Consider the following 144,179-nt stretch of genomic DNA (forward strand, 5'->3'; position numbering starts at 1 on the left):
ATTATTGAGTAGCACCCCTAGGTACTTATAGGCCTTGACCATCTCAATGCCCGTGCCCTGGACATCCTGGTCCAGGGGACGTCTCCTGGTTTTGGAGCATATCTCTGCTTAGTAAAGTCCTGAGGTTGTTCCGCCGGCACTATTCCACAAAGTCCTGGTTTAAGAAAGCTTGGCAAGGCATGTGCAAGTGTTGTGTTCTGAAAGGGGAGCTAATATGTGATTGTACCTCGGCTGGGGCATTTAGATGCAAGGCTAGGACAGAAAACTGAAGATTCATCTAAGGCTGTCTACATTGATAAACTCTGTCTCCTATATATGTGGGTTTTATTTTATTAAAGAATCTATTTCTTTTTTTACAGCATCCCTGTGTATTTACATGGTCTATATTTATGAACATATAAATCATGTACAATAATCAGACTACCATATGCCCTATATCATGAAATAATACAAATAAATGATTAATTTCTAAAAATATTGAACCTCTGCTTAGACATTACTACATCACTGGGGAATTATAATGATATTTTATAATACCTCTAGTTTTTACATTTATTTTATTGATGTTCTTTTATGTAAGATCTCTCTCCAGGCACCAGAAACAAGGTGTAACAGCAATGTTTACAGCCCCTATCATTATTACTGACTGCTTGGAAAACAACAGATTAAGATATTTGAGTGCCAGACCTACCCATGCACTTGCTCTCTGGGAATAATAAAGTTTTCCAAGTGCTGACCAGCCCTGAGAGGAGGATTTCACAGTGTGAATGTGGGCAGAGCCGGATTCTAATCATTAATCCAGTAACGCCATTACCAGGGCTCAGAAAGGTGAGCTAGTGTGAGCAAGGGGATACAGAAAACCTACAGAAACCAGACACCTTTTGATATACGAGAACAGGATCATGAAAATGGAAATGTGATGTCAGAAGCTAGGTAACACATGAGATAACAAAAAACCTGAAGCCATGTATTAATACCAGAACTGGACAGACATTTGGAACAGGTAAGGACAGAAACTACCAGCTCCTTAGAGTTTGAGTGAAAGTGGCAGAGACTTAGATGAAGATATACGTATGGCCTGATGGAAGAACATTAGTAGATAGGGGGAGAGGGAGAAGGCAAACTATTGTATTTAAGGGAATTGTCAAAGTAAAAGGGATACATAAAAGGCTGTAAGGTTCACACAATTATTTCTTTATGCTGACTTGATACAGGATACCAGAGCATCCATAGACAGAACTAGATATCGTTATATGCAAACATGTTAGAAGAGTGTCCTCCATGTGCTGTGTTTGTCCTTGTCTTACATTATCGATGATACAAAATATAATCAGAATACAATATGGTATTATTCATCTGTTCTGTTGTAAGCTTGTATGAACATATGTTAAAAGTATACACACATGATGGGAGTCATGAGGATATTGAACTAGGCATCCTAATGTACTATTATCCATGGAGGTCTTTACGATGTAGTGCATACAATGTAATGTAATAACACCTTGTAACAACTGAATATATATCGTTTTATACCGTAGCCAGTTCCACTGAAAAGGTTTGCCAGACAAAAAGGTCTGGCTTATTTCTACAAACCATATCACTCCTATCGATGTAGTATAACTTTCGCACGCTTGTAATGTCACACATGGCCTACAGACAAGAGTGGCACTGTTTGTGGGGGAAAATACTGCACCATTTTTTAACTTTAGACAATTCCTTAATTATTGGACTATACTGAGCCACTTATTGGCTGCAATGGACACAGGCGGCTGCTGAAACGTCCGTGCTGGGGAATTGGAGGTGTATGGGGTTTTTTTCTGTCATTTTAACATATATGTCTTGTTTTTTCTTCCCATAAGCTGAATATCCCCTTGGAATAAAAAAAAAAAAATGCTCAAATAGGTACAATGGAGGAAGGACAGTGTAGTCATTGGGCAAGACAAAAAGTCAAAGTAAAAAGAAGGACCGATAAGGAGTGAAGCTGTAGAAAGAACGATATCAAAAAGAGCAAATAGAAAGGGTGTGACAGAAAAATAAAAATGGAGTAACGAAACAAGATAAGAAGGGGAATGATACATCTAATATAGAAACAAACATTCTAATAACTACAGAAGACTTCAAATTGTTAGCTTCCAGCTTTCATCTTTATACTGTTCTTCCACAGAATACCAACCTCAACATGTATAGCCAAAAACGCTATGACAGCCCTCCAGATTACAGCCCATCAACTTACATTCATCAGAATAGCCATGGTCCTGGATCATATGCTTACCATGTGAAGTCTGCCCATCCAGACTCCTTCTATATGGAAGATGTGCCACCACAACTTTTCTACAAGTGGAAGTCTCCTCCAGGCATTGTCAGGATTCTACAGGCCATTGTTACTTTTCTGTGTTTGACTATTTTTGCTTGTGTGGCATCAACATTGGCATGGGAATACAATTATGGAGGTCTTGGATATATGGGTGGAATGGGTGGAATGGGTGGAATGGGTGGTTACCTAGGGGGCTACGGTTATGGCTATGGCTATGGTTATGGTTATGGAATGACCAATCCCCAAGCTGCAAGTGGTTTTATGATGGCCATGAGTATTTTAACTTTTATAGCCATGCTAGGGATCTTTATTGCAAGCGTAACTAAAGCCAGTGGGTCTCGCTCCCGAAAATTCTATTTGGCTGTAGTGGTGCTGAGTGCTATTCTAGCTGTTATGGACCTTATTGCCTCCATTGTCTATATTGTAGGGGTAAATCCAAGAGCACAGATGGGTGGCAGTCTGTACTACAGTCAGATGTTAGCAATGTGTAACCAGATGTACAGTCCAGTGTCATCTGGAGCAGGCTATGTAAATCAGTACATGTACCATTACTGTATGGTGGATCCACAAGAGGTAAGAAAATTTAATGTCATGGGAAAAAATATGTTTTTGATTTGGTTTGCAGTGAATAGTGTCAAGTACTGCATTTCTCTTTTCACAGGCCATAGCTATAGTGTGCGGTTTTATCGTAGTCATTCTTTTGTGTGTCATATCCTTCTTTGGCCAAAAGACAAGAAGCAAGATCTGGCGCTATGGGGAGCCAAACATACAGTGGGATAAGCCTTTTGAATCATATCAAGAGGGACCAAATGTTGAGGAGTGGGTAAGAATCTCATTTTGTAAAATATATATATATATATATATGTTTTTTGCTGTTGTCCAAAGCGTCTATGTTCCTAAAGTTCATATAAATATGGATTTATTGTTCTTAAGGGCTTACTTTATTAAGGTTTTTCTCCATTGTTATCACAGTTATTCCGCATTATTTGAATAGCTTTTTGCTTGCTTTATAGACTTCTTTACTTTTTTTTTTTTACCTTTTAAAGTACTAATACTGAGGCATCCTACAATGGAATTTGTGTGGACACTGTATGCATACAACTAAATATTGGAGAATATGGGACATTTATTTTCTCCACTACCAGCACTTTGGCTGCTTTTTAAAAGTTCAGCATATGTGTGCATCTGTTGCTGAGATTTATTGTCCACTTGGACCCTCCTGTATTATACAAATCCATCTCCTGTTTTGCACTATTCTTACATTAAAACTTTATTTGTTCAGATTACTTTAGGTTCACACTTGTGTTCGGGTATCCTAATCCACTTACCTTTGGAAACCTGCGGATCCCGAAAAGGGTAGAAAATGGGAGCGAAAAGCACTGCTTGCAGGACCTTTCTCTCCACATTTTAAGGGTAAGTTCACACAGGGTTTTTTGGTCAGGATTTTGAGGCCGTATCCACCTCAAAATCCTGACCAAAAAGACAGCTCCCATTGAAATGGAAGCCGGTCAGATCTTTTTTCCAGGAGCCCTTTGTTCCGGCTCCCGGAAAAAAGAACGGACATGCTCATTTTTCAGGCCAATTCGCCTCACGATTCAGCCTGAAGACACTCCCTCCTTCCGACTAGGCCCATTCATTGGGCCTAATCCGGAGTGGAGTGGGTGACTGGATGCCAGTGCAGTGCACCGGCATTCAGTCACGACTACCCATGTGAATTTACCCTTAAAATGGAATGGGGAACAGATTTCCCAGGTGGAGACCAGATGCAGGTGTGAACCTAACATTAGCTCTAAGGGTCCATTCACACGGAGGAAAATGGGGAGGAATTTGGTGTGGAATTTCAGTGCTGAAAAAAAAGCCTCCCATTGATTTCAATGGGTTCCTTTTTCTGCTAGCAGAAAAAGGAACCCATTGAAGTCAATGGGAGGCTTTTTTTTCAGCACTGAAATTCCACACCAAATTCCTCCCCATTTTCCTCCGTGTGAATGGCCCCTTACAGCTACCAAATGGATTTTACCAACTTTACAATAGTGCAACCACAGACTGTCAAAATCCTCTGAAACTTATATATAGGAAGTAAGTAGCTAGTAGTGGACATTTTGAATTCCCTTACACTAGTGCCACTAAAGGGTATAAAAATCTTTTGCAAAAAACTATGAAGTTAACTAGTAACTTTTTACGTTTCTGTGGCAGTCTGTTTGGTAGTATAACATAGACTACATTAACGCTGCCTACTGTCATTTTTGTAAAAGGAAAGGAACTAAAAGAAAAGTTTTTCTTATTAATGGAGCACTCTCACAAAAAAATGTAATTCTCTGGGCTATTTGAAAGGTATGTGAAATTGTAGTGGAGGTAATCCTCTTACCGGTGACTGTATTTGTGAGTTATCCACTCCATTCTGGTTCTCAGCTGTGTCGCATGACCAGCATTCGGGCTCTAATAGGTGTCCTATTTGTAGGAAAGAAGTCAATTTCACTTTTCATTCCTATGAGGACCTTAATGTGAGTCTCAGGAAACTGACTTCCTGTCCACAGATAAGATGCTGTGTCAGTTGGAGAGTCAGGATTGGAGTCACATGACAAAGCTGCGGACCAGAAGGAAATGGATAACTCTCAAATTCATCCATTGATAAGAAGATTACCTCCACTACAGCATGTACCTTTCTAATGGGCCAGCAAATAAAATGTCTGAGGTAGTAATACTTTAAAGCAGGGGTGCTCACACTTTTTCAGCGTGTGAGCTACTTTATTAGCTGACCAAGGCAAAAGATCTACTAGGGCGGGGCCAGGGCGGGCCTGTGGGCGGGACTGGGCGGGCTTGTGGACAGGGTGGGTGTGTCTGTGGGCGGGGCCGGGCATGTGGGCGGGTCCAGCGGATTGTGACAGCAGGAGACAGCGGCATTCTGTGGCTGCCCAGGGATCCCCGTTGTCTGCTTCTTCACAGCACAGGCTGAGAGTTATGTCTGGACACTGGCAGGCTGGGGCTGCGGCAGCCCCACCTGCCAGTGTCCGGAGATGACTCTCAGCCTGCACTGTGAACAAGCAGACACCGGGGATCCCTGCATCCCGCGATCGACACATATGTCCTTTGCGATCTACCAGTGGATCGCGATCAACGTATTGGGCACCCCTGCTTTAAAGTATGAACACTAAAGACTTCCCTTTGTAGGCAAAGTAATAGGAGCAGTGCTGTAATTCACTACAATCACCAATATGTAGTGGCGGCCCTGCTGTACCATTCCACCAACCTGAATAGCATCAGAGGCTGGGTGTTAGGCCACAATAGATCACATACTGATGACCTATCCTGTGAATAGGTCATCAGTATGAAAATTATGAAAATTAAATTTAGGGCTGGAAAACTCCTTTAATAAGAGAGATTAATTTCCACTGTCCTGATCTTTTTATCGATCAGAACAGAAAGACCAACAGCAGAGATGTGTAAACAAAATAAAATTGCACATACGTGAATTGTAAAATTGTCTAGATCCACTAGGGCCTAGAGACCAACCCCCAATGTATTCACCTGATTACTCACTAAAACACAGACACAAAGGTTGGAAGAAAAGGCCACAGCTGCATTTATTAAATTTACAACCTTTTGTTAAAAAAAAAAAATCTCAAAACAAAAACATCCATAAAGATCATAAATGACATTTAAGTAAAATTTACATAACATCCAAATAACATTGTCCTAATTATAACCAGTTATAAAACAGATGATTACATATAATTGCATCCCAGTAAGAAGGAGGGGTCTCTGAAGGCACCAAACCCACACCACATCCACAAGCCTTCGATTATTTACCCCAAACCGCAGTCTACCTGGCCCAAGGGCACCAGCATTGGAGACTAATCTCATCCTGGGTACTCTGACTTGAACTTGTCAAACCCATCCAAATATCCATACTAGTAATTGGGTGGAGATGACCCCTTAGTCCTCCACCCCGAATTGCTGATTAAGTTTCCTTATATGCCTCCAAAGACCCCTCCTGTGCATGCCACCGCGACAGGACCAAACACCCAATCTAAGGTTAGGCGGACGGGAATAAAAATATTCTCCTCTGTTACTCCTGAACTGAATGTGCCCCCTCCAGGTCCCCCCCCCCTTTATATAAACTATAAAATAATATCCACTTCCTGTCCCTTGTCTGACCTTCTGAACTACACGTCACCTATTCTAGCTCCTCACCCATTTACAGTCATGGGCCCCCTAATCTACCATTTCAGGTCCGATACATGGGGCTTTCTGTATAGTCTAAGTATATAGGTGACTTGTGACCAAATATTCAGTTGTACATAGTTAAAGCTACATTATTTCTTATCCTTAATATATTAAGTCTGATGTTGAGTGCTGTTTCCTTTTATTTTTTTCTACTAGGCATAAGTTTATGGAGTTCTGTTACCAAAGCAGGATAAGGGTCCATTCACACGGAGGAAAATGGTGAGAAATAAGCAGAAAAAGGAACCCATTGAAATCAATGGGAGGCTTTTTTTTCAGCGCTGAAATTCCACACCAAATTCCTCACCATTTTCCTCTGTGTGAATGGACCCTATCACTTCCACACAGGGGTGAACCTGGCCTTTCCGCCGCCTGAGGCGGACAACAGAAAGCCCCCCCCCCTCCCCGGGAGGAGGGGGCGGAGGGGCATGACGGAGTGAAGGGGGCGGGGCAAAGCGAAGGGGGTGGGGCTTAGTGGCGTTCGCAGGCAGGGAGAGGACCTGTTCTCTTCCTGAGCGTGAGGGGAGGCCGCTGGAGCAGTGCTGCTCCAGCGGCCTCCCCAATCCATCGCTCAGTGCTAAGCCAGTCCAGAACAGCTTGTCCTGGACTGGCTTAGGTAAGCAAAAATGCCGCCCTCCCTGGGGCCCTGGCATAGCGCCGCCTGAAACGGTCGCTTCAGGTCGCCTCATGGGAGGTGCGGCGCTGCTTTCACAGCATAAGCAGCTAATTGTTGGGGTTTGACTGCTAAGACCCCTACCAATCCTGCCATTGAGATCCTGTCTCTCCTGTGTTAATGTATTCGGCAATCTTCCACCCTCCCTTAGAGAATAAATGGCATGTTGCTGGAATCAATGGGGGTCTTAGTGGTCAGATATGATGATAACATCTGAGAAGTTACTTTCAGTACCATTCTGGCAACTGAACATCTCCTCCACCACAAAACCAAGGAAGCTATTTGGTTTCCCTAGCTGTCAGGAGTCTTCTGAAAAACTTTAGGGCCTCCCAGTGCTAAGTTTGTATCAAACCATGTCTAAGGGAGCCTTCACAAGGAGTAAACGCTCCGCTTATTCTGAACGTAAACTCGATTTCCAAAACCGGCGCGATTTTGGAAATTGCAACATGTTAATTATACCTCCATGAACTTTTTGTTCCCACAGCACTTTAGCGCGGTGTTTCCAGCTCATGGGGCCTTAGCCTTACACTGCATCATAGACAGAAAAATAAAAGAGGTGTCAGACAGTGGCAATTTTTTTCCAAATTTAAATTTTTTTTAACCCTTTCCCATCTCAGCCATTTTTTTATTTTCTTGTTTCATTTTTACAACATTCATTGTGCAGGCGAAATGACATGTCACCTGTATTCTATACGTCAGTGTGATTCCAGAGATACCAAATTTATATACCGTATATACTCGAGTATAAGCCGAGGCCCTAATTTTACCACAAAAAACTGGGGAAACTTATTGACTCGAGTATAAGCCGAGGGGGAGAAATGCAGCAGCTACTGGAAAATTTTAAAAATTAAAATGGCCGGAGTTTTTGGGTGCATTAGATGCTGGGGAAGGGGAGGGGTGTTTTGGTTGTCTGTCTGCCCCTTCCCTGAGCTTGAGGACTGGGTCCCCCACTTCCCCCACTTGGAATTCAGCCTGACTACAGCCTGGCTGAATATATGGTATCTGCAGTGCTCCTATTAACCCCTTCCCGACGGAACAGGAGCACTGCAGATATCCTATATTCAGTCTGGCTGTAGTCAGGCTGAATTCCAAGTGGGGGGAAAAAAACCCAGTCTCAGGGAAGGGGCAGTTAGACAATTTTTTTTTCCCACTACGGCGTTTACCGTACAAGAAAAATATTTTTATAGATTTGTAGAGCAGGCGTTTTCGGACACAGGGTTACCTAACGTGTATGTGCTTCACAGTATTAACAGTATTAGTTTTATATGTGTTCTAGGGAAAGGGGGGTGATTTGAATTTTTAATACTTTATTTTTTATTTTTTTTTATTTTTTTCTTACTTTTTTTTTGCATTTATTAGACTCCCTAGGGGTCTTGAACCCCAGGGGGTCTGATCACCAATGCAATGCATTACAATGCTAATGCATTGCAATACATTGCAAAAATAGTTATAGAGCATAGAGCAGCCTGCAGTAGAAAAGGACTACAGGCCGGGGAGCCTTTACAGAAGTGCTGAGGGGAATCCCTGGCAGAAGCGCTGAGGGGCGGACCTAAAGGAGAACCTCAGCCGGCCGGACCTGAAGGGGAACTGCAGCTGGCCGCCGGCAGAAGCGCTGAGGGGAATCCCCGGCTGCCAGGGCTCATGAGCTCCAGCATTACTGCTGTAATAGTTAGAACGGAGGTGCCGGTTGCCATGGCGACCGCTCTGGAGCAGAGCGCTGCCATTATAGCTACAGACTTGGCATCCAGATCCGGCATACAGACACCAGGGCGGGTGCCGGGCCGCAGCATCGCCATGCTCCTGGCAGGAGCGTGGCGATGCTGTTCATTTCAAACTGCGGAAGTACTTACGGTACTTCTGCTAGCAGGCCCAGAACACAGATACACCCTGGCTGCGGGCCTGAGGTTATGTGGGTACGTCACCCCGTGTGTGATAGAGCAGAGGGGGGGGGGCGGGGTCTGCTTTCCTGGCCTGCTAGCAGAAGTACCGTAAGTACTTCTGCAGTTTGAAATGAAGATTTAATGACAGCCATCTCCCCAGTGTCTTTTGGAAATTTGCATGTTTTATTCAGACAGTTGTCTGCATAAATCTCATTGGAAGGGCACCAAACAAAAGTTCCAGCATCATCACCTTGCCCAATGCAGATTCCAGGTTCATCACTGAATATGACTTTCATCCAGTCATCCACATGCACGATTGTCTTTCCTCAGCCCATTGTAACCTTGTTTTTTTCTGTTTAGGAGTTAGTGATGGCTTTCTTTTAGCTTTTCTGTATGTAAATCCCATTTTTGAAGAGTACTGTTTATCACTCATTAAGTCAATGCCTCAAAGACTGAAAGCAGTTATAAAAGCCAGAGGTGGTGCAACAAAGTACTAGTGATGTGTTGGAGTGTTATTTTGTTTGTTTTTCATGATTCCATAATTTTTTCCTCAGAATTGAGTGATTCCATAATTTATTCCTTGTGCTTGTTCTAAAAATCTAACTGTTACTGGCTACCACAATTATTTTTCTGGATTTCTTTTAGTGCTTCTTAAAGCCAGAAAGTTGCCATTTGAAATGCCTTTAGTTTTTTTCATGGCTGTGATTTGCTTTTTTTCTACAAAATTAAATAACTGAAGGAACATCCTCAGGGACTGGTGATTCCATAATTTTTGCCAGGGGTTGTAGCAGGGTGGATGCTGGAAAAGGGTTAAACATATGAAAACCTAACAAAATTATATACCGTATTTTTCGGACTATAAGACGCACTTTTTTTCCTCCCAATATGGGAGGAAAATGTGTGTGCGTCTTATAGTCCGAATGCAGCGTGCAGCGTCTGTATCCTGTCTATGAGAATCAAAAGGAGAGCAGCACGGTGCCTGCCTGCTCTGCCCCTCCTTCCCTGTCTGTGTCGCGTGTTTATGAGATATGAGAGACAGGGAAGTAGGGGCGGGCCAGACAGGTGAAGGAAGCGTGGTTTCAAGCTTGCCGAGAAAACCACGCCTCCTTCTCCCGTCTGGCCCGCCCCTCCTTCACTGCCTCTCAGATCTGGCTCGTGCAATGAAGCCACACAGACAGGGAAGGAGGGGCGGGCCAAACGGGAGGAGGAGGCGTGGTTTTCTCGGCAAGCTTGAAACCACGCCTCCTTCACCCGTCTGGCCCGCCCCTACTTCCCTGCCTGTGTGGCTTCATTGCAGGAGCAAGATCTGAGAGGCAGTGAAGGAGGGGCGGGCCAGACGGGAGAAGGAGGCGTGTTTTCAAGTTTGCTTAGAAAACCACACCTCCTTCACCCGTCTGGCCCGCCCCTTTTTCTCTTCTTGCATAGCTTCACTGCAGGGTGTCTCTTTCCATCCATGGATGAGATTAGATAGACAGACAGACAGACAGACAGACAGACAGATAGATAGATAGATAGATAGATAGATAGATAGATAGATTAGATAGATATGTTCAAATCACCCCCATATCCCTAGAATACATATAAAACAAAAACATTACTGTGAAACACATACACATTTGGTATCCCTGTGTCCGAAAGCCCCCGGTTCTATTTACATTGGTGAAATATTATATTATTAGGTTATTAAATATTTCACCAATTTTTTTTCCTTAAAATTTTTTTTTTCCCTATTTTCCTCCTCTAAAACCTTAGCGTCTTATGGTCCGGTGCGTCTTATAGTCCGAAAAATACGGTACATTTTCTTCCAACTTCACAGTTCATGTATATGTATAGAATGTTGAATGGTTCCATTAGGAAGAAAATTTGTCCTGCAAAAAAAAAAACTCAAGCGCTCATAGGACTTCTGCACCACTTTTAGCTACACCCAAGACCATAGATATAGGGGGTGCAGAGACAGCCATTGCTACTGGTTCCTGAACCATGAGGGGGTCTCAAAGGTCCCTTTGCCAAATAAGATATACATGTTGCTTGATTTTTATTATCATAAAGCAGTGTGGGAGCTCAGGTGGCTGCTTCACAGATATACTATAGCTAAGCTGTTCAGTCATATGAATGTATACTATATAATCAATAAACAGATACAACTATTTTGGGTAGTGACACGAGAGAAAGTGTCATAGCAAAGGTAACATTTTCTGTTTGGAATATGCAGTTCAGTTCTGGACATCAGGTCATAGAAAGAATATCCTAGATAGCCTAATATCCTAGGCCACAAAACTGATAAGTGCCATGAGGATCTCATTTATGAGCAGATATTAAAGTAGTTAAATGTATTTAGTCTTGAGAAAATGACAGCTGACAGCTTCGAAAATGACTTAGATCCATTTTTTACAGCAAAATAGTATGCTTATAGAGGTATATAGTTGTTTATTTATATTGCAATTTTATTTTACTATTTTATTAATGCGTTTGATTTATTAATTTATTTATTATATTATTATTTAATTATATTTTCAATTTTAGATATTATAATTAGAGATGAGCAAAGTCAGCGTCACAGGTGCTTCCATTCATTTCTATGGGTGCGTGCTGTTCAGATCGGCTGATCCGAACAATGTTCGCTCATCTCTAATTATAATATATTATATTTATAGTTATTTATTATTTATATTTTATTTCCATCACTTGTACCTTCAGTCATGTCCTTTCCCATCCTTTGGTTGAACTTGATAGACATAAGTCTTTTTTCAACTCTGTAACAAATTTATTTTAATTTTTAGATTTTAATTGTGAAAAGCAATCCCAAATCAATCAGGTGACGTATGTGATTGATATCCCAAACCCACTGAGGCTGTTGATTGGCATCAATGGTCATCATGTGCGGTGAGGATTTCGACCAGAGCAAGGCCTGGTGTGCCGCTGGAGCCTTCAGAAAAATAACTATATTTCCTGTAAAATCCCTTTAATCACCTATACATTTCATTACATTTCTATATGAAGTGGAGAGCCGCCTATTTTTGACTTTTCTATATATAGTTAGTTTACTAATTTTGGCTTTCTACTAAATTGAGAGTAATAAGCTCTTAGTATTACATTAATGCAGTAGCTATATTAGGTCACTTCATGAAGGTGTGAAGCACAATGTCAGGTATTGTGCGCTCTACATAACTGCCAGTCCCTTTCCAAATGCATATTTACTCATTGATAGTACCAGTTTCTGTCTAGTGACTCATTAACACCCTTTCTAATAAGAGCCAGCACGGCATACAAAACTCACACCTTATATCAGGGTGGGGGAAAACAACCTTCTACCTGCCAAAGAACAAACAGATACACTGAAACTCTTTTCTCTTGAAATGTATACTGCATGTAACAGTACACATTGTAGTATGGAAGAATGTTTGCACATATCTGCAGCCCCACTTCACAGTAATAATTAACAACGTATAAGAAGGAAATAAGTGAAGCGTTCCTCTAAAAATGTATTTTCCTTTATTGGTAGCTCAATCCGGGACAAACATCGTGCAGCAAAATCATGCCACAAACATGACACAAACCGAATGGGTAACGTCCGTTTGGCGTTTCCACGCTTCTTCCAGCCCTCAGTACATCACCTAGTACAGTCATCTTCTTTTTACACTCTCCCGAGCAGACGTAAGAGCGTGATGACATCATCATGATGACACTGCACTTGCGTGCACTCACTCAAGTGTCTGCCAGATGGATTTGGAGATTCCCCATCCACAAACAAAAAGAGAAGGGAAAATGGCAAGTCCATCTGAACGATATTACACAAAAAATATAACGATAAATGGTACTATTTCAGCACCAGCTTTCGGGACAGCAGTTCAGTTCAGCAGCGGGAATTACAATGACATCCGAGGACTGCTGGCCCGATGCTTGTGCCCAGTAGCCAGTACATCAATGACCCCCCCTCCATCTCCTCCTCCTTCCAGTGCTGCCCCCCAGCTCTCCTTACATCTACCCCGTACCCTCTTCCCGCCACATGACTAAGCCGATGCTGGCCCGATGATAGAGGCTGTGCTTGTGTGTAGTAGGCAGTACATCGATCGATGCCCTCATCCTCCTCTTCCTTCCAGTGCTGCCCCCCAGCTCTTCTTACATCTGCCCCGTACCCTCTCCCTGTAATAGGCCTCACCGTAAATCTTGAGCAATGAATGCTACTAGATAGCCGCCGGACGCTGCAGAAAGTTTGTCCCTCCGGCTCGCTGTAGCTCACCGTTCCTATAGTCGGCGTGTTTCTTGTCAGGGCCTGGATTGAGCCCCGGTGTCTTTCCTTTCGGTCTCGGTACTAGCGCTGAGGTGAGGCCTAGTCGTGTGGCGGGGAGAGGGTACGGGGAAGATGTAAGGAGAGCTGGGGGGCAGCACTGGCAGGAGGAGAAGGATGGGGGAGGGGGGTCATCGATGTACTGGTTACTGGGCACAAGCATCGGGCCAGCAGTCCTCGGATGTCATTGTAATTCCCGCTGCTGAACTGCTGTCCCGAAAGCTGCTGCTGAACTGCGCTGCTGCTGGCCCGATAACGGAATAGTACCCGATAAATATATAACACCACACTAAATTAAATAAATTTAAAGGAAAACACTAAGATCATTTCAGTCATTGAGACCTTGTATCCTCTAGACTACTTGTATTGGCTGATAATAATAATGATCATTTTCTGGCCAGCTAAGAAAACTCTTTTGTCTTTACCACCATGAACAAGGAATCAGGAAAACCGATTATTATTATTATTATTATTATTATTATCATTATTGTCTCCACCTTGGAACTGATTGGTGGTTAGACTATTTCTGCAATAATCTTAATCGCCAGAACATATGTTGGAAGCTCAGGATAACTACTATTCCCCATACGTCCAACACAGCAGCACAACAGATGGGGTATTCCTGCCCCTGCACGCAATTAGGACAGGTGGAACTTTTGCTCAATCAATAACCTCCCCTATAAGAGGTCACCAGACCTCCCCCTCCTCGTGTTTTTTTCTGTCCTGCGGACAGGGACAGGTGTGGGGGGGGGAGGCTGGTGTCCTCTCCCCCTGTGATGGTTACTTAGCTTAAGGAAGTTGTCCTCTCTGCCGGCGAGTGCGGGTTACCTCCGTGAGCTCGCTGAGTTTGTTGTTACGTCCGGCCGGGGGATTTCCTAGGCGCGCGCGCTCCGGGCACCTGGTTATCGGCAGTGGGGAGGCGCATGCGCAGTACGCTCTCCCTCTCTCCGGCTGCACGTCTTTCCGCCCTGGGCAGTGCAGGGTCGGCAAGAAGCCATGTGAGTATCTTTTGGAGGGAGGGTTTCCCCCTCAGGCGGTGCAGAGCAGGTAAGAAGATGTGTATACACATAGATATATGAAGTATTGCGGTTCAGAGAATCCTTCCCCGCCTACCTGCCTGGCGGGGCGGGGCTTGACCTCCCTCCCCTCTGGGAGGTATTTAAGACTCAGTTGCACTGTTACCTGATGCAGTGCAGACGTGGTTTGTATTGCTGACACAGACTGAGGAGAGTGAAAGCCCTTGTAATAGTTGGAAGGTAGTGGTCGTCCTATGGTTTCCAGCAAGGGGGTGATGGTAAGGCGTATTGAAACAAATGTTATTTTCCCTTATAGATGTCTTCTTCATCCTCGGTATCTGAAGGACGTGGGGGAAGGTCGGCGCCTAGGCTCCGGCATTTACCATGCAGGGATTGCAAGACTCCCTTGCCGGATGACTATGACTTTTCCCGCTGTCGCCAGTGTCGGTCTTCACAGCCCGTGGAGTCACAGATTGGTGAGGCGATGTCATGGGTGAAGGAGTTCGTGAGGGACTCAGTGAGGGAGATGAAGGAGTCTATCTCCCACCTAGCCAAACGACCACGCTTGGATCTCCCCTCTGTCCCCTCCCCTAGGGAGGAGGAGTTCCAGGTCCTGGATGAAATCTCCTCGGATGAGGAGTCGGATGGAGCAGGTCCATCTTTTTCATTAGAAAAAATGCCGAAATTATTAAAGTTGGTACACCTGGATAGAGGCGAGGAGGGGGATCCAAGAGCCCCAAGGGCATTTAAGGTAGAACCTTCAGTCTCAAGATGTATGGAGACAGAGTGGAGGAAGCCGGAGAAATCGTTTCAGATTTCTAAGAAGTTTTGTACTCTCTTTCCGGTGGAAGACGCGGAATTTAATCGCTGGGGGCCACCCCCGAGGGTTGACATGGCCGTGTCTAAATTGTCAAGACATACTGTCTTGCCATCGGATGATGGTTCCAATCTCCAGGAGGCAATGGATAGGCGGGCAGAGGGCTCTCTGCGCCGTATATACACAGCTGCATCAGCACAGGCCTCAGTAGGAATCTCGACAGGGGAGGTGGTCCAATTTCTTCGTGGAAACATAGCATCTCTTTGCAGAGATATTGACGCAGGCGTTCCGCGTGATGACCTCCTGACGTTTCTGACCTCCACATCCATGGCGGTCGATTATCTAGCAGAGGCGGCGCTCTACAATGTGAAGATTGCAGCAAAATCCATGGCGTTGCAAGGTGCCAGAGGTAGACCCGGTCCGTCATATAGAGGGAGAGGATTCTCCAGAGGATATGGAGCCAGGGGCTCCTTTCAAAGACGCCCGGGGACCCAGGGCAGAGGAGCAGGTAAACGCACCTTTCGTGGAGAAGAGAAAAAGAAGCCCTCCTTCTGACGCCAACCCATCTCGGCTCCCCTCCCGCAGAGACACATCACCCCTACCAGTGGGAGGTCGGCTGGCCCATTTCACAGCAGCATGGGGTCATCTCATTCAGGACCCATGGGTCCTCCAGCTCGTGCAGACGGGCTAAAAAATAAAGTTTGTGTCTCTTCCACCCGACAAGTTTGTAAGTACCCGTATTTTATTTGGTCAGAAGCAGATCCTTCTAGAAAACGCCGTTCAGGAATACCTGGACAAAGGCGCTCTAGAGCCAGTTCCTCTGGCAGAATGGTCGACCGGAGTGTATTCTCCGGTGTTTTTGGTCCCCAAGACATCAGGGGGATGGAGGATGGTGGTCGACCTAAGGTCTCTCAACCAGCATGTCCTCAAGTCCCGTTTCCGGATGGAAACTATCAGGTCTGTGATACCATTTCTGCAGCAGGGAGACAGCTTTGTCACCCTGGATCTAAGGGACGCCTATTTACACGTCCCGATTTTCCCGCCACACAGGAGGTTCTTGAGGATTGCGGTTGTGCTGAACGGTACCCTGTGTCACTTACAGTTCACAGCTCTTCCGTTCGGGATTTCCTCGGCCCCCCACACCTTTACAAAGGTGGTGGCTCCGGTCGTTGCAGCACTCCGGCTCCAGGGGGTGTTTATTATACCGTACCTAGACGATTGGCTGTTAAAGGCCCACTCAGCAGAGGTTCTCGCTGCCCACTTAAGGACCACAGTTACCTTCCTAGAGGAATTAGGCTGGATGATCAATTGGAGCAAATCAACAATTGTCCCCACCACCAGAATCCAGTTCCTGGGATTCATTGTGGATTCTCAGAGGATGGAGATATCTCTTCCTCAGGCACGGAAGGAGAAGATTTGTCGGGCGGTGCAACATCTGGCGGTCACACGGAAGGTTCAAATAAGAACCGCAATGAAGGTCCTAGGTCTAATGTCAGCGACTGCAGATGCCGTACCATGGGCGCTATGACATATGAGGCCACTACAGAGCGAGATCCTGAAGGTCTGGAGTCGCAGCCCAGCAGGGCTGAAGAAGCCTATCCAGTTGACCATCAGCACCCGTCGATCACTACGATGGTGGTCCCGGCTGAAAGACAGGATGTCCACGGTCCAGCCCGACTGGACCCTGTTGACAACAGATGCCTCCCGTGTCGGATGGGGAGCGCATTTGGGGGAGACCCTAGCACAAGGGACATGGAGCCAATTGGAGATGATCCAGTCATCAAATTGGCGTGAGCTGCGGGCAGTGTATCAAGCCCTGCTTTACTTCGCTCAGGAGCATCGCGGCAAGGCGGTAAAGATCAGGTCAGACAACATTACAGTCGTCCTTTATTTGAACAAGCAGGGTGGGACAAGGTCCACCTCTCTTCTCAAACTGACGGATCAGATCTTTGCCTGGGCGGAGAGAAACCTAAGCCACCTCAATGCGGTGCATATAAGGGGACACCTGAACGTGCTGGCAGACCAGCTCAGCAGGGGAGAAGCAGTGTCAGGCGAGTGGTCCCTCAATCAAGAAGTGTTTTTGCAACTAACTCGGATGTGGGGTCTCCCCGAGGTGGATCTGATGGCCACCCAATACAATGCCAAGGTGGAGAGGTTCTGTTCCCTCTACCAGGAGGACAACCCCTTGGCAGTAGATGCCCTATCAATACCTTGGAGGTTCAGGCTGGTATACATCTTCCCTCCACTTCCCATGATTTCGAAGGTATTGGCCAAAATCAGACAAGACCAGGTGTTGGCAATTGCCATCATTCCGTTCTGGCCGAAGAGGGCATGGTTTACCCACCTCATACAGATGAGTCGAGGGAATTACTGGAGGCTTCCACTTCTTCACAACCTGGTAACCCAAAACAAGCGGCTATGCCAGAACTTGAAGGGGTTCAGCCTGACAGCCTGGAGGTTGACCGCATCCTATACGGACATGACGGATTGTCACAGGCCGTAAGAACAACTTTGGCCTGTTCAAGGGCAGAATCTACAAATCGGAATTATTTAAGAATCGGGAGAATTTACCAGCAATGGTGCGCAGAGAAACAGCGCCCTTTGACACCGATAGAGTCAATATTGGAGTTCATGCAGAATGGGCTGGAGAAGGGTCTCACCCCAGCAACACTAAAGGTACACGTAGCTGCCCTCTCAGCCGTACTAAGGATCAGATTCTCTCAGAATCCATTGATAAATCAATTCCTGAAAGGGGCCACCAGGCTCCGACCTTCGGTTCAGGTCCCAGTCCCGCAATGGGACTTAGCCACGGTGCTACAGGGGCTTTGTGGGCCCCCCTTCGAGCCCCTACAAGAGGTGGGGTTAAAGTTTCTTACATGCAAAGTGACGTTTCTGCTAGCAGTCACTTCGGCAAAACGTACAGGGGAATTGCAGGCGCTGGCAGCCTCTGAACCATATCTATTGTTCTTCCCAGACAGGGTGCAGTTAAGATACCTTCCGGGTTTTGTACCAAAGGTCCCTTCAGGACAAAATATTAACCATATAATTACTTTACCTACATTTTTTGCGTCCCCTGCCTCTCCTGAGGAGGAGAGGTGGCATACCCTAGATCTGAAGAGGGCCTTGCAGATCTACCTGGAACGTTCCAGGTCCTTCAGGAAGGCGGAGAACCTGCTAATAAATTTTGCAGGTAGATACAAAGGATGTAGAGCATCCAAAACAACTTTGGCGCGTTGGATCAAGGGAGCCATCTCTCTGGCATTCAGTACCCAGGGACTGTCGCCGCCTGGGTTTGTAAGGGCTCATTCGACCCGAGCAGTTGCCGCCTCTTGTGCAGAGAGGCATGCCGTCTCTCTGGACCAAATCTGTGCGGCGGCAACCTGGAGCTCCCACCTAACCTTTGTTAGGCATTACAGACTAGACAAGTTTAGCGAGGAGGCGACTGCCTTCGGTCGCTCAGTGTTGACGTCAGTATGTCAGGAAGTCCCACCCTAGGGGGATTTTTCTTGCTACCTCCCCATCTGTTGTGCTGCTGTGTTGGACGTATGGGGAATGGAGGATTATGTAGATAATCTGTTTTCTCATAGTCCAAACAGCAGCACAAAGCTCCCTCCCTATATTTTTGTTTGGTTTGACATTCTGAAGGGTTTCGGAAATTTATACTTTATAATTAACACGAGGAGGGGGAGGTCTGGTGACCTCTTATAGGGGAGGTTATTGATTGAGCAAAAGTTCCACCTGTCCTAATTGCGTGCAGGGGCAGGAATACCCCATCTGTTGTGCTGCTATTTGGACTATGGGAAAACAGATTATCTACATAATCCTCCATAGTAGTATAAGTGAGGGTTTGCGAGCCACTGGTTGAGGACTACTCATATATATGAATGTAAATACTTCTGGAAGATCTCAGATATGTTAGATATAGTAGTGGGCTCATGGGGTTAGAAATGTTTCCAAACTTCCTGTCCCTAATCCTATTGATGAACACTATAGATGGCCTCCCCCCTGCTGCGCATGTATTTAAAAATTATAGTTATATTTTTGGCAAAGCCAAATGCAGCAAGTTCCACTGACATTGATGTGTCTATAAAATGTAAATTTGGGTCTTTAATTATACTTTACTTAGATTCTAAGAGCAAATAATGTATTTGGTAAATGTTGATATGCCAACAAAACAGAATATCTTTACTTTAGATTACGCCATTTTCTCTACAGGTAAAAAGTGTTCCAGATGGTCCCCCTGATGAAACTGCTACTATGATTTATTCAGAGAAATCACAAAATCCTATGAAGGCACTAAGTAACAGCAGCATCTACAAACCACCAAAAGAAGAATTTGATCAAAGAGTTAACAGTCCCCTTACCAGCAGGTATGTATGAAACATGTAAGCTTTGGTCAAAAAACAATGAATATTTATACAACTCTCTTGTATAGAGATTTCAAGGCTGTTTTTACAAACCGATGATACATGTGATGTTTTTATTCCCTGAATAGCTTTATAAATGTTGCCCACAATAATGGAAGAGTTTCACATGTTGGGTCGCAAGATTCATGCAGAGTTGAAAAAATAGTCAGAAACTTGCAGTACTGCAGATATGATGGCAGCTTAGCAGTACCTGGTATCTGCATATGTCAGACATCCGCTGGATATAATCCAGCCTGTAATAAAAGATACATAGGCAATTGTATGAAGGGAGAAAAGAGCTTTGCTACCATTAGTGCCGAGCAGACAATTATAAAAGAACAGACCTTATAGCGGATTGTCCACTTTCAGACCAATATTGAGAAACAAATCTTATTGTTTGCATAATAAAAAGTTATACAGTTGTCCATTATACTTTCTGTATCTATTCCACACAGTTTTCTAGATCTCTGCTTTCTGTCATTCATTTTGTTTAGTCCCAGTGGATAGAAATCATTCCATAGTCATGTGATTTACAGTCCATAGTCATGTGATTTACAGTCCATGGTCATGTGATGGACACACAGGTGCACAGCTCGTTACCAGGCAGCTGTCTCATTACTGTGCTGTGACTGTAACAAGCCGTACCAAACCTGTGTCTATCACATGACCATGGACTGATTTTTATCTACTGGAAGTAAGCCGAGTGAATGACAGCAAGCAGAGATCTAGAAAACCACAAGGAATTGATACAGAAATTATATTGGAAATCTGTAGAACTTTTTATTATGCAAACAATAAGATTTGTCTCTCAATATTGATATGAAAGTGGACAATCCCTTTAAGGGGGTTGGATTTTTAACGAAATCTACATAATAAAGGACACTATGGTGGTATGGAAAGATATCTGTGAGACATAGGGGATAGAAGAAAGTTTCACAAAATATCGAAAACTAATTGACATTCTAAATGTGAAGCAAAGCCTTTCTGAAGGAGTAGGTGAGATATTGAAAACTAAGGATCTAGTTCATGTATATTAAATCCTATAATAAGGAAAGCCCTATCTTAAACAGACTATAACTAGGAAGTATCGACTCCCAAACTGTGACTTTCTCCACTATGCCCAAATTATTAATGACATAAATAAAACAGAGTTAGAAAAGTCTCTTCTAAAAATGGTGATAGATAATCCTACTAATATTATACATGGGAAAGTTTGTGTGTTTGGATATTTGTTCCTCAATCAACCTTACACATCTGCATGTATTGCCCTGAAATTTCACACACACATAGAATGACGCCCGGAATAGATGATAGGCTACTTACCATCCCCGTGGGTGGCCAGGCATCATGACCACGAGCACCAAAGTTTGGTAGGGAGTAAGTTTGAGGACCTGAGATGAGGTCATCATTGGCCCTTGAAGCGCACACCGATTGGTGCATGCTATGCTGTGGGAGGATGCAGCCGGCACAGCGTGGAGTGAAGAAGATGGCGGCACATGTGCGGGATCTGCGTCGCGACGTGGAGCGGAAGAGCCAGCTCTGAGTGAGTATATCAGGGAAGTGCAGGGTATGGGGCTGGGCGCTCCACCGTTTGGGTGCAGGAGCACAGTTTGGATCGCCAGGGGGGTGCGCGGGAGAGGGGTTCAGGGACCCAGGGAGGTTCCCAGGCCCGTGGGGCTGGGGGGGCCATAGCGGTGAGTCTTTTTTTGGGGGGTGAGGGGCACGTGTGGAGGCTTTGGGGAGAGGGATTGGGGGAACAGTGCGATGCCCAGGGCTTTGGAGCAGGGGGGGAAACAGAGGAGGGGTTTGGGGGGGACACCCAGGGAGGGGGGGCGCTCAAGACCACTTTCGGTGGGCCGGGGGTACTACAGTGCTGCGTGGGATGGGTCCCACGGGGGAAGAGTTCACGGTGTGCTGTGTGAGAGCGGTAGGCGCAAAAAGGGGTTTGGTCATCAGCGGGGGTCCACGGGCGCCGCTGCATCCCCCCCAACAACGACCCATGGACGAAGTCGCGGGTAAATGCTTGTAATAGATAAAATTTCATGGGACAGAAACTTCAAAATAACTCATATTTATAACTTGCTAAAGCAAAACCAAGGGGAGGAGATTGGACATGGAGGAGAGTGAACAGCTAGAAAAGGAAATAGAGTCAAATCTGTGGGCTAAGGAAGTCCAGATTTAGGGCTCATTCACATGGTTAAATCTACCGCTGATTTTTAGGCAAAATCCACTTAGAATTCAGCGGTAGATTTTTCCATGTAATAAATGCCCTTCTTTATCTTACCTGGGATTGAACATGACTCTCCGATAACTATGCACATACATCTAATTACGCTGGGTTTACACCAGCGCCCGACCTCCGTTTCAGGTTTCCGTCTTCTGTCGGCAGAAGACGGAAACCTAGCAGACCGTGTCCGGCCGTGAGCGCCTGTGAGCGTTTTGTGCTCTCCGAAACCATTTTTTTTTTAACAGACACAAAGTCCTGCATGTCCGACTTTGTGTCCCGCTAAAAAAATAATGGTTTTGCCGTGGAGAGCACAAAACGCTCACAGGCGCTCACGTTCAGACACTTTCCAAGCCCATTCAAATGAATGGGTTTGAAAAATGCCTGCAGGTTTCGGTCTCCTGTCCAGTTTCGGAGGAAACGTAAACCTGCAAAACAGAGACCCCGGGCGCAGATGTGAACGAGCCCTTACCAGCAGAAAGCCGCAGCGGCAATCAGGGGGTAGGGGGTGGAAAATGAAGAGAAAAATAAATGTGTGATTATTGCATTGAAGGGGGACATGTCCTAATGTATCATGTTGTTGGAGAATAGTAATAAAAAATGATAGGGAAGTGGAAGGAAGCATTATTGCTAAAGACACATGGTTATGTCTCTTCCATTTTCATGGCAGTACTGTTAAAGTAACAAAAAGAATGCATTTATTTCTACAAACTTCTAAGTCTATTATATGTTTTTGGTTAGGTGAAAAACTCCCAAAAATAGAAAAAATGGGATCCATTCTGTGAAAACTATAACAAATGCTGTGTAGCAGCTACTGTGATTCCACCAGGATCAGGGGCATAGTTACCATATATTGTGTGCAGCAGTAGAAGGGGGCCCAAAAGGTCCCTCTGCTACATAAATTATACTATTAATCTAAATGATCGAAGGTAGCCTTAGGCTCTATTACAGATTTTACCCTGGGGCCCATAAGCTTCAAGTTATGCTTTTGCATTGCAGACAGGTAGGAGAGTGGTGGGGATGTTGGATAAAATTATAACTGTTGGTTTATTGTACAATTTGTTTACTATAATGGATGTGTGTTGTAAAAAAAAACAAAAAAAACCCCACAATCCATGAGATCCAGGCAGTGAATAATCAACAGAATGTCTTAGGTTCGGTTCACATCTGCATTCAGTATTCCGAAACAGAAAAGTGCTGCTTGCAGTACTTTTCTCTCCACATGATTTGTGCGGACACCGCATGGAAAACACATGGACCCTATTATAGCCTATGTGGTCCGTGTGGAGTCTTAGCTAACCTCTTTATAATGCATTCGGTATTCCGTTTGGGGGGACCCCAAGTGGACTCTCCAAACAGAATACCGAACGCAGATATGAACCAGGCCTTAGTAAGTACCATGAAAGAGACATAGTAGTAGCCAAAGTAGACTGGGTCAAAAATGAGTGGTCAGTGGTAAACGATAGGAGCACAAGTAACAGAAGCTAGGATAGCAACACAGTACTATTTCTTACACCATATTTGCGGCAAAAAAAAGGTTACAAGAGCAAAATGAGTTCAGAAAAGGTATAACTAGCATATTGCTGCATTTTTCCTGCTGTCCTTGGCTTTGCATCACCCTATTTCATTATGAGTGACCTCTCCTCATCACCCCTTGCAGAAAACAGAACAGAAATAACATGTAGGTAGTGACTACTATGTGGATTATATGTTTCTAGGTTCTTTTCATATCTAGTGGGTTGTTTCAAATAAATTGTGCCGTGTGATTCAACTTGCAAATGAATGCATTGTACCACTACAAATAGGAGAAACGCTTAGTCAGAAGCCTGGTTCGTCCCAAATATTCCAAATCGTTCAGTTTTTGACAAAACCAAAAAAATGCCAATTTATCTCAATCTAAAATGGTCACCGTCACATATCTGAGCAGGAAATACAGAAGAGGCATATGTGGTCACAGTGCCGATGTCATATACACTATAAAAGGTGTAGCTGAGAGAGTGAACAATCTGTAATTAATCTCATATAGAGCTTGCAAGCAATAATTAGAAAATGATTCTGATAAATTAGTGATAGAAATCAATAAATAGGAGGGCTGCATTCCTGCTCTAATACAAAATTACAGACACTCAGACAGGAAAGTAAACTCTTTCATTGCCAATAATCTAATTCTGTCTAATACTAGGTACACACTTGTGTACCATTGTTTGGGTCTTTCGGATGCCCCAAACAAAAGAAAGGCGGACCACTAAAATAGCAGTGACGCACAAGGTCCTATGGACCCTACTGACTATAATGGGGTCCTCCAGTTGTCTGTCACTTTGATACTGAAAGCGGCAGAGGAAAAGTCCTCTGAACAGTATCTAATGGAGATGTGAACATAGCCTCAGTCCGTTGTGCAATAGAACAGTTTCATCTGTATATATAGTCTTCAAACATACTTCTAACATATAGTTAAAGGTATTCTATCATTAAAAAAAACTGTTTTAATCTCTTACCTTTATCATGAAGGTCCGCGCCGACGTTTTTGAATTTTTCTTCATTTCTTCTTTATGTTAATTGCACTCAGTCAGCAAAGGGGATGTGCCCCCAAGGCTTAGGCTAAGTTCAGATGGAGTATTTTGGACCGGAATCTGAGGCAGATTTCGAACCCCATTAAAGTCTATGGGGGGAAATGCTCGTTTCAGGGGTAGGCAAAATTCGATAAAATTATACTTACCAAGTCCACGAGTGACGGTCGGGCTGGATCCTCCTTGAAGTCTTCTCCCGGCGCAGCGTAACCGCGTCTTCTTCCGGCTGGAATTCACTCTGCCTAGGCATCGGGGCCTAGGCAGAGCCGACTGCGCATGTGCGGTCGGCTCTGCCCGGCCCGACACCTGAGCAGAGCCGACTGCGCATGCAAGGGCATGCCCGCGCATGCGCAGTCAGCTCCGCCTAGGCCGGATGCCTAGGCTGAGTGAATTCCAACCGGAAGACGCCGCGGGGATGCTGCATGGAGAAGCATATAGCATTCTGCCAATCAACGCTGGTTCTGCATTGAACCTTAAACTTCGAACAGCTAGTAGTGTTCGATCGAGTACGAGTATTTCGAGTACCGTAGTATTCGATCGAACACCTACTCGATCGAACACTACTCGCTCATCTCTAATATTTATTTATTAAGAATTTTTACTTTATTTTTTTGCTGCACTTATATACAGTATTACAGCCTGAGCTAATACAAAAGAATTTCTGTTATTTAAGGGATTTTAGTTAAAATAAAATAATTAAAATTCTCCTAAGGCCTAGTTCACATCTGTGTTCAATATTCTGTTCGTGAAGTCTACTTGAGGGCTCCCAAACGGAAACCTATACGCATTAAAAAGTGGTTAGCTAAGAAACAACACGAACCCTATACTACATGGGGTCCATTTGGTTTCTGCTCAGTGTCCGCACGAACCTTGCAGAGAGAAAAGTACTACAACCAGCACTTTTCTCTCAGCATGTTGAATCCCCAAGCAGACTACGCAAACGGAATACTGAATGCAGATGTGAACCGGGCCTAAGATAACTGTTTTGGGTTTTTTTCTGCTCACAATATGCACAATGTTGGAGTGTTAAAATAACTAGTCACTAAATGTATTTTTATTCTGCTCTGCTCACCAAATAGATACAGTTTTGCAGCTTTTGCTCATCTTAAAAAAGAATCTCCCTTATTTAAGCATTTTTATTGCTGTGTTCACCCAATATACGGTCTAGTCTGTACTAATCTGAAAAAAAAAAATTGTGTTATTTAATGGGCTTTTTCTGCTCTGCTTATAAAATACACAATGATGGAGTGTTAATCTGAAAAAAATACTCGCTTCTTAAACTAATTTTTTTTTTTGCTTCATATCCATACTGTATTACAGCCTGCACTAAAATTGTTGTCAATCACTATAATTAAGCACGGTGCGCATTTAAAAAATTGACCGGAAAAAAACAGGGCATGGGACAGGTATAAGGACTGGGACAAGGAAATACACATGCAAGTACTAACAGTAACAATGGGGATAGCAAATACAACACTACTTCTGGCCTTGGTCACACCGCCAGTAGCAGCAGGTTTGTTGTACATCCTGAGACTGAAGATGATGTTTTTGTTTAGCCCACTCATCTCATATCATTACAGGACGATATTGCATATGAGAATGATGTGATCTTGAGACGGACTTCTGTTTACACTGGGTGGTGGCACCACTGCTGGTAGTGGCAGACATGTTTCTGCTGCTGGTGGCAGCAACTACACATGGTCATCTCCCATATGGAAATATTTGAGTACAGTGCCAAAAAATAAATCCATGGCGATGTGAAAGATCTGCAAGCAGAAACTTAGCTAGGGTCTTCCATGAACAAATATAGGAACAACATCTCTACGTACTCACATGAAAAGACATCACTTTCTTATTTGTTTTTTTTTTTTATGTAGATTGTGAGCCCCACATAGAGCTCACAATGTACATTTTTCCCTATCATTATGTCTTTTTTGGAATATGGGATGGAAATCCATGCAAACACGGGGAGAACATACAAACTCCTTGCAGATGGTTTTATGCCCTTGGTGGGATTTGAACACCAGGACTCCAGCGCTGCAAGGCTGCAGTGCTAACCACTGAGCCACCGTGTGGCCCCATCACTTTCTTATTTGGCAAAATAGACTTGGAAGTGGCAGTGGCACTGCCAGGGGAAGGCCAGGCCCTTGATTTGTCACAGACACAGCAGGAGAGGAGGCTGACCCTTATTTGTTCCAAGATAATGATGATGACAACAACCATGTTGGTGAAGAACACCATGCATGGCAGGTCCCTAGGTCTGCACATACGCTTACAAGCATACCAGGCTGTATACTCCACTACTTACATAGCAACAAGTACATAATTAACATCAAGCAGAGGGATAGCAGTGCTGTTAGACCCTCACTATAATACCAAAATGAGGAGTGAATCGAGAAGAAAAATTAGAATATTATCAAGAGAAGCTTACCACAGCAACTGCCAGTTGCACACATACCTAGGGGGCCTGTGCCCAGTCCACCTTGCTCAATTCATTATCAATCCATTACAAATATCTATAAATAGGACGCATAATATAAAATATACAGACCTGAGGAGAAAATATGTAACTTTTACTGGGGCCCCTTCCTACTGCGTACTCTTGATAGTGACAGTTATAGATGCTGCAGTGGTATCTCAGATACTTGAAAAGGATACAACTATAATATCCCCAACTGCGGTTATCAAGAATATGCTGAGTGAGCAGTGCAGCATCCAACATGTAAACAAGACTGGAAGCTGTGTGTTCTGGTAAACATTTGATCTGTGGGGTCCTAACAGTCTAAGAGATCTAAGAGATCAATAGGGGTCTAATACCCAGGACTCCTGATGATCAACTGTTTGAAGAGACTATGGGATTTTTATATGTAGTACTTTGCATCCCCACTTAGACTAGTAAATTTTCTTGTTACTTGTGCTACAAAATTTACACTGTTGATTGAAAGTTTATAAATACTTCAAAATTTTCCATAGTTCTTCATATATATTATTTACTAGAGGGAGGACCCGGCTTCGCACGGGTATATTACATTTTATGTTTGTGTAGTGGCCCCATAAGAAATGTCCAATTTTACACTGGTGTATTTTGTATGTGGTTTGTGTGTATGTCCAGAAGCGTCATGTGATTATGTGTATCTCATTTTGGATATCAGTGAAAAACTTGTAATCAGTTGTTATGGATACCTGGAGTAAAGCTGTATCTAATCCTTCCCCGTGTAGTACTGTGTTTAGACGCAAGTATCTAATCCTTGTTGGTGTGGTACTGTGTGCAGATGCACATATCTAATCCTCCAGCGTGTGGTACTGTGTGCAGATGTGTGTATCTAATCCTCCCCCCGTGTGGCATTGTGTGAAGAGGCACATATCTAATACTCCAGTAAGTGAAACTGTGTGCAGACGTGCATATCTAATCTTACGGCATGTGGTACTATGTGCAGACGCGTGTATCTAATCCTCTGGCGTGTGGTACTGTGTGCATACAGGTGTATCTAATCCTCTGGCGTGAGGTACTGTGTGCAGATGCGCATATCTAATCCTCCCCCGTGTGGTACTGTGTGCTGAGACGCGTATCTAAATATGTGGCATTTGGTACTGTGTGCAGAGGCATGTATCTAATCCTCCAAAGTGTGGTACTGTGTTCAGACGCACGTATCTAATCCTCCCCTGTGTGGTATTGTGTGAAGAGGCGCGTATCTAATCCTACGGTGTGTGGAACTGTGTGTAGACGCGCATATCTAATCCTACAGCATGTGGTACTGTATGCAGACGCGTGTATCTAATCCTATGGCGTGTACAACTGTGTTAATATGTGCGTATCTAATCGTCTGGCATGTAGAACTGTAAGCAAACGTGCGTATCTAATCCTACGGTATGTGGTACTGTGTGCAGACGTGCCTATCTAATCCTCTGGTGTGTGGAACTGTGTGCAGATGCGCGTATCTAATCCTCCCCTGTATGGTATTGTGTGATGAGGCGCGTATCTAATCCTACGGCGTGTGGAACTGTGTGTAGACGCACGTATCTAATCCTACAGCATGTGGTACTGTGTTCAGATGCGCATATCTAATCCTCTGGCGTGTGGTACTGTGTGCAGATGCGCGTATCTAATCCTCCCTGTGTGGTACTGTGTGCTGAGACGCGTATCTAATTCTCTGGCTTGTGGTACTGTGTGAAGAGGCATATATCTAATCCTCCAAAGTGTGGTACTGTATGCAGACACACGTATCTAATCCTCCCCTGTGTGGTATTGTGTGAAGAGGCATGTATCTAATCCTACGGCGTGTGGAACTGTGTGTAGACACGTGTATCTAATCCTACGGCATGTGGTACTGTGTGCAGACGCGCGTATCTAATCCTCTGGCGTGTTGGTACTGTGTGCAGAGGCATGTATCTATCTAATCCTCCAAAGTGTGGTACTGTGTGCAGACACGTATCTAATCTTCCCCTGTGTGGTAGTCTGTGAAGAGGCGCGTATCTAATCCTGCGGCATGTGGAACTGTGTGTAGATGTGCGTATCTAATCCTACGGCATGTGATACTATGTGCAGATGCGTGTATCTAATCCTCTGGCGTGTGGTACTGTGTGCAGACGCGCATATGTAATCCTCCCCGTGTGGTACTGTGTGCTGAGATGCATATCTAATTCTCTGGCTTGTGGTACTGTGTGAAGAGGCATGTATCTAATCCTCCAAAGTGTGGTACTGTGTGCAGACACATGTATCTAATCCTCCCCTGTGTGGTATTGTGTGAAGAGGCATGTATCTAATCCTGTGGCATGTGGTACTGTGTGCAGATGTGCGTATCTAATCCTCCCCATGTGGTACTGTGTGCTTAGATGCGTATCTAATTCTCTGGCTTGTGGTACTGTGTGCAGACAAACGTATCTAATCCTCCCCTGTGTGGTATTGTGCGAAGAGGCACGTATCTAATCCTGCGGTGTGTGGAACTGTGTGTAGATGCGCGTATCTAATTCTATGGCATGTATTACTGTGTGCAGACGCGCCTATCTAATCCTACGCCATGTGGTACTGTGTGCAGACGTGCATATCTAATCCTCTGGCGTGTGGTACTGTGTGCAGATGCGCGTATCTAATTCTCCCCTGTGTGGTACTGTGTGCTGAGACGCATATCTAATTCTCTGGCTTGTGGTACTGTGTGCAGAGGCATGTAGCTAATCCTCCAAAGTGTGATACTGTGTGCAGACACATGTATCTAATCCTCCCCTGTGTGGTATTGTGTGAAGAGGCACGTATCTAATCCTACAGCATGTGGAACTGTGTGTAGACACGCGTATCTAATCCTCTGTTGTGTGTTACTGTGTGCAGATGCGCGTATCTAATTCTCCCCTGTGTGGTAGTGTGTGCTGAGATGCATATCTAATTCTCTGGCTTGTGGTACTGTGTGCAGAGGCATGTAGCTAATCCTCCAAAGTGTGATACTGTGTGCAGAGGCATGTATATAATCCTCCCCTGTGTGGTATTGTGTGAAGAGGCGTGTATCTAATCCTACAGCATGTGGAACTGTGTGTAGACACGCGTATCTAATCCTCTGTTGTGTGTTACTGTGTGCAGATGCGTGTATCTAATTCTCCCTTGTGTGGTACTGTGTGCTGAGACGCGTATCTAATTCTCTGGCTTGTTCTACTGTGTGCAGAGGCATGTATCTAATCCTCCAAAGTGTGGTACTGTATGCAGACACATGTATCTAATCCTCCCCTGTGTGGTATTGTGTGAAGAGGTGCATATCTAATCCTACGGCATGTGGAACTGTGTGTAGACGCACGTATCTAATCCTACGGCATGTGGTACTGTGTGCAGACATGTGTATCTAATCCTCCGGCGTGTGGTACTGTGTGCAGATGCGCATATCTAATCCTCCCTGTGTGGTACTGTGTGCTGAGACGCGTATCTAATTCTCTGGCTTGTGGTACTGTGTGAAGAGGCATATATCTAATCCTTCAAAGTGTGGTACTGTATGCAGACACACGTATCTAATCCTCCCCTGTGTGGTATTGTGTAAAGAGGCATGTATCTAATCCCACGGCATGTGGAACTGTGTGTAGACGCGTGTATCTAATCCTACGGCATGTGGTACTGTGTGCAGACGCGCGTATCTAATCCTCTGGCGTGTGGTACTGTGTGCAGATGCGCGTATCTAATCCTCTGGCATGTGGTACTGTGTGCGGATGCGCGTATCTAATCCTCTGGCATGTGGTACTGTGTGCAGATGCACGTATCTAGTCCTCCCCTGTGTGGTACTGTGTGCAGATGCACATATCTAATCCTCTGGCATGTGGTACTGTGTGCAGATGCACGTATCTAGTCCTCCCCTGTGTGGTACTGTGTGCAGATGCACATATCTAATCCTCTGGCATGTGGTACTGTGTGCAAATGCACGTATCTAATTCTCCCCCGTGTGGTACTGTGTGCTGAGACGTGTATCTAATTCTCTGGCTTGTGGTACTGTGTGCAGAGGCATGTATCTAATCCTCCAAAGTGTGGTACTGTGTGCAGACACACGTATCTAATCATCCCCTGTGTGGTATTGTGTGAAGAGGCGCGTATCTAATCCTACAGCATGTGGAACTGTGTGTAGATGCACGTATCTAATCCTACGGCATGTGGTACTGTGTGCAGATGTGCATATCTTATGCTCTGGTGTGTGGAACTGTGTGCAGATGCGTGTATCCAATCCTCTGGCATGTGGTACTGTGTGCAGACGCATGTATCCATTCCCCCGGTGTGTGGTACTTTGTGCAGACGCGTGTATCTAATCCTTCGGCATGTGGAACTGTGTGCAGAAGTGCGTATTTAATCCTCTGGCGTGTGATACTGTGTGCTGATCTGTGTATCTAATCCTCTGATGCGTGCATCTCAGTTTGGATATCAGTATTGGGTTGTGTATGTGGAGTGACCGTGTGTATTGCAGTTAGAATATGAGTGAAAGACTTGCAGGTTTGTATTGGCTAAGGGGGGGGGGGGCATTGTGTTTGGAATGCTGTATCTCAGCAACAGTACATCCGAGTGAGTTGGAGTCGTGTCTTAAACCTTCCCGGATACCTGAGGTATCTCTGTACTAAATTTGGTGAAGATCGGTCCAGTCGTTTGGTTCACATTAGAGAACAGACAGACAGACAGACAGAAATTAATTTTTAGAATATAGAGATTAGCACCCTCATATTCTAGAACGCTTTACAGACAACAGACAATTTTGGCTCACATTCTAAATTACTTTGGATTGTGGGAGAACCATCAAGGGAAGAGCATACAAACTCCATATAGATGTTGTCCATGGTCAGATTTGAACTTGGTACTGCAGAAATGTAAGGTAACAGTAACCACAGAGCCACCGCTTTTTTACACAAGTCACAAAAATAGATAAAGAAAACCAAATCAAACAAATAAATAAATAAATCAAAAGTATTAGATTTGGTTATTTATTTATAGAAGAAAATGATCCAATATCTCATAATTTGTTAGTGGTAAATAACAGAAACTATTTTGACGACTTCCATAGTTGGTTATCATTCCAATAAATAAGTATAATCCTGTGTTACAGCAGCCCACCTATATCAGTTAGAGAGACCCAGGAACAAAGCAGGGGAAGGCCCCCAGTCCGCAGGGGTCGACGATGGAGAAGAAACCCAGAGTTGGATGAATCCCAATACGAAACAGACTACACAACAGCAGTTGAATCTGGAGATGACAGAGACCTGGAGGAGTGGGACAGGTAATCTAACTTAGGGATCATTATAGTGGCACTTTTGCCTTCTTTGCAAACATCCATGACTGGGAACAAGCCTTTACAGGAAAATTTGTTTGTTCCAACATTGGTCTGTGAAAAAAGGGAACTAATCAGCTAACAAACTAGCAAGCACTTGAGGGCCATTGCCACATCTCCCTGAGTAAACTATGTCATCAGCCGCTGTGAAGTGGGCAGCAATTAGCTAATAAAAGATTGCTGTTCGGCACAACCCATGAGGAGCAAAGGATCCCAAAAACAATTGATGTGAAGGTCTTTCAAACGAGGCAATAATTGGCAGCTGAGCTTTAATTTAGTGCAAGTTAGAGGTCCATTTACATGGGCCAATTATTGGGGTTCAGAATTCTGTATATCAATGGGCAGCCATTTAAGAGCCAATGCTCACTGTATGAGAAGGAATGGTCATTCACGCAATACTTGTATCCCATGTAGGGTTAGGCAGTTAATCAAATTAGTTTGATTAATTTGCCATTTCAAAGAAGCACAATTCTGATATGCTCCATGCAGGTTTTCTTCTTAAAATCAAAAATCACCAATAAACTTGAATTCAACCCTACCCCCATGCACTGTGTATTGCATCAGCAGCCCATCCCCTATTTACAAGGGGAAATGTTCTGTGTCCACCAGCAAACATTTTTATCACACCAGCCAACAAATAGCCAAATTTGCTAATTTGTTGGCTAATTAGTGCCCTGCTTACAAGGACTGATGATCAGGTAAACAAGCAGTTCAGTATGAACTCATTCCCAATCGGCTGGTGTAAAAATTGTTTTAAATGGGTTCTACCAAATCCCCAAGCATAATGATCCATTACAGCTTTGTTACAGGGTACATTACAGTGATCAACATCATACCTTTGCTATGTATGTTACCTTTATAGAATTGAGGAAAAACAACATTAAAGTCCTAAGCAAATTAAGCAGTTGGTGCACTGAGGATGGGATTTCAGCCCTGTTGTTGTTACTCAGACCACTACCATCTCCTGCCTGCACCACCCCGTTCTGTGAGAGTTCATTCTTGAAATACCATAACATCACCCATCCTACTTTAGTAGCAACAGCAATACTCCCAGGGCTTCAAAACTGTGTTCTACAAGTCTACAAAAGTGACACAGTGGTTGTAGTTGGATGTACTCAGGGGAGGTGATAGACTCTCTATAAAGGAAGTCTGTCAGCAGTAAATTGGTTATAAACCTAGTCACAGTACCTTGTACAGTTTCTAAATATGCCTTTGTTATTCAGCTTTTGAACCCAATTTTCATGTAAATCTCAATTTTATGCAGTGATTTACCTGGTAATGGGACTCCAAATATATGAATAACAGAGACATATGTGGAAAACTGTGTGAAAATGTTTCTGCCACATTTTTTTCTGCCTCATTTTTTTCCTGTGTTTCACTACGTGGGGACATAGCGCAAAATAGGTTAAGGTAGCACAACGTAGCACCAAAAGCGAGGCCCTATGTTATTTTTTTACAATCTTGCCCTCCCTCCTCTTTTTTATGTTTGGCCCCATAATCCCTACTTTGCAGAAAGGATTAATATTAGCTGTATGAAAGTGACTGTGGCTATAATAGATGTGTTTACAGGCACCAGTGAATTACAAAATAAATCTGATATTGTTATACTTTTCCTTTTAGCTTGTATCCACCGATTACCTCAGACTCCCAACGCCAGGATTATAAGCGAGAATTTGACTCTGACCTGAAGCGATACAAGAAAATGTGTGCAGAAATGGATGATATTAACACCCAGCTGCAGCAGCTGAACAAGCAACTTGATGGACTCAGCGAGGGCACCACCCAGTACCAGGTACTGTACAATATCCACGATTAACCCTCGCCTCTTTTTCTCAATAACATCCAAACAAGGCCTTACATCTTGTCTCATTTTTTCTGCAGGGGGTGGCAGAGGAGTACAACAGATTGAAAGATATTAAAAGGGTGAGCATTCCTACATCTACTTCCTTCCACAGCACTGGATTCACATTATTTTCTGATAAGTGGTTTATTCTTTATTCAAGTTTTATTTTTATAAATCATATTTATTGGTTTAAGGCCGGAGCGCTACTTGGCAGAAAAAGCACAATGTTTTATAGTACCAGCAAAGTGAGTGAGATTCTGGCTAATCCCATCCACACATTGCAGAAAAAAAAGAAATGCTGCAGAAAAGCTCTTTGAAAAACGCAGCATGTCAATTATACCTGCGGGAACGATCATACCTCCCAACTTTTGAAGAGCTGAAAGAGGGACAAAATATGCGGCACGCGTGCGCACTGCGGCAAACTTATCTTCACCCACTTTTATGTTGACTCTGCCCATGCTCATTCATTTTTCATGTGCACCCACACATTACAATCCTCCTATAGTCACCTGTAAATTATATTCCCCCCATCTCTCCCACAGTTTCATATAACCCCTTTATCTGCCCCAGTTTCATGTCCCCCCTCCATCTCTGCCCCCAGTTTCATGTCCCCCTATCTCTGCCCCCAGATTCGTCCCCCCATTTCTGCCCCCAGATTCTCGTCCCCCCATTTCTGCCCCAAGATTCATGTCCCCCCATCTCTGCCCCCAAATTCATGCCCCCCCTTCATCTGCCCCAGTGTCATGCTGTTCTCCCCCCCATTCATCTTCCCCAGTGTCATGCCGTTCTCCCCCCCCTTCATCTGCCCCAGTGTCATGCCGTTCTCCCCCCCCTTCATCTGCCCCAATGTGATGCCGTTCTCCCCCCCCATATGCCCGGGTTTCATAGGCCCCCTACATTATATTCTCCTCAATGTTTAACACAAATACTTATACTCACCTTTCAACACTCCCCCGCCACTCTCTCCGCTCTCTCACTCCACTCACATAGTTGTAGGCCTGATGTGATGTCATCACATTGCACCTACACACGCCGAAGTTAGAGCGCAGCGGAAAGGCAGGAGCTGAGCTGTGACAGCTCCTGCTTTACTCGCTCATACCTCCCGCTGACCGGGACCGCGGGACAGGACACCGAATTCGGGAAATCGGGACGGTTGGGAGGTATGGGTTTGATACACACCAGCTCCCACTTCATTCCATTTCAATGGGAGCCATCTTTTTGGTCAGTATTTTGAGGCGGATACAGCCTCAAAACCCTGACCAAAATACTCCGTGTGACCTTAGAGTAAGTTCAAGAAGCAAGATGCTCATTCTTCAGGTGGAGTCGCCTCGCGAATCCGCCTAAAGACACTCCCTCCTCCTGACTAGGCCCATTCACTGGGCCTAATCCGGAACGGAGTGCACGACTGGATGCCAGTGCAGTGCATCGGCTTTCAGTTGCGGCTACCCGGTTTTTGGTCCAGCCTCCGCCTCAGGTTCCAGACCAAAAAACCCCGTATGAACTTACCCTTAGGCTGGAAAACCTCATTAGGCTGGGGCCCCAGGTGGCTTTAAATGCGACATATTACAATGACTGTGTAATAGATGGGATTTTAGCTAATCCCATCCTCACAGTGCGCTAAAATATTTTTTAGCACTTTTTTTTTGCTGAGGCCTCTATGTGGGGCCTTAGCCCACACACTAAACCACAGCCAAAAAACACTGTAGGGAAAAACCACTGCAGAAACACATCACAGTTTTTTCCGTAGCACTTATTATTTATTTTGCTCACTGATATAGTGCCATCATATTTTGCAACCCTGCACAGACATTGACAAGCACTTTTTTTTTTTCCTGTCGTCACATATTAAGAGTCAGAAGTTTTTCATTATTCCATCAATGTAATTATAATGAGGTTTGTTTTTTGCAGGACAAGTTTTAGTGTTTAATGGCACCATAAACAAAGGGGTTGGCCACTTTCAGACCAGTATTGAGAGAAAAGTTATTGTACAGTTTTCCAATATACTTTCTGTGTCAATTCCTCACAGTTATCTAGATCTCTTCTTGTCATTCATTCTGCTTACATCTAGTATGATGACAATAACAGTTGTCTCTCAATAGTACAATGTGTTCCACAGTGGATCCCAACACTGTATAATGGGAGTTTTATTTCCTCTCTTTGTTCTACCTGTGGAGGTCCTTAGCTTGGATATTTGGAGGTGCACCTTTTTTATATGATAATGTGGCCATTTTTTTTTTCTCTTTTTTAGCTAGGTAGCTATCTGGCTGCAATACTGTATAACGGATTTGATTAATGAAAAAGGTTGCTTGTTGCCAGTACAATATTCCCTTACATGCTGGGAGGATTTTATATGCTTCATAAGCACTGAAAAGAGTTAGGAACGAGCGAGGAAGTCAGTCACCTGCAGAGAGGCAGAGCTGGAAACAGAAATCATCCAAGCTAATTTGCATATCAGGGAAAAATAAGCAAGGCAAGATTCACAAAAATAAGCATATGAGGGTGCTTTTGAGACTGACCACTGCTAGATAAAGGGGATAGTTGCATGAATATTGCTGACAGATTTCATATAACATGAACATGAGGGAGAATGACTAAGTTCATGTGGCTAGGACTATATGCATAATATTTGAAGTGAATTTAACGGGATATATATATATATATATATATATATATATATATATTTACTGTATATACACACTCTAAGGCTAGGTTCACACTAGCACTTTCTCTCTGTTTGGGGTTTCCAGCCCCAAACCCGCTTACATGCTTTTTTTAACGGATTAGGTTTCTCCAAGTGAACCCCACGAACGGAAACCCGAATGCTAGTGTAAACCTATCGTAAGAATCAGCACCTTGTAGAGGCCGCTATGACATATGCAAACAATCAGTATAGGAAGCGTAACCACTTCATAACTAGGCCATATTCCCTGGTTCATGATGCTAGGGCTAGAACCTGTGATGTGACCATGGTGGGGACATTTTTTTTTTTAATTTAACTTTATTTTTTGCCTTAATTTTATTTTTTTCACATTGTGCATAAGCGCATAATAGACTTTTGGGGGCATTTCAACATTACTTTTTTTTTTTTTTTTTTTTTTTGCTGTTGTTCCCTGTAGCTGAAGATGATATGTTAGCCCTAGTTACAGGAGCAATACAGCCAGGTTTAGACTGGCCCATAGGGGAGCAAGTGAATCTCACATTAGGCCCTAGCCCTTTAACTCCTAAAGGAGTGGTATTGGAAAGGTACACTAACTACAATACATATGGATATGGAGCATTTCACACAGACTATAATAAACTGGGTGGAATATTTAAAGGGATCCTATCATTCACACACAATTTTTTCTAGGTAAAACATCGGAATAGCCTTAAGAAAGGCTATTCGTCTCCTACCTTTCGTTGTCTTCTCCGTGCCGCCGTTTGCTTACAATCTCGGTTCTTGTTGGCATGCAAATTAGCTCTCTCACAGCACTGGGGCGGGCCCAAGAGCTCAAACAGCACTGGGGGCGTCCCCCATGCTGCGAGAGAACTCTCTCCAGCGCCGCCTCCATGTTCGTCAGCAGCGTCCTCTTCAGCCTCTTCTTCCGGCGGTGGCTTGTAACTTCTAGGCCTCAGGCCTTGGGCAGAGCAGACTACACATGCCCACAGCCCGCGAGAAAATGGCCGCTTGCACAGTATTTTAAAGTGGTACCTAGAAAAAAATTGTGTGTGAGCGATAGGATCCCTTTAATATTACCATATATATATGGTAGATGCCCTGGGTTGTTGAGACGACATTTATGAACAGAGGCAGGTGGACCACAATCCTCCCTCCTAGGCCTGGTCTCCTTGCTATTATCATTATTCATCTTACTGACAGAGATAAAGGGGCCCTAGACTAAGGAAAGAGCAAGTCAGCAGGTTGCTGAGAGGCTCACAGGACAGAAACAGTCTAAGGTAAGGGCTAGGTACCAGGCTAATACTGAAAAAAAAAGTGTCAGTGCAGTTTTTGTGAGCTACCAGAATGAATTTAGGTGGTCCCTAAGCATGCCTGCTGATAAATAGTGCACCTTATCAATAATAGTGCTACCTTCTAAATCGTTCCCCTATAAGTAATAGTCCCCTTATAAATACCCCCTTTATCAGTAATAGCCCCACCTTATAAATAGTTCCCCCTTTTAAATAATAGTCCCCACTTATAACTAATAGCCCAATTACACATAATAGTCCCCCTTTTTATAAAACGGGAACTATTATTCATGGAGTCAATTATTTACAAGGGAGAACTACTATAAGGGGGAAACTTATTGTTAAGGGGGCTGTCATGTAAGTGAATTATTATTAATAAGGGGGAAACGTTTATTTACAGTTGGGTTCTTATATGGGTGAACTATTATTTGAAGAACAACTATATAAATTTGGTATTATTGTAATTGTGTTAACCCAGAGAATACATTTATAACTTTGTTTGTGAAGCACAGTGAACAGCGCCCCCCCCCCCCCCCCCCACACACACACACACACACACAAAGAGTTAGTAAAAGTTCATGAATTGAAATGGCAGGAATCAATCGAGTATTGCATTTATCTCATGATTTCCCACTCGAAATGTATACAATATATCTGCACGGTTTTATATGTACCGGGTAACTGAGCTAATGCCCTGATTTTTGTACAATATATAAGAATAATATATAACTTTGCTTTTTTTAGACTCCGGATTACCAAACAAAGAAGACTGAAACCAAACAACTTCGGAACAAACTGTTTCATATCAAAAGGATGGTAAACGATTATGACAAAGGAAGGGATTGATGAACAAAAACAAAGACGCAATGTTAGAAATGTCCACCAGAGGGAAGCTAATGCCGGCATTTTATAGATTTAAAAGACAAATGAATTTGAATGAGAAATGCCTTTTTGAAATTTTGCAGCTTTAAAGGATTGTATCCATTAAAAATATTTTCATTTGTAGTTTAAAAAAAAAAAAAAAAAAATGTGGACCAACCTGAGACTAGCTAGATCTCAGCCCTTTTCAGGCGGAACCCATTATAAGACTATGGGGTCCGCATATTTCCTAAGGTAACCGCTTTTTTTATACCGATTAGGTTTCCGCTTAGGGGGTCACCAAGTGGACCCCCGGAATGGAAACCCAAGCGCAGATGTGAACCTAGCCTAAGACTAGTTGCAGACGGCTGTGTGAATTTTGTGATCAGCAAACTAGTAATAAGGGCTAGTTCACACGTGAGTATAAGGGGAGGTTTTTGACAGCAGATTTCGCGTCCAAAACCTCCCCTTATAATGGTGGTCTATGGAGACCGCCGGGCTTCTGTTCTCCGCTAGCGGCGAGCTGCTGCGCGGGCAGTTCACGTGTGAACTAGCCCTTAGTGTTCAGTTTTTGCGGACAGTGTCCTCAGTGTGTGTTCAGTGTTTCTTCAGTGCCATATGTCCGCCGCAAAAACTGACTTCAGCGTGTGATCCTAGTTTGCGGATCCACCAAAGAAAAACACGAGACATCTATTGAGTACATCAGTGTGCCGTCCTAGGTTTTTAGTCTCCCATAAGTTTCTATGGGTGAGCCCGATCCGCAAAAACTGAACAGAATTGGAAATGTTCTATCTGATACAGAATCACGACTAAGACACTGATCAGTGAAAAACATGGCCGTGTGTATGCATCTATAAAAATGAATGGGTTAGTGTGAAAAACAAAGATTTCGCCCACGGTCGTCTGCAGGGGCATTATGCTCCATTTCCTTTTTTTTTCTGTCTAGCTTTACAATTACTAATGACATTTTACATAGCAAACATGATTTATTTAAAAAAAAAAAAAAAAAAATGTGAGTACACACACATTTAATAAGTTAAAACATTTTGTATTTTTTTTTAAGCCAAATTTGCTAGGATGCGCATATATTTAACAATCCAAACATCATTTTAAGACATGAATTTTTGTAAAATACATGTAATTTTAAGCTTCTGTTCAAAGACTTGTGAATACTGATCAGGCATACATTTGGGGATTTATCCTAATAAGACTTTCAGACATAAAGGGGTTGTCTCATTAAAGACACATTAGGAGATACACCACCAATGTGCAAACCACTTTAAAGCTCTTCAGCTAAATGTATTTTAAAAAAATATAATTAAAATTATAGATAGAGAAATGCGTTGTTTAAATAAGGGCTGTGGAGTTGGTGGGCCAAACCACCAACACATACTTCACTAGTTTTGCACAGCCGGACTCCAGCTCCAGCACCTTCATAAATGGCAGCCATAGTCAAACAGAAGCAGTGCAGATCATCTAATTCATTACATAAGTGGCTGAATTCCCTTGAAAGTAGATATACAGCAAACTATGCACCTAATTACTTACACAATATTAATAATGTATTAATATCAATTAAAAGAATCATTTTATTTTGAAACCAGAATTGTACTTTTTTTTTTTCTATCTCCAACTCCACCTCTGTGGTTTATTTCCTGTATGCTTTCCTTCCCTATTTGCTGCACTCAGCTTTGAAACCCCATTAAAGGGACTGCAGTTGCTAGGCAGTGTGTCCCCAGAAACCAGTCATTGTTGCAAGTGAATACGTTTACTGGCATAGAGGGATGACATTAAGGCACACATTTGGTGCAAGGCACTTTCTTGCACTTAACTTGCGCCTCAAGCTCCAATCCGCACCTCACCCACCATATTCTGCGAATGTGAGCAGTAAAGATTTGGGACTTTGTTAAGACTCTTTATTATTGTTTCTTTCCTCACTCTCCTGGAATTCATTCCAACTTTTGGAAGATTATAGAGTGAAAATATACATTTTTTGTTGAGCTTTTATATCTTTATATACTATTTTTGCACAACATATTATTATAAGGTGTTCTTTGTTGTGTTGATGTTTTATACTGTAAATAATAAATCACATTTATGAAACACCAGTTTTAAAAAACTGCATATTACCATAGCATTTTAATGTAAATAAGCAAGTTTTGTTTTGTTATACACTGTCTACCAATAAGTATTTGGACACCTGTGGTAGAATAGAAAAACAACATTTATTCATATTCAATAGTTGGTAGAACCCAGCAGATGCTTCCTTACAGATGTTATTGATTGACACAATACTCCCAGATGCCTGTTGAAACTCCTGGTGTATGTGAGCCATTGGTTGGGTACGGTTTCTCTGGCCATCACTCATCAGGTCTCTACCTCCAAGTTTTTTGGGGTCTGCTGACTCGGGGTACATTCCAATAATCACCGTTCACCTTCCACTTCATAATCACATAGGCCACTATTGATTTTGGGTAATTCAGTTCGCTTGCTTTGTCCCTTAAAGGGGTATTCCCACGTCGCATACTCACCAGTCTTCACTCCTGTAAAATCTTCTTTCTTCCTGGTTTCTTGCATCATTTGGTGGGCGGGGTTTTACATGCAACATGCCATTTAGCTCCACCCCCAAATTAGCATGTAGCTCCGCCCACCCATATTGACTATGAAGTACAGGCAGCAGCAACTCCATTCTGTGTTACATACAGAGACTGCCTGTCTCTGCCATAATGAACACAATTGAATTAGCTAGCCTGATAACTGGGAGAACAGAAGAAATGAAAGCAGCTCCTCTCCCCTGATAGCAGGACCTAGGTCACATGGTGTAGACACAGGAATATCTAGATACACAGGCTCGCTCTCCTGCACTTAGCCCCTCCTCCCTGAGAGCAGCAGATACATAACTTGACTTTTGAGCAGATACGTCAAGGGCTGTGTCCACAATGAATTGAATAAAGTAAGATAGTGGACAAACAAAGCAGTTTTGCTGAAGCAGTGTATTCAGGAAAAGTCTTACATCCACATTAACAAGTAGTATAGATAGGATCCTTGTGATGGGACAACCCATTTAAGGATCGACCATTTCTGTGGTACCCAACAATTACTTCTTTCTCGAAATTGGACAACTCTGCACTTCCTGGCATCTTGCATGCAACTAATGCCAATGCGGTTTCCTGCATGATATTTAACGGCAGAAGGCGTGACACCGCAGATATCGTCATTTGCATGGCTGTCCAAATACTTATTGGTAGACAGTGTATATCCAGGTTCAGGAAATAGCAGCTGTAAAGAGACCAAAGCATTGGTGTCAGCAGAGTGTCCTTTTCTTTACTTGCATGCTTGCTGTTTACATCAGAGGTTCTCAAGGCAGGGTACGGCCAGCTGTCCTTGGGGGTGCAGTTGGCCCAATGATAGTTTGTGGGGTTCTTTTAATGTAGGGGACACTATAGGACATTATACTGTGTGGGGGCTGTTATGTCTCTGTGAAGTGTGAAAGCCATTATCCTACATATAGGGGATCTGGTGGTGCCATTATACTGAATGTGGGGTCACTGAGGGGGCCATTATACTATATGTGGAGGCACTGAGCTCCTTTATAATAATAATAATAAAAAAGCCTTTTATTAACATTTAAGTAATTGCTACTTTGGTGGTACTTGGTTGAGACATTTTCTCATCAGGAGGTACTTTGCTTGAATAGGTTGAGAACTGCTGGTCTACACAATTTCAGCTGTGCAACATAGTGGCTCAGAGGTTAGCACTGTTGTTTTGCAGTCCTGGGTTTAAATCCAGCTAGGGACAACTGCTTGGAGTTTGCATGTTCTTCATCCAATTCTCCGAAGATATACTGATTGTGAAATTAGCTGGATGATGACATTTGTAAATATGCGCACAAGAGCTACAGCTCTATCCAATATCTGATCAGCTGGGGTGGCAATAGTCAAACCCCTGAGGTTATATTCATGCTACTGTTCTTCTATCCATCATAGAATCAAAACAACAGTTCTGACAAAGGAAAAGAAAAATAAGTAAAACTTGATGTTTAGTAGATATGCTTTAAAATAACTGGATACATTCCCAGCAATGAATGTGCTTTAAAATAGCATGCAGGTAGTTTAAGGACTAGAAGATATGAAGGATTGTGGGGAGACCTTTCACAATCAAAACAACTGACTGAGGAAAAAAAAAAAAAAAAAAAGGATACAGCGGTCTAATGTTAATGAATAGACTACTCTTATTTACAGGAAATGTAACCAAGAATGTATATTGTATGTATGTATATATGTATTGAGCCAGATATTTTTCACCAAATTCTTGGTCCATTAAAGCTACACACCTTTTTCTTAGAATCCACAACCACACGTCTAGCAAGTTGAAAAATTTTAGCCTAAACTGTATGCACCATGTATACGCCATTGTCTAATCTCAGCCACAATAGTAAATCTGGGTCATTGTGTTTTATGACTGGGTCATTATACTATAAGAGACTCGAACCAAACCTTTGCCTGTTCTTACAAATCTGCACAATTTTTTTTGTCTCTTATTATTCATATAATATGATGTGTCAAAATCTGAACTTTAGTATCTGTACATTTTAAAAATATAATAAACAGTGTGATTGTACGTGTCTACTTATTCTGTGTGTATATCTATAAAACAAAGAGGGGCCCCAGAGAGCAAATATTGGATTGGAGCAAGAACACTGAGGCAATACTATCAATGACACAATATGAAGTATCGTAACAGTCCTTGCTTGGAAAACTACTTTCTTGTAACTATTGGCTTCTTGGGGTATGAGACTTATTTAGTCACCCCACTACCCTAAAACAGTTTGAGAATTAAGTCAATAGAAGAAAAAAATTCTTTGCCAACATCATCCAAATAAGTTACCACTCCTCACCCTCTTAGTAAGTAGTGTTCCACAACTACTGTAGCTACTACAAGAAGTAAGGTGATTTCACAATGGGAGATACACCTAGATTACACCACTCACACATTACCTGGTATCTTCTGGAAAACCTGAGGGGATCATTGAGCAAAGTGAAGATCAAACAAACATTGGGTGAAGGGTAAAACAGACAAAGGTTAGTGGAAAGGGAGGGTAACCCCACAGTAGACTGCACGGTTATGATAACTATTACTGTTTTTCAGTTGGCATGAGACAGTTGATCTATGACTGCATATTCATGTGATCTATATATTTGTGTGATTCTCAGGTCTGAAAGTATCTAGTATCTGTTTTTATTGTACACTGTAAGCTCAAATTAAAATAAATAAGGAAACACTTTCTACCAGTACGTAAAACTTATTATTGAAATTGGCACTGCTTGCTGGGTACTTGTACTGTATATAGTTGGCAGAACTTCAAAGGTCCTAATAGAGTTCCTGAACTGCCATGGGTTTATTGTCCTCTACTCATAGGATGCTGTGAGCTCTATTCCCTAAGAGGTGTAATAGGTACAGAAGATTTGCACATCACACAGACCATACTTTTGGATGCCATATCATCATAAGGGATAATATCAATACTATGTTAATAAGCACAAAAAAAAAAAACACTTCTCATATCTGTGTTTTTTTTTCTTTTTTTTATTAATTATTATTACTTGTTTTCAATCTGACATTCCTTCTTTGGCAATATTCCCTTCCACCCATTTTTGGCATTAACAGAATGTTTATACACACAAATTTAAGAGTAGAAACACACATTGAACATAGGCATCACACAAACACAATAACCTCTGCCTGTCAGGAAAAAAAACCGCAGTCAACAAAAACATTTATTGATTTGTAGTCTGGATCTTTGGTGCCAAAATGGGCAACACAAGGGTTTAGTGGACAAGTAATACACAAGACATGATCATATTTTCAAAATATACATAGTAAATTGTTATATATGAATAGATAAAAACTGTCTGAAAGCAATCAAAACAAGTAGTGGTTATTCTGGACACGGTGCTTCAAAAATACCAGTAAGAACATTTGACTGCATTTACAGAAAAAAAAAAAAAAAAAAACTTTAGAGTTCACCATTTCTATTTTTAATAGCAGCTAGCGCATTTAAGATTTTCAGTAAGGCCGGTGCCCTCGTGCTTTTGGCACAGCACTTTATAGTCACTACCGAATCCCATCCACACTTTGCAGAAAAATACGGGCAGCGGACACTGTGTGATTTCCAAAGCCATGGTGGTTTTGGAAATTGTAGCATGTCAATTATACCTAAAAACGCCAGTGATTTCCCTATAGGTATAACTGAAGCAGAAAGGTTCCCTATGTGAACTTTCTGTGTAAAGCACTGTAGGAAAAAACATGATGTATTGCCATGCTTTATCCAGCAGCGCTTTTTTGCTTCAACTGGCTATGTGGGGCCTTAGACTTTATATGTATAGTCTTGGAGAGTGAGTAAGCCACATTTTTCCAATGTGACATTTATTTTAAAATTTATCATCTAGCATTGACCACAGTGAAAAATCTGTTCAATTTATGCTGCACAAATGCTAGTCAGGCTAAATTAAACCCAGTTTGTCTGATAAGCTGTCTAAAAAGTCATTTGAAATAACTACATTGCACTTGAAACAGAAGACGGCTCAAGTAACCCACAAGTGAAAATTAGTCATCTGCTTCAGGCAAGAATAAGATAATTACATGAAAGGCCCAAAATGGTTTTGGACAGCAATACCTGTATCTCCTACTTACTAAACTGCAGTACACCGTTTAGTTATTGAATATTCTTGTTATTGAATATTCTTGCAAGAAAATCTAAAATAAGCATGAATATTCACATACTTTCAGACTACTTAGTCTCGTTTAATAGAGCATGTGATTCAGGACCAAAATGTAACGCACTTTAATAAAAAAAAATATTGCTGTTTTTGGATTGAAAAGCTTCTCAAGATCCTGCTACTATGTACCACTGTATTTGTACTGTATCTACTTCTGACTGCTTGTGCAATTACAGATGGAATATTATTCCCAGACTGCAAGCAGCTTTACTGACTGTGCTCATAGATTGTACTTTTCCTGTGTCAGGGATCTCTTTGGCCGTTTCATGCCTGCATGTATTTGCCCTATATTTGTACAGTTACTATTGGCAGAATTACATGTAAACAAACCAATAGGGGAGGGGGAAAGACTGCTCCTTATTGTACATGTTCTCTGCCTTTAAGACAAATGTAACATGCACTACAGCCATAATGTAATTTTTAGTATTAAAAATTGTATGAAGGCATAAACAGCCAAAGAACAGACTACCAGTAAATTAAAACTCAAGCATTTTCCCATAAAAATAAGAATTTTCCCACAATAATAAGTTATGGTGTAGCAAACAGTATATTGGCCACCTGCTGGACCTCCACATGAAGAGAGAATGACCATACAGTTTTGCTTTCAACCATTGCTGTTATGTCAACTGCAACACAGCCTAATACCACAATTCAAGTGTCATTGTGCTTTTCCCCCCTCCTCTAGTTATACCCTTGCCTAAGGTTGGACCTCTACAGTCATTAGGTAACAACATATCATAGTGCTAAGCCATAACTTAATATGGAGGGAAAACTCTTTAGTGTATTGTGGCGGCCAACAAATGAATATATCACTATGCTGACAGAAGCAAAACTGTATATGCAAGTTTAGCTTCCCTAGTTCCATTTCTAATCACAAAAAAAACATTTAAAAATAATGACTACATAAATGATTCTTTCTAGACATGTCCTAGACTATATAAGTATTCTGTCCAGCACCATGAACCAAATAACTCATACAAAGAACATATTGATTAGGAAAACAACCTTTTTCTTTTTTTTTTCCTAAGTTTTCTTAAAATTTTAAAAAACAAAACAACTAAAGTAGTTGAAAAATAAAATTCAAACTTTTAGGGTTAGTTCACACAGTTTTTTGGTGCCGATTTTGACGCCGATTCCGCCTCAAAATTGGATTCAGTGTCAAAATCAGTGCCAAAAAACTCCATGTGCACTGACCCTTAAGGTACTTTTATGTATTTGTAGGTGGAGAAATATTACTGGAGGTTTTTTTTAGGCTTGATTGGTTAATTACATACTATGACACATGGGAAGGAAGTGAAGATTATTAAGAAAGGAAATAAAAATTATTATTAAGTTGCTACAACAAAGATCCCAATAAGGGTAAATTAAATATATCTTCAACTGCAATATGTCAGCATCACAAGGGAAAGTCCAAGTATAGTCTTTGTAAAAAGGGCTCCAGTAAGCTGTCTTCAATAAATGCTTAAAGTGGCAGGTTTTTTTTTATTCTTAGCCTTTTTTTTGAACAATAAACTTAGAGGTAGAGAAGATTTAGGCCGAGCTATATATATATATATATACTAAAAATCAAGTAAATGCCTAGGATTTTCATTGAAACTGTTAACTGCGAGTGTGTATTAGAGCGCCACTTGCAAGTGCTAGAGGCATATTTAGTGTTTTTATCAAAAACAACCAGCCTTATATGAAAGTCAGCCTATATGAAATATTCCCAGGGAGACTGTAAAATTATTTCTTTTCTTCATTGGTTTTGGAAGTGCCTTGGTAATCTGTAGAAGAAGCTCATACAGAGCAAGAGTAGTAAGCTGTCCCTATGTAGTGTAGAAGTTTCAACTTCAACTTAAGATCCAACTAAGTACCAGTCGCTGCTACTGACCAGATGAGTAGGGCCAATTAAAACTGCTTCCAGAAAGAAGCATGTCCCGAATAAGTGTCTCTATGGGAGTTTTGCCAACAAGCCTCATAAAAAACAACTGGGAAATGAGAGATGCAGGTACGGCTCTGAGGGCAGGCAAACGCAGAAGAAGTCTTCCAAAACGCTGAGGCTGAGAAGGGTACTGAGCACGGACATACTCTGTTAGAGCCACTTGGGCTTTTTCTTGTAAGCTCTCCACATGAGCTGGATCAGTAAGACCACAGGCATCTGAAGTGAAAGAAAAAATAATAATTTGATATGGAAAATTTAAAACTGTAAAGGTAAAGATGAAAAAGAAATTAAGAACTACATCTAAATTAGGCAACACCCCACCCCCCCCCCTCAAACAACAACAAGAGAAGTATTCAAAGGATAAATGTCTATATTAACAGGAGCTACATTACCAGAAGTGAAGAGAGCAATGGCTTTCAGACAGGCATATTCAGCAGAGTCCACTTGGAGCCGATTTAACTTTTCCACCTGGTCCTGAAACACACGTATCTGGTCCATAAAGGACACCACCCTGTCAGCAGACATAGGGGAAGCATGGAATCCAGCAGCAGCCAGCAATGGTGCCATGTGTAGTGGAAGGGCTGACTGTGCTGCATTTAGCACAAACAGTTCACTCCAACTCAATCTCAGCAGGGAAACTTGGTCTGCCATGGCAAGCTCTGGAAAGTAGGGGATATTTCGGGACCATTCCACTGTGCTGAAAAGCAACCTGGCTGCTAGTTCACAGATGTTGTCAATGCCCATAACACTACCCTGCTGAGCATACTGTGAACCATAACGTGATGCTGGGTAAGGCTCTGCTCGAAGAAGCTGAGAGATGAGTTCAGAAACTGGTTGTCCATTAAAGTATTCCGCACCACCAGGTGCTGTAGTAGGGCTTGCACTGGAGTGAGCAGGAGGAATCCGCCCCCGTTGGACAGCTAGAAGGAAAAATATAAGAAATATTTGAGAAATTCAAATCAAATAATAAAAACAAACAAACAATCTTACTTTTCATTTTCTTGTTTTATTTCAGGTCAGGTCAAGATCCCCCTAAAATTAGGCTGTGGTTTACCTGGTTAAGGCTACATCATCCCACTGCTCCGTGTTCCAAAATTACACCCATTCATGATGGCCAATAGCCACAAAATTTGGAAGGTAATGTGTCAGCTTTACCTGCAAAATCTTGTGGTCATATCATAGCACAAAGAAAAAACAGAACACCCCTTTTAATCACTTTGCAACACAGTGCAGCCTTTTTACATCCTAACAGCATTAGGACTAAAAAAAAAAAGGTGTTTGAAAATCCCCCCACCAATCCAGTGCAGGAAACAAGCATCTGCAGAAACCACAGCATCTAAAAGCTTCTAGAAGGAGGAGCCTAACAGACTTCCTGTTCGTTCTGCACTGCAGAATACACTGCACTGCATAATTCAAGTCTCCTAGTGGAGTTAAAAATAAATAAATAAATGGGGTCCATGTGGTTTCCGCACGAAAAATACGAAGAGGGGAACGGAATCCCCAAACGCACATGTGAACTGAGCCTTATTTGTTAAAATATAAATATAATATATAAACCAAAAAAAAAAAAACATAATAGACATATTGGGGCACTTTGATGAAGTTAGTGACAACAGTTAGCACCTTAATTCTGAAGCAGGGGAAAGAATAAAGATATGCAGGACTTCAGAGAAAGGAGAAAAAAATTGGCCCCATAAAAAACCTCAAAAACAAACAAACAAAAAAACCTGCACAATATCTTATGCATCCCTGTACATGAAAATATAAAAAAAGTTATGGGTCAGAATATGGAGATTCCAAGAATTTGTTTTTTTTTTTTTGTAACGTTTTGGATTTTTTTTTTTTTTTTTTTTTAAAAAGGGGTTAAAATGTAAATAGAACTATATACAAATTTGGTATCATTGGAATCATACCAACAATAGAATACAGGTGACATGTCATTCTGGCTGCAGAGTGAATGCGGTTAAAATCAAAGTCTATAAAGTCTAGGTTCACACTCTCTCAGTCTCCGCCAGGGGACTCAGTTCCCTTTTCTGCTTTAAAAATGCGAAGAGAAAAGTCCTGCAAGCAGCACTTCTCTCTCTGCATTTTCCGCCCTTTTTGGGTGGACCCCATTATAGTCTATGTGGAGCCGCGGGATTCTGAGGGCAAATGCTTTTTTAAGCCAATTAGGGTTTTAATTCCTGAACGGAGCCTAGCATCAGAAAGTTATCCAAAAGTTTAGTTACGCTTTAAATCTGCTCACCGCTTCAAAAGGTAAGCTGTATGTCAATTCGCATGTATTAGCCTTTTACTTTCTTTGGAGGGGGGTCTGTGTGCTATATAAAAATAAAAGCATATAAGGAGGATGGATTTTAAAGAAGTGCCAAACTGATAAATGGCACAACAACAAATGAGATACGTAATTTACAATTTTGTATTTGGCAACAGGGCAAACCATAAGGTAAAATATGCCAAGGAGGTGTAACAGTGGTCTCGTTACAAGAATTGAATGAAAACGGGCTCTCTTACAATAATTGCATTACTTATAGGGTAAAACAGCCTTTGCGCACGGCTCTAGCAGCAAGGAACCCTGGTTTGCATCTGTCTAGTTTTCAAACCTGATCTAAATGAACGCGCCCATATCCCCATTAATGTTATGCCACACATCAATGACACCAAACACAAGCAGAACTTTTGCATTGTGAGAGGATTATTACCAATGAATAAGACTGGCAGAAGGATTTTGATGGACATAAGAGGATTATAGGTCTCTGAGCAAGTTAAAATTACATTTGTTTAAACAAGTTATATGCAAGGAAAGTACCTAAATGTTTAGATTATACAATACTTCATTGATGTTTATATGCAAATATTATAAAAACAAAACAAAACACTGACTGGAAAAATATTGTATACATTGTATAGATTTCTGTTGGATAAAGTTTAGCAAAAACATAGTATGATAAAAGTCTAAAATGCATTTTATGCATATATAAAACCAGTACCAGCCTGGCCTCTATTTATTACAACTTCATTAAAGGGATCCTATCATTTAAACACATTTTTTTTCTGGTTGACACATAGGAATAGCCTTAAGAAAGGCTATTCTTCACCTACCTTTAGATGTCTTCTCCGAGCCACTGTTCGCTTGAAATTCCGGTTTTTGCTGTCATGCAAATGAGTTCTCCTGCAGCAATGGGGGCGGGCCCCAGTGCTCAAACAGCACTGGGGGCTTCCCCAATGCTGCAAGAGAACTCTCCAGCGCCGCTTCCATCTTCTTCAGGAACGGGGTCTTGACACGTCCTCTTGCGGGCGTTGGCTTCAAACTGTCACATCACATGGTGGTGGTGGTGGTGGGGGGGGGAGAATTAATCAAGCCTCTTGTGTCTATATTCTTTTAATTATACCCCTTTATTTTAAGTTTCATGCTGAAGATAAAAAATAAAACTTAACATTTATTATAAATAACAATTAAAAAAAAACACCCCAGAACTGTGTGAGAAAAGTGGTGCTCTTGTGAGAAAACAAAAATAGTCAATGGACTACATACGACGTATGTATATATATATATATATATATATATATATATATATATATATATCAGAAAGGACCCACATAAATACTGTGGAGTAAAAACACCCTCGAGGAAGCCTCACAGATGTAAAATTTGTTAGAGCCTCATAATGGTGGAATCAGGACAAAAAAATAAATTGCATATAAACTATCCAAAGGGCTTGGGTTGCTGATGTACAACAACTAAACTAAACAAGTAAATTTAGATAAATCATCAGTGCCCAATAGAGGGTGCCTGATATAAGGTGAACATGAACACTCAAAAATGAGTGTGTCACCAAAACCAAATTCAAAATAGAAAAGGGGGAGACCCTAAGGGGACATTACTAAAGCATAAAAAATGGCCCAACATGTTTCCCCCGCCTAAAGGTTCATTAGGGTACAGTGATGCAGAGTGTACTGCTCTGATTTATAATAAATGTTATGTTATGTTTTTTCTGTCCTAGTCTTGCCTAGTATATGATAGGGTCCTTTCCTGATCTGTTCCGATCTATCCCGAACGCAGTGATTCTTTTATACTAGGCCTATTGCCAGTGATAGTGTGCATTGTTCACCTGCAGTAACAATTTACAATGCATTCATGACTTGGCCATTTTTTCTTCAAAAAAAGAGCAAAGAGAAGGGGGCAACTGCACTCCAGTATATGGGCATAATAATAAAAAAAAAAAAAAAAAAAAAAAAAAGCAGTGGAACCCGAATTTCCATGAGGATAATTTTGTGCACAATTTATCACACAATTGTGTCTTTGAAAGCAAATTACGTACACAGAATCAGAAGGCGCATGGTAAAAAAACCAACTTTTTTTTATTCATTTTTTTTTTTTAACAAATTATGAATGACCATCCAATGTCTACTCTATATTTAGACTCTCAAACACAATCAGCTGATTCCTGCACTTCATACCCATCAGATGATATAGCCTAGATAGTGGTCAGCCATACACTCTCCATGCAAGGAAATGTTACCCATTCATTTGATGGATAGAGGCACAATGCTATAATTGAATGCACTAGATCCTCAATAGTAGGAGGAGCTGTTTACTGTTAGAGGGGGGGAAGGGAGACCTAGTTATAGTTACCATTTTGGGCTTGCTACCTGGTTTTAACGTGGGGCGGTTTCTGTCCTGGGGGCTCTGTAAGTAGCCTACTGACTGTCTCTTACCTTGTACTAGAACCTCCTTAGATTTGAGAACATACACAAACAGCAGGACTTAGTCAGCATGAAGATGTTGCAAGATGATTAATAACCATCATGGCTCCTCGCAGTGATGCTAATAAGGCTGAGCGTACAAAGGAAAGATACCGCTAGGTCTTCCTCTGTGCACTACTCATGAAGGGAGTGGAAGCCCACTGGTGGATTCACTTAGTCCCCCATGAGCTAGCCTGTTCTTATGTGATAGAAGTTTAACAGAAAAAACAAAGATCTGGATCAGAGCAGACCTTGTGGGGTATAACGTGGTTAGCAGCTACCAGAGATGGTGCAGAGAAAGACAACAGATATATAAATGAATAGAGTGGCACCCAAGGGTCATTGTGTGTGAGGATTTGTGGATAAGCCTATATGGTCAGAGAAAAACAGCTAATCGAGAACACACTGTTGCTAAATTTAATACGGATTATGATAGAAAGGTGTCAAGGCTTGCAATGTATGACGCTGCATAGACACAGATTGGTCAGAGTGCCGAGGCTTATCCCTGTCCACCACTGAAAGTACAGACAATCGGCAATAAGCATCAGAAATAGACTTCAGAGCTATTGGAAAAGTTAGCCTTGTCTAATCCATCACATTTGCTTTTACATCATGTGGACACTTACAAGAAAGGTTGGTTCTGCTGCCAACACCTTGTTGCCAGATATCACAAGACACCTTCAGAGGTTTTGTGCAGTCCAAGTGTTGACTGGACAGAACTGTTTGCTGGCATAAGAAAAACCTACACATTATTAGGCAAGTATTTTGAGGCAACACAGACACAGGATGTACATGGTTAGCTAACCCTTTATACTAAGTCTCATAGACTTGCTGCAACTACAGGGTGGGCCATAAGTATGGATATACCCGGGTGGGCCACAAGTATGGATACACCCAGGTGAAATGGAAGAGGTTGCTGATATCAACTGTTTGTGGCATATTAGTACATAGGAAGGGGGAAATATTTGAGGCCGGGTGACACCCATGGCGGATATCTGTTTTTCTTGTGCAATTCTCCACGTGTTTGATGTGTCACATGACCCCCTTTCCATTGAAAAAGTAAAGTTGAATTCAAAATAGTGGCTTTGAAGATGGCTGCCATGGGAGTCGCCCGGCCTAAAATGTTTACCTTCTGCCATGTACTAATATGCCAAAAATGGTATATATACAAACATTTCGGTCCAAATTAAAGACCTTACACTCCTCTACTTGGACTCCACATTCCATTTACTCTGGCTTCCTATTCTACCTACTACCGACACACTGAAGAAGGCCTTTAATTTGGACCGAAACGTTTGTATATTTTGTCGGAATAAAGTTACAATTTGGAAGAATACTACCTTAGTGCCGGAAATTTCGTTCATCGTTCATGATGGCCGTGAGAAGCCTTTTCCGGACACCAGTTGAAACTACCGAGTGACGGCTCATTATTTACCAGTATATCAGTAACTTAGGGTCACTTGACTCAAACGAGGTTTTCCCTTTGTAAAACCGTGCCTCTGTTGCCAAGATATCACCTTTTTTGTCAATATGCAAATCAGCTCAGTAGAGCAATGAAGGTGTTGCTTCTTAGAGCTAGCTCACACAGGGCCAAAGGGGCGGATTTTGACAGCAGAATCCACGTCATAATCTGCCCCTTTACAATGGTGGTCTATGGAGACCACTAGTGTTCTTTTTTCCACTATCGGCAACTGCCGATAGCAGAAAAAAAGAAGCAAGCTGCCCTTTCTTCAGGCGGATTCCGCGGCTCGCTTTGCCGCAGCTTCCGCCTGGCAGCCGCAACCTCCGGCGTTGGCCCATTCATTTGAGCCGACTCTGGGGTGGGGGAAGCCGCGACATCGTGGCAGGCAGGTTTTTTCCCATATTTTGACTTGGCTCCCCAAGTCAAAATATGGTCAAAACCCGCCCCACGCCCCCCCGTGTGAACGAGCCCTTAGCCATCTGGAGCAATGTCAACACCCTTGTAGCTCCAAAGATCTAATTTGCATATTAACAAAAAAATGTGACATCTCAGTAACAGAAGCAGTGAGAAATAACTGTGATACAGGTGACTATAACCTGTCTACCTATAAATTAAATTTTAATTCCTCTGGGTAAATGAGACCAGGGTTTACAAAGATTAATTGGTGATAAAACATCAATCCAACTCTTGTATGAGTCACAGAGCGACTATAATGTTGCTACATCAATTCATTTTTAAGAGTAGCATTTTACATAGTCCAGTCACAGCAGTTTCCTGCAGGAAAGGTGAATTGGGAAAAAAAAAAAATCTATAAAAAAATAACTTTACTACTTTATTACATTAACTTTAAACAAATCTCTTCAGAAGCCTCACTGCTACATTTTCCATGCCTTATTTCATGCCATAAGATTACTAACATTTGCAAAACATCTCCAAAGCTGTACTATTACAAGTAGTTCAGACAATATATACATTTTGTTACTGGATGTTTTCTAACAAAGAACAATAACATGCTCTTTATATATACTTTCACATGGAAGGCAACAGCCATTATAAGAGCAGCTGCGGCCTTCACCCCCTCTAATCTACTGTTGTCTGAGATGACCTTCCACCTCCTCCTCTCTGGGCAGATGCAAACAACTCCCATTCCTTCCCATGGTTACAGAAGTAGTCCTTTCCCACCATATTATGTGAAGTATAAAAGCTAACAGTCTCCATACAGTTATGGAGCTCACCCCTGAATAGGTACAATGAGTCCTACTCAATAGAGCTTCAGGCCTCTTCCATAAACACATACACAGAGCGGAGGCTTTTTTTTTCCATTCTATGTAGAGTTGAGCAGCACTGAGCCCTCCCCTCTGCACAAACACACACACACACACACACACACACAGGCTGTGCTCATTTCACCCCTCCTCTCTGTACACAAACAGAACTGACCCCTTCCATGCTCCTCTGAGCTGATAAAAGCAGCCCTGACCTCTTTCTCTCCCTGCACAGATGCACAGTATCAGCCTCTAGCAATTGTGCACAGTATAGAGTGAGAACCATCATGCTGCCTGCAGAAACATACAGTGACACCCTCAGCACCTCCTCTGAGTAGAAACGTGTCTTCACCCCATCTTCTACATATATACAACTCCTAAAACTAGCTGTATGTTTGATCATTCAGTTGTTCTATTTGCATTACCTAAAGGCAATTGTATAACACAGATCTCTAATATACACATACACACTATTGTGTATAAAGATATATATGAATTAAATATTCAACGGCATATATATCTTGTATATACAAATGTATCACATGTACCCCAATTACCCTTGTATCTATGGCCCTTGCGTATTAACATTACTGTAATATGGCAAACCACTGTCCACAACATGCAAATATATTACAAAATGAGATTACAAAAAAATACATTCTTGGCTTACTAGCGATAATATTTGTGGCCTGTGTTTTCAGAAAAATGTATCATGTTATCTACACACATACAAGCAGCAGGGCAGTGTCTCCCCCCAGCTTTGCACTTGGTTCACTCCATGTTTGCTGAGCCCTGTGAGGAATGTGCTGAAGTGAGGAAGTGGCAGCGGAATGAGGGAGGTGAGGGGGAAAGAAAGAGCTTTTATTTACTTTCTGATGCCTGAATGGGCGCTTAGCATTCACTCAAGCAGGGAAAGGGCATAGAGCTTTCAGCTCATCAAAAGAAGGGCACAGTGAAAGAAACAGAGGGGACAGAGACTTAAGTTAATGAGGGCAAACTGATGAGCAGCAAGGAAAGGAAGCTGAACTGATAGAAGATATAGGGAGCGGCGCAGGGCAACTATGGAAGAAGGGCTATAACACAATCCAGATGGGAATGGAGACAATGACTAGGAAAACCGGGCTAGTTTACATAACGTCAAGGCATTGCCACTGAAGTTATATCTCTGTATATGCTTATAGTGGTGGGCAGCACGGTGGCTCGGTGGCTAACAATCTAGCCTTGCAGTGCTGGAGATTGTGAGCCCTATATGGGACAGTGACTAACAATATCTGTAGAGTGCTGCAGAATGTGATGGCGCTATATAAACAAACAAAATAAATAAATATAATGGCATACATTGCCCTATGCTGCAAGTTTTTATTATGGGATACCTTTGGGTTACATAATGTAGCCACCCAAAACATAAATAAAATACGTTGGCATACATAAGACCTTACAGATGCAATTAAAATGATCATCATGTAATGAACTTCTTAACCCTCAAAACTCCACAAGTACAGTGTTCTTCCCTACTTCACTATGTGGGGAACACATTGACAAGACCAAATGTGATTTAACACGCCTCAAACTTGTACTCACTTTTGTAAACTTAGTCTAGCACTTGCACCATTGTCACTGGCTCCATAGATAGAGCGGACAGAAACTTAGCAGGATTAAAAAAAAAACAAAAAAAAAAAAACACACCTCTCATTGAAGTCAGGTAGTTTGTTTTATGTCCCTGACTGCTGATATTAAAAATGTAATTCCTAAAATGAATTAGAGCTAAAATCCTTCTAAATTCCTTACGGTAAAAAAAAAATGTCCCCAGTAGTACTGCTTCTTTTACCTCCTATATCATTGAAACAAGTAGAGTCTTGACTTTATAGTAAAGCATATGCAAGTTACATCACGTAATGTGTACAAATAGTGAATTAGGAACTGTACAGTACAGTACAGTATAATGGGGCATCAGTAACCTTGAGTGAAAGCTGCAAATACAATACCTTCTTTCCTCATGCCCACACGGAAGCATTTCTTTAGTCGGCAGTACTGACATTGGTTGCGGTGATGTTGGTCTATTTGACAGTCTCGATTTGACCTAGAGACATACATAAAAGAAAGGTAAATAGTGTGTAGGAAACAATGTCTGAGGACAACCTATGCTTTCCCCCTCACTAATAAAAAAAAATCTCTTAACCACCAATGTAGATCCTATACAAACCAGTCATAAGAGGAAATCTAGCCACACGCATGTAAAGCATGCAGATTTCTCACAGCTGTTGGGTGATAAATAAATTACTGTGTGGCTTATTAAAATTTCATAGGTAACGCTTGCATAGAAATCTTCCCATTTCACATTGGGTCATATATTTCCAGCACACAAACATAGGAGCTCACCCACACAAGCCCTCTCTATTCTAGAGAATTCAATCTTTAACCAGTTGTGGAAATGTTATTCCTAGTGCTTGTTGGAGCATGTACAATAACATACTGAAGCCCAGTTCAGACAGACATAACATACATTTCAGATGAAAAGGACCATTCATCGTTGGTCCCCCACCTTATATTATGTGGATATTTTTATTAAAAACAACAACAAATAAGCGTTTGCAAGTCTTTTGTTACATAATGAGGGACATATTTACATAGGACGATGATTGAGAAAAATGCTTGTACAAATGATTCTTCCAGCAATCATCACCCCTCCCAGTATTAGGACCATAGTAGATTGTCAGATGTAAAATACAATACAGAATGTTATTATTTAATTATAGTAACATTGGTGCAAGGAACTAGTTCCAGCCTCTTCATAAATCTGTTAGATGTCTATGGATCAGAATGGAGATCTACGTTAATTGCCGATGAGTTATAATAAGTATGTTCAGCCAAGGAGTCTTTCTCCGCTGCACCCATGAGCAACAGAATGAGGGTTGTGGCTCACATTGGGTGCACGACAGGGCTTTATGCCACAATATCATCAATGAAAAACTGGTGTATAGGGATTCATAAATCTCTTTCATTCATTGTATAATAAAATGTTGGAGCTTTCGGGGGGCGATTTACTGTATCATCTTCGGCCCATTAAATTTAACTCTTGCCAAAAAAGTTGCTCGAGTTATGACTAAACCTATACCCACAAACTTCAGTTCTGGAGCAAAGGATCTCCTGTGGTCTGTCAGAATCATTAAGAGTATAGGAAATAGATGTAGCTTCTGAAGCAACAGTGCATAAGGATACATTTACATATTTAGGTTTTTGCACACAGTTTTAAATGCCAAAACCAGGAGTAGATTGAAATGAAAGATTGTGAGCCCTATATGGAACAATAGCTGACAACGTCTGCAATGCACTGTGAAATACGCTGGTACTTGTATAGCACATACAAGAGAAACAAATAAGATTGGTACCATCTGTCCTGTATAGTTTCTCTCTCTTTATGATCCATACCTGATTTGGCTTCAAAACCCACATGCAAAAACTTGAACACAGATAAAGCCATACTGGACCTGAAACACATCCTTCAGGATTTATTAACCCAATTAAAAGTACATCAAAGCCTCATTCACATGTCCGCACCCACAGACATCACCGCACCATGCTCATTTGCAGATGGTTTGCTGTCCATGGTTGATCTGCTTTTCATGTCTGTGACAAGCGAATCAACTTTGTTTGAGTTTCTATATTTTCTATGTCTCTGGGTGCATAAAAAGCATGGAAATTGAATAAACGCATTGAAATGAGTAGGAATGTATGGCGTCCAAAAAAAAATGCCCAGGGGGTCACACGTTGTAACTTGGCAGAGGATCGGCTGCCGTCTGAATCACTAGCAGCTATCTTGCTGCAAACTACAGTAGCAGTAAAGTATGGTAAGTATAAAAATCCTAGCTGCAGCAGTTACACCCAAGGTGAAAACCTGACTGCTTTTGTTGCAGCTGCATATAAATATCCTAATCCCTACTGTGTTGTTCTCAACCAGTTATATCTTTGGAAATCATACAGGTAGAAATGTAACTTTAGGGTCATATGAAAGATAAGACTCTTCTTTCATAGGACTCCAGAAGCAAGTGTCCATTTCATAATGCCTGACAGTTGAAGTGACCGTTTCCCAAGCTTATTTCCCCTGCTTTACACACACAAAACTGTAGACTGTGCACAGCGAGAAGCAGGGTACAGCTTTCAATTCAGAAGCAAGGGAAAGAATAAAGGAACGCAAGATTTCATAGAAAGTACGGTACGTAAAACTGCAAAGAAAACATTGGCAGAACCACAAGCTTTTTTACTATGTGATTTTAATGCATATGCAATATGATCTGTTCTTTGGGAACAAAACAGTAGGTAACATCTATTACTAAGCCCAAACAACGTCGGACAGCATCAGGACTGACCGCACAATATTGAAAACAGTTTGGCAGTAATAGTCATTTTTAAGTAATATGGAGTGAAAAAAAAATACACAAGAACATGATGCTCAACAAACACTTGTTTGCACTATTATGAGCTAAAAAATTATCATCGTGATCATAAAGGTGGGTGGAGGAGGTTTACTATTGAAAACTAGCATAGCAGTGGCACATCTTAGACTCCTGTCATATCTAGATCCAGTGGGGAATGCCTTAATAAATTGCCCCCAAGCTGTTCCTCATTCTAATGTGGTCCTAAATCTAAGTATACATATCTATAAATTTTCCTTGATATACAATGCAAAGACACTGTAAATATCCAACTAGATATTAACTAGATACAAATATAGAAACCATGCATTGTGGCCTGTGCTCAGTGGCAGAACTATAGCCATAGCAGCTGCTTTGGGACCCCGCAAAGTTAGGGGCCGTTCAGCCCCCTGCTGCTAATAGGCCAATACCTGCTGATTACTCTAACAGGCAACGGTCGTTGTTTACTTAGCCAATCCCTGCTCCAATTCCCCATCAACTCTCTAGGGGGCCCCATGCAACTAGAATGGAGTCGTTTAAATCAGGTGTGTCACGGATCCAGTAGGTGGTGCTGCCTCGACTCCGGGAATATTAGGGTCCATTCACACGGAGTAAACGCACGCTCATTTTGGCAGAATACACGCGTAAAGAATACACATGTAAAAATAAGACTCCCATTGACTTCAATGACATTTTTACACGTGTAAAAAAAAAAAAAAAAAAGCATAAAAAAATGTGTTGCGTTTTCTGGCGCGTTTTTTTCACGCGTAAAAGATGTCATTGAAGTCAATGGGAGTCTTATTTTTACACATGTATTCTTTACATGTGTATTCTGCCAAAATGAGCATGCGTTTACTCTGTGTGAATGGACTCTTAGTTGTGTAGTCTGGCAGGCTCCACTTGTCACATCTAACATAAATGGAGCCTTGGCAATTTTGAGTGTTGCTTTGTTGAAGTAGGTGCTAACTATGCCTCTCCTATATACAACCCTAACCCGCCTGGTTTGACATGGATACAGCTAGTGGTGCCTACTAAAAGTCCCAGGAGACAGTGTCACCTACTGGATCCATAGCATGCCAAGCAGCACCTGATTTTATCACTCCATTCTAGCATCTACCCCAGCTTGACTGACATGTTGATGATGCTGATCAGCATCATGATGTTGGGGACACTATTCAGAATGGTAACTGGGACCTCCTGGAGGCTGAGGGGGAAACAGAGGCGGTCATCAGCAGGAGTGGGGGTTGGTAAGCAGAGCCATGGCACAGAATATTTGTTGAGTGAACCTCACAAAGTTCACCCGATAGTATCATGAGACCAAAGACATCTGAAAAGCAAACTGCTATTATTAAACTCTGCGATCTCTTCAGACATCAGCATAACCCACATGACCAATAAGGCCCAATCACAGGCCTCAAGAGTGTCTGATATTATTCCGGAAGCCCAAAGACCTGCACCAGAGACCCTCCCCTGGGCCTCCAATCATTATATTCTGGGGTCTGAAGAGACCCTTCTGTACAGTGGACCACAAAGCCAAGACCAATTGATCATACAGAAGATAAGAGCATGGCCAATTTTGCCATTTCATTTGAATATTGTTTAAAAAATGCATCCAGTGGCTCATACTGTAAAGTATAGGATATTTAAAAAGAAATCAAATTGATCCATATTTCACAGATATGATAAAAAGGATCAATCATGGACAGCTCACCAGTCAAAAATAAGCAGGGTGCAATGCTGTTTGTGATTTTCATAGGCATCACAAAAGTCTACAAAGTGCAGATGTCTGGATGTGACTTCTTGAGCAGTCAGCGCCATCAACTACACTAAATCTAAGGGCTTCACACGTGGGCAAAGGGGCGGATTTTGACAGCGGATTTTGCTTCAAAATCCGCCCCTTTACAATGGTGGTCTATGAAGACCGCCAGGCTTCTTTTTTCTCCTGCCGCTAGCGGAGAAAAGAAGAAACATGTACTATCTTCAGGCGGAAACCGCGGCGCGCTGGGCCGCGGCTTCCGCCTAGCGGCAGCACCCTCCTGTGTTGGCTCATTCATTTGAGCTGACATAAGAGAGGAAAGCCGCGACCGCGATGGTTGCGGCAGGCGGGTTTTGACCAGAGAGAGACACGGCTCGCCATGTCTCTCTCTGTGTCAAAACCTGCGCGGACTGTAAACGTGTGAACTTACCCTAACTGACCATCTCTGATTAGAAATACGCTAATGCGTTGGATCTATGAGCTGCAATTAAATAAAAAAATATAATTATTAACATTATTCAAATATCTGTATTTTCCATTTTTATTTTTTGTATGGTATGCAAATTCTATAATGACTGGCCTTATATCTAAAGAACAGGTAACTCATTTAAAAACGACTAAGATAATTTAATAATTGTATATTCAGACATTGCTTTTTTTTCTTCACACACTATGGATGTGTAGATTGTTAGCATCAGCTTTGGCTATTCTGTACTCAAGCCTATGATGGGGTTAATCCATCCTTCCACGTGGGTGAAGGTAAACAGAACTGTAGAAGGGAATAAGGGCAAGGCGGGGTTATGTCTTAAATAAACACTGCAAAGGTCAAGAGTAATAATGCAGCTCTTAGATGAGGCCAGGCCTACACAGAGATTGCACAGATAACTAACTGCTGGCTTCAGGAGAAAAAAAAACACACAAAGGGGCATTTTTAAAGAGAAAGGCCACTTTATAGCATACACCATTAACTTACCTATTCACAGCCTACATGTGATGGCTGTTTTGGGTTTTTTTTTGTTTTTTTTTGGAAAAGCTATTTCCAAAGGAAGTCTATTGGGATATTCTCATGTCCGTTTTTTTTTTTTTTTTGCTAGACTGTGTAATCTATTTTTACTTGTTTTCGTGGATCAATGAATATACTCAAGTCTATGGAGGGACCAATGAAATGCCCAATCGATGCAAAATGGCCATGAAAAAAATGTTCCGTTTCATGCATTTTTCACGGTCGATTTACATCAGTCCATGGTCATGTGATGTACACACTGGTGCACGACTTGTTACCAGGCAGATATCTGAATACTGTGCTGTGGCTGTAACAAGCTGTGCACCTATGTGTACATCACACAGACTAAGGTTGCTCCAAATCTCATATCCTTATCTAGGTAAAATGGCTGCCTGCTTTTCAAACTCTTATATACCGCATATATATGAACCCATCTACAGTAGTTTTCTGGCATAGATGGGGGTAAAAAAATTTTTGAAAAAACATCTGCCACGTTCTTCTGCACCACACTTACCACTTTTTCTAAAGGTAGTGGAGCAGGGGAAGAGAGCAAGTTAGGGCAGGAATGCCTTGTCCCCAAAAATTTTGTATAATGCACTCTAGACATCTATTGCGAGTAGTACCAGAAGTCTATTCCAGTTCCTGACTGCACAGATTTCCACCATGAATTAGCAAGAGGCCAAAGCTTTTTAATTCAGACGTGCCTCATGCCAATCTTGAACTTTATTAAGTGTGTCATACAGAAGGTCATTCTTATTACATTCCTCCCGGTTTGCTCCAATCTAAGACATGCCCCCTGCTATCAGATGGACTATTGCTGACGCTGGCAGCAGGGTCTCCATCTTGAGTCTTCCCCTGCAAGTCAACAGGTTCTGTATAACCACTCAAAAGACCGTAAACATTGTCTGTCACAGCGCTGCCTTAAATTCACTGAACGATGGTTCATATTAACGGATCAGCAAAAAAAAAAAAACCTGTCCTATTCTACACGGAAATGTATGAGGGATCTATGAAAATAGGTGCCTCGTGTTTTAAGTTACATTCATGTGAATCTAGGCTAAGTCTGCATAACCCAGTCCCAAGGACCCGTGATTGACACTTTACTGTATCCCTGATAATGTCAGCAATCTGTCAAAAAACAAGGGGTGTGTCTCAGACTACCAAAATCCACTGTGCAGAGTGGTCTCAGAAGCTGGTAACTATTTCAACTAAATAACTAAGGGAACACGGCACTACAGCAGGAACAAAGGAAGAAGAATAAGGAAACTACTAGGTATTTTAATGTCACATTCACCATTTCTGTGAAGCACCAGAGGGGTACATTAAAGGGTGTCTATCACCAGAGTGAAGCCTATTAAACCAGCAACACAAATAGGCTCCATTCAGATCACAATTTTTACATCCGCTTAGAAGATGCAAAAAATGGACAGAAATGGTCATCTGATTACATAGAGATCAAGGTTAAGAAAACAAAAACTGGTCAGTTTGTCCATTTTGTTTGGATACACAAAAACATTGCATACCATACTTTTTTTCTGTCCAACACAGGCGATAGAAACGGATAATTTTTTTTTGTTTTTTTTTTCCACTTTGATCTCTATGTAGACAGATGACCATTTGTTCACATCCATTAAACGGATTGGCTAAACAGATGTAAAAAACGTGATCTCAATGGAGCCATAGATAGGTCAGGCACACCTGAATGGAACACCTTTTCCCCAATGAAAATTCATGCCTCCATTGGGAGAGGTATTCATTTGTTTCACAATATGAAAATAAGCAATCTGGTGCACTAAGGCCAGCTCCGTTGCTCCAAACTATTTTAATACATCCTACATTTTTCACTTTTTGAGTGACAGGGTCAGGGAGTTATGCTGAAATCCCTCCAGGCCTTGTTTCTCTTCATGCTGGTATATTAGAGTAGTGTGGGGTGTAACAGTATGGAGCACATGAGCTGTCCTCATGCTCATTTCCATGCTGTGAAATAAATGAACATCTCGGAAATGGAGAGACACATTTTCATGGTAAACTTGACCTATCTAACTTTGTTGCTGGTCTAATATGCTTCACCCTGATGAGACACAACCTTTAAGTATTAATTTCTCAGTGTTTCCAAGGTTTGCTGTCAGTAAAGGTTGAAGACTTGTCCTAACCTATTGCTACTAACAGGCATAGAGGATTTGTTACACTGCAGCAATGTAAGTAAGAGCAATGCTAAATCCAAGTCCAGGACAGCAGAGATTTGTGCAGCTGCTATTTAGGCCTCAGAGGATTGCAAATGTTGACACATTAAATCAAACTATATATGCATGTATGTAGCATAAGGCCATAGCAAATTTTCAACTGTACTATGTAAACAATGTTTTTTACTGACAAAAATTATGTTGTAAGTTTGGGTCTCTTGACCCCCGGTCAGGTTGGAATTTGTGGCTGTACTATGGTCTGGACAATCTGGACATATTGCAGCCATACGCAGTAGGCCTAAGCCAGCAGTACAGGTAGTGATTATAAACTAAACCCAAAGCGCTATTCACACTAATAAGATGCCTGGCATAACCCTACTGCACTAAAATCTTTGTCTTCTGATGGACCTGTTCACATTTCATATTTTTTTGACTGAACGGTCCAATCAAGTTTATGATAGATCCAGGAAAACAGATGATGTATGCAAGTGTGTGACCAATGGGGTTCCGATCACAGAGACGCCCAAGCAGGCCCTTGTTCTTGTGGTAAATTGGTATCAAACTACTGATAGTACCTTGCAGGGCCATCCTCTACGCTTTCCAATGATGTCTTTCTTATTCTGCATTGTAGCTCCATTTTCATGGAAATCAAAGTTTTATTCTTATATAATGTAGCAGAAAAAGGATTTAGGTGCGCTTCTTCTCTTGCTGGGGCTTTAGGCTACGCGCGTATCACATTGAAAGCAATAGGTAAAAAAGCCTCCCACTGAGTTCAATGGGTAGCGCGCGTAAGACCGAACCCATTGAAGTCAATGGGATTCTGTTTTACTGAGCTCACTCTGGCACGCGTTTACGTGTCAGAATGAGCGGTGCGTTACTCCTTGTGAACGCAGCCTCACTACTCTCTGCCCTAACTGCCCCTAACTACAGACAGAATGAGATAGGTCACTCAAGTAATGGGGAGGAGAGTTCGGTGGCAGTTTCAGCTAATTTGCAAAAGAATAAAACACTGACTTTCATGAAAATGGAGCTGCAATGCAGAATAAGAAAGGTATCTTTGGAAAATGTAGAAGTCAGTTTGATACTGATTTTCCTGCTGACAGACTCCCTTTATGCCTCTGCTGATACCAGGCATGTACAAAATACACAAAAAGTGACAAAACATTTTACTTTTCACTCTACGCCAACAAAAAAAGATGACAATGGTTGTGGTACTTCTATGGTGCACAGTTCTTTTTTGTGCTAAAGATACACCACTTGCCACTTTTTACAAAAGTGGGCAGAGCAGATAGAGGCCACGATGGGCTAGCCTAGGGATCCCTTGGACCTACAAATTTAACTAATTTCAGAAAAGTGACATAAATTATATATGAAATCTACACCAGTTCCTGACTGATCATTTCAAATCTGGTGCACGCAAGTGTTATTAGGGCTCATTCACACATGAACAAAGGGGTGGATTTTGACAGCGGATTTCGCTTCAAAATCCACCCCTTTATAATGGTGGTCTATGCAGACCGCCGGGCTTCTTTTTTCCGCTAGCGGCGGGCTGCTGCTAGCGGAGAAAAGAAGTGACATGTCCTTTCTTCAGACGGAAGCCACGGCGCACTGGACCGCGGCTTCCGCCTAGCGGCAGCACCCTCCTGTTTCGGCTCATTCATTTGAGGAGGGGAAAGCCGCGACCGCGATGGTCGCGGCAGGCGGGTTTTTAACAGAGAGAGACACGGCTCTCTCTGTGTCAAAACCCGCGCAGGAGATGCACATGTGAACTGACCCTTAAAGTGTTTTTCCAGTCCAAAATCGATTTTTCATATAGATGACCTATCCTATACCAGAACCTATACAGATCGGCTGTTGCAGAAGCCTCCAGGTGCTGAAAGATGCGCAGACAGATGGTTTGTGCAGCACCACTCCTATTCCATGTACTATCCCAGAAGCACCACTATGAAAAAAAAATCAGTATGAAAAAAAAAAAATCAATTTGGAGACAGAAAACCCCTTTAAGGTATGTTCACACAGTTTTTTTGCAGGCTGCAAAAATTTGCTTTAGAAATTAGTAAACTATTTTTTGACACTTTTTTTTTTTTTTTTTTACATGATGTGTTTGTTGTTGCAGTTTTGGCCGCAATTTATTTTTCTTGCTCACAGTATTGACCTGGAAACTTCTCTGCAAAAACCAAGTCAAAAACTGCGTCCAAAATCACATTAAAAAAAAAAAAAGAAAAGAAAAAAAAAGCACGTCACATTGTTCCTGCCTCCCATTGACTTCAATGGGTTTTTCAAGGCAGAATCCACCTGAAGATAGATCATATTGCTTTTTTTTTTCCGCTAGCTGAAAAAATATGCTAGAGGAACAAACTGCTACTGACTCCCACTTTTTTCTTCTGGCAAAAAACTCCATATGAACATAGTTTTAGGAGGCTCTCTCCCCACAATAATTTGGGTGCAGTCAGTACCAGTTGGGGTCTTCATTAAGACTGATATATAGAACAGCAGTCTCAACAAATGCCTCCCCCCCCTCCCCGGAGTATAGTTCTGACGCAAACACATTTTTCAGAATCACTTGATAAGAAGTAGAATGAAAATACTCGTGATACAGCAGGAACAGACAATAGACATGTTCAGGATGAATATCTGCCCAGACTATAGTGGGAACATAGTGTAAACAAATGTTCTACTCAAAGCCATGATTTAGGACCTAGCCTTGATGACTAAAGGTGGGATATTAAAGGGATCTTATCATTCAAACTCATTTTTTTTCTCACTAACACGTAGGAATAGCCTTAAAGGGATTCTGCAACTAAATTGCTTTTTTTGTGCATTAGACGTCGGAATAGCCTTTAGAAAGGCTATTCGTCTCTTACCTTTAGACGTGGTCTCCGCGGCGCCGTTCCTTAGAAATACGGGTTTTAACCGATATGCAAATGAGTTCTCTTGCAGCAATGGGGGCGGCCCCAGCGCTCAAACGGCGATGGGGACGTCCCCACTGCTGCTAGAGACCTCTCTCCAGCGACTCCTCCATCTTCAACAGCAACCGCGTCTTCTTCCGACTGGGGTCACACTCCGCTTTTGCGCGCATGCGCAGTACGCTCCTGTAGTTCTCTGTAGTACTACAGGAACGTACTGCGTACTGAACAGAGTGTGACCCCAGCCGGAAGACGACACGGTTGCTGTTGAAGATGGATGAGTCGCTGGAGAGAGGTCTCTAGCAGCAGTGGGGACGCCCCCATCGCCGTTTGGGCACTGGGGCCCGCCCCCATTGCTGCGAGAGAACCCATATGCATACCGGTTAAAACCGGTATTTCTAATGAACAGCGTCGTGTGGACCACGTCTAAAGGTAAAAGACGAATAGCCTTTCTAAAGGCTATTCCGACGTGGTAATTAGAAAAAAATGTTGTTTTAGTGGTAGAATCCCTTTAAGAAAGGCTATTCTTCTCCCACCTTTCGATGTCTACTCCGCGCCGCCATTCTCTTAAAATCCCAGTTTTTGTCGGTATGCAAATGAGTTCTCTTGCAGCACTGGGGGCGTTCCCAATGCTGCGAGTGAACTCTCTCCAGTGCTGCCTCCATTTTCTTCAGCAACAGCCACTTCACGCGTCTTCTTCTGGCATGCGCAAGTTGGCTCTGCCAGTGGGCCCTGGGCAGAGTCGACATCACATGCAGGTGGCAATTTTTTTGTGGCCGCCTACGCGAGCAGGCGCAGTGCGCTCTGTACTCCATAGAACTACAGGAGTGTAGTACTCATGCTTGCGTAAGCGGCCACAAAAAAATGGTCGCCCACATGTGAAGTCGTCTCTGCCTGCAGCCCACTGGCAAAGCAGACTTGCACATGCGTGGAATTTTGACCCCCCACGCCTCGGAAGAAGATGCGTGAAGAGGCCGTTGCTGTAGAAGATGGAGGCGGCGCTGGAGAGAGTTCTCTCGCAGCATTGGGGATGCCCCCCAGTGCTGCTTGAGCGCTGGGTCCCGCCCCCAGTGCTGCGAAAGAACTCATTTGCATACCAACAAAAAACAGGATTTCAAGCGAACGGCCGCGCGGAGAAGACATCGAAAGGTAGGAGAAGAATAGCCTTTCTTAAGGCTATTGCGATATGTTAGTGAGAAAAAAAATGAGTTTGAATGATAGGATCCCTTTAAACTATTACAGCATTTTATAGGGTATTCTACATTGAGCACACAGAAATGCATTTTTCTATATTATGTAAATACCCAGTAATGGCATTGGTAATGTCACCTCAGAGGTGACTATGATATACTTTTGGTGATTCTGATACAGCCAATAAATTTAATACCATCTGAATCAATAAATCTACATTGATACAGAAGTGTTTTGCAAAAAATCTTAACTTTAAATATGTTACATCTGTGGAGATAATATCCACTGGATACATTTTATTTAGGTACAGTCATACAGATACCAGTCTGGTCTCTCACCTGCATGGGACATATTCAGTAGAGGTAATGATGTACTAGACTGATGTGAAGGTAGGGGATAATACATTTAGGAAACACACAGCGGGAAAGGTGTAATAACGTATCATCTTCTGTAATGCCTCCGGTCATTTTTGAAAGTGTCATATGCTAATACTTTTAGCCTTGATCTAGTCAATTCACCTGAGACACAGTTTCATATGCTGTAGCGTAATGTACAATGAATATATATACCGTACACTGGAAGGATTATAGTTATTAGTAGATTAATGGCAATATGGTCCTTTACTTTACCCATTACATCTGTTATAGAGACACTAGAATATTCAAAACCATGCTACATTGTCACTTCTTGTCATTTTTCTGGATACACACATTCAACAGAGATACTCACCTGCACGTGTAGCTAAGATTTCTGCGGATACTTCTTTTAAAAAAGCTCTTGCATCCCTCACAGGTGAAGACGCCATAATGCTTGCCACTAGACTTGTCACCACACACCACACAATCCACCTGGATACCAGGTCGCTCCTCATCGCCCTGCTCTGGGTCACTCATACCTCCAGGTGGTGAGGCCTCATCCTCCTCTGAGTTTCTGGGGTACCCTTTCCCCATCCCATTAGTGTCTCCATTGGGGTCTCCCCAGCCCCCAGACACCATGGCCATAACAGCACCAAAATCAACAGAAGTTGTGAAAGGAGCAGAAGACAAATCCAGGCAATCTTAGTCAGCACTAGGCATCATGCCACATGTACTGAATGCCAGTCTGACAGGAGGACAGAGGGGAACAGCCTGCTACTGGGAGAGTGAGGCTAGAGGTCAGCTTGATGGTTGGCTGCACTTTATGCCCTTCTTGCTTGGACTGCCTAGGTTACAGAAACAAGACAGACCGGTTGTGTGGGACTTAACAGGATGGAATGAAATCCAGCTGCCCTGAGGGATGTGCAGCGCTATGACAGAGCTGTGCAGCACAACACTGCTATGGCGAGTCGGGAGAGTGGAGGGCACGCGTTTACGGTCCGTGTGGGGAAGTTTTGCGGTGCTCGGCAATGTGAGTGAGTGTGCCCGGCACAGCTGCCTAGCCTATAGAGTGCCTTAGGTGCAGCAGCTATGAGGGTGGGAGCTGTGTACCCCGGATGTGCCGGACTCTGCGCTCTACCACAGTGTGCTTGGGTACAGTGTGAGTTGAGCGCTGCGGCTAGTGGACGGGATCGCTGTAGTGTAGGCAGAGCCGTGCGCGCCCCCTTTAAGATAGCAAATGTCTCTGAGTAAAGACGGACGGCTGTGACCCGATTGAGGAGTATGTGAGGCCCCCCCTGCGGGGTGCAGTTACCCGGCGAAGCGCCTCTCCGTACGCCCCATGCCCGGTGCCCGGTCCTGAGTGCGGCCGATAGGAGCGAGGAGGGAGGGGAGCTGGGGCCCCTCCTACCATGTGACAACCGAGAGGAGGGTCCTGGCCAGAGGAGCGATTCGGCATCCGGAGGTGGAGGCGCTCTTGGGTATGTGGAGAAGAAGCAGGAATTACCTCACAGAGCGCTTGTCCAGGTGCTGGTGTGTGCGGCTACCGCGCCTCAGACAAGGTTATGTCACCTCACATGACTCCATAGCTAGACCAGGGTATGGCAGAAATGGACTAAGTAGGTTGCTTATATGTCATCCTTCCCAAGCAATTTCTCAAAGGTTTTCATCTGTATATAGCTTCCATGGGACAGATACATCATGACCACATGGCATAAGATAGGCTGGGACTCCATGCCACATAAATGACAGGTGTTAGGTGCAGGGTGTTGTATACATATACGTCTCAACTTTCAAAGCACATAAAGACGTATAGGGTGTGTGGGGTGTGTAGCTTGCTGTGGTAAATGTAACTCCACTCATGTCTAAGATGCCCCCCGCGCATTCCCATCCATTTCTCTTTGTGCCCCCACACAGTATAATGCTCCTTCCCCTTCCGGTAGTCCCACAGTTAATGTCTCCCTTGAGTTGCCCCGTCTGCCTCCAAAGTTTAATGTCCTCTCCATCTTCTTCCCCCCAGTTTTAAGGTTTCTGTTAAAGGGGCTCTATCACTAGATTTTCGTGTTTTTAGCTAAAGAGATGCCTGAATAGCCTTTAAAAAGGCTTTAGAAAGACCCCCCCCCCTGTTTTTGTTAATTACTGTGAAAATCGATATGTCGGTGGTTTCTATTGAAGTCACGCATGTGCGCACTAGCACTCCATCCGGCGCACTACTGCACATACTCCAGTGCCAGCTCGCAATGTTCTCTATGGGAAAATGGTGCTGGAGCGTGCACAGTAGCGAGCCAGAGGGAACGCTACTGCGCACATGCTTGATTTCAATAGAAACCGCCAACGTTGGAGGCGGTGAATAAGCAGGAGGAGAAGGGCTTGGAGGCAGCGGTGGGCGTCCAGAAGGTATGACGCAAGGGGGTGCACGGAACGCCCACCGTGCACCCTGGAGCTGATTTGCATATCGATTTCCAAGGTGATTAACAAAAACCGGATGGTCTTTCTACAAACGATTAGCAGGACATGAACAGCCTTTTTAAATGTTTGCTGGACATATGATACTTTGTAATGGTACCATTTACATGGGACAAACTGCATTTGTGCAACTTTCTTACAGGCTTTGCTTTTATGACAATATCGTCAATATGCAGCCAAAATGAGTCACCCGTAACTTTTTTATATTTCTGTGTATGGGGATGCTGAAGGTGTCCTTTTTTTGCGGAGCCAGACATACTTTTTAGTAATAACATTTTGGAGACTGCCTTATGTGTTGATCACTTTTTATTCAAATTTTTATTGGAAGCAAAACGGTAAAAACATAGCAGTTTGGTGCTTCTCATTTTTTTTATTGGGGGCATTAGCACTGGGATTGGAGACCCGGTAACTACAGTGTTGGCCAAAAGTATTGGCACCCCTGCAATTCTGTCAGTTAATACTCATTTTCTTCCAGAAAATGATTGCAAGCACAAACTCTTTGGTATTAATATCTTCATTTATTTTGCTTGCAATGAAAAAACACAAAAGACAATGAAAAAAAAAAAGTCAAATCATTGATCATTTTACACAAAACTCCAAAAATGGGCCGGACAAAAGTATTGGCACCCTCAGCCTAATACTTGGTAGCACAACCTTTAGAGAAAATAACTGTGAACAACCGCTTCCGGTAACCATCAATGAGTTTCTTACAATGCTCTGCTGGAATTTTAGACCATTCTTCTTTGGCAAACTGCTCCAGGTCCCTGAGATTTGAAGGGTGCCTTCTCCAAACTGCCATTTTGAGATCTCTCCACAGGTCTTCTATGGGATTCAGGTCTGGACTCATTGCTGGCCACTTTAGAAGTCTTCAGTGCTTTCTCTAAAACCATTTTCTAGTGCTTTTTGAAGTGTGTTTTGGGTCATTGTCCTGCTGGAAGACCCATGACCTCTGAGGGAGACCCAGCTTTCTCACACTGGGCCCTATATTATGCTGCAAAATTTGTTGGTGGTCAGACTTCATAATGCCAATGAGAAAGCAGAGAGACAGTCACTGGTGTTCTGTATTAGTGCAGGGGTGATATCATGGGAGGATGTGTATAATTGGGTGTCATCAGCATAAATGTGGTACCGGAAGCCAAATCTGGTAATGGTTTGTCCAGTGGGGGCTGTGTAGAGAAGAAAGAGCAGGGGCCTAGGACTTAGCACCGAGGAACCCCAACGGCAAGGGGAAGAGGGGAAGAAACACAACCTACAAATGATACAGTGAAAGTGCGGTCTGAGAGATAAAAGGAGAACCAGGAGAGCACAGTGTCTATGAACCCGACTGAGCAGAGCATAGTGAGGGGGAGATGATGGTCAACAGTGTCAAATGCTGCCGAGAGATCCAGAAGAATAAGAAGAAAGAAATCACAAATGGATTTAGCTGTCAGGAAATCATTGGAGACTTTTGTGAGAGCCGTTTCAGTTCAGTGCAGAGTGTGGAAGCCAGATTGTAAGGGGTAAAGAAGAGAGTTAGCAGAGAGATAGCGGATTAAACGAGTATGAACCAAGCGTTCCAAGATTTTGGAGATGAAGGGCAGGTTAGAGATGGGACAATAGTTAGAAGCACAGGACGGGTCAACAGAGGATTTCTTCAATAGCGGGGTTATGACGGCATATTTGAAAGAGGATGGAAAAATTCCAGAAGAGAGAGAGATTAAATATTTTTGTAAGTTAAGTCATGACAGCAGGCGATAGAAACTGGAGAAGGTGTGAGGGGAAAGCGTCACTACTGCAGGTAGTAGGGCGAGGCGAAGAAAGTAGGTGAGATACTTCCTCTTCTGTTACAGATTCAAAAGAGGAGAATGGACAGTCTCAAGTGCGGTTGGTGAGGGGATCAATGCCACCTGGGAATTGGGCAGTTATTTCCTGATGGATAAGTTTGAGAGTGGTGAAATAGGCCTGTTTGGCAAGGTGAATGGCAGAACTATAGGTTTTAAGCATAAGTTTGATGTGAAGAAAGTCTGCAGGTGTACGTGATTTTCTCCACAGACGTTCAGCACACCTAGAGCATAGCTGAAGAAAACGCCCCTGTGGAGTGTGCCAAGGTTGCTGCCTTCTGCATCGAACTTTCAAGTGGAGGGGGGAGCTGCCTCATCCAGTGCACTTTTAAGGGTTTTATTATAGTGACTGGTGGCCAGATTGGGATAGGAGATTGAGGAGATGGGGGACAGAGAGGACTGTAAAGTATCTAAGAGGTGCTGGATGTTAATAGCACGTAAATTCCTATACGTATGATGGGTAGGTATATCCTGTGAAGGGGAGAGAGCACTAATGGTGAAAGACAGAAGGTTATGATCAGAGAGGGGCAGAGAAAAGTTAGTAAATTTAGAAATTGTAAGGAGTCGATAGAACCAAGATAAATTTTGTTTCCATTTACATGTGTGGCGGAAGAGGAAAGTTGTGAAAGACCAAAAGAAGTGGTTATTCCATGCAGTGCTATGAGAAAGTTACGTGTGGTATAATAAGGTTGCTTGTACAGAATGGACTCAGAGTTATCTGTGTGTTTACATAGAAAGATAACAGACCAGGCTTTATCAGCAAACTGCAATTAGCTGAGCGGATTGTCATGTCAGCACTTAGTAAGTGACATCACTTGTCCTATCTCCCCTGTCCATGGTTATAGCAACACTGTGTAAACAATGGGAAGAATAAGGTCACATAGCAGGCAAAGAAAGCAGAATTTCTAAAGCAATATACACTATGTGATCAAAAGTATCCAGACACCTGGCTGAAAATGACTTACAAGTTCATGGTGCCCTCCATCGATAATGCTGGAATTCAATGTGGTGTTGGCCCACCCTTAGCCTTGATGACAGATTCCACTCTCGATCGTGTTGAAAGATGAAATCGACATCCCCAAATTGCTCTTTAACAGTGGGAAGCAAGAAGGTGTTTAAAACATCAATGTAGGCCTGTGCTGTGATAGTGCCATGCAAAACAACAAGGGGTGCAAGCCCCCTCCATGAAAAACACGACCACACCGTAACACCACCGCCTCCGAATTTTACTATTGGCACTGCACACGTTGGCAGATGACGATCACCGGGCATTCACCATACCCAAACCCTGCCATCGGATCGTCACATTGTGTATCGTGATTCGTCACTCCACACGTTTTTCCACTGTTCAATCATCCAATGTTTACGCTCCTTACAACAAGCAAGGCGTTGTTTGGCATTGACCTGTGTAATGTGTGGCACCCAATCACCTGACCACGTTCGAAGTGCGTGAGTTCCACGGAGCGCCCCATTCTGCTCTCTCACTATGTCTAATGTCTACTGAGATCACTGATATGGAGTACCTGGCAGTAGGTGGCAGCACAATGCACCTCATATGAAGAACATATGTTTTGGGGGGTGTCTGGATACTTTTGATCACATAGAGTATTTAGGAAAAGCCTTCAATTTACATAAACTACCAGTATAAATAGGATCCTTGAGATGGGACAACCCCTTTTATGTAAACAGCACTATACAATTCATTTACTGCAAGACAGGACAACAGGCCTGGTATTTTAAATACCAGGAAAAAGTATTTATTACTGTTGAACCAGTCAGAAGAGGTTGTGAACACATGGCATGGGAGTGAGGCCAGAAGAATTGAAAGAGAACAACGCTTCCCATCTGAAGATCCCCACTGAAAATAAGAGTGAGCCCTACAAAAAATGGTGTGTTATAAAAACGGAATTAGAGACAGGTTATCAGTGTGATACATATCCTAATAAGCCGGGGTTGTGCATCAAAAACAGTTTCTGTGCTTACCATTCTTTCCTAAATTTTTTATTTTATTTATTCTCTAATCTTTTTTTAAATCCCTTTCAACCTTTTCATTCAGATGCACAATTTTTGCACATTATTTATTTTAAGAAAATTATGTACTTTTTTTTTTCCAATTTCCTTATTTAGAATTCAATTATTAACCCCTTCCCACTGAAGGCATTTTTTGATTTTCGTTTTTGACTCTCCTCCTTCCAAACCCCATAACTTTTTTTTATTGTTCCACTCCCAGAGCCATATGAGATCTTAATGTTTGAGGGACAAATTGTTTTTCATGATGCCACCATTAATTATTCTGTACACTGTACTGGGAAAAAATTCAGAATGGGGGGATTTGTGCACTTATGGGCTTCGTTTTTACGGTGTTCACTGTGCAGCCAACATGGCATGTCACCTGTATTCTATGTTTCGGTACGATTCTGGGGATACCAAATTTATATAGTTTTATTTACATTTTAACCCGTTAATAAAAATCCAAAATTGTGCCCAAAATATTTTTTCTAAAAGTCGCCATCTTGTGACACCCGTAACTTTTTTATACTTTCATGTACAGGGATGTATAGGGCGTCTTCTTTCGTGGAGCCGGGTGACTTTTTAGTTTATACCATTTTGGGGAATTGCTTTTGCTTTGATCACTTTTTATTAAAATTTTTATCAGAGGCAAAACAGTGAAAAAACGGCGATTTGGCACTTTTGACTTTTTTTTTCCGCGTCTACCGTACAGGAAAAATATTTTTATAGATTTGTAGAGCGGGCATTTTCAGACACAGGGATGCCTAATGTGTATGTGTTTCACAGTATTTAAGTACTTTTATATGTGTTCTAGGGAAAAGTGGGTGATTTGAATTTTTATTATATATATATATATATATATATATATATATATATATATATATATATATTTTTTTTACTTTTATTTTTTTTTTTTTAAATTTATGCATTTAATAGACCCCCTAGAGGTCTTGAACCCCAGGGGGTCTTAATGCATTGCAAAAACCCAGCTCTTCTATTGCAGTGAATGACAGGCTGGGGAGCCTTCACCCGGGCTCCCCTGAGCCCGTGCATTGCTGGGAAAATGGCGCTTTGGTCACCTTTGACCGAGGCTCCGGAGGGCTTAATGCCCCCAATCGGTATGGGCACCGACCGAGGGCATTAGCGCTGGGTGTCTACTATATAAAACCGTAGACACCCGGCAGCCGCAACAGTTACACACCCAGCATCCCCTAGTAGTACGGCAGATGTCAGGAAGAGGTTAAATGGTGCCAATAGAAAGTACCATTTTTTCCTGCAGAAAACATACTAAAACTGCTATTTGAATTAAAAAATATAAAAGTTATAGTTTATGGAAGGCAGGGAGGAACAAATAAAAATTTTAAAGTTAAAAGAGCATCGATTTATCTCCATTCCATTAAAATCCATATGACTAAGCAGCACACACTATCTGGAGAAAAGTATTAGGACATGGTGTTTAATCATTGAATCCAGGTGTTTTTTTCAGTCCCATTGTCCCAGGTATGTAGAATCCAGCACATAGTCCTGCAATCTTCTTTACAATGATTTAGGAAAGAGTGGGTTCTAAAGAGTTCACTGAATTCCAGCCTGGTACTGTAATAGGATGTCACAATCGCACCAAATCGGTTTGTGAAATTTATTCCATCATCAACTGAGCGTTGCCTTATTGAAAAATTAGGGTATGTTCCTCTTTATTTTCCGCCGCCGGCATTTTCACCGCAGTCTAGCTGCGACGGGATGCTTATGCAGTGCATCAGCATTCCATCGCGGCATCCCGCTGCTGATTAGGCCCTATCTAGCATAAAGTGCATAAACGTTGCAAATTATTTTCTAACTCAATAACTGTTGAGTACCAAACCTCCTCTGGCATTAACACAGAACCTGGAATTGTCCCAGAAACTGCATTGGGAGCCATGCAAGTCTTGTGACATTAAACACAATGCCAAATGTTAGACTGGGGCCCCACGTGGTGTAAACTCAGTGAATCCTATCCAAACATTGCAGAAAAATATGCGCAGTGGAAATGCTGAGATTTTCAACAACATCGTGCTTTTGGAAATCGCAGCATGTCAATTATACCTACGGAATTGCTGGCGGGTTCTTTATAGGTATAATGGAAGTAATAAGTCCACAGAGGAAACCTGCAGACTTTCTTGGAAAAGAGTTGCAGGAAAAATTGTGAAATGTTGCTGCCAAGGTTTGTCCTGCATTTCTTTTTTTTTTGCTGCAGACTGCTATGTTGGACCTCAGGCCGGTTGCAGACAACCGTGCTGCAACCGGTCGCAAATTAAAAGCACTGGTGGGCCACGGTCGTGCTTCCACAGCTCCTTTCATTAAATGAATAGGAAACAAGGACTGAAAAATAGGACAGGAATAGGACCTGTTCTATATTTTGCAGCCCGGACTGTCATCCTGCACACGGGATCATGAAATTCACGGTCTTGTGTACAGCCCCATAGAGAAGAATGGGTCAGTGTGCCATCTGTGAAATACATTGATAGCCCACTGAACATGGCCACGGTCGTCTACATTGGGCCTTTCCCTAAGATGGATTTAGGTAAAGCACACCTCCACGCGATTCTGGAGCAGTGGAAACATGTTCTTTGGAGTTACAATATCATACTACTGTATCTGGTAGTCTGATGGATGAGTCTAGATTTGTGAACAGAGAATGTGAACAGCTTGACTGAACTTTGTCAACTGTAAATTTTGATGGAGGTGGCTACGGTTTGCAATGGTAGGATCGGGGCTTAAGGGGATCTGCTTATACCACAGATGCTATAGAGATAATGAGATCGAAGGTCCTCACCTCTAATAATATTAAAGGATATAAGGGCAAGGCGTGGGGAAGGTAAGGGAAGAAGACAGAGAAATTAGGTAGGTAAGAAGGGAATTAGTAAGGGAAAAACGAGAATGAGCGGAGGAAGGTAGGATAGAGGAAAGAGCGGAGAAGCAGGTGAAAAAGAAGAGAAAGAAAGAAATAGAAGTAAAAGAGAAAGTAAAAAGAAGAATAAAGAAAATGAAGAAAAAAGAATTTACGAGTGCACATCATCAGCTTCAGATCAAGTATGTCTCAGGTCTGTATTAACTCTGAACGGAGATAAACATAGGAGGATCTCCTTTGGAGTGGGAGAGTCACGGAGATCAAACTTTCAAAAACCTATCATGGGTTCTGTTGACCAACTCATGAGATCCTCAAAATGAGCTTTTTCCTGAACTTTACACTCCCACAAAGATACAGGTGGTGCTACAGTCTGGAGCCACAACTGTGGGACCAGCAATTTAGCGACTGATAAAAGATTTTGCTGTAGTTTTTTTTGAGCGAAAGTCAGGAGTGAATTTAACAGAAGGTAGAAGTATAAGTAATTCCTATAGATTTTCCATTTGTTTCCACGCCACTTTTGACACACACACATACACAAAAAAAACAAACAAACAGCAAATCTGCAACGACAAACAGCTTTTCTACAATGTGGGTCCTTAGCCTATTTTGGTTTTGCCACAGCAAAGTTTTGCCAAATTTACTGTTGTTTTCCCACAGCAGGATATGTTATTCTTTATTCCCTTATTTTAGTCTTCGGTATACAGAAGCCAAACATGCTTTAATATGCATTAGAAAACATAGATAAAAAGTTCCTCTTTCCAGGAAACATTTATTGTAAAATGTCATGATAGCTTACTTTTTTGGCAGCATTTGAGGAATTTTGCTGTGTAATATAAGCAGTTTACATTTGTAATGTGATATAGGCTAACTTTTTCCTTCACCTCCCCCCTTGAGGGGAGTGCGAGTATGTTTTCCTAATACGCTAGAACCCTGGACACTGTGTGATCTTTGACCTCTCCCTTAAATGCTAGGATTTTTCTGCTTTTACCTGTCTTGCATCACTTTTAATGGTATACTATAAGCTGACTAACAATTGAAAATGTTCATAAAATTGCATTGCGAATAAATAGTGATTTTGTCGATCACTATTAAGATAAGATAAGATAAGATAATCCTTTAATAGTCCCACAGTGGGGAAATTTCAGCATGTTACAGCAGCATAGTAATACAGTTACAGGATAATACACAGTAATATATTACAGATGTACAAGGGATACAGACTTCGTCCCAGTGTAGAAGCTAGGGTCCCACCCCGTATCAATAAGTAAAAAGAAGAGCTTCACACAGATGTAAATGCCAAAACAAACACGTGTGTTTATTGGTAGAGCTTTAGCTGGAGCAAACGTTTTCGGTCTGAGTAGACCTTCTTCAGGCTCTACATAAAAAGACAATATAACACAAAATGATACAGTGATAAGATCCCAAATGATCATAATAAACACAACACAAAAACAAATCAACAAATTAAATGTATGCTGTTTACAAAGAACCAAAATGTAGTCAGAATGCGTTTGTTATCCGTGAGGAAACCTTGGAAAGATATGAGAACATTGAGTCAAGGTAGATAACATGTCATAAAATAACATAATCACACATAACGAATGTTATCAAGATCCACCCTAACTTCACTAATGTAGGATAAAAAGTACAGTTCCAAAGTGAAGCATGACCAGGGGCGGAAAATATGTATCCATAAATAAGAGTTGTAAACAAAAAAGTATCACAATACCTGTAATGTGTAATACAAAGACGTAGGTAGCTATGGTCTGGGGGTAACTGGAAGTGAAAGGAGCCAGTAACCTGAAGATAGCATGTGATAATTGATTAGATCTAATTGCAATACCATAGGTATAACAGTCATAAGTATAAGAGGCCATAGTTCCCTATAAACAAGGCTCGTTGCTAGGGGTTCCTTACCTCTGCCGACACCAGTCCGTGGCCCGCTCACTCCGTGAAAAAATCAGCACAAAGAATATGCAATGTAGTCTGCGCATAGAAAATAGGCTAACCGCCGCAAGCAAGCGCGTCCGTGCTGTGTCTTGCGGGTCTTTAAATAGTCTGCCGGACCAGGTTTGTCCGGAGCGCGCATGCGCCCATACACCAGTTCAGGTGTAATGTAAGTGCGCATGCGCGAATACGCTTGTTGCGTAAGAATTTCATGCAGAGTGAGGAAGCAGGAAGAGACCTAAACAGCGCATGCGTGCGCTGTGTCCGTACGTGTTGATGATGTAAGTCACAGGTTAAGTGCCGGTATTGAAAGTAAACGAGTTGTGAGAAACAATGAGACTAAAAGAAAAAGAAGAATAAGACTGACACAGAGACCAGACTGCAATACAATGAATCAAAAGGAGTTAGAAAGGAGTAACAGGTAAATGTAAGAGAAAAAAAAGAAAGCATACTATAAAAAGAAAAGAGAAGATCACCCAAGTGAAAATGAAAGGATGAAAAATAAAAATCAAAAATAAAAAAGTGAAAAGTAAAAATGAAAAATAGAAAATAAAAAATGAAAAATATAAAAATAAAAATAAAAAATGAAAAATAAAAAATAAATAATAAAAAATAAAATAAAAAAAAAAAAAAAAAATGTCTAAAAAAAAGTCTATAAAAAACAAACAAAAAATAGAAAATATAAAAAAATAAAAGACAAAAAGAAAAAACCAAAAAAAAAAAAAAAAAAAATCAAAAAATTGCGTTAACAAGGATACCAAGATGGGCGGGCCCGGTGGGGTCAGTCAGATGGTGGCCTAGCGAGTCTGTAAGAGAACATATACAGGTAAGTGAAAAATCATGACATGTTAAGAAGATGAACAATTAGAATAACTGCTAAACAGATAGTGACACCTGGTTCATAAATATGCCTGAATCTCGTAATCCCTATTGAGACCACGTGGCTCCATAGTTTGTAATTTGTGTATCCAGAATGCCTCCCTCTTTTTAAGGAGGGAGATTCTGTTGCCACCTCTTCGTGGATTCTCCACATGTTCAAGCACTTGAAATCGGAGCTGAGAGACACTATGCCCTGCCTGAATAAAATGGGATGGGATGGGTAAAAGTAAATTACGACAGCGAATATTTGATTTGTGTTGTTTGATGCGGTCTCGCACACGTTGGGTGGTCTCCCCAACGTATGCGAGACCGCACGGACACTTAATAAGGTAAACGACGAAGTTTGAATTGCAAGTGAAGAAATCCCGAATTGGGAAGGTCTGACCTGTATGTGGGTGGTAAATTTTGTCGCCCCTCAATATATTAGAGCACTGATGACAGCTAAGGCATGCAAAAGTCCCATGTCGTGGGCTGCTCAAAAAAGTTTGGCGAGATTGTTTGATATCAGATCCTAGGTCAGCTCTTACCAATCTATCACGTAAGTTCTTTGGTCGCTTAAAACAGGCTCGAAATGTGTTTTTGAATTCTGGGATTTCAGGGTATGCTCTAGTCAGCAAGGGCCAGTGTCTCCTTAATATATTATGTATTTTATAGCTGTAAGGGTGGTATGTGTGTACAAATGTGATTCTTTTATCCTCCCGCTCTGGACCTAATGAAGTTGGTTGAACAGGAGCATCACGTCTAACTTCCCTAAGAGCTGCGTCCAAGATTTTTTTGGGATAACCACGAGTTGAAAATTTATTCCCCATCTCACTATATCTAGTCTCCCTTACCCCTGTTTCTTGAACAATTCTCTTAACCCGAAGGAATTGGGATTTCGGGAGTGAATCTTTTGTGGGTTTAGGATGGCAACTGGAAAAATGTAAAATACTGTTGCGATCAGTCTCTTTGGTATAGATGTCAGATGGAAAAATGTAAAATACTGTTGCGATCAGTCTCTTTGGTATAGATGTCAGATGTAACATCTGACATCTATACCAAAGAGACTGATCGCAACAGTATTTTACATTTTTCCAGTTGCCATCCTAAACCCACAAAAGATTCACTCCCGAAATCCCAATTCCTTCGGGTTAAGAGAATTGTTCAAGAAACAGGGGTAAGGGAGACTAGATATAGTGAGATGGGGAATAAATTTTCAACTCGTGGTTATCCCAAAAAAATCTTGGACGCAGCTCTTAGGGAAGTTAGACGTGATGCTCCTGTTCAACCAACTTCATTAGGTCCAGAGCGGGAGGATAAAAGAATCACATTTGTACACACATACCACCCTTACAGCTATAAAATACATAATATATTAAGGAGACACTGGCCCTTGCTGACTAGAGCATACCCTGAAATCCCAGAATTCAAAAACACATTTCGAGCCTGTTTTAAGCGACCAAAGAACTTACGTGATAGATTGGTAAGAGCTGACCTAGGATCTGATATCAAACAATCTCGCCAAACTTTTTTGAGCAGCCCACGACATGGGACTTTTGCATGCCTTAGCTGTCATCAGTGCTCTAATATATTGAGGGGCGACAAAATTTACCACCCACATACAGGTCAGACCTTCCCAATTCGGGATTTCTTCACTTGCAATTCAAACTTCGTCGTTTACCTTATTAAGTGTCCGTGCGGTCTCGCATACGTTGGGGAGACCACCCAACGTGTGCGAGACCGCATCAAACAACACAAATCAAATATTCGCTGTCGTAATTTACTTTTACCCATCCCATCCCATTTTATTCAGGCAGGGCATAGTGTCTCTCAGCTCCGATTTCAAGTGCTTGAACATGTGGAGAATCCACGAAGAGGTGGCAACAGAATCTCCCTCCTTAAAAAGAGGGAGGCATTCTGGATACACAAATTACAAACTATGGAGCCACGTGGTCTCAATAGGGATTACGAGATTCAGGCATATTTATGAACCAGGTGTCACTATCTGTTTAGCAGTTATTCTAATTGTTCATCTTCTTAACATGTCATGATTTTTCACTTACCTGTATATGTTCTCTTACAGACTCGCTAGGCCACCATCTGACTGACCCCACCGGGCCCGCCCATCTTGGTATCCTTGTTAACGCAATTTTTTGATTTTGGTTTTTTCTTTTTGTCTTTTATTTTTTTATATTTTCTATTTTTTGTTTGTTTTTTATAGACTTTTTTTTTTAGACATTTTTTTTTTTTTTTTTTTTTTTTATTTTATTTTTTATTTTTTATTTTTTATTTTTCATTTTTTATTTTTATTTTTATATTTTTCATTTTTTATTTTCTATTTTTCATTTTTACTTTTCACTTTTTTATTTTTGATTTTTATTTTTCATCCTTTCATTTTCACTTGGGTGATCTTCTCTTTTCTTTTTCTTTTTATAGTATGCTTTCTTTTTTTTCTCTTACATTTACCTGTTACTCCTTTCTAACTCCTTTTGATTCATTGTATTGCAGTCTGGTCTCTGTGTCAGTCTTATTCTTCTTTTTCTTTTAGTCTCATTGTTTCTCACAACTCGTTTACTTTCAATACCGGCACTTAACCTGTGACTTACATCATCAACACGTACGGACACAGCGCACGCATGCGCTGTTTAGGTCTCTTCCTGCTTCCTCACTCTGCATGAAATTCTTACGCAACAAGCGTATTCGCGCATGCGCACTTACATTACACCTGAACTGGTGTATGGGCGCATGCGCGCTCCGGACAAACCTGGTCCGGCAGACTATTTAAAGACCCGCAAGACACAGCACGGACGCGCTTGCTTGCGGCGGTTAGCCTATTTTCTATGCGCAGACTACATTGCATATTCTTTGTGCTGATTTTTTCACGGAGTGAGCGGGCCACGGACTGGTGTCGGCAGAGGTAAGGAACCCCTAGCAACGAGCCTTGTTTATAGGGAACTATGGCCTCTTATACTTATGACTGTTATACCTATGGTATTGCAATTAGATCTAATCAATTATCACATGCTATCTTCAGGTTACTGGCTCCTTTCACTTCCAGTTACCCCCAGACCATAGCTACCTACGTCTTTGTATTACACATTACAGGTATTGTGATACTTTTTTGTTTACAACTCTTATTTATGGATACATATTTTCCGCCCCTGGTCATGCTTCACTTTGGAACTGTACTTTTTATCCTACATTAGTGAAGTTAGGGTGGATCTTGATAACATTCGTTATGTGTGATTATGTTATTTTATGACATGTTATCTACCTTGACTCAATGTTCTCATATCTTTCCAAGGTTTCCTCACGGATAACAAACGCATTCTGACTACATTTTGGTTCTTTGTAAACAGCATACATTTAATTTGTTGATTTGTTTTTGTGTTGTGTTTATTATGATCATTTGGGATCTTATCACTGTATCATTTTGTGTTATATTGTCTTTTTATGTAGAGCCTGAAGAAGGTCTACTCAGACCGAAAACGTTTGCTCCAGCTAAAGCTCTACCAATAAACACACGTGTTTGTTTTGGCATTTACATCTGTGTGAAGCTCTTCTTTTTACATATTACAGATGTAGACACACATGCTGAGAAGAGAAGAAGAGAAGATATACTAGGAGTCCATAGTAGCTAGGGAACAAAAGAAGGAAGACGTCATAATCATTAGTTTTCTGTACAGAGTGATCTTTGCTTGGTCTGATGTAGATTATACAGCCTTGTCGCGGTTGGAAGGAAGGACTTGCGATAGCGCTCCTTCTCACACTTGGGGTGAAGCAGACTGTCACTTACAGTGCTGCCAAGTGCCATCAAGGTCCCATACATAGGGTGGGATTTGTTTTCCAGCATGGAGGTCACCACGGTCAGTATCCTTCTATCACCCACCACCTGTACTGGGTCCAGGGGGCTCCCCAGGACAGAGCTGGCCCTTCTGATCAGCCTTTCAAGTCTATTTCTGTCCCTGGTTGATATACTGCTCCCCCAGCAGGCCACACCGAAAAAGATGGCTGAAGCAACCACAAAGTTGAAAAAGACCCTAAGAAGTGGCCCCTGGACTCCGAAGGCCCTCAGCCTCCTGAGCAGGTAGAGTCTGCTGTGGCCCTTTCTGTGCAGCGCCTCCAGGTGATCAGCCCAGTCTAGTTTATTATTGAGGAGCACACCCAGGTACTTATAGGTCTTGACTATCTCAATGCATGGATCCTTGGATCTCCACCGGGGTCAGAGAACTTCTTCATTTACTAAAGTCCACCACCATCTCCTTGGTCTTCCCAGCATTAATTCTGAGGTGATTCTGCTGGCACCGTCAACAAAGTCCTGGTTTAAGTCTCTGTATTCCCTATCGTCACCATCAGTAATGAGGCCTACTATTGCAGAGTCATCTAAATTTCTAAATAGACTTTGTTTTTACGTTCACTCTGCAGCCAAAATGGCATGTCACCTGTATTATATGTTTTGGAATGATTCCTGGGATACCAAATTTATGTAGTTTTATTTACATTATAACTTCTTAACAAAAATCCAAAACGTTGCAAAAAATATTTTTTTTTCTTAAACTCACCATATTCTGACACCTATAACTTTTTATATTTACTTTTTTTAATTTTTTTGCCATTCACCATACAGCATAGTACCATATTGCCTTTATTCTATGGGTCGGTACAAATACAGTGATATCTATTTTATGTTGTTTTTTTATGCATTACTAAATTTGCAGAACAAAAACCCATACATCGGTCTTCCCCTAATTAAACTCTCCCCTCTACAGTCTATTCTGAGAGCAGTGGCCAGGCTCATCTATCAGTCTAGACCAGGGGTAGGGAACGTACGGCTCGCTAGCTGTTGCAAAACTACAACTCTCAGCATGCATACTGGCTCTGCTGTTCTGGGAACTCCCATGGAAGTGAATGGAGCATGCTGGGAGTTGTAGTTTCACAGCAGCTGGAGAGCCAAAGGTTCCCTACCCCTGGTCTAGACGTTACAGCGATGCCTCCGGTCTGTGCCAGTCGCTACATTGGCTGCCTATTCATTACAGAATACAATATAAACTTATCACCCTCATCCACAAGGCTCTCCATAATACTGCACCTCCCTACATTTCCTCCATTATCTCTGTCTGCCACCCAACCCGTGCTCTCCGTTCACTCAATGACTTAAGACTTACATCCTCTATTATCAGAACCTCCCACGCTTGTACACAAGACTTCTGCATTGCACCACTTCTCTAGAATGCTCTATCCCGGACAATCAGATTAACTCAGAATTTCTACAGCTTCAAGCTAAACTAAAGACACATCTTTTCAGACAGGTCTATTACAATTCCTAATGTAAACCCTTCTGTACCGTAATTTGTATCCCTAAAATGAACCCTCCTTGCTTCACACTCCCACTTTACCCCATAGGATATGATGATAATAATAATAAATTTTATTTATATAGCGCCAACATATTCCGCAGCGCTGTACAATTTGTAGGGTTCAAATACAGACAGAAAGATACATTGCAAAGAAAGTCATTTCACACAATGGGACTGAGGGCCCTGCTCGCAAGAGCTTACATTCTATGAGGGAGAGGGGGTGGCACAAGAGGTAGCAGGGGCCGCATTGCTTATGCAGAGGTCAGACACTTTTGTAATAGAGGTGACTGTCATTACATAAACATAAGACTTTATGAGCCGTCAACAGTCGTGTCCTTTAACATGTGGAAGGAGCTTGGACCTATAAAGTTAGCATGAGATGACATCGTATCATGTGGAGAAATGTTGGAGTGGGGACAGAGGAGGGTTAAGGGTTTACGTTAGAAATTGTGATAGGCTTGTCTGAAAAGATGTGTCTTTAGTTTGCGTTTGAAACTGTAGAAATTGGGAGTTAATCTGATTGGCCGGGGTAGAGCATTCCAGAGAAGTGCAGCTCGGGAGAAGTCTTGTATACGAGTGTGGGAGGTTCTGATAATAGAGGATGTAAGTGTTAGGTTATTGAGTGAACGGAGAACACGGGTTGGGCGGTAGACAGAAGCTGTTTGAGCCTAACTTTATATGTCCATGCACCATCTGCACGTTAACGGACACGACTACTGACGGCTCATACTGTTTACATATGTGTAATGACAGTCACCTTTATTACAAAATTGTCTGACCACTCTATAAGCAATGCTATCTCCAATGCCGCCCCTGCTACCTTTTGTGTCACCCCTTCTACCTCATAGATTTTAAGCTCTTGCGAAAAGGTCCCTCAGTCCCATTGTGTGAAGTGACTATTTCTTTGTAATGTATCTTTTTGTCTTGTACTTGAACCCAGTGCTGCAGAATATGTTGGCACTATATATAAATAAAATGTATTATTATTATTATTATTATACAATGCATGTGTATTCACATCACTTCTTCAGATAGTAAAAGTACTCACTGGTAACTTCAGATCTTCTTGGATCTTTCTGGAAGTAATCATTGGCTGAGTCTTTGCCATTTTAGCTATTCTTTGATCCATTCAAACAGTAGTTCTTCACTTCAGTCTACCTCTTTCAGGCTTTAGTTGCTACTAGTGTAAGCCGATGGCTGGTCAGGTAATGGAGGGGGTGTACATCTCACCCAGACTACTCAGGTGGGTGAGATGAGAAAACTCCATGAATGTTTGTTCTCAGCAGACAACTTTCGTCTGCTGAGCATTTTGATAAATGCTCAGTACTGGGCTGGATTTTTAGGAATGACAGGTAGGATTGGTAGTGGGACCTGTCATTTCACCCCCCTCCAGTCCACACTTTGGGGATGTTCCGGCAGTGACTCAGATGCAGAGAGTCTCCTCGTCAAGGAGGCTTAAGAAGCCAGCTCCAGCAGCAACACTTTGGCAGAGCTTGGCTGGAAAGCTGACAGGTCATATTTTTGGAACTGTGTCCTGAATGACTCAACTGGCTTTTGATTTCTGTTATCCTAGGTGAGGTAACCTATTCTATGTTTAGTTAGAGCCTAGCCGGGCAGGGATTTATTTTTGTATTGTTTCCTTTTGTTGCTGCACTATATTTTTGAGTGAAAATAAACTCTACCTTTGTTTTGAACTAAAAGAAACTGGACTTATGTGTCTATGCCACCCCACCTAGCAACCCCAGACCCTGACACTAGAGATAAGCGAGCAGTGAAAAGTTCGATATTCGTTTCGAGTAGCCCCTCCAAACTCGACTGTTCGAACTAATATCGAACCCCATTATAGTCTATGGGGAAAAAATACTCGTTTAAGGGGAAACCCAAATTCGACTCAGGAGGGTCACCAAGTCCACTATGACACCTCAGAAAATGATGCCAACACCTCTGGAATGCAACTGGGACAGCAGGAGAAGCATGCCTGGGGGTATCTAACATGCCAAAGTCCCTGTATTACCCCACTATCACAGCCTTACAACTACACACTTTCCACACTCAATACAACCTCTATGGAAAAATACCTGGAAACCTTCTTTCCTCGTCAATAGTATGGACAGAAACCCAAATTTTAAGCTAAAGAAACATTAGCATGCGCTCATCACAATCCCTGACTTGATAGCTGCATTAAGCAGGGTACCACACTAACCAGGCCCGAGCACCAGGAACAGGTGTTACAATAGCTAGCGGATAGTGCTTACAGCTCCTTATCTGCTAGTCAGCCACTACCTCAAGTCCTCTTCCTTGCCAAGAGTCTGGTCCACCTTCCTCCCAACATGCCTAATCTTCCCAGGACAGTCATCCCACATTTCCCCCCTCCCAGGAGATGTGTTCAGGTCATTTAACTGTCCCTCACTCTGTCCAACCACTTCACCAATCCCAAGAGCTACCACACCATTTTGTGTGTCCTGATGCACAAACACTGGAGCCTCTGCCATTTCCTGGCAATTTTTTGGTTGTGGACCAGCAACCCATCCTCAGTGATGGCAGTGATAGCGCTGCAGTCCAGATCACCAGTCAGGTCACCTCCACCTCTGACACTTTGGGGAGTTCATCCTCATCCTCCCCTTTTCCTGCCACTGCTCCTTTTGCCTGCACCATCATGCGCTTCTTCCTAGCAACTCCTCATCTCCCAGGCCTTTCATTGCAGGCAGAAGTACAGCGCAACCCACCCACATACCCAAGGCTTCAACAGCCTCATCTTAAGACTGCTGGCCCAGGAAATGTTGCCGTCCCGGCTTGTGGAGACCTGCTGGCAACTGCGGCACCTCGCTATGCCGTCCCTACTTCTCCCGGTGTGCACTCCACGACTTCATCAGCACGTGTCCCCTAACATCAGGCGGGCCCTAAGTTCTGCGCTTTGCACAAAGTTCCACTTGACCACCAAGGCATTGACAAGTGCTTGCGGACAGGAATGCTACTTTTCAATCACGGCACACTGGGTGAATGTAGTTGAGGCTGGGACCAGGTCGCAAACTGTGGCGTCCTGCCTTGTCTCCACGCCCAACATTCCTGGCAGGAGCACTGAAACACCACCCTCCTCCTCCTCTAAATAGACCCCAGCTACGAGCTGGAAACGCTGCAACACTGATGTGGGGAGACGTCAGCAGGCCGTGCTGAAGATCATCAGCTTGGGGGACAGACAGCAGACTGCTCCGAGGTGAGGGATGCCATCCTCGATAAGACGACAATATGGTTTTCGCCGCTGCACCTGGGCCTATACATGTTTTCGTGTGTGATAATGGCCGGAACCTGGTAGCGGCTCTGGAGCTTGCCAGTCTCCAACACGGTCCATGCCTGGCCCACGTTTTCAACTTAGTGGTGCAACAGTTTTTGAAAACGTACCCCAATGTTCATGAGCTACTGGAGAAAGTGCGGCGCTTGTGCAGCCACTTCTGCAAGTCTACAGTAGCCGCTGCTAGCCTCAATACACTCCAGCAGCGCCTACATCTGCCTGAAGCATTGGCTCTTTTTTCAAGGTCACCACACGCTGAAACCCTATGTAAGGTGTGTTGAGCAGGGTGTGTGAGCAGCAGAGACCTTTGATGGAGTTCCAACTCCAAAACCCAAGGGTTCATCAAAGTCAGCTCCCTCAGTTTCTCAACCATGAGTGCCCATGGATGGCAGACTTATGTGAAATCCTATCCCATCCTTTCCACTGGACACTTTACAAACTCACTAGAACCTCTTTGAAAGTGGAAAAATACTTGGAAACCTCCTTTCCTCTACATTAATATGGACAGAAACATAAATTTAAACCAAAAGAAAGATTAGCATGCACTCCTCACAATTTCTGATATGACAGATGCGTTAAGCAGGGTGCAGGGTACAATGCACACCAGGCCCGAGCACCAGGAACAGGTGTTACAATGGCTAGTGGATAATGCTTACAGCTGCTTTTCCACCAGCCAGTCAGCCACTACCTGCAGTCGTGTTCATACTCAAGAGTCTGCTCCTCCTTCCTCCCAACATGCCCAATCTTCCCAACAGACTCATCTCACCCTTTCCCCTTCCCAGGATCTCTTTTCGGGTCCTTTTACTGTCTCTCCCTCTGTTGAACCACTTCCCGAATCCCAGGAGCTACCAGATGACTTTGTGTGTCCTGATGCCCAAATACTGGAGCATCCGCCATTTCCTGCCAAATTTGTGGTTGTGGACCCACAACCAGCATTTCTGGGCCTCAGTGATGATGACAAGACACAGTTTCCATCAGGGCAAGCTGTGGTTATGTGTGGTTTGCAGTAAGAGGAGAGTGAGCAATTGGAAGAGGAGTTAGTGGACGACGTGGCCACCGACCCGACATGGACAGGGGTGATGTCTAGCGGAGAAAACAGCGTTGATGTTGAGGCAAGCTAAGCAGGAAAAAAGGGGGCTAGAGGCAGAGGCATGGACAGGGGTTATGTCTACGGGGGAAAGACGTGTAGATGTGGAGCCAAGCACAGCAGCAAAAAAAGGTGGCTAGAGGCAGAGGCATGTCCAGAAGCACAGGATAGCTGAATCACATAAGCCAGGCCAGAGGCAGCAAGGCCCAAGATGTTCCCTCTTCTAGCCACCTGAGAGAAAACACCAGCCTGGACACCTCAACATCTGCCTCTGACACTTTGGGGAGTTCACCCTCATTTGCACCTTTTCCTATCTCTGCTCCTCTCGCCTGCACCATCATGCGCTTCTTCCCAGCAACTCCCCATCTCCCAGGCCTTTCATTGCAGGCAGAAGTACAGCGCAACCCACCCACATGCCCAAGGCTTCAACGGCCTCATCTTAAAACTGCTGGCCCAGGAAATGGAGACTCAGGCCTTCTGTGACCTGCTGGCAGGTGTAGCTCCTCGCTATGATGCCCCTAGCCGTCACTACCTCTGTTGGTGTGCCGTCCCCGCCTAGCACCACCACGTGTCCCCTAACATAAGTCGGGCCCTGAGTTCCGCACTTTACTGTAAGTTCCACTTGACCACCGACGCATGGCCACGCGCCTGCGGTCAGGGACACTGCTTCTCTGTAACGACAGGCCTGGTAAATGTAGTTGAGGATGGGCCCAGGGTGCAAACTGGGGTGGCCTATCTCCTCTCCTAGCCCAAAATTCATGGCAGGGGTTGACTGAAAGCCTACTCTGCTGCAACCTCGACCACACCTGCAATCTGTACGTGCTTCAGCACTGGGGTGTGGAGACAACAGCAGGTCGTGCTGAAGCTCCTCAGCTTGGCCGACAGAAAACACACTTCCCCCTGGGGGCCACACGGTGGCTCAGTGGTTAGCACGGCAGCCTTGCAGCGCTGGAGTCCTGGTGTTCAAATCTCACCAAGGGCAAAAAAAAAAAAACATCTGCAAGGAGTTTGTATGTTCTCCCTGTGTTTGCGTGGATTTCCATTCCAAAGACATACTGATAGGGAAAAATGTACAGTGTGAGCTGTACGTGGGGCTCACAATCTACATTAAAAAAAAAACACACTTCCTCCGAGGTTAGGGATTCCATCCTCGATGCAACGGCAATGTGATTTTCGCTGCCGCACCTGGGACCAGGCATGTTTGTGTATGTGATAATGGCCTGAACCTGGTATCAGATCTGGAGCTTGCCAGACTCAAACACGGTCCACACATGGCTCACATTTTCAACTAGTTGGTGCAATGGTTCTTTGAAACCAACACCATTGTGCCTGATATACTGGTGAAAGTGCGACCATTTTCCTAAGTGAAAAGTAGCCTCTGCTAGGCTGAAAACATTCAGAGCACACTCCTGTCATCTTCACACCATTGGCTGATGGAGGAAGACGAGGGGGATGAAGTGGCATTTCATGACACTGTCCCACCCGAGGCTTGAGGGTGAAGTTCAGTGTATCCCATTGCTTCAGCACGGATGGTGTGAAGGGAGTGTAAAATGGAGGAAATGGAGAGTGACCCTTACAGTTGGGGGCAGCAAAGTCATGCCAAGTAACACACTGGCACACATGGCTGACTTCATGTTGGGTTGCTTTTCAAGAGAGAAAGGCATACTTCACATCATGGAGAACAAACAATACTGGATTTTTGCAATCCTTGACCCCCGGCATAAGTAAAAAATCTGGTCCTTTGTTCTGGTAGGGGAGAAGGAAAAAAAATTGATTGGCACAAGCAACTGGTGCAGAATATGATGGAAATGTTTCTGTAAACCCTCGCGGGTGGCAGAAAGGAGATTTCCCCCATGAGGCTAACAACTGCCATCTGGTCCACAAACACCAGGGGAACACTCTCTAAGGTCTGGTACATGTTAATGCCCCCCACCCCCCCTGCCCAAACTACTGCCACTGAAGGGCCTAGTGTCATCAAGAGGGAAAAGTATAGGCTCATGTTGCGTGAGTACCTGACCAACCACAGCCCTGTCCTCTCCGATCCCTCTGTGCCTTACACATATTGGGTGTAGAAGTTGGACCTCTGGCCCTTGGGGTAAGCTTACATAGCCTGACAATTGCTAACTTCTATCTAACTTTGGCGTTTGGGGGTACACACCATGCAAAGCTGGATTGGGCATATATAGCCTGACAATTGCTGTGTATCCCAGTTAAGTTTTGTGGGTACACACCGTGGAAAGCTGGGTTGAGCGTACATAGCCTGACAATTTCAGTGTATCCAACTTAGTTTTGGTGGGGTACACACTGGTGAAACCTGGATTATGCGTATATAGGATATACATTATAGGCTGACAATTTCAGTGTATCCCACTTAGTTTTTTTGGGGGGAGGGATACACTGTTGAAACCTGGATTAAGCGTATATAGGCTGACAATTTCAGTGTATGCCATTTAGTTTGGGGGGGGGGATACACACCGGTGAACCCTGGATTAAGCGTATATAGGGTGACAATTTCAGTGTATCCCACTTAGTTTTGGTGGGGTACACACTGTTGAAACCTGGATTAAGCATATATAGGGTATTTAGGCTGACAATTTCAGTGTATCCCACTTAGTTTTGGTGGGGTACACACCGGTGAACCCTGGATTAAGCATATACAGTGGTCCCTTGACTTTTGCGGGGGATACGTTCCAAGGCCGCCCGTGAAAGTCAAATTTCCGCGAAGTGGAGATGCGGTGTTTAATCTCATGTTAGGGGATGTCCTGCAATACTGTTCATATCCAAAATAGTCTACATACAGTACAGTATATGAAATGATATGGGTACTCACTATTGAAGAAGAGACACAAAACTTTTCTGATGATATTGCTGAGCGGCCGCGGGAAAACTCGTGGTGTTCAAAAAAAACCTGAGTATCCTTCCATTAATATTAACATTAAAACCCATGGTATAGCCCTTCCGCAAAGGTCGGACCCGCGAACGTCAAGGGACCACTGTATAGGGTATATAGGCTGAGAATTTCCGTGTATCCCACTTAGTTTTGGTGGGGTACATACTGGTGAAACCTGGATTAAGCGTATATAGGTTATAGGCTTACAATTTCAGTGTATCCCACTTAGTTTTAGTGGGGTACACACCGGTGAAAACTGGATTAAGTGTATATAGGTTATATAGGCTGAGAATTTCAGTGTATCCCACTTAGTTTTGGTGGCGTACAGACTGTTGAAACCTGGATTAAGCGTATATAGGCTGACAATTTCAATGTATCCCACTTAGTTTTGGTGGGGTACACACCGGTGAAACCTGAATTAAGCGTATATAGGGTATATAGGCTGAGAATTTCAGTGTATCCCACTTACCGTATATACTCGAGTATAAGCCGAATTTTTCAGCACAGTTTTTATGCTGAAAAAGCGGGGGGCTTTTACTCAAGTCAGCAAAAAAATTTTTATTTTTTTTTAAGAGGGGGGGGGGGGTCTATGACCAGCCGCAATATCAATGTATAGAATCTCCCATAAAATAGTGCAAAAAAAAAAAATCACTCCTTTCCCTAGAATACATACAAAAGTAGAAAATTACTGCGAAACACATACATATTAGGTATCCCTGTGTCTGACATTGCCCAGTCTACTGAATATAGGGGATCTGCAGTGCTCCTGTTCTGTCGAGAAGGGGTTAATAGGAGCACTGCAGATACCCTATATTCAGCCAGACTGAATTGCAAGTGGGGAAGAAAAAAAAACAGTCCTCAAGCTCAGGGAAGGGGGAAGACAATACACCCCCATCCCTTCCCCAGCACCTACTGCACCCAAAAACTCCGACCATATATATTTTTTTTAAATTTCCCAGTAGCTGCTGCATTCCCCCCCCCCCCCCCCCCCCTCGGCTTATACTCGAGTCAATAAGTTTTCCCAGTTTTTTGTGATAAAATTGGGGGCCTCGGTTTATATTCGGGTCGGCTTATACTCGAGTATATATGGTAGTTTTGGTAGGGTAGACACTGTTGAAACCTGGATTAAGCGTATATAGGGTGATAATTTCAATGTATCCCACTTAGTTTTGGTGGGGTACACACTGTTGAAACCTGGATTAAGCGTATATAGGGTATATAGGCTGACAATTTCAGTGTATCCCACTTAGTTTTGGTGAGGTACACACTATTGAAACCTGGATTAAGCATATATAGGCTGACAATTTCAGTGTATCCCACTTAGTTTTGGTGAGGTACACACTATTGAAACCTGGATTAAGCGTATATAGGGTATATAGGCTGACAATTTCAGTGTATCCCACTTAGTTTTGGTGGGGTACACACCAGTGAAACCTGGATTAAGCGTATATAGGCTGAGAATTTCAGTGTATCCCACTTAGTTTATTCCACACCTTGGAAAGCTGGGTTGAGCGGATATAGCCTGGCTTAATTACTGTGTATCCCACTTTGGCGTTTGTGGGGACACAAAGCTGGATTGAGCGTCTCCCTGCAGTATAACTCTTAAAGAGCTGTTGTGGTTCTTCTTTTGATTTCCTGCCTAGCAGAATCTAAAACCTATCTAGCCCTCAGCAGATGTCTCTCTCTAACTAAGTGCAACCCGCAAATGAATCGGAGATGACGTCGCCTGTTCTTATGAATCAGAGGTCACATGTCCTCGGCAGCCAATGTTTTTTTCCTAGTTTTTTTCAAGGCCTCCGTTGTTGTAGTTCCTGTCCTACCTCCCCTGCGCTGTTATTGGTGCAGAAAAAGGGCCAGGGAAGGTGGGAGGGGAATTGAATTTTAAGTGCATTTGCCATGCGGTGTTCGTATCGAATCGAACATAGCGAACAGCGTGATGTACAATCGCTCTTCTCTAGTTGCTACTTCAAGACATTTGAGATCATTATACTTGAGTAGCCTGTAATTTCCTATACTTCTCTATGTTATTTCCTCATAAATCAACTTTTTAATCAAAGTACGTTTTTCACCAGACTGTCTGATGAAAACAGGCCTGTTAAAGGAATATAGCTATTGAGGTTGATTTTTTTTTTTTAAGCTTTTAAAATTAAAAGTTCAAATGACCCCCTTTTCTTAGATTTGAAATAAAATAAATAAGCAAATCCTAACATAAATTACGTACCCTGCTTCCAAAATTGCCCAAACTACAAACATATAAAAATTAGAGATGAGCGAGTACTGTTCGGATCAGCCGATCCGAACAGCATGCTCCATAGTAATGAATGGATGCACCTGGTACTTCCGCTTTGACGGCGGCCAGCCGCTTAACCCCCCGCGTGCCGGCTACGTCCATTCATCTCTATGCGAGCGTGCTGATCCGAACAGTACTCGCTCATCTCTAATAAAAATATCTTTCTTGAAGCCGGAAAAAAAATCAAAAAAGCCAAACCAACTTTTTTCACCGTATCACCTGTTATAAAATTTGAATATAAAGTAATCAAAACATCTGATATTCCACAAAAGGGTATAAATAAAAAGTACATCTGGCCTAGCAAATGTGACTCCTTATGCAACCCCGTATATGGAAATATAAAAGTTACCGGTGTCAAAATATGGCGACTGTTAGGAATCTCAGTATACATTCCTGCACACTGCTGTTGTCTTAAGGCTGCCATGACAACATATGAAGCTTTCTGCAGCTATCATAGCTTAGCTTTGTTATGCACAACCAATTAGCAGCTGAGGAGGAATAATTAAAATCTGTACTTAACTTTCCATGTGCCTGCTATTAATTAATACTTTCTAGTGACGCTTCTGTGCTCTGATCATTTTTGTTTGATTACTGTACTTCTGAACTAGGTTTGTTTATAGGATATTCACTTGTTTTCCGATTTGGGCTTTAATTCTCTTGGATCTGACCTTGGCTTGAAGAAATTTAGCTTGTCTTATTCATAGGGCTAGATGATTAACTGAATGTCCATGTAGATAACCAACGTGATTTTGTTCGCATCAGTTATTTCGGTTCAGCTATTACAAAATTTACACTTTTGTTTGGACCGAACATGGCTGAACCAAAATTATTTATTAATTATACTCTGTCTAAGTCTGTTCTGTCCCAGAGAATAATAAACTGACACCAAGTAGAGGTGATCAAACATAAACCCCCCTCCCCCCCCCCCTCAAAAAACAAAACAAGTGTTATTCACCTCTCCTGGGCTCCGGCATGACTCCTTACTGTCTTCGACACTTCTAGCTGAGGCCACGTGGCATTGTGACGCCTGCAAGGTTAAAACATAAAAAAAACTATACATTTGCTACCCCCCATAATCATTCTGACCCAAAGAATACAAGTGGCATGCCATTTTGACTGCACAGTGAACCTTTTAAAAAGGAAGCCTGTAAAAAAGTCACGCAAACACAGTGTTTCTGTTATTTCATTCAGAATTTTTTTTCCTGTTTCATAATACATCATGCAGAATATTAAATGGTACTATTACAAAGTAAAGCACAATTTAAATAAATAACAGTCCTAATTTTGTAATCATGTTCGGATCCCATAATATTAAATGCAGTCGGGCAATTTATCATGACTTATATGCCTATAAGGCATGAAAAAAATATGAATATTTTGTTGCACATGTAGTTTTTTTGTGCAAAAAAATTAACTTTTATTAATTTTGCATCCTAATTATCAGTTTTCAGAGTAGTGAGCAGGGCAGGGATGAAGGTGTATTTTTCAATTTTGGTACACAGGATCCTATTAATAATTCTGGTGCATCTCATACCCTCACAAAGTGCCTGTAACACTGCTGACGTACCGCCTCTTCCAACGTGCTCAGCAACTGACTAGCAACTCTAGTTCACACTGTGCGGTTACTGACTTTCTAGGCTGCTGTATATTTAAGTGGTATTCACATATAGACATTTGACATGGAATCTGCCTCAAATTCCATATGAAATATGCCTTCAATGGGAGGCAGCAGATGGGGTTTTTTTTGCATTCTGAATTTTTAGTTAGAAGAAAAAATAAGTGTCCTGCTCAATCTTCAGACAGCAGGGAGACAGTCAAATAACATATTTTTCAGACAATAAGATGCACTTTTTGTGGGGTCACTGGACCAGGGTCACCCGGAGTAGTACAGGACACACAGCCAGCTGGAGATGGCCAGGACACCGCTGCACCATGATAGTGATTGGGGAAAGCCTGTTTCCTCGACAGTTATACACATGCCCAGGGGAGGTGATTAAAAATAACAAACACTTCTACTCTCCTCTCTTGGGCTTCTGACGATCCCTAGAATACTCTTTGGGCTCTTCCAGCCTATGACTGAGGTTACGTGTCCCAGCGGTCATTGCTACCGCCTGTGATTGGGCCCTAGTAGTCACATGGGGCGCACCAGCATAATGACATCAGCATGTGTCACGTGACTCCTGACGCCTAATCACAGGCCCCAGCAGTGACGTCTGGGGCATGTGACCTTAGTCGCAGGCAAAAGAGGACCGAAGAGGAAGCTGCAGAAAGCCAGATGGAGCAAGAATATCGAATTGAATATAAGTGTTTATTTTCCATCACCTCCCCTGGGCATCTGATTATTAAACACTGGGGTCTGAGGTGACCCCAGTGTATAATAATAGCACCAGGGATATCATATAGTGTGGGGGCCACTGTGGAGCATATTTATTCTGTGTGGGGGCCATTGTGGAACACATTATACTGTGTGGAAGCCACTGTGGAGCATATTATACGTTGTGGAGGTCAGGCAGTGCAGGCACATTCTGAGAAGAAAGCCTCCAATGCCGTATGGGCCTCCATCATGTAACTGTTGTGTCCCACATTAGCATAGTGGCTCTGCAGTGGAATTTGCCTATCATGCTTGAACAGATTAGGATGATGGGAGCTGTAGTTTGGCTACAGCTGCAGAACCACACAGATTGTGCAAAACTGCTTTTCCCATACAAGAGTGTTTCACAATCTGTGGCCCTCCAACAGCAGAACCTCCCCCCTTCCCCAGCAACTTTTTTTTCTCATTTTCCTCCTCTTAAACCTAGATGCATCTTATGGTCTAATGCATCTTATGGTCCGAAAAATATGGTACAACTTTTCCATCAGCATGGAATTTGTTCAAATCAATCCGCTTCCCATTAAAGGTAAAATGCAGTGGCACTCCTCCCCAAATTCCACTTAAAACTCAGTGTCAAAATCCGCTTTGTTTTTTTGTTAAACAGAAAAAAAAATCTTCAAACACCCAAAGCAGAAATTTTCTGCTTTACAAATTCAGCACCAAATTCCCACATTTGCATACCCTCTTTTTCCTGGTCTGACCAAAAGGGTAAGCATGCATTCCTTCTCAGCAATTTAATTAGTACAAAGAATTAGATCATAGAATTAAAATAAAGAATTAATTAGTATATCTGTGACCCCTGCCCAACCAATCACAACCAATACTTGCCTATGTAAATCCTGCTCAGTCCACTGTACTGTGCTGCATCTGAGCAATATAGTATTTAAGCTGCTGGTTCAGGCAAGGGTTTCCTTATTTTTGTCCAATTATTCGTGTTTGACTTTCGCTTGTTCTTGTTTGACTCTGTTTCTGCTTTTTCGCCTTATGTGTCTGATTTCTGTGTATGACTTCTGCCTGTCCCTGACCTGATTATGGGGATAATGTTCCTCTTTAAGGAGAAAACACCTATTAGGTGTGTGGAGACTTATACAGCCATAGACGCTCCACTGCAAGGGAACATGGGAGGAATATGCAAATCTGTCTCGCAAGATGTAAATAGGGAGACAGTGCCTCTGTTATGCTGCCCTCTATAGGAAGCACCTTGAACATCATACCCGACTTTCCCAGAAGCTTGTACTGCATAATGTGGGCTTTATACCAAGAGGGCAGCATAACAGAGGCACTGTCTCCCTATTTACATCTTGGGAGACAGATTTGCATATTCCTCCCATGTCCCTGACCTGTGAACCTGAGTTACTCTTCCTGACCTTTCTGCTTGTTTATGACCTTTCTCTCCTGCTTCCTGCAACAGACCTTTGAACCATACCTGAACACTCTCTTGCCTGAACTACTGGTGCTTTTATGTTGTATCCAGGATAATGTACTTAATAATATTCCACATCCGGGTCCAGAAAGGACGGAGCGGTGTTTGGTTATTGGAGCACAGTTTCGTTTTTGGTCCTCATGCCACTTCTGCGGAGACCCCAAATTGCAAGTAGACACATTACCCCCATTTTGGAAACTGCAGCCCTCAGGGGTTTTAACAAGAGTATTAATGAGTATTTATAAACCTTGAATGTTGCATTAATTTAGTTTCCAGGGATGAACGCTCAGCTAACAGTGAAATTGAAATTTTTCCAGAGGTACAGCATTTCAGTGCCTGATCTGTGGCGCTCAGCTTGTTTCAACAGAGACACATTCTCAAAAAACTGGTAAGCAGTTATCCCAGGCACAACAGCTTTTGGAGTATTTATCTCTGATACAGGCTGGGCACAATATATGAACTGAAATTATGTGTTTTTAACAAAATTACCATTTTCAACTTTCACCATTAGCTGCACATTCATTTCTGGAAAATAAATGAATTCAAGACTTCAGGGTTAAAAATGTTCACTGAACATCCAGATAAATTCCTTCAGGGGTGTAATTTTCAAAATTGTGTTACATGTTCCACAGGAGTTCTGCAAAGGTGACTTGACATCCAAAAATCAAACTGTGCTCCAATAACCAAATAGCATACCAAAACAGCAGTTTATACTCACATGTGACATTAAGTAAGTTATCATGGGTACAGTAGTGTCATATACATGGGCATAAACTTCTGTTTTTGGCACACAGCAGGGTGCAGATATGAAGAAGTTCTATATGACTTTTGGAGCACAGATTTAGATTGTTTGGTTTTTGGATGCCATGTCATGTTTGGAGAGCCGCTGCAGGGCCAATAAAGTGGAATCTCCTAGGGGGTTGACCCCACTTTGAAAACTACACCCTTAAAAAGAATTTATCAAGGGGCGCAGTGAGCATTAGTTTTCCAAATGTGAATGCACAGTAGATTGTGAAAAGTTAATATGTAAGCTGTGCGGAGTACATTGGGAACACCAAATTCCCTATTTCCCCAGTAGCTCCTATGATTGAGGAGTCACTCTTGGGGTCATTTCTGGTTTCTTTTCCCTCATAATATCTAAATCTGGGGTGTACCTTGATATATGCTCATATAGCTTATATATTGCCTTCCTGAGGCAACCAGTTTAGTTCCAAAGATTTGGTAATTTTTGTTGTTGTTGTGTTGTACATGCTGGAATTTTTTTTAGAGGCATAATCTGGGAATATAGACAAGTCAGAATATCTCCTCCAAAAGTAAGAGGGATGGTGTACAGGGGCTTATTAGGCCATGCATGTCCTGCTAAACGTTCTGGAAAAAGAGCATGTAAATAAGTCCTCCATGGTGGAAAGGGAGAATTGCTCTAGCACCACCTTTTTGAAGTAATCTATCTATAGATCAATGCCTGGTTTTCCTGGAGGGCACAGTCCTTTTCAGACTATTTATAACCAAGGCTTGATCCAAAACAGTAGAAAAATATAATGAAAAAAACTGTACTTGTTTTTTTGGATCAAAATAGGTGCCCACTGCCCTCTGACTGCAAACGTCCCACTCTTACAGTGATGCAGATTACCCTAGGACAAAGAATATTTTCAGCCTTCATTTTGGATATAAGGATTAGAAATTCATATAAATCATGGGCTGCATCCAAAGCTTTCTGAGAAATGTGAACTGGAAGATGGCCAGACCTTGTCTCACATGATTCTTTGAACAGCTTTTAAAATAGTGTAAACATTACACTATTTCTGCTATAGCTGTTTTACTATAGAAATACTTTCAAACAGGGTTCAGACACCAATGCCACCTTTCAGTTTGTCCAGTGCATAGCACTGAAACAATTCCTCCCCCTCCCTTTCCAGTACTCTAACCTCTGCCCTCTCTCTCTTTTTCCTGCTCTGGTATTAACCTGTGACCTCCCTCTCGGTTGGGCAGGCAGGGAGCTGAAAATAGTGACTGCAGAATCCTGGGAACGTTTGGGTGGCAATAACATCTGCCATGCTATTACCATCCTGAGAATGTATTCACCCTTTGCTCACCCTTTATCTATCTCTCTTATAGGGAATCACATTGAGCTCTTCTTATAGCATATCACCTTTACCAACTGCACTAACTCTATGAACGCCATTCCTTTCAGTTTTCACAGAAGATTTTTAATTGAAGCAATTTATAGATATTTTATAGAAGTTGGGCAAAGAGGCTTCCCAACAAAATGTAATAATATGATCTTACATCTCAAAGTAATTTTTGCACTTTAAAGTTATATTTGTTATTTAAACAAGCTGTGTGTGGCCAAATCCACTGGCCGTGTATATTCTCTGTGACCTGCACAAATTCTGAACCTAACTAACTACCTTGTAATTATGGGAAGAATATGCAAATCTGTCTTCCATGATGTAATTAGGAAGTCAGGTGCCTCAGTGTTGCAAACCAATAGAGGGCGCTCACTGGAATGTCCAAGAGGCCTTTGTTTTGCAATGATGCTGGGATTATTACCAGGTATAGTCTCTCAAGTGAAGACAGGCTTGCACATTCCAGTGAGCGCCCTCTATTGGTTTGCAATACTGAGGCACCTGACTTCCTAATTACATCATGGAAGACAGATTTGCATATTCTTCCCATAGTCCCTTGCAAAGTGGAGTGCTAAAGGCTTAATAAGTCTCCACACACCTATACGGTGGTCTCTCCCCAAGGAGTGACGATATCCCCCTTACCTTGTAATTGTAAGCCTGTGTTTTGCATTTTTAGAAGGAAGAAAGACAGAGCCAGTCACTGACTGTTTTCTAACCTCCTCCCACGGGCCCCTGCAATCTGATTCTGTCAGAATTATGGTTTTTTTGCAATATATTATCAGATAAAGTCAGCACTGTAACTAAAGACATTGGTTGACTCTGGTGATTGGAGAGCAGGCAGGCTATTTGCCCTGAGTGCTGGCTAGGAACAATAAATAACTCACACCAGCTTAACAAAAGATACTACTTAGGCCAACCAGGACTGATTCCATGGAGCACCCATAAAATGTCAAATGATTGCCTAAATGTATCATACACCATCATACATTCTACCAAATACCAGGCCAACCTTGACGAAGGGGAGGCTCCCTTACTCATGGCAGTAGCTTGTAGGAGTTTTCTTGAGTCCAAACGCGGTGGGAAAACCATTAGCATTGGCCAGTATCCTTTCACTTTTGTAAGTAGAATAAGACTTTCCCAGCTCATCCTCACATTGCAGCAAAAATCTGGGTTGAGCAGCAGCAAACAGGGTTAGGAAGAACTGATAAAATTGGGAGCAAATGCCCTGTTTCGGCTAGTTCATTAAAGGGGCTCTATCAGCAAAATCATGCTGATAGAGCCCCACATATGCGTGAATAGCCTTTAAAAAGGCTATTCAGGCACCGTAAAAGTTATATTAAACCACCCCACCATTTTAAAATAAAACCCTAAAACAGAATGTGTTAAACTTACCGAACGTGCACACTGGGCGGGCATTCAGGGTGCACCATTTTCTTCATTCACGCCTCCTCTTCCTCCGATGTCCTCCGGTCCCGTCCTCCTCCAGCGCTCGCGAACTGACATTGCTTAAAAAAAAATGGTCTGGGCGCATGCGCAGTAGCCTACTACGGTTACTGCGCATGCGCCCAGGCCATTTTTTTTAAGCAATGTCAGTTCGCAAGCGCCGGAGGAGGACGGGACCTGAGGACATCGGAGGAAGAGGAGGCGTGGATGAAGAAGATGGCGCACCCTGAATGCCCGCCCACTGTTCACGTTCGGTAAGTTTATCACATTCTGTTTTAGGGTTTTATTTTAAAACGGGGGGGGGGGGGGGGGATAGTTTAATATAACCTTACCGATGCCTGAATAGCCTTTTTAAAGGCTATTCACGCATATGTGGGGCTCTATCAGCATGATTTTGCTGATAGAGCCCCTTTAAGAAGGACTCTAACCAAGACAATGGGTATTTGGAAGTGAAGTCACTCAGCTGCATAAAATCTCTTAGGACCAGGGTATGCTGTCGAAGTCTGTTCCAAATTGTCTATTGCACATACCTCTTAGGGCTAATCAGACATGGGATGAAGTCTAGTGATAGCCTGTTTGACGAAGACATAAGAGAGGTTTCAAGTTGTATGGCTAAGTTATCACTAGAGGTTTGTGTTAATAGGATCCATCTGATTAGCGTTATAGTACGTGAGCAACTATGAAAGACCTGCTTCTCCTTTAGTAGGTGGTTGTAAAAGCTGCATATATTTAAGCCAGGGGCATTTCTGATGCCACAGGAAGGAGAATTTATGCCTCACTTTGTCAAAAAAAAAGAGCTAGGAAGCCAGATTGGAAGTGTGCACAACAGATACAGTAGTCTGGGGAATTTATATATTTTTAGCAGATTTTTTTGGCTTAGGGCCAGTTCACATCTGCGTTTGGGAAGTCCACTTGGGGACTCCGCAAACGGAAACCTATCCACATAAAAAAGTGGTTACCTAAGGGCTAGTTTACGCAGAGTTTTTTGGCAGCAGATTTTGACGCAAAGTCCGCCTCAAAATCCACCTGCCAAAATGACTCTAATTGACTTCAATGGGAGCCGCTCAACAACCCCTGCCAGGAATCTTGGGCGATAAATAGAAGGACCAAAAGAAGGATCTGCGCTCCACTCATCCAATAGATTTCAATCGTTTATTAGTTCAGACACACAACGCGTTTCGGGCATACCATTGCTCTTTCTCAAGTGCAATGAACTGGGGTTGCTGCTGTGGATGACTTCTATTTATTGTTCTCACCATCGGTGACGGAAATATCTGCTGCTACTATCCACCCAGGGAGGGAGCCCCCTGTGATTGGTTCCTAGGCACTATAAGTAGTTGTGAATTTCTCACAACTTCTCCAGGTGAGAGTCTTATGTACTACCAATTTGTCATCTCTCACCTGTAATACTACACTAGATATGGCTCGGTGCTGTTCTTTCTTCTTTTTAGGAATCTTGGGCGGGGAGAGGAGATAGGCCGCCCCAGTTTGCGACCCGGTTGCAGCTTCCACTACATTCACCCAGCCTGTCGTTACAGAGATGCAGCGTCCCTGTCCACATGCGCTTGTCCACCCATCGGTGGTCAAGTGGACCCTAGAGCAATGTGCGGAACTCAGGGCCCGCCTGATGTTATGGGACACGTGCTGGTGTAATGTGGGGACGGCACACCAAGAGAAGTAGAGACAGCTAGGGGCAGCATAGCGAGGTCCCGCAGCTACCATCAGGTCACAGAAGGCCTGAGTCGCCACAAGCCTAAACGCCAACATCTCCAGGGCCAGCAGTCGCCATTTTAAGGCTTGGGTATGTGGGTGGGTTGCGCTGTACTTCTGCCTGCGATCAAACACGTGGCAGATGGAGAGTTGCTAGGAAGAGGCACATGATGGTGTAGACAAAGGAGCAGAGATAGGAAAAGGGGAGGATGAGGGTGAAGTCCCCATAGTGTCAAAGGCAGATGTGTAGATGTCCTGGCTGGTGGTCTGGACTGCAGCACCAGTACTGGAAACAGTGGAAGAGTCAATGTCGGCAACGCCGGCCGACGATTGTCCTGCGTTTGCTCTCTCCCACTGAGCCCAAATGACGGCGCATGGCTGAGGGGATCAGGTTGCTTTTCTCAGAGCCCCTATTCAGTTTTGAGTTGCACTGTCAGGATATGGAGTCGCCGCGGTCTCCTTGCTGCGCGGTGTCTCCCTGGGAGACGTGTTAGGAGTTCTATTGGGTGTGCTTAGGTCATTAAGGGTTAATCTTTTCCTTGCCTTCAGTCTCCATGTCATTAGCCATCAGGTGTGTTCTCTGCTGCTATTTAAACCCCACCCAAGCATGGATCCTTGCCAGCCATTCACTTTGTGGTTCCTGGTTCCTCTGCTCAGTCTTATTCCCTGTCTGTTTGTATTTGGTCTGTTCTCTTGGTTTATTTACCCGGCTTGTATTTTTGACTATCCCTTGTCTTTTGATTCGGTACCTTTATTATATCTCTTGGCTTGACCTCTTGCTCGTCTGACCTCGCCTTCTCTTCTGTGTCTTGCTGGGACTTGTGGTCCTCCCTGGTTCCATGCTGTTTAGTCTTTTGTTTTGCATTGCAGTTACACTGTGCTTTCTGTTTAGGTGTGACCCCCGTGACTCCAGTCCCTAGCACTTTCAGGGCCTCCTCTCCCCTTATCCTAGCCACCGGATAGAAGCGTAAGGAGTCGTGGTAGGCGCACTTCAATTAGGAAGTGTATAGGTCTGCCTCATCTCAGATATTACAGCATAGTTATAGCTGCAGGGCCTGCGATCCCTTTTGTCATTAGCTGCACAGTGTTGCTTTCCCAGCTGTGTCACTTTGCACTGCCTGACCCTGACTCCAATCCTTACATGCACCGTGTGCAAACCGTACTCAGTTTGACCTCCGCGCATACAGAGTCAAAGAGTGGAAAAGGACCCAAAAACAGCTCCTGGGAGAGGGCAAGGGTGGGATGACTCTGCTGGGAAGATTGGTCATGTTGGGAGAAAGGAGGGGCAGACTCTTGGATATGAACATGACTGGAGGTAGTGGCTAACTGGCTGGTGTAAATGCAGCTGGAAGCATTATCTACTAGCCATTGTAACACCTGTTCGTGTTGCTCAGGCCTCGTCAGCGTTGTACCCTGCTTAACGTTTCTGTCAAGCCAGGGATTGTGGATGAGCACAATGCTGGCTCCCCTTCACCAGTAGGCATTGCATCCGCAGTAAGTTGACCACGGCCTGGGCCCCCAGCTGGATTTCCACGCCCCCGTCCTCATCCTCTTCCGCTAGCTTTACGCATTTCAAAATGTATACAAGCATAGTGTATTGCAAGTATACGCAGTATATATTTTGAGCGTATAGCAAGTACGGTCTATACTGTGTGGCAAGTATACCCCTTGCTTCAAACCGATATGAGACAAGTATATTGGGCTCACAAACCGATGCATACACGGTATCTATTTTGAGTGTATGTGAAGTACGGTATATGCCGGATGGAAAGTATAGCCCTTGCTTGACACCCGTATGGGACAGGTATATTGGGCACACAAAGCGTAATCTTTTGCTAGTTTACAGGGACGGTATATAGTTAGTGCGCAGAGCAAATAAGGTATATACTCTGTGGGAATTTTAGACCGTGTTTCACACCCGTATGGGACAGGTATATTGGGCGGATGCTTCAGTGTTTGGGCATCAGGACACAGAAATAATTCTGGTAGCTCTTTGGAGGGGGCAAGCAGGGGTGAACCATGGCTTTCTGCCTCCTGAAGCGGACATCAGAAAGCCGCCGCCCCCCCCCCCGAGGAAGGGTCAGAGCGGAGGGGAGGGGGAGGGGGCGGGGCCGAGCGGAGAAATCGTCTTTAGCAGGCAGGGAGAGGATCTGCTCTCTGCCTGAGCATGAGGGGCGGCCGCTGGAGCTCAGTGACGGTGACCCTAAGCCAGTCCAGGACAGCTTGTCCTGGACTGGCTTAGGTCAGCAAAAATGCCGCCCTCCCCGTGGCCCTGGCATAGCGCCGCCTGAAGCGGTCGCTTCAGGTCGCCGCATGGGAGGTACGGCACTGGGGGCAAGGGTGGGATGACTCTGCTGGGAAGATTGGGCATGTTGGGAGGAAGGAGGGGCAGACTCTTGGGTATGAATATGACTGGAGGTAGTGGCTGACTAGCTGGTTAAAAGCAGCTGGAAGCATTATCCGCCAGCCATTGTAATACCTGTTCCTGGTGCTCGGGCCTCATCACTGTTGTAGCCTACACCCTGCTTGACACAGCTATCAAGTCAGGGATTGTGATGAGTGCATGCTAATGTTTCTTTAGCTTTAACCCCTTCACTGCCAGGCACATACACTGTACGTGCTCCCAAGGTGGCACTTCAGTAGCCGAGGACGTACTTAGTACGTCCTCCCTACTAATGCCGATATCTCTGGACTGCATCAACATATCTTGATGCTTTAAAATGCATTTTAAAGAAGAGACACTCATCTTTAAAATGATACCAGGGACTTGATGATTATACTTACAGTCTTGGAGCCATTCACTGTTGAAAACACTATTTGGCATTGAGATCCAACTGCAGATCTCAATTCCCGACAGTGTTTCAACAGTGAATTTCTCCAATTCTGTACGTCCAATCATCGAGTTCTTGATATCATTTTAAAGATGAGATTCTCCTCTTTAAAATGCAATTGAAAGCATCAAGATATGTTGATGCAGTCCAAAGATATAGAGCTCCAAAGTGTCCCCCCCCTCCTGTCTAAGCAAGCAATTTGCGATCTAACAAGAAAGGAAGAGGGACACGGAGCAGTTCAGAAGAGAGAGAGAGACACAGAAATGATCTCTCTCTCTGCATAACTTGTATGTGACAGCAGGATCTCTCCTGAACATAACCAGGAAGTTTGTTGGCACTGTGACCCAGACGTTTACCATTGTCCAGGTCGCAAGCCAAAAAAAAAAGTCGCACCAAACACTTACACAACATATACATAAAGTCGCAAATAAAGTTTACATTTCACCCAATCCCTGTCCTGTCTATACCTGAGCTTTCTACAGTAAAATACGTCTCTAGTGATGTCCGTTACACACTAAAATAATAGTAATAACGATTATCACTAGAGATGAACGTATCGATTGCTAAAATTATTATAGGGGGATGGAAAATAACATTTTTAGGTAAAGTCCTATTTAATTTGCATGCACAAAATGGGATGGCGCATTTCTGCGATTTTGGCGATTCTTTAACACCCGCCCCTGTAAATATATACATGTGTGGTATGTATGAACTCCTCACATATTGCAGTTTTATGGACAGTACATTATGTTTGCAGAAAGGGATTTCTTGAGCCGCACTTTAGTGGCAAATTTGAATTTTTGCGCAATTTTTGCTAGCAATCTCTGTTTGCGGCAAAGTTGAATGAAGGTGGTTGTATATATAAACTATTAAATTGTGTTTTTATATACGGTATGCTGTGTACTCTGAAAAAAGTTAGATTTTGGTATCACAGTCACAGTTTGGTAGGTGCAGTATAGCTTTTTAACATATTAGTGAACAACAGCAAAATCCTGCTTGTCTTCTGTATTCGTGTTTTTGGGTGTTCAAGCTCTTGTTGTAGTTGATGTTTGCGGTACATATAGTATATTTACACATTGTATACACCATAAGCTATTATTTTAAAAGTATTTTGTATATGAATGTGAGATTGAACATGAGTTTTAGGTGCAAATATGTGTTTTAGCGTATTTTTTCAAAAAATTATTTGTGTTGGTCGCAAAGTTGCATGAAGGTGGATGTGGCTATCGATGACCCATTAAGACATTTGTAATCTTCAGATTGTCTACTTTCAAAAAATATATAGGGTTTAGGGGTTCACTTACTTTTCATGGTGTGTAATCCCTACATTTTATAGGATGATACTTTTTTAACATTTCCAGCTTCAAAGCAGAATTTTGTTCCTTCCAGTTCTAGCGATTTTCTGAAGACACGTGCATGCGGGTTCAGGCCATAGTGATATGTATGAACTCTGCACATGTTGAACTCTTATTTTTAGGAGGTTTGGTGCATTTAATTTTTTGTTTGGTTTCCGCTTTTAACAACTAATATACATTTATTTGCATTTTTTCATAAAACATTCACTTTAAATCAAAATTGCATAACGGTGCCTGTTCGTATACAGTACCAAGTGGCATTCTGACAATGCTGCAGGTGTCTACTTTAAGAAAATATATAGGTATGGGGGGGTTGGATGCTTTTTTAATGTTGCAATTTAGGTTTGATTTGTCCATCTCAAAACTGTGAAAATTGCTCTGGCTACTGGAGGTGCAAAATTTCCAGAGACCCTTGGCAGCGAAAAGGTTAAATTTGTGTCATTGTGGACTTGGTGACTCTCATTAGTCGAATAGTGGTTTCCCCTGAAACAAGCATTTTTCCCCCATAGACTATAATGGGATTCGATATTCGGTCGAGTAGTCGAATATTGAGGGGCTACTTGAAACAAATATCGAATATTTCACTACTCGCTCATCTCTAGTGATAACAAATATACAAAGTTAGTTTGTATTGCTTTTACACAGTAAAATCACTTATTTGCCAAAAATCATGTTTTACTGTTGCCATATTCTGAAAGTCCTAACTTTTTAAATTTTCTGTCAATGGTGCTGTGTGAGAACTTGCTTTTAGAGGGATGAATGGTAGTTTCTATTGATACAATTTTGGATTATACGAGGGGACCCAAAAGTTTCCAGAATGAGTTTGCTGCGTGTGCAGTTTTCATAGTACGCGATTCTGCAGCTAGTTTTTTGTTCAACCACACCTTCTCAGTCAGTGTGCCAAGCGGTGTTGATGCGGAAGGTTTCATCTACCTGCAGTGTATTTTCTTGCAAGAGCTGTTGTCCAGCCGTCATTTTTCTTCATGGAAAAGTTTTATGAGCAGCTCGCGGCTGTGAAGTTTTGCTTTCTGCTTGGGAAAAAAGCATCAGAAACCGTTCAAATGTTGAAGACCGCTTACAAGGATGACACTTACAAGGATGTGTCAAGCTCAAGTTTACTCGTGGTTCACTCGCTTTAAAAATGGTGAAACGGTCAATTGATGATCAACCGCGTTTTGGACGTCCATCAACTTTCTGAACGGACGAAAGTGTCCAAAAAATCTACGAGCTCGTACGTGAAGATCGACGACGAACCATTGAGGAACTCCAAGAGTTGTCTGGAGTGAGTTGGAGCTCGATTCAGCGCATTTTATTGGAGGATTTGGGCATGTCACAGGTTGCTGCAAAGTTTGTGCCGCGGCTCTTGACTGATCAACAGAAAGAGCGTCATACCGAAACATGCCGTGCCATGAAAGAACATGCCGAAACCGACCCAGAATTGTTTTCTAAAATTATTACGGGAGATGAGTCTTGGTGCTATGCTTACGCACGGAAACCAAACAACAATCAAGCCACTGGAAGACACCATCCTCACCCCGCGCCAAAAAGGCTCGACAAGTGAAGTCCAATGTGAAGACAATGGTCATTTGTTTTTTTCGATGCAAAAGGGATTGTGCACTCAGAATTCGTTCCAAACAGGTCAGACCGTCAACCAGGTTTTCTTCTTGGCGGTTCTCAAGAGGTTGCGCAACAGTGTGCAGCGAAAAAGGCCCAAAATGTGGCAGTCTGGTCATTGGTTTTTCCACCATGACAATGCCCCAGCCCACACCGCCATCTCGGTGACCACTTTCATGGCAAGAAACAGCATGGCTGTCTTGCCCCATCCACCCTATTCACCTGATATGGCTCCCAGTGACTTTTTTTTATTCCCACAAATGAAGAGGAACCTCAAGGGGAAGAGTTTCACCGACGTAGAGGAGGTGAAGAGGAAAACGACGGAGGCACTTGCACACATCAAAGTAGATGAGTTTAAAAAATGTTTTGAATAATGGCAGACGAGATTTGACAAGTTTATTGCTGCTAAAGGAGAGTACTTTGAAGGAGATTGAAGGAATTTTGTACAAAAAAATAAATACACGCTTCAAAAACAACATTTTGGGAAACTCCCCGTCTTTGTCCCCTTGTGCTAATGACGAGGGGCACTTCTGGCTGCCCCTCTACAGTAGCTGGACTGTGGACTGGATCCCCAGCTGGATTTCCATGTCCCCGTTCCTTGATACTACCCTGACGCATCTTTGGCGGGTTCAGTGTATATACACTGTTCCTGCAGTGTAGCTCTGAAAAGAGCTGTTCAATTTTTCCTGCCCAGCAGTGGCTAAACTCTACCCTCAGTTTCTCCCTATCTCACCAAAACGCATTTGACATGAATATGGCTGACACTTTTCTTATAAATCCGAGGTCACCTGATTTAGCTAGCCAATGACTTTTTCCTCTTTTTTTGATGCCTGCGTTTTCCTCTTTCCTGTCCCACCTTCCCTGCACAGTTATTGGTGCAAAAAAGGGCCAGAAAAGGTGGGAGGGGATACGAATTTTTACTTTCATTTACTTTAATTTATACCGCGTGGTATTCGATCGGAACCGAATATGTCGAATACCCTAATATTCAATCGATTGAACGGTATTCACTCATCTCTAGTTATCACCATAACTGTACTGACCCTTAAAATAAAGTTAACATGTTATTTATGTTGCACAGTGCAAAATTCAAAATATAACAAGCAATGCAATTGTTTTTTTTTTTGTAACTGTCATAAAGAGGTAATGAAATGTACTCAATAGACAATAAGGGGCATTTATCAGGCCTCTTGTGTTTATTATGGTTTAATACAGCCCCATTTTTAAGTTATAAATTTTGTTTGTGGCTACGCCTGTTTTGAAGGCTCTTCAAACATAAAGCAAGTTCCTTTGCTTTTTTTGTCAGGAAAAAGTGGGTTTGGTGTATCTGCAGTACAGTTATACAATTTATTTATGATGTGTTTTGTTTCTACAGAAAGTCGGCAACTGATTACAGAACTATGGGCATTGTAAAAAAAATCTGAAATATTTGAAAGTGGACTTTCAATTAGCTTGAGATAAATTTGCACAAAATTTGTTATGTATCTTGCACTTTTTTTTAGTAAATTAGGTGCCTGAAAATACAGCTACCAAAAAAACAAAAACAAATAAAAAACACACACAATAGAAAGGCACAATAGAAATTGTGCAAAAATCTAAAACAACTTGTACCATAAAGAGCACCTTTATATTCCTAGGTTGACAAAAAAATTACCACTAATTACACCGATAGAAAGTCGACAGTGCAGTGCCATTACTGATAGCTCTTCACTGTCAGAAGGCGTTCCTGATAGTCTAGCTGGGAACGCCCCTCCGGACAGTACTCTCCGTAGCTCTGTGCTGTCAGAGGGGGTGTTCATTACCGCCCAGCCATGAGGAACGACCTCCCCAGTACTAATCTATGGACGAGTACCATCAGGAGGGGGAAGGGTAAAGGGAGTTCCCCACCGCTCAGTAGTACAGTACTACGGACAGTACTGTTAGGAGGGCCGTTCCCTGCTCAGAAATGCACTTCTGACAGTGAAGAGCTATCAGTAACAACACCAATAGCTCCTGCCCCGGGGCACATAACAGGAAATCCGAGAGTGCACTGAATTCAGCACACTGTCATCTTTCTAGCGGTATATAAAACCACGTGTGGCCGAGGACATGAAAGATCCTCTTTAATAAATTGAAAGCTTATATTTGAGGGGGGATTTTTAAATTTTTACCTCTGAAGGTTTGCAGTTGCCTGTCAATGCAGTGTAAATAATCAAATTAGGCATTAAAGGCTAAAGGGCTCAGAAATACAAGCACTGAGCACTCATCTCCCCATCCCAGAGAGCAGGGAGCTACGTCACTTATCCTGGACGGAGAGATAAGATCATCCCCAAGTCCGTGGTTATGGAAACACAGTGTAAACAATGAAGTGAAGCCAAACAGAGCAGTTTTGCTTAAGCAGTGTATTTAGGAAAAGTCTTAAATCCACATCCCTTCAGATGGGACAACCCCTTTAAATGCACATGGTGTGTTTTCACTGCTCATCCCTGCTGTATTTCCAGACAAAAGATTCTGGAGAACCCATGTGGCATTTCTAAAATCAAGAAATGAAGCATAAAAACTGGAGAGCTGACTTCACAGTTCCACAAGTTGGGCATGACATATTGGGCACTGAAGTAGCTTATATCTGAGGAAAATTTTCAGTTTGCTTATTTCATTGGGGACACAGACCTGGCCAGTGGCGTAACTACCGGGGTAGCAGCTGCCACAGGGCTCGGGACATTAAGGGGCCCAGCAATAGCTGCTTCCACTCCTTTTTTTTTGTTATTGTTTTTTTGTAAAGGGGCTCTATCATTGGGAAAATTGATTTTTAACTAAGCACATACTGAGTGAAAATATAAAATATAACCTATTTCAATTTGTTAAAACCCAACACCTTAAAAATAACGTCATCCCCTGGCCATAGGGTAATCTAAACATGTTTCGATATAGGTGTGCTAAAATGATGTTCTCCTTCTGCAATCCCCAATCCCACCGACCAATTTTTTTTTACTGTGAGCTCAGCTCCTGTTTTAACGCTGCGGGCCGGCTTCGGCGTGTGTAGGCGCAATGTGATGACGTCAGGTGAGTGCAAATGTTTGTTTTGTATTAAACATTAAGGTGGAACATAATGAAGGGGGCCCATGAAACTGGGGGGTAAATGAAGGGGGGGTGAACGGCATGACACTGGGGCAGATGAGGGGGGGGGACGGCATGACACTGGGGCAGAGACGGGGGGACATGAAACTGTGGACAGATAAAGGGGAGGAGAACGGCATGAAACTGGGGACAGAGATGGAGGGAGCCCAATGAAAGGGGGGGACAAATGAAGGGGAGGGGGGGAACGGCATGACACTGGGGCAGATGGGGGGGTGGAACAGCAAGACACTGGGGCAGAGACGGGGGACATGAAACTGGGCAGATGAAGGGGGAGAATGGCATGAAACTGGGGACAGAGATGGAGGGGGGGACTTGAAACTGGGGGCAGAGGAAGGGTGTATATGAAACTGGGGGAGAGATGGAGGGGGGCATATAATTTACGGGTGACTGTAGGAGGATTATACTGTGTGGGAGCACATGAAAAATGAATGAGAATGGGCGGAGTCAACATAAGTGGGTGGAGCTAAATTTGCTGCGGCGCCCCTCTTTCTACTCTTCAGAAGTTGGGAGGTATGGTGTTGGTGACGCCACACTCCTGCGTGACGTCACTCGCTTCATCTGCAACACACAGTGTCTTGACTCCCCTGCCTCCTTTACAAGGGGGCCCACTAAGGCTCTGCCGCCCAAGGGCCCATAAAAACCTGGAGCCGGCCCTGGGTATGAACAGGACAGAGAAAAAAATAAACTTTATTGATGACAATTTGTTATGTGTTTGGTGCAATTCTTTTGGCCCATACAGTGGTCCCTTCTCTGTTCTCCCAATATGTTGTCCCCTGCACTTGTCGTCCCCCCCCCCCCCCCCCCGCCATACAATGACCCCTTCACTGTATGGGAACCAGTGATGTGGCCATTATATTGTGTGTTTGGGGGGGGGGGGGTGGAGACAGTATCGGGGACCAATATCCTGTAAAAAAAAAAACAAAAAACAACAATATACAGTCCTATGAAAAAGTTTGGGCACCCCTATTAATCTTAATCATTTTTAGTTCTAAATATTTTGGTATTTGCAACAGCCATTTCAGTTTGATATATCTAATAACTGATGGACACAGTAATATTTCAGGATTGAAATGAGGTTTATTGTACTAACAGAAAATGTGCAATATGCATTAAACCAAAATTTGACCGGTGCAAAAGTATGGGCACCTCAACAGAAAAGTGACATTAATATTTAGTAGATCCTCCTTTTGCAAAGATAACAGCCTCTAGTCGCTTCCTGTAGCTTTTAATCAGTTCCTGGATCCTGGATAAAGGTATTTTGGACAAACAATTCAAGTTCAGTTAAGTTAGATGGTCGCCGAGCATGGACAGCCCGCTTCAAATCATCCCACAGATGTTCAATGATATTCAGGTCTGGGGACTGGGATGGCCATTCCAGAACATTGTAATTGTTCCTCTGCATGAATGCCTGAGGATTTGGAGCGTTGTTTTGGATCATTGTCTTGCTGAAATATCCATCCCCGGCGTAACTTCAACTTTGTCACTGATTCTTGAACATTATTCTCAAGAATCTGCTGATACTGAGTGGAATCCATGCGACTCTCAACTTTAACAAGATTCCCGATGCCGGCATTGGCCACACAGCCCCAAAGCATGATGGAACCTCCACCAAATTTTACAGTGGGTAGCATGTGTTTTTCTTGGAATGCTGTTTCTTTTTGGACGCCATGCATAACGCCTTTTTTTATAACCAAACAACTCAATTTTTGTTTCCAAAATGAAGCTGCCTTGTCCAAATGTGCTTTTTCATACCTCAGGCAACTCTATTTGTGGCGTACGTGCAGAAACGGCTTCTTTCTCATCACTCTCCCATACAGCTTCTATTTGTGCAAAGTGCGCTGTATAGTTGACCGATGCACAGTGACACCATCTGCAGCAAGATGATGCTGCAGCTCTTTGGAGGTGGTCTGTGGATTGTCCTTGACTGTTCTCACCATTCTTCTTCTCTGCCTTTCTGATATTTTTCTTGGCCTGCCACTTCTGGGCTTAACAAGAACTGTCCCTGTGGTCTTCCATTTCCTTACTATGTTCCTCACAGTGGAAACTGACAGGTTAAATCTCTGAGACAACGTTTTGTATCCTTCCCCTGAACAACTATGTTGAACAATCTTTGTTTTCAGATCATTTGAGAGCGGGCTGTCCATGTTCGGCGACCATCAAACTTAACTGAACTTGAATTGTTTTGTAGAAAGAAATGGTCCAAAATACCTTCATCCAGGAACTGATTAAAAGCTACAGGAAGCGACTAGAGGCTGTTATTAGAGATGAGCGAACAGTGTTCTATCGAACTCATGTTCGATCGGATATTAGGCTGTTCGGCATGTTCGAATCGAATCGAACACCGCGTGGTAAAGTGCACCATTACTCGATTCCCCTCCCACCTTCCCTGGCGCCTTTTTTGCTCCAATAACAGCGCAGGGTAGGTGGGACAGGAACTACGACACCGGTGACGTTGAGAAAAGTAGGCAAAACCCATTGGCTGCCGAAAACATGTGACCTCTAATTTAAAAGAACAGCGCCGCCCAGGTTCGCGTCATTCTGAGCTTGCAATTCACCGAGGACGGAGGTTTCCGTCCAGCTAGCTAGGGCTTAGATTCTGGGTAGGCAGGGACAGGCTAGGATAGGAAGGAGAAGACAACCACAACAGCTCTTGTAAGAGCTAAATTCCAGGGAGAAGCTTGTCAGTGTAACGTGGCACTGACGGGCTCAATCGCCGCAACCCAGCTTTCCCAGGATCCTGAATGGAATACACTGTCAGTGTATTCCCGTATACCCGATATATACCCCCGATACCCGTTCCAACGGTGTGCCCCCCCACCTTCACCCCAGAAATACCCTGCAAGTCCCCTAGCAATAGAATTGGGGCTATATACACCCACTATTTTTGCTACTGCCATATAGTGCCATTGTCTCACTGGGAATTCAAAGAATATATTGGTCTTACATATAACTTCAATTCCAGGGAGAAGCTTGTCAGTGTAACGTGGCACTGACGGGCTCAATCGCCGCAACCCAGCTTTCCCAGGATCCTGAATGGAACACACTGACAGTGTATTCCCGTATACCCCATATATACACCCCAAATCACCGTTCCAACGGTGTGCCCCCCCACCTTCACCTCAGAAATACCCTGCAAGTCCCCTAGCAATAGAATTGGGGCTATATACACCCACAATTTTTGCTACTGGTATATAGTGCCATTGTCTGACTGGGAATTCAAAGAATATATTGGGGTTACGTGCACCCACAATTTTTACTACTGGTATACAGTGCCATTGTCTGACTGGGAATTCAAAGAATATATTGGGGTTATAAATACCCTCATTTCTTGCTACTGGTATATAGTGCCATTGTCTGACTGGGAATTCAAAGAATATATTGGGGTTACGTGCACCCACAATTTTTACTACTGGTATACAGTGCCAGTTTCTGACTGGGAATTCAAAGAATATATTGGGGTTACGTGCACCCACAATTTTTACTACTAGTATATAGTGCCATTGTCTGACTGGTAATTCAAAGAATATATTGGGGTTACGTGCACCCACAATTTTTACTACTGGTATACAGTGCCAGTTTCTGACTGGGAATTCAAAGAATATATTGGGAATACAAATACCCTCATTTCTTGCTACTGCCATATAGTGCCAGTTTCTGACTGGTAATTCAAAGAATATATTGGGGTTACGTGCACCCACAATTTTTACTACTGGTATACAGTGCCATTGTCTGACTGGGAATTCAAAGAATATATTGGGGTTACAAATACCCTCATTTCTTGCTACTGCCATATAGTGCCAGTTTCTGACTGGTAATTCAAAGAATATATTGGGGTTACGTGCACCCACAATTTTTACTACTGGTATACAGTGCCATTGTCTGACTGGGAATTCAAAGAATATATTGGGGTTATAAATACCCTCATTTCTTGCTACTGGTATATAGTGCCATTGTCTGACTGGGAATTCAAAGAATATATTGGGGTTACGTGCACCCACAATTTTTACTACTGGTATACAGTGCCAGTTTCTGACTGGGAATTCAAAGAATATATTGGGGTTACAAATACCCTCATTTCTTGCTACTGCCATATAGTGCCAGTTTCTGACTGGTAATTCAAAGAATATATTGGGGTTACGTGCACCCACAATTTTTACTACTGGTATACAGTGCCAGTTTCTGACTGGGAATTCAAAGAATATATTGGGGTTACGTGCACCCACAATTTTTACTACTGGTATATAGTGCCATTGTCTGACTGGGAATTCAAAGAATATATTGGGGTTACGTGCACCCACAATTTTTACTACTGGTATACAGTGCCAGTTTCTGACTGGGAATTCAAAGAATATATTGGGGTTACAAATACCCTCATTTCTTGCTACTGCCATATAGTGCCAGTTTCTGACTGGTAATTCAAAGAATATATTGGGGTTACGTGCACCCACAATTTTTACTACTGGTATACAGTGCCATTGTCTGACTGGGAATTCAAAGAATATATTGGGGTTATAAATACCCTCATTTCTTGCTACTGGTATATAGTGCCATTGTCTGACTGGGAATTCAAAGAATATATTGGGGTTACGTGCACCCACAATTTTTACTACTGGTATACAGTGCCAGTTTCTGACTGGGAATTCAAAGAATATATTGGGGTTACAAATACCCTCATTTCTTGCTACTGCCAAATAGTGCCAGTTTCTGACTGGTAATTCAAAGAATATATTGGGGTTACGTGCACCCACAATTTTTACTACTGGTATACAGTGCCAGTTTCTGACTGGGAATTCAAAGAATATATTGGGGTTATAAATACCCTCATTTCTTGCTACTGCCATATAGTGCCAGTTTCTGACTGGTAATTCAAAGAATATATTGGGGTTACGTGCACCCACAATTTTTACTACTGGTATACAGTGCCATTGTCTGACTGGGAATTCAAAGAATATATTGGGGTTATAAATACCCTCATTTCTTGCTACTGGTATATAGTGCCATTGTCTGACTGGGAATTCAAAGAATATATTGGGGTTACGTGCACCCACAATTTTTACTACTGGTATACAGTGCCAGTTTCTGACTGGGAATTCAAAGAATATATTGGGGTTACAAATACCCTCATTTCTTGCTACTGCCATATAGTGCCAGTTTCTGACTGGTAATTCAAAGAATATATTGGGGTTACGTGCACCCACAATTTTTACTACTGGTATACAGTGCCAGTTTCTGACTGGGAATTCAAAGAATATATTGGGGTTACAAATACCCTCATTTCTTGCTACTGCCATATAGTGCCAGTTTCTGACTGGTAATTCAAAGAATATATTGGGGTTACGTGCACCCACAATTTTTACTACTGGTATACAGTGCCAGTTTCTGACTGGGAATTCAAAGAATATATTGGGGTTACAAATACCCTCATTTCTTGCTACTGCCATATAGTGCCAGTTTCTGACTGGTAATTCAAAGAATATATTGGGGTTACGTGCACCCACAATTTTTACTACTGGTATATAGTGCCATTGTCTGACTGGGAATTCAAAGAATATATTGGGGTTACGTGCACCCACAATTTTTGCTACTGGTATATAGTGCCAATTTCTAACTGGGAATTCAAAATGCGCAAGGCTCCCGGAAAGGGACGTGGACGAGGCCGTGGGCGAGGTCTGGGGAATGGTTCTGGGGAGCAAGGTAGCAGTGAAGCCACAGGGTGTCCCGTGCCTACTCCTGTGGGGCAGCAAGCATTGCGCCACTCCACAGTGCCAGGGTTGCTTGCCACATTAACTAAACTGCAGGGTACAAACCTTAGTAGGCCCGAGAACCAGGAACAGGTCTTGCAATGGCTGTCAGAGAACGCTTACAGCACATTGTCCAGCAGCCAGTCAGACTCTGCCTCCTCTCCTCCTATTACCCAACAGTCTTGTCCTCCTTCCTCCCAAAATTGCCAAGCTTCACAGAACAATAACCCCAACTGTCCCTGCTCCCCAGAGCTGTTCTCCGCTCCTTTCATTGTCCCTCAACCTGCCTCTCCACGTCACGATTCCACGAACCTAACAGAGGAGCATCTGTGTCCAGATGCTCAAACACTAGAGTCTCCTCCATCTCCGTTCGATTTGGTGGTGGATGACCAGCAACCCACCCTCATCGACGATGATGTGACGCAGTTGCCGTCAGGGCATCCAGTTGACCGGCGCATTGTGCTGGAGGAGGAGATGAGACAGGAGTTGGAAGAGGAAGTGGTGGATGATGAGGACACTGACCCGACCTGGACAGGGGGGATGTCAAGCGGGGAAAGTAGTGTGGATGTTGAGGCAAGTGCAGCACCAAAAAGGGTAGCTAGAGGCAGAGGTCAGCAGCTTAGGCGAAGCCAGGCCACACCCGGAATCTCCCAAGATGTTCCAGTTCGTACCCAGCCCCGAAAAACTCCCACCTCGAGGGCACGTTTCTCGAAGGTGTGGAGTTTTTTCAAGGAATGCGCCGAGGACAGATATAGTGTTGTCTGCACAATTTGCCTCTCGAAATTGATTAGGGGCTCTGAGAAGAGCAACCTGTCCACCACTTCAATGCGCCGTCATTTGGAATCCAAGCACTGGAATCAGTGGCAGGCAGCAACGGCAGGACAAAGGCCGCCTGCCGTTCACGCCACTGCCACTGCCTCTGCCACTGCCTCTGCCTCTGCCACTGCTGACTGTGCTGGCGATGCACTCCAGAGGACGAGCCAGGACACCACTTCATCTGCCTCCGCCACTTTGTTGACTTCTCCCTCATCCTCCCCTGTTCCTGTCTTATCTCCTTCTCCTGCACCATCAAAGGCACCATCAGGCGCTTCTTTACAACAACCCACCATCTCTCAGACATTGGAGCGGCGGCAGAAATACACTGCTAACCACCCACACGCGCAAGCCTTGAACGCCAACATCGCTAAACTGCTGGCCCAGGAGATGTTGGCGTTCCGGCTTGTTGAAACTCCCGCCTTCCTGGACCTGATGGCAACTGCGGCACCTCGCTATGCCGTCCCTAGCCGTCACTACTTCTCCCGGTGTGCCGTCCCCGCCTTGCACCAGCACGTGTCACTCAACATCAGGCGGGCCCTTAGTTCCGCGCTTTGCACAAAGGTCCACTTGACCACCGACGCGTGGACAAGTGCATGCGGACAGGGACGCTACATTTCACTGACAGCACACTGGGTGAATGTAGTTGAGGCTGGGACTGCTTCCCAAACTGGCCCGGTGTACCTCGTCTCCCCGCCTAACATTCCTGGCAGGGACACGAGAAGAACACCCCCCTCCTCCTCCTCCTCTACCGCCTCCTCCTCCGCCACCGCCTCCTCCTCCGCCACCGCCTCCTCCTCCGCTGTTAGATTGACCCCAGCTACGAGTTGGAAACGTTGCAGCACTGGCGTTGGTAGACGTCAGCAGGCTGTGCTGAAGCTGATCAGCTTGGGGGACAGACAGCACACTGCCTCCGAGGTGAGGGATGCCCTCCTCGATGAGACGGCAATATGGTTTGAGCCGCTGCACCTGGGCCCAGGCATGGTCGTTTGTGATAACGGCCGGAACCTGGTAGCAGCTCTGGAGCTTGCCGGACTCCAACATGTTCCATGCCTGGCCCACGTCTTCAACCTAGTGGTGCAACGTTTCCTAAAGAGCTACCCCAATGTTCCAGAGCTACTGGTGAAAGTGCGGCGCATGTGCGCCCACTTTCGCAAGTCGACAGTAGCCGCTGCTAGCTTAAAATCTCTCCAGCAACGCCTGCATGTGCCACAACACCGGCTTTTGTGCGACGTCCCCACACGCTGGAACTCAACGTTTCAGATGTTGAATAGAGTGGTTGAGCAGCAGAGACCTTTGATGGAATACCAGCTACAAAACCCTAGGGTGCCACTAAGTCAGCTGCCTCAGTTTCACATCCATGAGTGGCCATGGATGAGAGACCTTTGTGACATCCTACGGGTCTTTGAGGAGTCCACAAGGAGGGTGAGCTCTGAGGATGCGATGGTGAGCCTTACAATCCCGCTCTTGTGTGTTCTGAGAGAATCCCTGATTGACATCAGGGATAACTCAGATCACACAGAGGAGTTAGGGATAGCATCCGATCCGTCACAGCTGGAGAGTAGGTCCACACATCTGTCCGCTTCACTGCGTTTAATGGAGGAGGAGGAGGAGGAGGAGGAGGAGGAAGAAGAGTTGTCCGATGATGTGATGGTGATACAGGAGGCTTCCGGGCAACTTCGAATCGTCCCATTGTTGCAGCGCGGATGGGTAGACATGGAGGATGAGGAGGAAATGGAGATTGAACTTTCCGGTGGGGCCAGAGGAGTCATGCCAACTAACACTGTGGCAGACATGGCTGAGTTCATGTTGGGGTGCTTTACAACCGACAAGCGTATTGTCAAAATCATGGAGGACAACCAGTACTGGATCTTTGCTATCCTTGACCCCCGGTATAAAAACAACATCTCGTCTTTTATTCCGGTAGAGGGGAGGGCCAATCGCATCAATGCTTGCCACAGGCAATTGGTGCAGAATATGATGGAGATGTTTCCAGCATGTGACGTTGGCGGCAGGGAGGGCAGTTCCTCCAGTAGGCAACCAAGTTCTCACCGGTCCACACAAACGAGGGGCACACTGTCTAAGGTCTGGGACACCTTGATGGCACCCCCTCGCCAAAGTGCCGCCACGGAGGGTCCTAGTGTCACCAGGCGTGAGAAGTATAGGCGCATGTTGCGGGAATACCTTTCCGACCACAGCCCTGTCCTCTCCGACCCCTCTGCGCCCTACACGTATTGGGTGTCGAAGTTGGACCTGTGGCTTGAACTTGCCCTATATGCCTTGGAGGTGCTGTCCTGTCCTGCCGCCAGCGTCCTATCTGAGAGGGTGTTCAGTGCAGCCGGTGGCATCATCACTGACAAGCGCACCCGTCTGTCAGCTGAGAGTGCCGACCGGCTCACTTTGATAAAAATGAACCACCACTGGATAGAGCCTTCATTTTTGGGCCCACCTGTGTAAAGCACCCCAACATGAAACTCCATGTCTGTACTCAACCTCTCCAATTCCTCCGCATCCTCATACTCATCCACCATAAGCGTTGCACAATTCTGCTAATACTAGGCTCCCTCCACCCTGATTTCCCCCAACTCTGCTGGTTAGAGGCTCCCTCCACCCTGCTTTCCCACAACTCTGCTGGTTAGAGGCTCCCTCCACCCTGATTTCCACCAACTCTGCTGGTTAGAGGCTCCCTCCACCATGAATTGGTCCAAACTGGGCTGTTTAGAGGCTCCCTCCACCATGAATTGGTCCAAACTGGGGGTTTTAGAGGCTCCCTCCACCATGAATTGGTCCAAACTGGGCTGTTTAGAGGCTCCCTCCACCATGAATTGGTCCAAACTGGGGTTTTTAGAGGCTCTCTCCACCATGAATTGGTCCAAACTGGGCTGTTTAGAGGCTCCCTCCATCATGAATTGGTCCAAACTGGGGTTTTTAGAGGCTCCCTCCACCATGAATTGGTCCAAACTGGGGTTTTTAGAGGCTCCCTCCACCATGAATTGGTCCAAACTGGGGTTTTTAGAGGCTCCCTCCACCATGAATTTGCCCAAACTGAGCTGTTTAGAGGCTCCCTCCACCATGAATTAGTCCAAACTGGGGTTTTTAGAGGCTCCCTCCACCATGAATTGGTCCAAACTGGGGGTTTTTAGAGGCTCCCTCCACCATGAATTTGCCCAAACTGGGCTGTTTAGAGGCTCCCTCCACCATGAATTGGTCCAAACTGGGGTTTTTAGAGGCTCCCTCCACCATGAATTGGTCCAAACTGGGCTGGTTAGAGGCTCCCTCCACCATGAATTTGCCCAAACTGGGCTGTTTAGAGGCTCCCTCCACCATGAATTGGTCCAAACGGGGGTTTTTAGAGGCTCCCTCCACCATGAATTTGCCCAAACTGGGCTGGTTAGAGGCTCCCTCCACCATGAATTTGCCCAAACTGGGCTGTTTAGAGGCTCCCTCCACCATGAATTGGTCCAAACTGGGCTGTTTAGAGGCTCCCTCCATCATGAATTGGTCCAAACTGGGTTTTTTAGAGGCTCCCTCCACCATGAATTGGTCCAAACTGGGGTTTTTAGAGGCTCCCTCCACCATGAATTGGTCCAAACTGGGGTTTTTAGAGGCTCCCTCCACCATGAATTTGCCCAAACTCTGCTGGTTAGAGGCTCAATCCACCCTGATTTTCAAAACAAATGTTGGTGCTAACCTCAACTTACTACAAGGGCCAAATTCACTGCTGGTGACAAGCTCTCCTCACTGCAAGTGCCAAATACACATGTTTCAAGGTGTTTTCCTACTGTCATAGAGGTGGTATTGAGTGTGTAAAGTGTGTAGTTGTTAGGCTGTGATGTTGGGGTAATAGAGGGTCTTTGGTGTGTTAGATGCCCCCAGACATGCTTCCCCTGCTGTCCCAGTGTCATTCCAGAGGTGTTGGCATCATTTCCTGGGTTGTCTTAGTGGACTTGGTGACCCTCCAGACACGGATTTGGGTTTCCCCCTTAACGAGTATCTGTTCCCCATAGACTATAATGGGGTTCGAAACCCGTTCGAACACACGAACATTGAGCGGCTGTTCGAATCGAATTTCGAACCTCGAACATTTTAGTGTTCGCTCATCTCTAGCTGTTATCTTTGCAAAAGGAGGATGTACTAAATATTAATGTCACTTTTCTGTTGAGGTGCCCATATTTTTGCACCGGTCAAATTTTGGTTTAATGCATATTGCGCATTTTCTGTTAGTACAATAAACCTCATTTCAATCCTGAAATATTACTGTGTCCATCAGTTATTAGATATATCAAACTGAAATGGCTGTTGCAAATACCAAAATATTTAGAACTAAAAATGATTAAGATTAATAGGGGTGCCCAAACTTTTTCATAGGACTGTACTCACCTGTTCCTGATGTCTCTCAGTGTGGTCTGGTTCTGCAGCTCTATTTTCCTCTGGCTGAAGTTTTTTTTTCATCTCCCTCAGCAGATTTATAAAAGTTATTGGACAAGCTTTTTAAAGTGTGGAGCAATGGGGCAGTATATTAAAGGGCTTATCCAGGCTTAATTTTTTTTTTATAGTCTATCTTCAGGATAGGCAATAATTACCTGATCGGTACTGGACCGATCAACTGTTTGGAGCCACTTTCAGCATGTGGATGTAGTGATAGGGGCTGACATCCAGTGGAAGGGGGGGCATTATACTTTTTGGGGCATATTGAAGTGGTTGAAAGCAGAAAGCTCTGACCACTGCATCTCAGCACTTATTGAAGTGTAAGCTGAGCCGCAGTAAAGGCGCCTGGCCACTATACAGCAGATGGAGCCTTCTGCTTCCGGCTCTGTATTGTGTGTAGAACAGGTGCCAAAAGTTGCTCCATACAGGTAATGGGGCCGTGTGACAGCCCCCTACTGATCATGTATTTATGGCCTATACAGTATGAGGGACAAATGAAGTGGCCTATGTATGGGGGAGGGGAAGGGACCAGTGAAGTGGCTATTAAAACAAATTATTAGTAATCCACGGTACATGCTCTACAAATTGCTATAGTGAATGTATAGATAGCCATTTATAATTTCATGATCAGGCTTGAATACTGCCTATTATATCTGTGGATTGTGTGTTCAAGGCCAATATTGTTGTTGCTATGTTATTCGTTGTTATTCTTTCCATGAACCAATTAGCTTTCATCTTCTTATAATGACCCTATTTATTTAGTGCACAGTGTTACAGTCAAGAAAACAGTAACACACTAATTGACATGTAATGAACAAACATCAATCTACATACAGTATATTAAAAAGGAGGGGAGACTTGTCCATTAAGCTTACAATCAAAAGGAGATTAAAGGGGAAAAACAATAAGTAGAGTAAGTGCTGATATTTGTAGACCAGCCACTTGTGAGTACAATATGGAAATGTATTGCCATTACCTGTACCGACAGATTTCGATATAATAAAGGACTGATTTTCATATTACATACATTGTCATAGCACTTTAAAGGGAATGTATCACACATTTCTTTGTTTTTAAAACCAGATAGTGAAACATACCACGTTTTTCCAACTAATTTTCTGATTGCAGATTTTTTAAATTCTAGTTTCTGTACATAATAAAGCTACCATCTTGTCTTAGCTTCTCCTCTGTTCAGTTAACAACATTTAGTAATTTGCTTTATAGCTGTTTCATAGGTATACTGCATCAATAGGCTGGAGTCAACTCATTAAGGTCTATGTGAGAGTTTTCTAGACACACTCAGTAGTGATACCATCTATTGTAATCCTGTCTAATGTAAATGAGGTCAGACCTGCAAAAAAAAACCCTAAAGAATTGGCTATCCTATTAATATTATAAATGTGAAAGTTTGTGAGTTTGGATGTTTGTGGGTTTGTGTGTTTGAATGTTTGGATGTTTGTTAGTCAATCACGCAAAACCCGCTCGACCGATTTGGCTGAAAGTTTCCACAAACATAGTTAATACACCCGAATGCGCAATAGGCTACTTTTCGTCACAATAGCGCACATACGTTTGTGCCAGGACCCCCACAAAACCCAAACTCACACCACTATCTCTGCAATCTCACACACTTTGGACCATAGCAAGCCACAAAATTCATATTGCCCTCTGCAGCCTAGCCCCTAACCCCACACAATCTCATATACATATACTTTACCACTTTGCCCCTCACCTTAACGATACTCCAGGAGGTTCTCTTTAACGCTCCGGAGCAGCCATGTTTGCCGACCCCCACCGCTCTGACAATCCGCGACACCGCCCACCCATGTCAATAAATGAAAAAAAAAAAATATATAAACAAATAAAAAGGATTAAAAATTTCCCTAGAACACATATAAAAGTAGTTAAAAACTGTGAAACACATACATGTTAGGTATCCCCGCGTCCGAAATCGCCCGCTCTACAAAGCTATACAAATATTTTTCCTGTTCGGTAAACGCCGTTGCGGGAAAAATGGTCAAAAGTGCCAAACCGCCATTTTTTCACTGTTTTGATTCTGATAAAAATTTGAATAAAAAGTGATCAAAGCAATAACATTTCCCGAAAATGGTAGAACTAAAAAGTACACCCAGCCCCGCCAAAAAAGACGCCCTATACATCCCCGTACACGCACGTATAAAAAAAAGTTACGGCTGTCGGAATAGGACGACTTTCAAAAAAAATTTTTTTAAACAGTTTTGAATTTTTTTAAGGGGTCAAAATGTAAATAAAACCATATAAATTTGGTATCCCCAGCATGGTAACGAAACACAGATTACAGGGGACATGTCATTTTGGTTGCACAGTGAACGCTGTAAAACCAAAGCCCGTAAGAAAGTCGCAGAAATGCATTTTTTTGTCAAATCCACCCCATTCTGAATTTTTTCCCTGCTTCCCAGTACATTATATAGAATAAATAATGGTGGCATCATGAAGAAAAATTTGTCTCAGGAAAAATTAAAGACCTCATATGACTCTGGGAGCGGAGACATAAAAAAGTTATGGGGTTTAGAAGGAGGGGAGTCAAAAACGAAAATCAAAAAATGCCATCAACGGGAAAGGGTTAACTTCAAATACTTCTGTCCCAAAGTCACTATGTAAAGTTTCTCACAACACCGTATAGCAGCTCAAATACAAATTAACTTCAACACAAAAGTCTCACGTATTCTCTGAATTACAAAAACAAGATACAAAGTTACATTTCATATCCCAGACCTTATACACAGTCCGAAAACCTTACCCACGCCTGTATATACCCACTTCTACAATCACCGCAGACGAAGTCGCGGGTACCAGCTAGTTGTATATAAGGCTTATAAGGCTTGCAGGATTTAGCCATGGAAAATTAAAATAAAATCATCCGAAATTATTAATAATATGTTTAACCTATAAACTTGTTAAAAATTGGTAATTTTCTGATGACACATTCCCTTTCACTCCTTCCCATTCTGCATCGTACTATTACATCACACTGAGCATATACTTACCGCTCAGCGCCATAATAGAATGGCGCTATAATGCTGCAGGCAAAAAAGCTGTGCTTGCAGCATTACTTCCTGCTCTCAGCTGTGTTAGGCATGGTTCACATTTGAGTTCGACAAATCCATTTGAAATCAATATTAACATCTTCAAAAACTGATTTCAAACTGTCCGGATGAAAACTGTGTCAGGGCGGGTTCACACCTGCGCCTAATCTCTGCTTTGCAGGTTTCCGTCTTCTGCCCGAGAAACTGGACAGGAGAGAGAAACCGTCATTCAGTTTTCTTTATCTTCCCCTTTCTTCATTCTGAGCATGTGTAAAACAGACACAAACTGATTGTTATCAGTATGTAAGGGCGGGTTAACACCTGCACCCGAATACCATTATGCAGGTTTCTGTTTCCTGCCCGAGAAACTGGGCAGCAGACGGAAATCAGCAGGCACTTTTCAAACCCATTCATTTGAATGCCAGTGAGCATTTTGTGCTCTCCGCGGCGAAACCGTTTTTTTTAAAAACCGAACACAAAGTCAGACATGCAGGACTTTGTGTCCGATTTAAAAAAATAAAAAAAAAAACGGTGTCGCCGCGGAGAGCACAAAACTCTCACAGTCACTAACTGGCGGGTGGTGAATGCAGGTTTCCGTCTTCTGCTGGCCCGCCCTGACGCTAGGTTCAAACTAGCGTTCAGCAGTCCGTTCTCAGCTTTCCGTCTTCTGCATGCAGAAGACGGAAAGCTGTCAGACCAGGTCCTGCCGTGAGCGTCGGTGAGCGTTTTATGCCTCCGCCGCGAAACCGTTTTTTTTAAACCGGACACAGAGTACTGCATGTCCGACTCTGTATCCGGCATAAAACGCTCAACGCCGCTCATGGCCGGACATCTTTCAAACCCATTCAAATGAATGGGTTTGAAAGAGTCCTGCAGTTTTCCGTCTCCTGCCTCTGTTTTGTGCACGAAACGGAAACCTGCAGAACGGAGACCGGGCGCAGATGTGAACGAGCCCTAATCAGTTTGTAATCTGTTTTCCATAGACCTCAATGTTAAAACAAAACTGATTGCTTGCTGTCCGTCTGGAATCCTTATTTTCAGTACAGAGACAAAGTCTTACGCTGGGTTCACACCTGCGTTCAGGGTCTCCGTACTATGGTTTCCGTCTTCTGCATGGCAGAAGACGGAAACCATAGACTGGGTCCGGCCGTGCGCGGCGGTGAGCGTTTTAGGCTCTCCGCCGCGAAACCGGATTTTTTTATCCGGACACAGAGTACTGCATGTCCGACTCTGTGTCCGGATTATAAAACCCGGTTTCGCGGCGGAGAGCGCAAAACGCTCACTGCCGCGCACGGCCGGACAGCTTTCTCACCCATTCAAATGAATGGGTGAGAAAGTCTCCTGCAGGCTTCCGTCTCCTGCATCTGTTTTATGCAGGAAACGGAAACCTGCAATAAGGACCCTACAACGCAGATGTGAACGAGCCCTTACAAGTTCTACTTTTCTCTCTGCACAAAAAACTGAAACCAGACGGAAATGGCACAAACTGATACATACTGATTACTTTTAAAACCCATTGAAGTCAATGGTTTTTATCCGCACCATTTGAAATCAGTTTTTGAAGATGTTAAATACTGATTTCAAATGGATTTGCCGAATGCAGATGTGAACCAGGCCTTACACAGCTGAGGGCTGACTCCAGCGGATTAACCCCCTGGCTGCCATGATTAATAGCATCCAGGGGCAAGGGGATTGCACATTTTGTGATCCCAGCTTCAAGTCATATAAAAAACATAAATACACATATATACAAAGTAATTAAAAAAAAACAAAAAAAAAAAAACACATAGTTTACAATACAGATGTAGGGAGCCTTCACACGGAGTAAATGCTCCGCTCATTCTGAACGTAAACTCGTTCAGTGTGAGGGGCGTTATTAAAACAGATCCCATTGATTTCTATGGATGCTGGCATATGCCCGCTCCCCATTGAAATCAATGGGAGGCTTTTTTACCTATTGCTTTCAATGTGATACGCACATTTACTCCATGTGAAGGCTCCCTAATAAACAAACTGTTATGTTACTTGTATAAGCGGCTAGAATCTGATTGCCAGATGGAATAAGCCAGGAGCAGACAAGTATTGAGGAGGAGGAGTCCGGATTGGTCATCTATGTTAAAGGCAATTCCTAGGATGAATACAGCAGCCTCCAGTGAAGAGGAGTAGAAGTACAATATATATAATATGTATAAAATATACCGTATATACTCGAGCATAAACCGAACTTTTTTTTTTTTAGGAAGGGGGGGGGTGTATGACTAGCTGCAATATCAATGTATAGAATCTCCCATAAAATAGTGGGGAAAAAAAGCTTTAAAAAAAAAAATAAAAGTTGTAAATCACTCCTTTCCCTAGAATACATTCAAAAGTAGAAAATGACTGTGAAACACATACACATTAGGTATCCTGTGTCTGAAAGTGCCCGGTCTACTGAATATAGGGTATCTGAAGTGCTGCTGTTCCGTCGGGAAGGGGTTAATAGGAGCACTGCAGATACCCTATATTCAGCCAGGCTGAATTTCAAGTGGGGGGGGACCCAGTCCTCAAGGTCAGGGAAGGGGCAGACAGACAACCAAAACACCCCCTCCCCTTCCCCAGCACCCAGCAACTACTGCACCCAAAAACTCCGACCATTTTAATTTTTGAAATTTTCCAGTAGCTGCTGCATTCTCTCCCCCTCCTCCTCCCCCCCCCCCCCTCCCTATGCTTATACTTGAGTCAATAAGTTTTCCCAGTGTTTTGTGGTAAAATTAGGGGCCTCGGCTTATATTCAGGTCGACTTATACTCGAGTATATACACTCACCGGCCACTTTATTAGGTACACCTGTCCAACTGCTCGTTAACACTTAATTTCTAATCAGCCAATCATGGCGGCAACTCAGTGCATTTAGGCATGTAGACATGGTCAAGACAATCTCCTGCAGTTCAAACCGAGCATCAGTATGGGGAAGAAAGGTGATTTGAGTGCCTTTGAACGTGGCATGGTTGTTGGTGCCACAAGGGCTGGTCTGAGTATTTCAGAAACTGCTGATCTACTGGGATTTTCAAGCACAACCATCTCTAGGGTTTACAGAGAATGGTCCAAAAAAGAAAAAACATCCAGTGAGCGGCAGTTCTGTGGGCGGAAATGCGTTGTTGATGCCAGAGGTCAGAGGAGAATGGCCAGACTGGTTCGAGCTGATAGAAAGGCAACAGTGACTCAAATAGCCACCCGTTACAACCAAGGTAGCCAGAAGAGCATCTCTGAACGCACAGTACGTCGAACTTTAAGGCAGATGGGCTACAGCAGCAGAAGACCACACCTCGTGCCACTCCTTTCAGCTAAGAACAGGAAACTGAGGCTACAATTTGCACAAGCTCATCGAAATTGGACAATTGAAGATTGGAAAAACGTTGCCTGGTCTGATGAGTCTCGATTTCTGCTGCGACATTCGGATGGTAGGGTCAGAATTTGGCGTCAACAACATGAAAGCATGGATCCATCCTGCCTTGTATCAACGGTTCAGGCTGGTGGTGGTGGTGTCATGGTGTGGGGAATATTTTCTTGGCACTCTTTGGGCCCCTTGGTACCAATTGAGCATCGTTGCAACGCCAAAGCCTACCTGAGTATTGTTGCTGACCATGTCCATCCCTTTATGACCACAATGTACCCAACATCTGATGGCTACTTTCAGCAGGATAATGCGCCATGTCATAAAGCTGGAATCATCTCAGACTGGTTTCTTGAACATGACAATGAGTTCACTGTACTCCAATGGCCTCCACAGTCACCAGATCTCAATCCAATAGAGCATCTTTGGGATGTGGTGGAATGGGAGATTCGCATCATGGATGTGCAGCCGACAAATCTGCGGCAACTGTGTGATGCCATCATGTCAATATGGACCAAAATCTCTGAGGAATGCTTCCAGCACCTTGTTGAATCTATGCCATGAAGAATTGAGGCAGTTCTGAAGGCAAAAGGGGGTCCAACCCGTTACTAGCATGGTGTACCTAATAAAGTGGCCGGTGAGTGTATATATTACAAACAAAAATAAACAAACATGTTAGTTAGTCCCACATGTGTAATTTATCACTGTACGTTCCCCAAAAAATAACAGTAAAAAGTGATACATACCAAACATTGGTACCAATAGAAAATTTCAACTTGCCCCAGCAACCCTGACATTTCTCTGTTAACTATACAGAAAAAAAGTGGTAAAACGTAAATAAAACCAATATAATTATGGTATCGTCGTAATCATAATCACACCTGGACAAAGTTACAATGTCATTTTTTAATGCAGAGTGAATGCCGTAAAAAAATGCGAAAAATGATGATAGAATTGTGTGTTATTTCAAATGGACCCCCCAAAAAAGGTAACTAAAAGCATATCAAAACATCATATTACTCCAAAATGGTGGCAAATGAAAGTATAACTTGTCTCACAAAAAATAAGCCATCACAATAGCTATGTTGACAAAACAGAAATTATGAATTTTGGAAGATGAGGAAGGACAAAATGTAAAAAGTCGCCAGGCATTAACGTGCAAAATGCCCTGTATCCCTAAAGGGGTTTTCTGGGCAAAAAATGTTTGTTTTTTTGGTTGTTTTTTTTAAGTCTGTTAGTGCTATTAATGGATATATGCTCACATATACCTTTAACCTTGTTTTGAGTGATTTCTGTGTGTCTCTGGGAACTCCTGGTATTTTCTGCATTTGTTTACAAGTTCAGCTTCCTGCTGTGCAACATTAATGCTAGCTACTTCTCGCCTCACTTCCCCTTTCTCTCTCCCTCCCATACATTCCCTCCCTGTCTCTCTAAGTGGGAAAAATGGCAGCACTCCACAGTGGCGGATCCAGGCTTTGCAGGGCCCTGGGCAATTGACTTTGGTGGGGCCCTACTTACCAGGGGGTCTGGGTGGTATGGAATACCCCCCAGGGGATCGGGGGTCTGCGGGTCCTCCCCCAGGATTTTTTTTTTAAATTAGCCCTAAAAATGCATTTTTCAAATGCGATTCATATTTTCTGCCATTACATTCTGACATTACAATAATTACAATGCAGTAATACTCACAGGAGATGTCTCCCCACATTTCCCGTCTCTTCCCTTGGAACCGCCATGATCACTTGTGTCTTGACTCTGTAAAGTTTGAAACACAGACATCTTTGACTCTTCACACCCAACCCCTATAGATAATATATATATATATATATATATATATATATATATATATATATATATATATATATATATATATTATATATCCCACAGCGGCCCCTGCAGCCTATATTATGCTCGACAGTGGCACAATAGACTGTAGGGCATAATAGAGGTTGAAGGGGGGCTGCTGTGAGGCATAGTAGAGGTTACAGGGGCCACAGTGGACCCTTCAATCTCTATTATACTAAGGGGTCTTTTCAGACCCCCGAGTATAATAATCGGAGCCCCAGGGGAGATGAGAGAACATAATAAACACTGTTACTCACCTCTCCAGGATCCGATGTTAAAGACGACCTTTCATTGGTTTGGGCAAAGGCAGTTCTATATACCACTGGAAAGCCGACAGCCAGCCCTCATTGCTGCGGAGAACTCATTTGCATACCGGTTAAAACCGGTATTTCTAAGGAACGGTGCCGCGGAGTCCACGTCTACAGACTATTCTGACGTGGTAATTAGAAAAAATGTTGCTTTAGTGGTAGAATCCCTTTAATCCTAGCAGGCTTCGGGCCTATTTGGTACTGCTAGCACAGTCTTTGGGCCTATATGGTAATATACCAGACCACGTGATGTCTGGGCATTACCATATAGGCCCGAAGCCAGCTTGGATTAACATCGGATCCTGGAGAGGTAAGTAACATTGTTTATTATGTTCCCTCTGAAAATACCCCCAAGTATAATAATAGCGGCAGTGGGATCGCGGCCTGGCCCGAGCCTATTCACTGCCGGCCTCCGCGGCCTATAGTACAAGGGGAAGCAGGGGCGGCAGTGATCAGGTCTGGGGAGGTTGGTAAAAAAAACAAAAAAAAATGTTATTATACTTACCGATCGCACTGCTGCTGCTCCCACTGCCTCCGCTAGTCTCTTCTCTCGGCAGACGTCAGATGTATTAGTGTAGGTGGCGTGATGACGCCACCTACGCTGATACGTAGATGTCTGAACCAGCGCACGGAGAGCAGCAGCTCTCCTGTGCTGGTTCAAAGAAAAAAAAAATCAAAAAAAAAATCACCCGGGCTGCTGCCCCCATTAGAGGTGCAGTGCTGGGTCCGGGCCGCGCCGCGGGGCCCCACTGGGTGCGGGACCCCAGGAACCCCTGGAACTGCCCTTGGATCCGCCCCTGGCACTCCAACATTTAGAAAAAGTGTGAGTTTATTCCAAGCAGCGACGTTTCAGTTCTTATCAGAAGCTTTTTCAAGCAAAGAAGTGAGGAAAACCACCAGTTTAAATAACAAGCACATCATATGGCGCATAATTACAATTAATTAGCATGTGAAAATAATGTATCGCAACATCAAAACACACTTAGGTGGAGTAAAAGATACAGTGTAACAAAGTCCTATAAGTATAAGATGATCTAATAACATTTTTCAGATCAATATAAGTGACACTTGTATATAAGATCACATCATATAAAAATATTTATAAATATGAGGAGGAGGAACATGCATTTACTTTCACTAGTATCATGGGCGTTTATTCATACACTGCAGCGTCCTCAAGTGACTACTGCACAAAGTCAGAAAAGACATGCCTTCCCAGGCTGAATACATCAATCATAATATGTCCCTGTACACACAGAGTAATCTAAAGCTATGTGCGGCATACCAAATGCTGGCATCCACCCAGACTGCCCAGTGGGCATGTGTGAACCTGTATGTTGATAAACGAACAGCAGACACAGCGTATCTACATAGTCAGGTGTTACTATTTCCACAAAATTCAAAAAAATAAATAAAAAAATTTAAAAAATAAAACAAATAAAGAAATAAAACAAAACATATATAGTTTAATCTAAACCATAAAGTATAAATATACATAATAATAACATGACCCAAAATATTTTTTTCGTATAAAAAACGACCCGAATATATTACTGCTCAAGAGGTCAACCAGACTGAAAAAGAGGACCAAGGGTATACCAGTAAGGGACACCCTCCATCCTCATGGCCAAACACACATACAAACTGCCATAGATCACATGCATGTCAGCCCACAATCTTTGGGACCCATAACCCAATTAGGACAATCAAATAGCAAAGAATTAAATAGACCATGAATATTTGTAATAATAATAATAATAATAATAGAAAAAATAAATAAATAAATAAAAATAAAATATAATAAATAAATAAATAGATATTAAAGCAAAATAGATAAATCTGTGTTCAAAGCCACGGGAAGCATATAGAAAGACAAAAAGTTTTTTTTATTAGTATAAACAACTATAAAAAAAACTGCAAAAAACGTCCATGTTAACGTAGTTGGGTGTACGTCCTCCAAAATCCTCTTCATAAATTTAAAAGTGAGTGAGTAGAAAGTGTATGTGTCTCCATGTGCAAAAAATACAATTCTAAAAAAGGAAAAAATTAATAAACCAATCACTAATTACAAAACGGAAAATAGAGACCAAAGAAAATACATAAAATCACAGGGCAACCAAGCCATTTAAATTAATGTGGACAACTTATAATCAACATTTAATCCAAAAGTTTTAAAGTATTTAATTTGAAGATCCAATCCATCTCTTTTCTTTTGAGTATCTTTTCTCTATCACCTCCTCTCCTGAGAGGGGGGACACAATCAATGATCCTAAATCTAAGTTGAGATTCAGAATGTTTAAGATCTGAGAAATGTTCGGAAACCGTCAGGTCTCGTTTTCGTTTCCGAATCATATATCGGTGTTGATTCAATCTTGTCTTTGCATCAAGAGTCGTTTCGCCTATATATACCAACCCGCATGGGCAGGAAAGCATATATATAACATGGTCTGAATCACAAGTCAAGTAATGTTTAATCTTATACTCTACTCCATTGTGTATAAAATTATTCCCCTTAATCATAAGGGAACAATTCACACACACACAGCAAGGGTAGCAACCCTTCCTAACTAATCCTGTTAAAGTGGTTTGTCTGCTGCTCTTAAAGCTACCTACATCTGATCAGACCAATTGGTCTTTCAGATTTCTAGCTCGCCTATAAGAAAAAAAGTGGACGTAAATTCTGGCAAATTGACTGCACACATATGTAAAACTCCCCAATATTTACGTATAATGTCAGAAATCTGACTTCTCATGCAGTTAAAAGTAGAAACAAACGGAATCCTATTATTTTGAGATTGTCGTATAGATCCCCTTAATAATTGTGCACTACTGTATCTCTCAGCCCTATATCTGTTTCTAGAAATAACATCAATGGGATATCCTCTCTTTTTGAATTTAACTGCCATATTATCCAAATCACCCTGCAGTTGTATCAATCTTCTTCACACGTAAAAATTGTGACAGGGGAAGGCTCCTGACCATTGATCGAGGGTGGCCACTTTCGTATCTCAATAAGTTATTCCTATCTGTAGGTTTCTGAAAGACACGGGTAGAGAAACTCCCATTATCATAGCCAATTAACACATCCAAAAATTGTAACTGATCTCTTGCATATGTCACCGTAAACTTAATGTCTGGGTCAATAGTATTAAGATATTGATGAAATGCATCAAGTTGTAATACTGTACCAGTCCAAAGGAGGAAGATGTCGTCTATGTATCGCCACCACCCAAGCACATGTGTGAAGTGGTGGTACACATAGATAAAATCCTCCTCTAGGACGGACATAACAATTTTAGCGTAAGTGGGCACCATATTGGCGCCCATCGCTGTCCCTTTTAACTGTAAAAAAAATAATCATCTCCAAAAAGAAAATAATTGTGCGTCAATACCAATTCAAGTAATCTCAAGATCAAGTCACTTATCTCTGGGGAATAATTGGAAGAACCCAATTTTTTCTTCACCGCCGCCATACCTCTACAATAATCTATCGAGGTGTGCAATGAAATCAAGTCAAAAGACACCAATAATATCTCCTTACTATTAGGTACCGTCACCTCCTGCAATTTATTCAAAAAGTCAGAAGTATCTCTAATAAAAGAAGCACCCATAGAAAATGATCTCAGAGCTTTATCCAAAAATATACCAATTTTTGAGAACATAGATCCACACCCAGATACGATAGGCCTACCAGGTGGGTTGTTCAAACATTTATGTATGTATTATGTTTATGTATGTATTTATGTATCTTTGGCAGAACATAAATTACGGGTGTAACAGGTGTTCATTATACAAAAAATCACTAAGTTTCTGATCAATAAGACCATCCTGCTTGGCCCCTTCAGAATATCTTTAATTTTCTTTAAGAAAACAAATTTAGGATCCCCAAGTAATTTTCTGTAAACATTAACATCTGCCAACTGGCGACAAATCTCTCCTAAGTACATAGGAGTGTCCATGATGACGACAGCACCACCTTTGTCGGCTGACTTGATAGTGACCAACTCCTGCAAGGCAACAATCTCCTCCCTTTTTAAATTAGGGTGAACAGTATCAGCAGTGACAGAGGATCTCAAAGCAAGAATATCTCTTTTGACCGAGTCATTATAAGTGTCAATAGCCGGCTCATTCAGAGCAGGGCTAAAGGCACTCCTATTGAAAAGGTCAGAATTTTGGAGGATGTACATCCAACTACGTTAACATGGACGGTTTTTGCAGTTTTTTTTTTTTATAGTTGTTTATACTTCCCGTGGCTTTGAATACAGATTTATCCATTTTGCTTTAATATCTATTTATTTATTATATATTATTTTATTATTATTATTATTATTATTACTACAAATATTCATGGTCTATTTAATTCTTTGCTATTTGATTGTCCTAATTGGGTTATGGGTCCCAAAGATTGTGGGCTGACATGCATGCGATATATGGTGGTTTGTATCTGTGTTTGGCCATGAGGATGGAGGGTGTCCCTTACTGGTATACCCTTGGTCCTCTTTTTCAGTCTGGTTGACCTCTTGAGCAGTAATATATTCGGGTCGTTTTTTATAAAAAAAAATATTTGGGGTCATGTTATTATTATTTATATTTATACTTAATTGTTTAGATTAAACTATATATGTTTTTGTTTTATTTCTTTATTTTATTACAATTTTTTTTTTTTTTTTTATTTGTTTTTTTTTAAATTTTGTGGATATAGTAACACCTGACTATGTAGATACGCTGTGTCTGCTGTTCGTTTATCAACATACAGGTTCACACATGCCCACTGGGCAGTCTGGGTGGATGCCAGCATTTGGTATGGCGCACATAGCTTTAGATTACTCTGTGCGTACAGGAACATATTATGATTGATGTATTCAGCCTGGGAAGGCATGTCTTTTCTGACTTTGTGCAGTAGTCACTTGAGGACGCTGCAATGTATGAATAAACGCCCATGATACTAGTGAAAGTAAGTGGATGTTCCTCCTCCTCATATTTATAAATATTTTTATATGATGTGATCTTATATACAAGTGTCACTTATATTGATCTGAAAAATATTAGATCATCTTATACTAATAGCACTTTGTTAACACTGTATCTTTTACTCCACCTAAGTGTATTTTGATGTTGCGATACATTATTTTCACATGCTGACTAATTAATTGTAATTATGCACCATATGATGTGCTTGTTATTTAAACTGGTGGTTTTCCTCACTTCTTTGCTTGAAAAAGGTTCTGATAAGAACCGAAACGTCGCTGCTTGGAATAAACCCACACTTTTTCTAAATGTTGGAGTGCTGCCATTTTTTCCACTTCTTATGTAATTAGCCATCTTCTAGTTTGGCTCTGCACCCGGTTTGTATGCTGTGCTGCTTCTGCATTTTTTTCTACTCCCTGTCTCTCTAGCTATTCCACCCACTAGTTCTTCCCTACCTACTCACCCTAATCCTCGACCCCATTATATACTTACCTCCCTTCCTTCCAGTCTTTCTACTGTGGTATGACCCCTCTTTCTTTTCTGACTGCTGGGGCACTCACTGGTGGCCGTCAGAAAAAAAGAAGGAGCCATCCCGCAGGAAGAAGCCTGGAAAGTAAGTATGATTGGGGGGGGGGGGGGGGTGGAATAGTAGTGACATTCTGTTTTTGTAAATGGGGAAACGGATCGTCACTGGATAAGCAGCAAATGTCCCTGGGACAGTCACAAGGGATATGAGTAAATATACATTTTTGATTAATTATATTATTTAGAAAGTAGAAGGGGAGGGTGTTTGGCTTTGTTCACATCCATATATTAACGATATAAGTCGAGAAGAAGAATAAGATAAAATTTCAGATTAAATTTATAATGGAGGAACTGACAGGGTCATGGTCACTCAAGCCTCATTAATACACATGTTGAACAAAGGCTAGCCATCTGGTTGATTTTACAAAAGAACTATAGAAACAGAAATTGCTGAAATTGTAAATGCTGGCTACAGGGGTGAAACTAGCCTCTCTGCTGCCTGAGGCAACCTATAGAAAGGTACTCCCCTCCCCAAAAATACCTGTAGATGTTTGGCTGTTAGTTAAAATTGTAGACCTCCATTTGCAGATCAAAAAAAATCCCTAGTATAACACTTCCTTTTCTGTCCCTCACAGTATATTACCCCCTTTATTATCCTATACAGTATAACACTAGTATCACACACAGTTAACGCTATCTCAGAGCATACTGTCCACTTTACTGGCTCCCGCAGAGTATACTGTTCCTATTTAGGGCTCCACAAATAATATTGCTCACTTCTTTTTGGTCCCCGCACAGTATATCGTGCATTTTTAGCCCTCCTACAGTGATACGTTAACCTTAGATTTTACCTGAATTTTCAGAAGTTTTGGGCTTAGCAGAACCAGAAACTTTAAGGGTTCATCACCCACAAAGCATTATTTATACTCCAGATTCTGTACAGACTCTAAATTATAATAATGGGAAGCTCTGGGGAGATGAGTTAAAATAACAAACACTTATATTCACCTTGCCTAACCTCTCCTGGACATCTTTGTGGTGTCCAGCGGTTCCTCCTCCAGCCTCCATTTGACGTAACCAACCTTGGGTTTACCCACGAGATGGAAGCTGGAGCCAAGGACCAGGAGAAATAAGTATGATTGGCTGTTTTTACTCACTTCCTCTGGTGCTGCACAAGTTCAGCCACTGCCTATAGGATTATTCCAATAAGAGTTTACTCATCGATCCCCTCTACTGTTGCTTCTGGCCTCCACAATTGCCTCCAGAATGCAGATGCTGAAGATAGCAGCAGGAAGAAGCCGAGGCTGGTCTAGACAGGAGTGGGACTCAGTGAGTAAATTAATCCAATAGGTAGTGGCCGATAGAAAAATAATGCTGTCCATTAGTTTATACCAAGAGGCGGTGCTTGAGGCTATGTCAGTATCTGGTAATAAGAAAATTGTGTATATATATATATATATATATATATATATATGAACTATATTGAGATGCTGCAAGTGATTCTGCTGGTTGCAAAAGTTTATACTGACGAATCTGGTATGTGCAGTACCAGATGATATTTTGAGATATCATATGCTTTTCAGTAACCATAACTAAGACCGCATGTGCAATACAAAGGACACAATACTACAGTAGGTCAGACAGAGGTAAATTGACCCCATGAGCACACTAGTTACCTATGAAAGGCCTCAGACGTGTAAAGTATATACATCCACGTAAGCAACACCATCTAATAGATACTGGGGAGAATACACTTGAGCTGATCACCAGTATTCATTGCATTGGGTATTGAATTCTGACCTTTCAGATAAGCCCATTGATGAATAGGTCATATTTTGTTGTGTATATAGTTTGCACAATCAGGTAGCCTTCATACGGAGTTACGCTGCGCTCATTCTGATCATAAAAACACATTCAGAATGAGCGCGTAAAAAGCAGCTCCCATTGACTTGAATGGGAGCTGGCATATGTGCGCTCCCCATCGAAATCAATGGGAGGCTTTTTTCCCTATTGCTTTCAATATGATACGCGCGTAATACATTGAAAGCAATAGGGAAAAAAGCCTCCCATTGATTTCAATGGGGAGCGCACGTATGCCGGCTCCCATTCAAGTCAATGGGAGCTGCTTTTTACGCGCTCATTCTGAACGTGTTTTTATGATCAGAATGAGTGGAACGTAACATCGTGTGAAGGCTCCCTCAGTCTGGATGTACCTGAAAAAGGTTTAAGTAGCTGAAACATCACATTTTATGTTATTATAAAAAGACAAATGTGGTTTCTGCACTGACATTTTTTGTAAAATAAATAAATAAATAGCATTCAGAGACTGAGGCCTGGTTGACATCTGCCTTCAGGGAGTCTGCCTGGGACATTTCTCTCCGCATGTTTCATGCGGAAAACGAACGGAAACCACACGGACTCCATTATAGTCTACGGGGTCCACTTGTTTTTCCCGCTTTTCTATGCATATAGGTTTGCATTCGGGGGGCCCCCAAGCAGACTCCCTGAACAGAATCCCGAACTCAGATGTGAACGGGGCCTGAGGCTGAGGCCCCACATTGCAGAAATGCAGCTTTTTTTGTTGCAAAATTTGATGCAGTTTTCTTGAGAAAAAGCCAGGAGCGGATTGAGAAGTATAAGGGTAAGTTGACATGGGGTTTTTTAGTCGTGATTTTTTTTTTAATGTAGATTGTGAGCCCCATATAGGGCTGGCTCACAATCTACATTTATTTATTTTAATCTTTTCATTTAGTATGTATTTGTAGAATGGGAGGAAATCCACGCAAACACGGGGAGAACATACAAACTCCTTGCAGATGTTGCTCCTGGGGGGATTCAAACCCAGGACTCAAGTGAAGCAAGGCTGTAGTGCTAACCACTGAGCCACCGTGTTGCCCCTTTTTTTTGAGGCAGATACGGCCCAAAATCCTGACCAAAAAGACATCTCCCATTGAAATCAATGGGATCCAGTCAGTTCTTTTTTCCAGGAGCCGTTTGTTCCAGCTCCCGGAAAAAGAAGTGACATGCTCAATTTTTCAGGCGGATTCACCCAGCGACATCCACCTGAAGACACTCCCTCCCGACTTGGCCCATTCATTTGAGCCTAATCCGAAGCGGAGTGCACGATTGAATGCTGGTACACCGCACCGGCATCCAGTCGCAGCTACCCGTATTTTGGTGTGAACATACCCTAAGAATGTCCTATATATTTCCCATTCCCTTTGTAGCCATTCTTGGCTTTGGCTCAAAAAAGGGATTTTCCAGGCACAAATAACCTCTAACTTATAGGTCATCAATACCAGATTGCTGGTGTCTAACATCCAGCAGCCCTACCAATCAACTTGTATTAGTATCTGTAGTGCTGTTATTTCACAGTGTTTAGCGGGAACAGATAACCCATCCTCTGTGTAGTGTCAGGTAATGATTACTTGTTCTCAGATGCTGATTGGGACCTGAGCTGCAGTAATCACTATCTGCCACTATGCAGTGAATGGAGCTGTCTGCTTCTAGCTCTGTGCACTGTGTTGTAAGGCCGAGTTTACACGGGGGGTTTTTGGGCCGGATTTTGACGCGGAATCTGCCAGTCATTTCCTTTTTCTGCGAGCAGTTTGTTCCCATTCATGGAAAAAAGAAACAACATGCTCTTTCTTCACGTGGATTCTGCAGTGTCCTCCTCGCGACACTCCCTCCCGACTAGGCCTTTCATTTAGGCCTAATCTGGAGCGAAATGCCGCAACTGGATCCTGGTGCACTGTATGCACTGCACCAGCATCCAGTCCAGCTAGCTGGGTTTTTTACCGGATTCTGAGGCAGCCACCATGTCAAAACCCGGTTCAAAAAGGGGCAACACGGTGGCTCAGTGGTTAGCACTGCAGCCTTGCAGCACTGGGGTCCTGGATTTGAATCCCACCAGGAACAACATCTGCAAGGATTTTGTATGTTCTCCCTGTGTTTGTGTGAATTTCCTCCCATTCTACAAAAGACATACTGATAAAAAAAATAAAAAAAAAAGTACATTGTGATCCCTATATGGGGCTCACAATCTACATTAAAAAAAAAAAAAAAACGGTCCAAAAACTCCAGTGTGAACTTACCCTAAAAGGTCAGCTGTCAAAAGAATGATAAGAAACAACGTGATATCAGTGATTCTGACAGGATTAAATGTTTGTTTCAATTATGTGAAGTAATGGTGTAATAGTATACATCAGATATGTCATGACTTCAGGCTTTGCCCTCTGGGTCTCCCACCAAGCCTGAAGATGAAGGAACAGCAGTCCTGCATCTAATCTAAGTTTTCACTGCACAGTGTTATACCCTGTCACCAGCAGTGGAAGTAACTGCAGCACAGCCCCATTTACTTAAAGATGGTTGTGCTGCAGTTCCTTGCAAAGAGAGTGGCCAGGAGCTTCTCTGTAGATTAAGGGCTCATTCACACGGGGCCAGTAGGGAGGAATTTGGATGTGGAATCTGCCTCCAAATCCGCCTCCATACAATAGTAGTCTATGTAGACCACTAGCGTTCGTTTTTCCACTAGCGTTTTTTTTGCCGCTAGCGGAAAAAAGAAGCGACATGACCTTTCTTGAGGCAGATTCTGCCTCAGGAAATCAGTGCAAGTGAATGGGAGGCGGAAAACTTCTAGCGGATTTTTGCCAAAAACCCTTTTGGAAAAAACCGCCTCAAAAGACTGCCAGGCATTTTATCAAGGTCCATTAACTGTGCTGGAGGTAAAACCACCTGGCATTTTTTTTGAGGCAATTTTTGCCAAAAACCGCGCAAAAAGACGCTCCAAAAAACCGCCTCATGTCCAAAAACCACTTCCTAATTCCTGAAGCGTTTTTTTCAGGACCAAATTCTGCCGCCCCCTATTCACGTGTGAACTAGCCCTTTCATTTTCAGGATCTTTGGGATGCTAGAGGTCAGACCCCCTACTGAACATGTTTATGTAGCCCAGGCTTAACTGAAACTTGGGCATTAGTATTGTTATTATCCATCAAGAAGATATAGAACTATACAGTCTGATATGGTAAGCGTTGATTGGACAGTGTCAGTATGTGAGGACTTAGCCCTTTGATAATGAAAATGGTAACATCCAGATGTCCATGCTAGAACAGAAAAATTGTATTTATTACAGACGTGGCAGGGCAATTGGAGGCCAAAGAAGGAGAGTTTTTGGCTGCATCAAAAGAAGCTGCTTTTCTGCAATGTGGGGCCTTAGTCTTAGCTCTTAAGTACTATCATGGTGTCTATCATACACCTTCCAATCTTTGTTCCCCCATAACTCCACATTCCAGTATCTGATTACAATCCTCACCCACTTACCTTTCAACTAATAGAAACAGAGTGTTGATTTGGTGGAGAATTGTTCAGTGCTTTGTTAGTAATGATGACATGAAGACCTGCCAGTACCTCAGAGACACAC

The 144,179-nt window shown here is 42.9% G+C and overlaps 2 protein-coding genes across 2 annotated transcripts; one reads left to right on the forward strand and one right to left on the reverse strand.

The window, feature by feature from the left end:
* The first annotated feature begins 811 nt into the window (after positions 1 to 811).
* Positions 812 to 39,071, forward strand: LOC142213161 (occludin-like). Its single transcript, XM_075281394.1, has 8 exons — positions 812 to 1,003; positions 2,165 to 2,887; positions 2,976 to 3,137; positions 19,425 to 19,579; positions 31,963 to 32,133; positions 33,805 to 33,976; positions 34,066 to 34,107; positions 38,720 to 39,071. Exons 2-8 carry the CDS (start codon positions 2,180 to 2,182, stop codon positions 38,819 to 38,821), a joined length of 1,512 nt encoding a protein of 503 aa, XP_075137495.1. The 5' UTR covers positions 812 to 1,003; positions 2,165 to 2,179; the 3' UTR covers positions 38,822 to 39,071.
* Positions 39,072 to 46,782: 7,711 nt separating this feature from the next.
* NR2F6 (nuclear receptor subfamily 2 group F member 6) lies at positions 46,783 to 70,195 on the reverse strand. The gene is made up of 4 exons (XM_075281576.1): positions 69,187 to 70,195; positions 56,992 to 57,086; positions 47,929 to 48,456; positions 46,783 to 47,752 (listed from the first exon to the last, which is right to left on the reverse strand). The coding sequence occupies exons 1-4, from the start codon at positions 69,456 to 69,458 to the stop codon at positions 47,478 to 47,480; spliced, it is 1,170 nt and encodes a 389-aa protein (XP_075137677.1). The 5' UTR covers positions 69,459 to 70,195; the 3' UTR covers positions 46,783 to 47,477.
* Positions 70,196 to 144,179: the final 73,984 nt, after the last annotated feature.

The sequence above is a fragment of the Leptodactylus fuscus genome, chromosome 1 (assembly GCF_031893055.1).
Source record: "Leptodactylus fuscus isolate aLepFus1 chromosome 1, aLepFus1.hap2, whole genome shotgun sequence".
NCBI classification, from domain to species: domain Eukaryota; kingdom Metazoa; phylum Chordata; class Amphibia; order Anura; family Leptodactylidae; genus Leptodactylus; species Leptodactylus fuscus.

What these genes read in the sequence shown, in the direction of transcription:
- NR2F6 (XM_075281576.1), bottom strand. Translation starts at nt 69,458, where the DNA reads ATGGCCATGGTGTCTGGGGGCTGGGGAGACCCCAATGGAGACACTAAT. An exon ending in AATCTTAGCTACACGTGCAG is followed by an intron (nt 57,087 to 69,186) that starts GTGAGTATCTCT and finishes GTATGTCTCTAG; the next exon opens with GTCAAATCGAGACTGTCAAA. An exon ending in CATTGCTCTCTTCACTTCTG is followed by an intron (nt 47,753 to 47,928) that starts GTAATGTAGCTC and finishes CTTTCACTTCAG; the next exon opens with ATGCCTGTGGTCTTACTGAT.
- LOC142213161 (XM_075281394.1), top strand. Translation starts at nt 2,180, where the DNA reads ATGTATAGCCAAAAACGCTATGACAGCCCTCCAGATTACAGCCCATCA. An exon ending in GACCAAATGTTGAGGAGTGG is followed by an intron (nt 3,138 to 19,424) that starts GTAAGAATCTCA and finishes TTTTCTCTACAG; the next exon opens with GTAAAAAGTGTTCCAGATGG. An exon ending in AACAGTCCCCTTACCAGCAG is followed by an intron (nt 19,580 to 31,962) that starts GTATGTATGAAA and finishes CCTGTGTTACAG; the next exon opens with CAGCCCACCTATATCAGTTA.